At 45.4% G+C, this 124,362-nt stretch overlaps 4 protein-coding genes across 4 annotated transcripts in view; 2 read left to right on the top strand and 2 right to left on the bottom strand.

The window, feature by feature from the left end:
- Acot13 (acyl-CoA thioesterase 13) overlaps positions 1-10,790 on the bottom strand; it is a 12,986-nt gene extending 2,196 nt beyond the window's left edge. Inside the window, exons 1-2 of the mRNA XM_059263250.1 lie at positions 10,516-10,790; positions 330-514 (exon numbers count right to left, since the gene is read on the bottom strand). Of these exons, the coding sequence (XP_059119233.1) occupies positions 330-514; positions 10,516-10,596 (266 nt within the window). The 5' untranslated portion in view covers positions 10,597-10,790. The remainder of the gene's footprint in view (positions 1-329; positions 515-10,515) is intronic.
- Positions 10,791-10,871: 81 nt separating this feature from the next.
- Tdp2 (tyrosyl-DNA phosphodiesterase 2) lies at positions 10,872-21,826 on the top strand. The gene is made up of 7 exons (XM_059263251.1): positions 10,872-11,217; positions 11,298-11,383; positions 13,426-13,596; positions 14,308-14,399; positions 17,361-17,479; positions 19,112-19,282; positions 20,806-21,826. Exons 1-7 carry the CDS (start codon positions 10,930-10,932, stop codon positions 21,079-21,081), a joined length of 1,203 nt encoding a protein of 400 aa, XP_059119234.1. The 5' UTR covers positions 10,872-10,929; the 3' UTR covers positions 21,082-21,826.
- Positions 21,827-39,118: 17,292 nt separating this feature from the next.
- Kiaa0319 (KIAA0319 ortholog) lies at positions 39,119-79,572 on the top strand. Its single transcript, XM_059263249.1, is given in 21 exon segments — positions 39,119-39,878; positions 43,511-43,591; positions 43,593-43,654; positions 43,656-43,702; positions 45,937-46,035; positions 47,655-47,752; positions 48,827-48,914; positions 51,449-51,541; positions 53,572-53,704; positions 55,182-55,410; positions 57,357-57,480; positions 59,324-59,456; positions 60,840-60,988; positions 62,025-62,176; positions 63,787-63,925; positions 64,828-64,987; positions 69,324-69,466; positions 72,821-72,943; positions 74,176-74,266; positions 76,021-76,112; positions 78,341-79,572. Coding segments are annotated over 21 exon segments (3,108 nt in total). The 5' UTR covers positions 39,119-39,185; the 3' UTR covers positions 78,520-79,572.
- Positions 79,573-88,946: 9,374 nt separating this feature from the next.
- Aldh5a1 (aldehyde dehydrogenase 5 family member A1) lies at positions 88,947-118,328 on the bottom strand. The gene is made up of 10 exons (XM_059263248.1): positions 117,978-118,328; positions 108,164-108,247; positions 106,395-106,565; positions 104,746-104,862; positions 99,519-99,662; positions 97,984-98,127; positions 95,656-95,814; positions 93,853-94,022; positions 92,633-92,691; positions 88,947-90,159 (listed from the first exon to the last, which is right to left on the bottom strand). Exons 1-10 carry the CDS (start codon positions 118,296-118,298, stop codon positions 89,954-89,956), a joined length of 1,575 nt encoding a protein of 524 aa, XP_059119231.1. The 5' UTR covers positions 118,299-118,328; the 3' UTR covers positions 88,947-89,953.
- Between the last annotated feature and the right edge of the window lie 6,034 nt (positions 118,329-124,362).

The raw sequence follows: 124,362 nt of genomic DNA, 5'->3' as shown, positions 1-124,362 counted from the left end.
TGGGTCCCACGATGCCTGGCACAAGTGATACTTTTTTTGTTTTGTTTCTTGAGACAGGGTCTCTGTGTAGCCTTGGCTATTCTGGAATGCACTTTGTAGACAAAGCTGGCCTCGAACTCAAGAGTTTACAAATGATTCTTTTAAGGACTATATGGAAGTTATAAATCATGAGTTTAAACAACCGTGGATTGAAGATATTTGAAAAACAGGTACACACGTCCCCAAAATGTACAGATTTTTGTCATTATCCCCTAAACAATACAGTGTAAGTTATTTGAAATGATTATTAGTTTTTTAAAAATCACCCAGGATGGCATCTGGATACATACGTTATGTTCAAGTCAACACTGACTCCAGGTACCCCTCTTTCTGTGCACATCAGGGCCACGGTTGATATGCTATCTATCAGGGTTGCTGTCAAGCCTCCATGGAGAGTACCCAACTTATTAGTATGCTGTTCTTCCACTTTCATTTCACAAACTAGTTTTTCAGGAGCAGCAGAGACAAATGTCACCTAAATATTAAGCAGATGTGAAAAAATTGAACATTAATTCCATGGTATTTGAATAGCTCAAATACAGCACAGCAAGAGCAATCTTGAAGCTGGAAGCTTGACACAGAGCCACACACCTGTAATTCTAGCATGTGGGATGCAGAGGGAGGAGGACATGCATTTCTAGGTACCAGAGCTACAACAGTGACATCCCAAATATGCATTTCTAGGTACCAGAGCTACAACAGTGACATCCCAAATATGTATTTCATTTTAAACTATGCTTATATGTTATGTGTGTATCTGTAAGTATATGCACATGGCATGCAAGTTGTGAGCCCAGAATAGGATGGAAGGTGTTCAGGAGATGGAGTTACAGGTAGTTGTAAGCCAGCCACCCAACCTGAGTGCTAGGAATCAAACCCAGGTCCTCTGCAAGAGTAGTATGTGGTTTTAGCCACAGAGCCATCTCTCTATCCCCCATTGTGAGATTTTTGTCCTTAATTAAAAATGTGTGTGTGTGTGTGTGTGTGTGTGTGTGTGTGTGTGTGTGTATTTCTGGGATTTTTTTGCCTGCATGTATGTCCAGTTCCAAGATCTTGTCTTTAAAAAGTCATTTGAAGAAACAGAATCTGCCTAAAAAGGTGGACTCAGAAATCTAGTTAACTTTTGCCAGTTCATGGTAGAAATGAACTTTGTGAAATGAACTTTGTACTATTGACTTTCTAGCTTAACCTGCAACAGACTGATTTCCAGAGTAAAGTGGGACAGGAGTGCACCCCTGGATTCATTCCTGCTGCTAGCTGGAGCTTTGAATCTGGGTTCCTGGTCTTAACAAACTTGCTTAGCACTCAGCTGTGATCAGTGTGCCAGGGCTGCAAACTGTTTTGAGAGGGGAGTGGGAAGAGAGAGAGAGAGAAGAATGTTCAGGAAAAACAATGGTTTTTTTGCTATTCCTTATCTTGCAGAGTTCGGATCATTGGGCTGAGAGATGGCTCAGCAGTTAAGAGTACTTGATGCTCTTGGAGCGGACCCGAGTTTTATTCCTAGCACCCACAGAGCAGCTCATAACCATGTGCAACTCCAGTTCCAGGAGATTCTTTTGGCCTCCACAGGCACCTGCAGGGAAATCACACACATAAAATAAAAATAAATCTTAAAAAAAGAATTCAGAGTGTTGTGTATACCAGAATCTTATGGTCCCCCCACCTGCTATTTAAGTTTACTATTTTTGTGATTGAGTGTCTTGTGTGTGTCTGTGCATCATGAGTGTGCCTGGTGCCCACAGAAGTTAAGAACAGGTTGGATCCTCTGCAACTGGGTTATGTATGGATGGTTGTGAGCTACCATGTAAGGCTGCGAACCGAACAAGAACAGTAAATGATCTCAACTGCTAAGCCATCCCTCCAGCGCCTCCTAGCATCTTCTTGAATATTTGTTTTGAAACAGGGTCTTACTTATGTAGCTCTGGTTGGCTTTGAACTCACTGTCCTCTTGCCTCAGCCTGCCAAATGACAGACCACAGGCCTGCATCACCAGGCCTAGCTCTCTTTGGACCTTTTCCATCAACCAACCCCCACAATCTGTCATCTCTAATCACCAATAAAAAGGTTTAAATTGGGTGTTTTCTAGTTTTTAGACAAGCAGAGTAATTTTCTACATGAATTAATGAACAGTGCAAAACAGCCTAAGAAACAGGTTGGGAGACGTTCAGTCATTCATCCAATTGGTAGGATTGTTAGTAAGCTTTAGTCAGAACCCCATTTAAACAGAAAATAGAAGTGAACTAATATAATCCAGCAATGCCAAATTACCGCTTGATGGCCCCACCCCATTTCCAAGTACAATGAGAAGGACTACATAAAGGCACAAACACAGGAAGCCAGGTGCTTCTGAGGTGCTTTCAGAGGTCTGCCATGGCAGCGGGCAGGGTTTGTCTCCCTCCACCTCCTGCTGCGGGGCCGGAGGGCTGTGCCACCGCTGACAGGCTTTGTCCTCTCTTCCTTTCCTCATCATCGCAGGTTTGCTTGCAAGCAGGCCGTACTCTGTCAACACTCCTCATATTAAAATCCTTCACTATTGAGACCTCTGTTTTTCCCAAACAAAATTTGTAACGTCCTCTAACTTCTTTCTGATCTTTTTTTTTTTTTTTTTTTTTTGGTTTTTTGAGACAGAGTTTCTCTGTGTAGCTTTGCGCCTTTCCTGGATCTCGCTCTGTAGACCAGGCTGTCCTCGAACTCACAAAGATCCGCCTGCCTCTGCCTCCTGAGTGCTGGGATTAAAGGCGTGTGCCACCACCGCCCGGCATTCTTCCTGATCTTTCTGTCTGTCTTCTGAATGCTGGGATTTCAGCTGTGCCCACCACCTCATTCAGTACTGGGGATTAAACCTAGGGTTGTGTGCATGAAAGGCATTCTACCAATTGAGCTATCAATTCCCAGCACATCTCCTCCCCCCTCCCCGTTTTCTCTTTCTAAGGAGCGTGCTGAGAGCTGTAAAACCTCGGCTTCTTTACTGTGAATTGTCTTGGGAGTTCTTTTTCTGCAGTTTTATTCTATTTCTTCAACTATATATTCACTGGACTGCAGGAAATTTTCACCTCTGATAATACACTCATGGGACTTTTGTAGTACACGTGGCTTGACCAAAACGTCACTATGTAATAATGTATGATTGTTATGTGCCACACAGATAACTTGTATTTTGCTGATATATTCAGTGGTTCACTTCAGGGTCACCTCCTGTGTGACAGAACTGAGACTTTGCTCTAGGTCTGTCACCTCCATGAACTTCCCATCACTCCTATTTTAATTTTTAAGACAGGGTCTCCCGCAGTCCAGGCTGGCTCTATCTCTTAGAACCCTCTGCCCGCCCACCACAGCCTCCACCTCGTGAGTGCTGGGATTATAGGCATACACTACTATGCCTGGCGTTCTAAGCACTGCCATAAAATCGGGAAGTATGGAGAGGCCTTTAGGTTTCTTCCTGAGTCACAGCTACAGTTTTAGTGCTTCTACTAGTTTTTATTCTACAGGAGGCCACGAAGGGGGACAGACAATGCTGTTTTGCACAACCGGTAAATCAAAAGGAAAAAAAAAAGGTCAGCGTCGCCTGTTTATAGCAATAAACAGTCCAGCCACAAGATGTCCTCACAAACCAATAGGATATAGCAGGGAGGCCCAGAAGGTAACCCAGAGCCTTATTTTGTGTGTTAAGAGAGGACACTGAGTCACACTAAACATGACTTTAAATCAAAGGCTGGCAGGGCAAAAGGAATGCGTTTCATTTTTGTTTGGAGACTGGGTCTCAAGTAGTCAGGAGCTGAGGGTAACCTTGAATTCTTGACCTCCTTGTCTACCTCCAGTGTGCTACCACCCCAGCCACACGAGTGAGACTTAAAGCCTGCTTTTCGAGAGCACAGTCTGAAGTCAGGGTAGAGAACTAGCAGTAGAGGAGGTTACTGGAGACTGTGAATGTAGGTTTGCCTCTGTTTACTTTTAGAGCAGGTCTTACTATGTGGCTCAGGCTGCCTCCAAACTCAAGATCGTCTCTTTCAGCCTCCTAAGTGGGAGATCCCAGGTGACTGCCAATGACCAGTCTGGCACAGGTTTCTTGAAACAGAGACTTTTAAAGTAAAGTAAGCCATTACATCCTTCCTTAACAGATCTCACTTTCAAAGCCATGTTTTTATAATGAGGGATTAGGCAAGGCTTACAGGGAAATGATACCTCAAGTTCTTACCAAGGCCAGATAGGAATGATAGAGAGCCACGCGGACACCGAAAGTCGTCCTCAGAGGCTTGGTGTTTCCAAGTTACATTTACTCACTTGTGTATGCGCATGCACCGGAATGCCCGTGGACACAGAGGACAACTTGCAGGTCGGTGTGTCTTTCCACTCCCAGGGCCCTTAACCGCTGAGCCACCTTGCCAGCTCAAAAGCTTAGTCCTCAAAGTTCCCCTTGATTCTGGAACTTTGCTTTGGTTAAGATGACAGAAGCAAAGGGGATGCCAGACTTTCTACTAGAGAACTTAGCTCTGCTCATTCTAAGTCAGCCTCTGCTGTCTGTTTATTCATTCATTCATCTATTTATTTAGAGACAGGATTTCACGGCGGAGTTCAGGCTGAGCTCGTAACAAACCTCAGCTTGGAGCCCAAGTCTGTTCCATTCCCAATGTTCTAGGAGTTGAGTGACTTCAGCAGGTTGGCATGAACTCAGCCACCTCTGACACACTGGACTCCTCAGTTTATCAAACACATTGTTTTAGCTGGGCTTGGCTGTAAACAGCATTAACCCCAGGAGGCAGAGGCAGGTGGAACTGTGAGTTCACAGCCAGCCTAAGCTGCACGGAAGACCTCCATCTCAAAACAGAAAAAGAAATTGTCTTACACATTTGCACATGTGCTCACAATGTCCTGTTCCTTTCTGTGGCCATCAGTGTGTTGTCGCTTGCCAGCACCTTATACATTCACATGGGTTATGTGTATAGGACTCACACTGTCACACCATTTTTGACCCCTCCCCATATAACCTCAAATGCTATTACAAATAGCCATGTTCTGGGAGACAAGCACAGCCCTCTTTGCTTATTTACTTTCCCAGTGATCTGCCTAATAACATCAATGCTTGATTCACTGACTTAAAAAAAAAAAATCACTAAATATGCTGGGCATTTGGAGGTAGAGGCAGGAGGATCAAGAATTCAAGGTCGGGCTGGAGAGATGGCTCAGAGGTTAAGAGCACTGGCTGCTCTTCCAGAGGTCCTGAGTTCAATTCCCAGCAACCACATGGTGGCTCACAACCATCCGTAATGAGATCTGGTGCCCTCTTCTGGCTTGCAGGCATACATGCAGGCAGAACACTGTGTACATAATAAATAAATAAATCTTTAAAAAAAAAAAAAAAAAAAGAATTCAAGGTCATCCTCAGCTACACAGCAAGTTCAAGGCCAGGCTGCATGAGAGCCTGTCTCAAAAAACTCAAGTAAAGGGCTGGAAAGATGGCTCAGCTGTTAAGACTGTGTATTGTTCTTCCAGAAGACAAGAGTTCAGTTCCCAGCACCCATGTCAGGGCTCACAACTGCCTGTAACTCCAGCTCCAGGGGATCCAATACCCTTTATGGCCTCCATGGGCACCTGAACTCACAAGTACATAAACATACACTGACACACACTAATCCACATAATTACAAAATAAAAATTTTGAAAACCTAAATAAAGCATTATTTGCCTTAAAAAAAAATCTCTAGTGTTAGCCGGGCAGTGGTGGTGAATGCCTTTAATCCCAGCACTTGGGAGGCAGAGGCAGGTGAATCTGAGTTCAAGGCCAGTCTGGTCTATAGAGTTCTAGGACAGCCTATACAGAGAAACCCTGTCTGGGAAAACAAACAAACAAACAAACAAACAGTCTCCAGTGTCACATTTAAATAACCAGAGAGGCAACTTTTTTTCATAAAATACTAACATGGTTCAGGGAGTCACATACCAGTTAACAGAGAGAATTTAATATAAGGATTTATTTACTTTTTGGTACTGGAATTGAACCCATGACCTTATTAATGTACTTTACTCCAGTGTTACATCCCCAGTCCTTAGATAATAATTGTTAACCCGAGATTTGGGGAAAGCTACATTCTCTAATGTGCCAACATATGAGGTGTCTCATGTGGTGATATTTTATTTGTATGTTAATAAATAAGGCATGCCTGGAGATCAAGGGGAAAAAGGCCAGCCATTTTTAAGTAAACATAGAAGTCAGGCAGTGGCCCTTAATCCCGATCACTTGGCAGGCAGGGTCTGTGTGTGTGTGTGTGTGTGTGTGTGTGTGTGTGTGTGTGTGTGTTCAAGGTCACACTGGGAACAGAGCCAAGCGTGGTAACACACTTTAATTCCAATACCAACCATAGAGACCTGGAGGTCTGTACAGATAGGCAGTAACAAGGAAGTAAGGTAGCTGGGCTAAGAGTCAATGAGAGGGCAGAACAGCAAGGCAATAAAGGCATGGGTAGATAGGAAGTAGCTCACTTTTGGTAGCTGCAGAGCTGGAGAGGTATAGTTGGTTGGTGGCTCTCACTATTTCCTTGATCTCTAAGGCTTTCACCCCTATATTTGGCTCTGTGTTTTTTATTTAATAAGACCATTTAGAAATTCGTCTACAGTCTCAAGGTGAACAAACAATTCCAAGTTCAGGGCAAGGACACAGTATGTATTTTGAAAGGACAGGGTAGCAATTTAACTAGTTTGGATACAAGACAAAGTGTTTAATTAACAAAATAGTCCAGATTCCTTGGGCTCAATCTTGCTGCCATGGGGGCACCGTGGTGCAAAGTTCTGTACTGTGGGTTACTGATTAATGCCCCTAGTCTCTACCCATTAGATGCCAGAACATCTGTCTCCTTTTCTATTAAAACTGTGGTAAAAATGTCTCTAAAGTAAAGGTGTCTTCCTCACATGACAGAGGCCATATACTCATGAACTCAGTAGCTGTGGTTGCCAGAATAAGACCTTCATAGAATGAAGCTGGTTAGCATTCCAGCATGGAGGAAAGCAGCTCATGAGTCCCTACCCCAGCTGAAGAGTTACTGATAGTTGACCTCTTAGGGGGTGGGAAAGAGTCAGTTTTCTTTAAGGGTGTGGCACCTAGTAGTCGGCTACACTCCAGTAGATGGTCCCACACCTGTAGTATATGGACAGCACAAACTGACCCAATGGGTAATTAAAAAAAAAAAAACAAAACCAACAAACAGAGTGTGGTGGTGCACACCTTTGATCCCAGCACTTGGGAGACAGGGGTAGATCGATCTCTGAGTTGGAGGCCAGCCTGCCAGCCTGTTCTACTCAGGGAGCTCTAGGACAGACAAGACTAGAGAGACAAAAACAAAAAGGAGGGGTGGGCATTAAGTTAGGAGGCAGCAGGGAGTGGATCTGGGAGGACTTAGGGGAGGACTCGGGAGTAAGATCAAAATACATTGTATGTATATATGAACTTTTCAAAGAATAATCAATATACAAAAAAAGTTCTCAGAAAACATACTGCTTTATAGGATAAAATAGTGTTCAATTCTAGAATTGAAAAGGCCAACTAGAATCTATGAATTATTATAGTTGTGTCCTTGGATAGGTCTGGCAACCAAAGGAGGCAGCCAGAGAAGGCTAGCAAAAATACCCAGGCCTCTGGCAGGAACCTACGAGAGGCACTTCTGGCCCTTTCGAGGGCTCCTGCTTTCCTTGTTGGGCCTTGAGAGTTGTAAGCACTTAAAGGTTATTTATTGCAGTACTCTTCATATTTCAAATGTCCCTATAAAGAGGATATTTAAATAAAATATGCTAATATCTACACAATGGAATAATCTTAAAAGGAAAGAAAGGCGTAGAGTCCTGTCCTGCAGCTGGCTGGAAGCTCTTTTGCAGGCTCTGGTATGAATGCATTGAGATGTTCACTCACCAAGATGCAGTCGTGTGTGTTTGAGTCCTACTAATGTGGTATGCAACCTGTGTGCCCTCGTAACTGGATTTCCAAAGCTGCCTAACAATTTGAGAATGTATAATGAAGAAAAATTTGAAAGATTCCCTTTTGGAAGCAATCAAAACTCTCAAGGCTAGAGGGAGGACACTTTTTGCTAGCCGGGCTGCTTGCAAATATTCAGGGATGCAGCAGTACTGAGTTCCCACTCATGCTGGGGTGGGCTTTTCAGTGAGGCGGCTGCCTGTGCGTCTTTTGTGCTCTAATACACTCAGTGGTTCACTCTGTTAGCAGGGCTATTGTTGGTACCCTAACTGGGTGGGCAGACGATTGTCCATTTCTTCCCCGGGAAGGTCACATGAAAGGAAAACATGCATCATGTGGGCATACTTTCTTTTCATCTTTTTGAGACAAGGTCTCATGTAGTTCAGGTTGGCTTTGGAGTAGGTATGGAGTTGAGAATGAACTTAACTTTCTGTGTCCACCTCCTTCCTGAGTGCGGCTGGGATTACAGGTGTGTACTATCACACCTGGTTTAATGCGGTGCTAGAGATGTAAGCCAGGGCTTTGAGCATGCTAGGCAAGCTTTCTACCAGCTGAGCTACATCTCCATCCTCCAGGAGGACACAGACTTTGAAATAAAGTTTGAAGTGGTTTGTTTTTTTTGTTTGTTTTTTATGGGATCAATGTAGTTAGACTCAGTCAGGATGTCAAAGTCCTTGTGAAGTTAGTACGTATAACAATCTTTTAGGAATCACTAAGCAGAAATACATTGGGTATGATGGTATACACCATATGAGTAATACTAGCACTCAGGAGACAGAGGCAAGGAGGGTCAATTTAAGTTCCAGACCAGCCACGAAGCTGTCTCAAAAACAAAACAAAGGAAACCATAGAAACCACATATATACATACACAAACTACTATACATAAACATATATTCGTCTTAGCTTCTCTGCACACATAAAACATAACCACTTATCTGTTGTAAATCAAGTTACCAATCACACAATGACTATTATCAACCTGTGTGGCTTAACAGCCACTCGCTGCTACCTATAAATACTGAGCTCTTGCAGTATGGCCAGCTCTACTGTAAATGTGAAATCAATGCTGATTTCCAAAGATTAAGTATTTAAAAATCAACTTTTTTTTTAAAGAAAGGTTAACTTTTTTTTTTTTGGGGGGGGGGAGGAATTTGGTTATGTCACTAGCCTACAAACTCCCCTGCATCAGCCTCCCTTATGTTGAAATTACAGGTAGGCACCACCACACTAGACTAAGGCATGAGAATTTTAACTAATTACTCAACGGCAATCGAACCAATGCCAAAATTATCTCACACAAGATAGTCAGATGTGGTGGCACATACCTTTAATCCCAGCACTCAAGAGGCAAAGGCAGATGGATCTCTGTGAGTCCCAGGCCAGCCTGGTCTACATATCAAGTTTAAGAACAGCTAGTGCTACACAGAGAGATCCTGTTTAAATAGAAAAAGAAAGAAAGTGAAAAAATATATTACAAAATATTATAATACTCACAAGGGTGATGAAAGCTTAAGGAGGAAATGGCTATAAATCCCCACCCATGGAGGGCCTCCAATCTGCAAGCATGCTACTAACTACACCCCAATTCTCACAACATATTAAAAAAATAATAATTCAAATTTCTTCTTAGATCAATACATTCTTTTTGGGGGATAATATTATCTTTTCAAAAGTCACGGGCTGGAGAGATGGCTCAGAGGTTAAGAGCACTGACTGCTCTTCCAGAGGTCCTGAGTTCAATTCCCAGCAACCACATGGTGGCTCACAACCATCTGCAACGAGATCCGGTGCCCTCTTCTGGCCTGCAGTCATACATGCTGTAAACCTAATAAATAAATAAAATCTTAAAAAAAAAAAAAAAGAAGTTTAAAAAAAAAAAAGTCACTCAAATGATGTCTTTGGATTTTAAATATTTCTTATTTGAAAACATTAAATACATTTACCTAAGTGTTATTTCCTATTTTTGACAAAAGTCCTGACACTTTATGCACTTTATGCCGAAAGATTTCAACTGCCTGTAGTTGGTCAATATTTAAATCTCATGCTCAAATTCCTTCCAAATTCCCAAGCACTCTTTCTTAATCAGAAAAACAGACATTCATGCATCAAAACACTTATCAATCTATGTTACAGAGTAAGACCCAGTCTCAAAACCAAGAAACACAACATAGGACAAGTTGTCTATCATTCACTTCTATACCTCAAACGTACTTCGCTTTCATACCTTAAAACAATCCCTGTATACTAGTCCTGCAGACTCCCGCGTCCTTTAAATGGTTCACAGACTTTTTTCTTGGCTCACACCAGCAGTTTGCTGGTTAAAAGACCAAATCTGTCTCCACCGGTGACAGTCATACTTATTTGCGTTTAGATGAGAATCCACGCACTCCCCTAGGCGTTTGAGATGCCACTAAGGTGCACTTACAGAAGCACTCCACCAAACAGAATCTAACTCGGGTGTTTTATTAGGTTCGTCCCCTATGTTTCACCAGTTGCTTCGCCTACAATAAATACCTTTTCCAAAACTCTGTCAAAACCGGGAACTCTGAACAAGACCTTCATTACTTCCTGTATATTCTTGGTCATGCTGCTCATCGTGGACGCAACTCAAGATTCTGGGCTCTGCGGGAATGAACTCTAGAAGAGAGGATCCTGAATGTGCAAGAACGCAGAAGGTCAAATCTGCAAGCCCAACCCGTTCCGCGGCGCGCTCTGGTTGAAAGGTCGCGCGCTCCGGCTGCCCAACTCCGGCAAGCTCGAGCACTACGGTTTTTAACCCGCTGGGGCCCCAGCGCGCATGCGCAGCCGCCCTGCCCTGTCCCCCTCCCCACCTCCCCCGCCCGCGTCTGCGCCTTGCTGGCTGCGCAGGCTCCTTTGAGACCTAAGGGGGCGGTCTTCCGGCCGGAAGGTTGATGCGGAAGCCCTCGCATGCAGCGCGCCTGCGCAGAGCCCGGCGTTTGTCGCCAGGCGCGCGGAAAGCGTCGTCAGGAGCGGAGTGGCGGAGCGGACGCCTCGGTGATGGCGTCCGGGAGCGGTTCAGATGCAGCGGAGCCGGCAGAGCCGGCGGCGGCGCCCGCAGCAGCGGAGGCAGAGGAGGAGGAGGTTGACAACCCGGTGAAGAGGCGGCGTCTTCAGTGCATGGGGTTTGCGTTGGTGGCGAAGTGCGACCCCACGATGGCCCACACCTTCCTGTCCGACAACGACTGGCAGATGGATGTAGGGTTGCGCTTCTCGCTTCCTCCCCTCTTCCCAGGTGGGCGGGGCGTGCCCTCCACCCTTGTCCCTTTGCCTTTCAGAAAGCGCTGAGCGCCTTCTTCGAACCGCCGGAGAACGACCCGGCGTGGCCACGCCAGCCTCCGACGACCTTCAGATCCGAGGCCTAGTAAGCGCCGGGGCCGCGGGCAGCTTGCTGGGGGGATGCTTGCTGGGGGGCTGCGTTGGGCGTCAGAAGACCCGACCTGGAAATGGAGACCGGCGCCCCCGGGCTGGGAGTATGAGGGAATGCTTTTCTCCGAGGGACCTCGGTCACTTCCAACGTGACTTGCTTTTTTGGGTTGGTTTGTTTGTTGTTTTGAGACCGGGTCTCACGGTGTAGCCCTGGCTGCCCTGGAACTCCGCTCTGTGGACCAGGCTGGCCTCAAACTCAGATCAGCCTGTTTCTGCCTCCTTAGTGCTGGGATTAAAGGTACTTACTATACTCAGGATGCTGAAGGAGACTTTTGAGTTTGATGTCAGCAGGTATACAATGTGAGATCCTGTCTCAAACACTTTATATTTTCTTCAGAATTGGCGTTGAATTAGCCTGGCACCAAGACCTTGGCTTCTGATATTCTTCACTAAAAAGAACAAGATGACTGATTCTAGAGCAGGAGTAAGTGAGGTAGAGGATGAACACAGAATAATCTACAGTGCTAGAAAGTAAGAGAGTAGCCAGAGAATGTTGGAAATATTCCAGAATAACATAGGAACCAATGTAAAATCAGAGACAGTGAACAAATTAGAAACAGGTTGTAGTCTGCACAATAAAATATAAATCTGTATTTAATTAAGTACCAGCTGTTCATGGGACAATCGACTATTGCAGTAGAATTCAAACTTCTAAATGGCCAAGGTTTGAGGATTTAGAAAAATCCTTTGAGAACTACCAAATAACAAGTACAGTCAATGGATAGTAAAATTGGGATGAAAGTTGAGTCATAAACAAGATGCTTCCATCTTCAAAAACCCACACAAAACGTCACTCGTGAGAGACTAAAATGTTCCAGTTAAAGGCTGTTAAAAGAGATGGCATATTGGTGTAATTTAGTTCACAGTGCGGATTGTAGAGTGTGTAGGTGAGAAAGTCTTCAGGGAAGGATGGAAGTGGTTTGGAAAGAGACTAAGGTAAGTAATTGTTACTAAGAAAATGTTAGCATTTGGAAAATTTGGATGCATAGTTGGTTAGGGATTCTTTTTACTGTTGCAGACTCAAAAGTTTTGTGGGTTTTTTTGTTTGTTTGTTTTTTGAGACAGGGTTTCCTCTGTGAAACAGTCCTGGCTGTCTTGGAACTCACTTTGTAAACCAGGCTGGCCTTGAACTCACTGAGATCTGCCTGCCTCTGTCTTTCAAGTGCTGGGATTAAAGGCATGCACCACCACCGCCCAGCTTGTAGAATCAAAAGTTAACAAAGTGCCTAACGCTGACTTCTTTGAAGAAAGCCATTACTTGTGGCCCTGAGGTGGGTGGATGGTTAGTGTGCTTGTGGGACATCACATTATGAAACAAGCCAGAGTGACCAAGTATTTGAAACAACTCACTGTGAGAAGTGTTCCCTCTAAGGGCAGACACACACAAGCCAGCATGTGGAGGCAGAAGACATCTTGCAGCTCTCTCCACCATGTGGGTTCTGGAGGTAGAACTTGGGCCACCAGGCTTGGCAGCAAGCACCTTTACCCACTGAGCTCTATCTCCAGCCCAGCTTTTAGGATTTTTCAGAGAAAATTGTTCATAGGACAAGTATCCATTATCTGAAATGTTTGGGACAAAAAAAACCTGTTTGAACAGAGGCAATTCAGAATATGAATTTTCTGATTAGGAATCATCAGTCTGTATTCAAACTGAGGGCAATGGATACAGCAAAATTCATTTTGAGAGGGCACAGTCTGTATATCTGTTGGAAGCTAGGGGTCAGATTTGGGTTCTTTAGGAGTAGCGCTCCTTGCTTCTTGAGACAGTCTCCCACTGGGACCATGGACTCCTCATTTAGGATAAAACAGGCCTCAGTATCTACTGGTCTCAGCCTCCCATGGTGAGATTATAAGCATGCACAACTTCTGGTCTTTAATGAGAATGGGGGCCAACTGAATTACCTCCATAGCCCCCAAATACAATTCGTAATTTGTAGATTAAAAGAAAAAAGTAAACCTTTATTTTGATCTTTCCAGTGTTGATCTAACCAATGAGGATGCAAATGATACCACCACTTTAGAATCCAGTCCATCTGGACCTCCTCTGGAAGATAGCAGCATTATCTCTTTCATTACCTGGAATATTGATGGATTAGATGGAAGCAATCTGCCAGAGAGGGCTCGAGGGGTGTGTTCCTGCCTAGCTTTGTAAGCATTGTCACTTCTGTGGTAGTGACTGTGATAAGTGTTTTAATAGTTCTACAAAGCAACAATTCAAATTTGTGTACTTGAAAATTTGACTTTAAGGTCAGCTCAGAATAAATGTATGAGACTTGGAGTGTTTTGGTCTGGGAAGGGCCTTGGGATGGATTGGAATACCAGTTTATGTTAGATGCATTCTAGAATTGTAAGCTTTACATAGTAAGTTTTGTCCATAATTGCTGCCATGAAATGAAAATTTCCTAAAAGATCTGTTTCTGGCCTTGAGAGCTTTGTGACTAGGTAAAGTACTGAAGTTTTCTGGGACTGTTATCACTGGACAGCTACAGCTTTTTAAGAGAATCTGAAGAGGTAACATTGAATACATCTGTTGATGTATATGACCATGGAAAACTCAGTGTAGTATATATAATGTTTTCTGTTTTAATTCCACTGGGGTGATGTGTAGTGGAGGTGCTGGAATTGAACTCGGCCTTGTTAGGCAAGTATTCTGTCACTGAGCTACACATGCAGTCCATTTTTAATTGGTCATTATGATATTGTGTAGTAAATAGTACAGATAAAGGTCAGTATAAGCATTGAGTACTGGGGGTTGGTCCTGGAGGGTAACAGTTTTCTTATGTATTATGGAATTTTCTCTAGGTAGCTAAAAAATGAATGATACGCTGATGTTTTTGTTAAATCGATCTTTTTAATTAGGTATAGTCCAGATGTGGTATTTCTACAGGAAGTTATTCCTTCATATTGTGCCTACCTAAAGAAGAGAGCAAACAGTTACAAAATTATCACAGGTAATGCTTCTCTTGCCTTCTTTCTCAGTTGCCTTTTTTCTTTGAAAAATAGATCAATAAAGGAGAAAAATCAAAGTTGGGCTGTTACAGCAAGAAAGGGCGGGCACACATAGTTTGAGAAAAATGAGCAAGGCACACGATAGTTAAAAGGTTGATAGATTATTTTACAGCTTAATGTTAATAAATGGAAAAATGATTGAAATAAATATTTTTTTTAGGAAAAAAAATTCACACTTGATTCCTGGGTGCTAAGGAGGGCGCTCTTGAGATTTGTGCCTGCTCCTCTCTTTGTTGGGTTTCTTTCACGAATCTTTTTGGGATTCTTATTTTGGACTTTGTATTCTGTATCCTATGCTTCTCCCCTCCTCCCCTATTTTTTTCTCATTTCAGTACCTTTTTTTTTTTTTGAGACTGTGTAGATCAAGCTGGCCTTGAACTCACAGAACTCCATCTCATCGCCCTTTGCCTGTGCTCGGATTAAAGGTGTGTGCCACCACACCCAGCTAGAGCCATTTTCTGCTTGATTAGTACATGGGTAGTGGAGTGGGGTTTTTTGTTTGGTTTTGTATTTTTAATCCTACCATAACTACCTTGTAGTTAGTGGAGTGGACATGTTTCTGGGTCGGAAGCAGTGTTTTCTGAGTTTGGAAGCATTGATTCAGTGACTTTGGTTTCTGAGAATGGTCAGTCTGTTGCCGTTATGATTCTGCCCTTTCCCTTTTCCATTCTCTGGAAGTTTGAGGACCTCAGCTTAAGCCCTGATGTTCTTTCTACCTTTTCTTCATTTATTGTACTGAATGGTTGTTGGAGGGTTTGGTTAGAGGTTTGGAAGATCCCCATTTCCCCATCCCTCCTCATCTACTTTTCCTTTTTTCCTACATTCCCCCAATGCTTCTCTTCTTTCTCCTTCCTCGTCTGTCATTGTTCTTTTTCCTTTCTCTTTTGAAAGCCCCCGTAAGTTGTAAAACTCCATAAATCCTTTATTTTCATATCTTCCATAAGTTCCCGTATTTAATTTCTTAGGCTACTTGTTCATGGTTTATGGCGTGTACACTTTGATTTATGGATGCAGTATCTTCTCTGAATGCATGGCTTTGTTTTTCTGTTTTAGGTTTTAATGTCTTTGATTTGGTGAGCCACACTTATTTATTATGTGTATAGGTGGTCTGCCTGTATGTATGTATGTATGTATGTATGCATGTGTGTATGTATGTATGTATGCATGTGTGTACGCTTGTGCACCACATGTGTGCCTGGTGTCTACCGAAGGCAGAAGAAGACGTTGGATCCCCTGGAACTTGAATTACAGATGGTTGAGAGCTGCCATGCTCTTCTGGGTCCTCTAGAAGAGCAGCCCAAACTCCTAACTCTTTAGCCCTTGTTATATTTCTTTGATTAAAGGAGAGGAGTTGAGAGTGAGTTTCTGAAGAGGAGAAGATTCTGGTTTTACAGGGTGCAGTATTTATGAGGATACTTTGCTTTTGAACTCTACTTTGTCCCTTTTTCCTTCTGAGACGCTCCCTATGTTCTTGAACTTGGAGATCTTCTGTCCCCTTCCTCCTGGTGCTAGGATTGCATGCATGAGTACACCCCCACACCCAGCTTCGTTTTCCTCCTTTTGTTCTTTTTAGTTGTGTTAGATTGGTATTTTCATATCATCATAAACCTGGTCCTTTATGTATAGGGATTCTTGACTCTTGGTTCACATTAAAATTCCAGATCCCTGTTAAAACTTGTTAGTTTATTATCCCTGAGAAAGGCTAAGTACTGCACTTTACTAATAGAAAGTAAATTTTGGTATAGCCAAATGGCTTGTTCTGTGGTGGAGAGACTAATCTGAGACCATTCTTTTTCCTAAAAAAGATTTCCTGAGTTGGGCATGAGGTATTCATCCGAGTACTGCAACTCATTCCCTTTTCTCTGTTGACAACAACTGAGCATCGGGTGGTGGGGTGTATTCAGTGTTTTGGTATTGAAATAGGTCATCTACAAGCTGGGTGATGGTGGCACATGCCTTTAATCCCAGCGCTTGGGAGGCAGAGGCAGGTGGATCTCGGGGAGTTTGAGGCTAGCCTGGTCTACAGAGCAAGTTCCAGGACAGACTCCAAAGTTATACAAAGAAACCCTGTCTGGGGGCGTGGCGGGGGGGGGGGGGGAGAGGTCATCTACAAATGTGTTGGACTGCATTCGTGGCTGTCCTGGGTCTCACATGGCCTGGGGTTGCAGATTTGATAGAATTGGAGAGCCTCTAAAACTTAATTTAAGCATAAAGTAATGACTTGGCCGTGAGGAACTGGGGAAGACATGCGGGTCATGTTTATTCTGTATCCAGACCTGAACTGGCCCTCCTCTTAGCTTTTGCCTTTGAGGTGATTTTATGTCCCAGTATTAGCAGACTTTGGTTGAACACATCCACCGGCTTGCTTTCTGTGTTTCCTGCTATATGCACTCAAGTGGTCCCTCTGTTCTCATAAACTGTCTGCTACTTACCCATCTGCTTTCTTTTTCAGACAAACAAACAAAAGTTGGAAGCTTTGATTCACTGGCCCTTTGTTCCTACTCTCTTTTTGTGAGCTTCTAGCTTTTCAGTATTCTCAATTTTTTACACTAACAGCTAATTACTTTTAGCACCTGTGCCCCATTCTCCCCACCCCTCCTTCCTTTTTCTCCTCCTTTCCCTGTTCCTGCTGGGGATATAACCCAGGGCCTCACACATACTAAATAAACACTATACTATGGAGGCTTGTCCTATCCCTATCTGATCTTAAATATCAAAATTTGTGTCTCTTGTTAGACTTTGATAAGGGACAGAAACATACACTTGGTTGACCTACTTCAAAATGGACTCTCAAAGATTTGATCCCGTGTAAATAGTGTTGTTCCTTGTAACAGTGGGGGAGCTTGTGGTAAAGTGAAGATACTTCTGACCTCCCCTAAAGACTTTTCCATAAATGTTTGAAGGTAACGAAGAAGGATATTTCACAGCTATACTGTTGAAGAAAGGAAGAGTGAAATTTAAAAATCAAGAGATTGTTCCTTTTCCAAATACCAAAATGATGAGAAACCTTCTATGTGTGAATGTAAGTTTAAGTTTGAGGTTTTTTGTTTGTTTGGTTGGTTTTGAAGGAATTGTCTTTACAGATAAATTTGTCCCTTATATAGATACTCTTTTTTAGTATTTGTTTATGTGTGTCAGTTAGGACTTTTGGGACTCAGTTCTCCCCTTCTACCACAGGTTCCAGGGATCAAGGTCAGGTGGTCAGGCTTTTGTGGCAGGGGCTCTTACCTGCTGAGCCATATCACTGGGACAATCCCATCATCATCCTTCATCCCTGGGGTAGGGGGGGCGTTTTCTCTGTGTAGTTTTGAGACTTTACTCTGTAGTCCAGGCTGGCCTTGAACTCACAGAGATCCACCTGCCTCTGCCTCCTGAGTGCTGGGATTAAAGGCGTGCTCCACCACCGCCCGGCTGGGACAATTCTCTCAATCCTGATTGTTATATCTGTCTGTAAGTGTGGGTCTGGAGGTCAGAGGACAACTTTGGGGAGTCAGTTTTCTCTTCCCACTGTGGTTCTATGTATTGCTGTCAGGTCATCAGTTTTGTGAAGCAAGTGATTTACCCAAAGTTAAATTCCTAACTGATTAGATGTTTTCTTAAGAATATTGCAACATTTGGCTGAGGAGGACATTTGTCAAGTAATTTGTAATAGCAATGAGAACAGTCACCACTGCACAGCACAAAGGAACATCAGCACTTGGGCCAGGGTTGAGGGAAGGCCTGGTAGTGGGAGTGTGAAGCGGCTAGTCCTGTAGGTGCAGAGTTAGTCAGGAATTAGATGAAAGTGGTACTCAGCTTGCTTGCTTTTCCCCCCTTTTTAACTCAGTGCGTGAATGAACCCTGTGGAAATGGAAACACCCGTGACAGACCTTTGCAAGTCACTGCAAGGGTTAACCTGTGGGTGTGAATGAGCGTTATGTTCACGTTAGTGTGATGGACACTTATTTTTCTCATTAGTGTGACACAGTACTTGACAAAAGCAACCTTCAGAGGGATTATTTTAGCTCATAGTTTGAGGATCCTGACGTCATAGTGAATGAGTAAGGCAGGAGCAGCTCGTCACCTTGTGTCCACAGTCAGAAAGCAGAGCCATGACTGCTAGTGCTCAGCTCAGTTTCCCCTTTTTGTTCAGTTTAAGACTCCTCTCACACCGATGCCCTTACTTACATTTAGGGTGGGTCTGTCCACCTTAAGTAACCTAATGGAGAATACTACTCAGACAGTCCCAGAGATTTTCTTCTAGGTGATTGAAGATCCTGTAAAGCTGACAGTGTTAACCACCCTGAGTATGGAAAGGTAGTGGAGTATGACAGGAGGTTGAGAAGTAGGCAGGATCCAGTTTGTGACCTTTTATAGTAGTCTTTTTACCTTGCAATAGCATTCTAGAAAGGTGTGAGCCCCATTGATGGCCTGGGGCTACTGGGGAAGGGGCACAGTTGAGGTACTATGTGAATAGTTCTTGCTTGCTTAATAGTTGTCATAGGTGAGGATGGCACCTTGTGCTGCTTTTCATCTAGGATAGTGCTGACTGTGTAGTTGCAGTTGAGTAAGTAAATCCCAGTTGATTTGACTGTTGACTAGTCTGCTGTTAGAGTCTGTTACCAGCACTGGTGGGTAGTCAGTGGCCTGTTCAATTGTAATTATCCTGTTGTAGGTGAGTTTGGGTGGAAATGAATTTTGCCTTATGACGTCCCATTTGGAGAGCACCAGAGAACATTCTGCAGAACGAATAAGTCAATTAAAAACAGTTTTTCGGAAAATGCAAGAGGCTCCAGATTCAACTACTGTTATATTTGCAGGAGATACAAATTTAAGAGATCAAGAAGTAAGTAACAGAGTTGGTTCACTGTTTGTGGAGAGGTTATTGCTGTGGAAACTAATTTGGGTTCCCTTTATCAAAGGTGTGGACTCGGAAATACAAGGTAGAGAACACTTGTAGTTTTTGTATAAAAAAAGGCCTTTACACTATTAGGGGAAATCCTACCACATGTGGTGCAGACAATATAAAACTATATATTTTGGATAGGTAAGTATTAGGATAAAATAATTAGAAGAGCTTAGAAAAGATGAAGGTATTTGTAGCATCCCTGGGTACAAGGTACAATCCTCTTCTGAATTGAAACCAACTTTATTTTTGTTGGTAGAACCTAGGGCCTCTTACATGCTGGGCAACACTGCTGACCTACACCTCTAGGATTTTGTTTTTATTCTAAGTTTTATTCTATATGTTCAGACCTTTCACATAAAAAGTTACTAGAATTTAATTTTATATGTGTGTACATTTTAGTCAGAGCACAACTTGTGAGGTTTGGTTCTCTCCTTCCTTCATGTGGGGTCCTGGGGTGGAACTGAGGTGTTAAGGCTTGGCAACAGGAGCCTGTACTGGTTGAGCCATATCATTGGCCCCAGATTTTTGAGATTTTCATAATTACAAAAGATGCAGTCACACTAATTGTGAACAGAATATAGTGGTGTGTTATCAGAACAAAAATTTTGCTGATATGTCATGATTCACCACCCTTTTATCCCATACTGCTGACATTGCTGTGGTCAGTTCTGAAGCAAAATAGTAGTTTAGTTTAGACACATGAGGAGTTTTCAGGACCTCAGAAAATTAAATACAGGATTACCATGTGATCCAGCATTTCCTACTTTGAGGAGTGAAAGCAGGACTGGAAAAGATGTGTGTACACTTGAGTTGATAGCATTGTTGTGTACGAGATCCAAAATATTCGAGGAACCATTGCAGGTGAGTTAGAAATAGAGTGTATGTACATAGGTCGGTGGCTCACACTCAGGGGTCAGGCAGTGCTGTGACACAATCCTGTCAGTCTACTGAAGGCCCCAGAATTGTGCACACAGATGATTAAAGGGATTAAAGTGGTTGAGTGTGTGTGCTCTGCCACACATAAAAACTTTATTTTTTTCATGCTGGAGATAGAACATGGTGTGCTACTAATGCTAACTCTGTACTTGATTGGTATCCTATCATAATAGCTCACAAAAATTTATATTATATAATGTGAATGGGGAAAGAAAAACAATATTATTAGGGTTTGGTCTGGTTTTGGTTTGGTTTTTGTTTGTTTTTCTTTTTTAGTGTGACTCCCAGGCATAGTAGTGCATGCCTTTAATCCGAGCACTTGAGAAATAGAGACAGATAGACCTCTGTGAGTTTGATGCCAGCCTGGTCATAGTCATAGTCAGTTCTCAAAAAAACAAAAAAAAATTTCAAAAAATTAAATAAAAAGTTACATTATAGGTGATAATATCAAACACCTTTTAAATTGAGCGGGGTAAGGGGTTGTAAATATATAAACCTTACATGATATTCTTTCTCTTTTCCAGGTTACCAAATGTGGCGGTTTACCTGATAATGTTTTTGATGCCTGGGAATTTTTGGGCAAACCTAAACATTGCCAGTATACATGGGATACAAGAATAAATACTAATCTCAGGATTCCTGCTGCTTGTAAGCTTCGTTTTGATCGAATATTTTTCAGAGCAGAAGCGGGCCACCTTATTCCCCAAAGTTTAGACCTTGTCGGGTTGGAAAAACTGGACTGTGGTAGATTTCCTAGTGATCACTGGGGTCTCCTGTGCACCTTGAATGTAGTATTGTGAAAAGCTTTCCAGATTTGAGCTTTACATGTTTGTAGTAGTTCTGGATTCGTGCAGATCTCAGCCTTTTAGGAAAGCTAGGTTTAACACAGACGAATTAATAAACTGGATCATTAGTACAGCAAAAACAGTTACATTTTACTTTGTACCTTGTGTCCTCAGAATTAAGAACTGGTGTTTGCAGTCAAAACGTGCTTGTGTTCAGAATATGTGGGCTTTTGCTGAAAGGACACAGCCACTCAACTTGTAACAGTGCTCATTGTCATCAGGACTTCAGGTAGTGGCCATCTTGTCTCAGGGCTAACCTTCACAGCACTATTGTTAGGCACCAAAATAATAATAAACCATTTTATTAAGAGAAAAAGCAAGTTACTGAATTCTTGAGACTGCATTGTGTCTTATGTTTTGTAAGTTCAGAAACTTAAGTGAAAAAGCCATGACCATCTGCAGTAGATGACAGATGTTGTATATCAAATTTGCACTTTGAATTTCAGTAACTTCTGATTAATGTTAGTTTTCTGATAAGTGACAAAATTAAGCTTGGTAATGATTACTTACACCCAGCTTAAGCAACATGGGAATTTTCTTCTTAGAGAAAAATTCATGAAAATAAGTAACCTTTTGGTTTTGTTACTGGTAAGATGGAAATACTTTTCAGGAAGTGAATAAAGAATACATTTTTTAAAAATGTTCTGTAAAGAAAGAAATGTACTGTAAATAAAGTGTTTTACTAATTTGTAGACTATGATTTCTCTGTCCATGATGGGATTTTTTGTTCTACTGACATTGGGAAAACAACCTCACATGTTGCTTTTCAGAGGGAATCACCAAGAAATCTGTGTGTTTTATTCTATTAAATCCTCAGCACTTTGGAAGCTATGTCAGGAGGATTGCCATTAGTTTAAGGCTAGCCTGGGCTACAGAGTAAGACCCAGACAAAAACAAAAGATCTAATGAAGAGCAGTGTGATGCACCTATTTTAGCAGTATAGTAGTGGAGGAGGATGGTGCTGGCTCATTTGGTAGAATTAAGTTTTAAGAGATCACATTGTTGGTCGGGTTTTTTTGCTCTTTTGGGGGCCCTGCCACTCAGCTCCCAAATAAATCATACACAGAGGTTTATTCTTAATTATGAATGCCTGTCCTTAGCTTGGCTTATTTCTTGCCAGCTTTCCTTAGCTTACTATCCCGTTCTCTTACTTCTGGAACTCTTACTCTTTACTCCGTGGCTTGCTGTGTAGCTGCCTCCTGGAATCCCCCTTCTCCGGCTACTCCCTTTTTTCCTTCCAGATTTCTATTTATCCTCTCTCCTGCCTCACTATTGGCCATTCAGCTCTGTATTAGACCATCAGGTGTTTTAGACGAAGTAACACAGCTTCACAGAGTTAAACAAATGCAACATAAACAAAAGTAACACCCCTTAATATAATATCCCACAAGATCACAATATAAAATGGGTGATGTATTATACTATTAGACCATCAATTTGTTATGAAAACATGAAAGTTATAATTTCTGTTATGTAAGTGTCTACATAAAATGCTTTCCTTGTTTATCACTTTGGACAAAATGTCAGGAAAAGAACAATCCACTGTAGTCTTCAATGGGCAACAGTTTTCAAATGGGAAGATTTGAGAACGTAGTAATTTGTAAGATGTTGAGATTTTTTATATTTGGACAGAAAAGAAAAACTCTTAGTGAAATTCCACCTCACAGTTGGTAGCAGACAAGTGCTCTGCCATTAAGCTACATCATGAGGTCAGTGGTTTAGCTGTGCCCCCCCCCCCCCGCACCCCCCCACCTTTGGTAAGCACAGTTTTTGCCGTCCATGTGCAGTGCAGCAATTTATTTTAACCTTGTTGAACTTGAGTTCATCCCTTCAAAATAAGATAATTCCATGCTTTTATTGTGAAAAATTTTCTAGCAAACATACAAGTGAACAATCAAAAAAGTACAAATGCTTGAATCACTTTCTCTTTGAACCTGCCTGGCAGCTAATGGGAGGTCAGTGAATGTCCACCGAACACCAGACCAGAGAAGTGATCGTGGTTTCACATCCCTTGGAAGGAGACTGGCATTTCCTTCAGTGTGTTCATGATGTGTGTGTACATGAAAGAGAAGCTGATTTTTTTTTTTTTTTTTTTTTTTTTGGTGTGATACTCCCTCCCACTTGGTTGTTTTTGAGGGGGAAGGAAGTTGAACGTAGCTCCTCCTCATTTTGTAATTGTCATCTGTGGGGATCTATGGTTGACTTGTTTATCTCCATCAGTATCTGCTATTCATCTTACTCCATTTCACTCCTAAATTTATTTGTCATGGTGGGGGATGGGGGCGCGGGATGGGACGGGGGCAGTTGTACACTGATGTAACCATTTCCATCTTTGTCAGACCCTGCCTCCTGAAGTTCTTCACTGTCTGTATCATGACAGAAGGAGAAGATGTCTTCGGTAGCTTTGCTGTTGCCCTTTACGTACTGTTTTTTCCAGTCAGGGTTTCTCTGTGTAGCCCTGTCTGTCTAGGGCTCCCTCTAGACCACCTTGGCTTTGAGCAGCTTGAGAACTTAAATTTAAGGCGTGCACCCCTTCTCAGTTTGACATGCTCACTCTACCCCACCCCCTAACAGCTCATTATCTCCATTAGTGCCCACTTTCATCTGATATGGTGCTTTTAAATGTATGATTGCTCACTTTGGCAGCATGTATATTAAATGTATGATGTCTATAAGTACATGTGGAGGCCTGAGGGCAGTTTGTGGAGTCATTTCCATTTTTATGTAGGTCTCAGGGATCTAACTTGGTTAAAAAAAAAAAAAAATGCCTCGCTGAGCCATCTACCTCCCCTTCCCCCTTAAAAGTCTCACTAAGCAGCTTGGACTGGCCTAGAACTTGCTAGATGCACCAGGACAGCTTCAAAGTTGGTGGTCTTCCTGACTCCCTCACTATGTCTGGCTTTTTAATTTATCGTTTGAAAGAAAGTCTCAGTATGTAGCCATTCTCCTGCCTCAGCCTTTTGTGTTCTGGTATTACTAGAGTGTACTACTGCTCTTCGGTCATCTCCGTTCTGCACCTTTTAGTAGGTTTGTAACTTGTGTGAGGTGTCTCCACAAAGATGCCAGTGGAGGCTTACTCTTCCGGTGTGCAACTCTGTCTTTAAGCCACGATGATGGGATGTATAAGGAATATTCTGCCCACCCTTTCTGCCCTTTCATACCAATTCCTAGATACTTTGATGTCCTTATTATAATACTAAAAATAAAGTGTTCCTCCACCCATTTCCTCTGACTCAGATTCTCACTACAAGACGCATTTCGAAATGCACTCGGCATCCATTTAACCTTGCAAAGTACAGAGTTGATCTGTGTCGACATAGACTCAGGTTTCCATCCTTGATCTGAAAGCAGCATTCAAAACCAAGAAGATAAATTATGTTGGGGCCAGGTGGGGAGTGCAAAAGGCTTGGCTGAAAACAAGGCTTGAATAGCCAGGCTACTTGACTTGGAGGAGTCTAAGCCAGGCAGTTGTGTGCTGTTTCTGAAATACCTGTCCATCCCAGCATTTTGGAACCATGGCCTGGAAGAGGTGGGCAGGGGCACCAGGGAAACAAACTGGTCCCTCTGCTTAGTGGAGTAGTGCGGGCTGCGGGCTGCGGCACAGGCCATCCCTAGGGGCGTGTGTGCGCGTGCGTGTGCGTCGCCCTGGTAACCCGGGAGGCGGAAAGGCGCTGAATCACCAGCGTCTGTGCAGCCGCAGGGGCAGGCAAGTGTCCCCTGCAGGTGTGCCTCTCAGGTGTCCTGACTGGACACCAGCTTCTGGGCTGTGGGGAGCACCACGCAGCCTGGAGATTGCTAGGGATGGAGGTAAGAGCCGCACTCCGCTGCCGGTGTTCCTGTTTTGATTGATGGATTCTCAGCAGGGTGGAGTCAGGGAGACTTGGGTATCTAACAAACCTCAACCTAAGAATCCGTTTCTTTAAAGTTCATTCAGTGCTGTCATTTGCTAAATGCACTTCGTATCTGCTACATGTAGCAATCAGAGGCTTTCAATCTGGAGTCCAGGTCCCCTGATTTCTAACCAGGGTCTATTTGGGGTTCTGCATTACCTCTGCCTAGGGATGGAGGGTGTGAATGTGTTTGTGAGGCTGAGTGGTGGGGTGTTGAGTGAAGCTCCAGTGAACCAGCAGTGCCCAGCTTCGGTGTCCCCACAGCCACCTCAGGTGCAGAACCCCATCTCCCAGCCCAGTTGGCCAAGTGTCAGCAACCGAAGACAGCAAGCAAGTAGGTGATGCCAGTGAAAAGCAACCAAGAGGCGGACTTCTGAGGGTTCCTCTAGACACCTAGGAAAAGCAATCCCGGAGAGCTGCATGATTCGATGGTTTCCCTGTATGGTGGAGGTGGGAGATTTGGCGATCTTTCTAATCTTTCAAATTGCATTCCTTAGACATTAGACAATTCTTCAGAATTGTGACCTTTAAATTCCGTTTAGTGCTGTTGACGTGGTCCTTGCTACCATTTGCCAAATGCATTCATTTATCTCCTCTCCTTACTGTCGCCTAAAGCTTAATGGTGTTTAAAGGCTTTCTTTCCTGCTCTTTGAATCCCCTCCAAGGAATGGCACAGATTGACCAAGAGCACAAAGCTGGAGTCGTTAGTTATCATTCTCAACACCATTTGTTCTCATAATTGTATGGAGGGAGAAAGCAGTATGATCATATTCGTGCTCATGTTTATTTCTGGTTTATTTACATTTTTGTTTGTGAGTTAAATGTTGATATTTTTTCCACTGCTTGAACAGAAAAGATAAATATTTTTAATAATGGAAAAAATTATAGATCACTTTCCGTAAACAATACAAAAAATTTTGAAGTGGATGTGTGTATTACTTTATTCCTGAAATGCTTGGTGCCTGTGTAAATTCTTCAGTGAGACAACTAAAGTTATGCCACATGTAAATTTTTATTTTGTGCTCATGATTTTACTTATTTCTTTTTTTTTTTAAAGATTTTTATTTATTTGTTATGTATACAGAAGAGGGCATCAGATCTCATTACAGATGGTTGTGAGCCACCATGTGGGTGCTGGGAATTGAACTCAGGACCTCTGGAAGAGCAGTCGGTGCTCTTAACCTCTGAGCCATCTCTCCAGCCCGATTTTACTTATTTCTAATGCTGATAGGGCAAAGTGGATATCAGTTCAGTTCTAAACTTAGACCTCACAGAGAAGTCTAAATTCTCTGCAATTTGAAAAAGATATAAAAAACATGTAGCAGGAATTTTTAGAACCACAGGTAACAGGAACACCCATCACATCTTTGCTGTGTAAAATGCCAAAGCAGGGCATGCATTTTCTTTCAGAAAAATACAAATAATTCAACTAACACCCTCACAATTTAGAAAGCTGAAGGAGAGCGCCAGTAAATTCTAAAAGAATGCATGTTTACTTTTTTTTCCTTGACTTAACACTACCACCAGCAGCACCCCACCACCCTACCTGACCCCCACCAGAGAATCATTCCTTTTAAATAAATCTATAGAAGTAGGGCGGTCTGTTTAGGGGGCTAGAGTTGCCTGACATAGATACCATGATGAGAGAGATGGCCTGCTTAGGGTTGTGGTTCAGCTGTTAGTGGCAACCTGAAATTAGGGAAACTCTACCCTCTAAGCCTGAGGCTCCTCATCTGTAACATACAGAAAATAGTAAGACCCCCACCCCTATTATTATTATTATTATTATTATTATTATTATTATTATTATAGATAAAGTCTCATTATGTGGCTTAGGCTGGCCTTGAACTCCGGGTTACTTTTCTCCCTTGGGCTCCTAGATGCTATGCATTTACCACTATGTATGGCTTTGTTTTTTGTTTTTTGTTTTTGTTTTTGGTGTGTGTGTGTGTGTGTGTGTCTGTGTGTGTGTGTTTGTGTTTGTTTGTTTGTTTTGTTTCATTTTGTTGAGAAAGATTCTCATTCTATAGCCTAGAATCACTTAGAAGTAAGTGACCCAGATTCACCTTAAACTCACACCAATCCCCCTGCCTCAGCTTTCCAAATGCTGGAGTATAGGCATGTGTCAGTACTCCTGGGCACAGTCTGTTTTCCCCCTGCATGTTTTCAGCTCAAGGCTGATGTGAAACCGAAGGTGAGAGAGAATACTTGAGAGACACAGCTATCAAGGTTCCAGACTACCTTGTCAGTTACTTTGAGATGAGGAGATATGGTGGCACATGCTTGTAATCCCAGCACTTAGAAGGTATAGGCAGGATCATCCAAGTCCGAGGGCAGCCTCAGCTACATGACAAGTTCAAGACCAGTCTGAACATGAGCCCTTGTCTTGATAACCAAACAAAAAAGATATTTAGGAAGTAGCTGAAGCTTAAGCCCTTGGAAGAGGACAGCAATTGGTTTGGAAAGGCAGAACAGGGCAAAGAGCTAAGGAAGGAGGAACACGTTGAAGTGGGTAGATGAGACCGTTCAGGGCTGAAGAGCTTACTAAGCATCAATGGCTGCCACTACAGCTCCCAAACAAGTCAAGTTGAACAAATTTCTCTTACCTTGAAACATTCTCCTCATCAGACTTGCAGATCTCAAAGGCATCCTTGCACACCTGTGAGAGTCCACAGTGCCTGTTAGAGCAAACAGAGCCAGGAGCGGGCAGACGCTGGTGTGGAGTGGTACCCTATGGGAAGTTTCTTGCTCACAGCTGTGCTCATTACCATTTTAAACCCTGTCAATGATGGGTCTAGTGTGAAACCCGTTATTTTTTATTTTTTATTTTGGAGACAGGGTTTCTCTGTGTATCTTGGCTATACTGTAACTCACTCTGTAGGCCAGGCTGGCTCTGAACTCAGAGATCTGCCCACCTCTGCCTCCCATGTTCTGGGATTAAAGGCGTGTGCCACCATACTAGGCTGCAAGACCTATTACATTGTGAAATAATCAGCTTTCCCTGGATCTATTCTATCCTTGTTTTGTCTCCCTAGCTGGTTCCAGTGGCCTGACAATTTTATGGCTAATATCTCTAGAGTTGTTTTGGAAGGGGAAACTTGATCCATCAGTGGATGTGTTACCAGAATCTACAATGGGTTAAAGATCTATTTCTTGGACTTAACTTTCCAAATCCAAGTGCATAACCTAAACTTACATAAGAGTCTTCTATAACCAGTTGTAATATAATGAGTTACCATATTGCTCCCCAATGGACCTATTCAGTCTTTTAAGTTGATCTTCTCTTGTAATTGGACTTTTAAAAATGCCATTTGGCATTTCCATTATACAGAAAGGGACCCAGAAACAACATAATATTTTGTCAGTGTTTTAGGAGAATACTCAACGTAACTAGTTATAAAGGGGTGGGGTCTATCTCCTCAGCAGTTCTGATTCAGGTCACCACCCCACACCATGCACAGAGCCTTAGGAATGATATCAGTCCATGAGCCAGTTTTGTCTCACATGAAATAATTCTTTAAAACACTACCAATTAGGTCTGTTGCATTACAACATAGATGGAATGAGTCCTCATGGGACTGTAGCTTTCTTCTTTAAAGTCCCTGATTCCCTAGCTAAGTTAGCCCTTGACAACCGCTTAGCCCTCGATTATCTTTTGGTAGGACAAGGAGATGTTCGTGCAATAACCAGTGCCTTCTAGTTAGACATGCAGCACACGCCTATAACCCTGCACTTGGAAGTCTAAGGTAAGATGTTTGTGAGTTTTCGGTCAGTCTGGGCTACATAGAAAGTTCCAGGCCATTATTGACCATATAGAGAGATCCCGTTTCCAACATAAAAACAAAACCAACTAACACATTCTGTTGCATCTATATGAACACTATAGACCAGGTCAAATTCAGTGTCAAAGAGAAACATAAGCTGTTAGAAAGACAGCCCAAGTTCACTGCCTCCATTGACTGTACTGCAATTAGGGACAATCACTCATGTTTAACCTGGTTTCTGTCGTTCCCCAAGTAGAAAATTGTACTTCTGTTAAATTTTTAACCCTGTATCTTTAATCTCTTTGTGAAGTTTGTGTCTTTCAGGACACAGGAGTTCCATGTTAAGGTGATGATGATGATGATGATGATGATGATGATGATGATGATGACTACAGTGGTGTCTCCAGGAGAAAGAGTTTGGGCCCTAGTAAACTATTCAACCAATCAGTGAGATGTTCATGTCTGTATGGAAAGTAAATACTTTGGTCACAGGAGGAAATTACAGAAGACAGATTTCCTAAGACTAAGGAGCATAGAGATTGGCAAGATGACTCAGTGGATAGAACTGTTTGCCCTGAAAGTCTGATGTCGTGAGTTCGATCCTCAGACCCCACAGTGGAAGGAAAGAATTGGCTTCCTGAAAGTCACTTTCTGACTAAACTTGCTACTCCCTGTTTTGGCTTGTTTTCTATTGTTGTGATAAAACATTGAACACAAGCAGCCTTATTTTATCTTACATTTCCATGTCACAGTCTATCACTGAAGGAAGCCAGAGCAAGAACTTAAGCAGGAACCTAGAGGCAGGAACTGATGCAGAGAGCATGGAGGAATGCTGCTTATTGGCTTGCTCTGCTGAGCCCTACCACATCAATCATTAATCAAAAAAAAAAAATGCCCCTACTGACTTGCTTACAGGCCAAGCAGTTAGAGGCATTTTCATAATTGAGGTTCCCTCTTCCTAGATGACTCTAACTTGTGTCACATTGACAAAAAACTAGCCATCACTACTCCCTGATAACAACAATAAAAATTTAAAGTTAAAAAAGATTAAAGAAGATGGAATTTCTTGTGGGGAAATAAGAAAGATTATAGAACACTTGGCCTTCCTCAAAGTGAGATACATACTACACTTGTCAGCGTACAGGACCAGGGGTCTTCCTAGCCGAGAGAATAGCTTAGCACAGCTACAGCCCAGGGGACAGGTGACTTTTTATAGAAGCTGTGGATAGTTTTGCCTGTCTGAGTATCAAGCTCAAGATTCTTGGCTTCCTGTTCTCAATCAAATGGCAACATACGTTGGGAGTCAATTGGCAATCTTCTCCTCATTGTTATGTTATGATTGGCCCGGGAAGCACAGAGCAGGATTTTAAGCTCATGAAGCTGGCAGCTCTGGGAAGTGCCAGTTAAGAGCAGCAGGAATCCCCATGGCTGTAGTTTTTGTGTGTAGGGTCAGTCCGACTGGAGCTGTCTCTGGGTGGCTCTTGCTGAAGCAGCCAGGGAATCGCTGCCTGCGATGGACACCCCTGCTGCCAGCAAAGTGGGACACTCTCCTGATCAGAAGACACTTTGCATTTTCCTTTGCCCCCTTAAGCATGGATACTTTCTTCCAGGTCCTCTGACCATGCAAGTGCATTAGTCACTATGCCGGTTAGTTTTTATGTCTACTTGACACAAGCTAGGGTCATTTGGGAAGAAAGAATCTTAATTGGGAAAATGCTTCCACAGGATTGTCTTGTAAGCAAGTCTGTAGGGCATTTTCTTTTATTATTTTTTCAGGTGATATTTTTGTTTATTACATTTATAGATACCATTTACACTATTTTTTTTTTTCAGTTTGAGTCAGGCACTGAAGAGGCTGGTGTAAGGTGAAATACCAGCCATTCCAGTGGATCAAGCTGCAATTGTAAGGCCTGCTGTCTTTCCCCAATAGGATATTTTCTTGATTGGTGATCAGTGTGAGAGGGTCTAGCTCTCTGTGGGTGATGCCATCCCTGGGCAGGTGGTCCTGAAATGTATAAAGAGACAGCCTAATCAATCTATGAGTGAGCAAGCCAGTAAGCAGCATTTCTCCATGGCCTCTGCTTCAGTTCCTGCCTCCCGGTTCCTGAGTGCCTTGACTTCCTGCCCTGGCATCCCTGGATGGTAGACTGCAAGCTGTAAGATGAAATGAAACCTTTTTCACTTAGGGTTTCTATTGCTGCGATAAAGCACCATGAGCACAAGTATTGGGAACACAGCACAAAGGACCTTGTGCCCAGAGATCTCCAGAGAAACCAGGAACGTGAGGCATGAAGGATTGTCTTTCCAATGGGAAAGTGTCATGGGCCATGCCGTAAATGCAGCAGGTGACAAATAGTGTTCAGATGTTATCCAGGGCTATTGAGAGCCAGCCTCTCTACCCTCTCAGGGTTCAGAGGGAAGGCTACTGCCAGCGTAAGGCTCAAGGGATCTGAGGGTGAAAAAAATCCTCTCACTCCATGCTTCTTTGTGCCAGTTTCTTTATTATCTCTCTCCCCCTTGCTGCAAAACTTTCAGTTATATATACACACAAAACAAAGGTAATTGCAAAGTTACAGAGCCAGAATTTTTCTCAGGGTTAACGCAGATAGGAGCTGTCCAGAGTGACACTGTCAGCATCTTTCTGGCCCCAGGGAGGCATGGCCAGAAAGATGCCTGGGCAGCACTAAGAGGCAGAAAAATTGACTTAGGGAGCTTTACATTTTAAGAAGGGAGAAGGGGAGTTTGTGCATGATACTATATTCCTAGGTTAAAATCCTGTATCAATAAACCAAGGTGAGGGTAGGTGTAGGGAATTAATAGATTTTAGGATAGAGCTGGAAGTTAGCACCTTCCCAAGTCAGCTGTGAGAGAATTTAGGGCACTCACTCTCCATAATCAGGAAGGACCAGGAATCAAGCAAGCTTAGATGTCCCTTTATCTCTGAAGTCCCCAAATGTGATCTATTTGAAAGATTCCCTTCCTGACCACATGTCCTGCCAAATGGGAGATAATTGCAGGGAACTGTCTTCTAATGTATGTCTCAGGGAACGGAGCGGAGATCAGGCTGTGGGAGCCAAGGTTATTGACTGCATGACTAGATTCTTTCACAGAAGGTCCCATGGAATGGGGAAGTCACCCAAAATACCAGCACATGGGAAAAATTGTGCCCAGTAATTTACACATTGCTGGGTCATTTTTGGGATGGGTCCCACTTAAAGAGGGGAGAGCTTATGGTTTCACAAGAGATTTACTGTAAGAACAGCCATAATACAAAAGGCAATATTCCCAGTGTCTTGTGACTGGATCTCCTCTATCAGAATGCATTAATTCTGGTGGGTTCCTTTTGTTTTATCAGCTGAAACCCTACTGTATAGTCCTGAGGACCACAGCAAGATGTCAACCCACTAGATGAATAGTTCTCTGATGGAGGAACCCTGTCAGGCAAGGCTTGCAGGGCCATGAGCTCTGAAAAAACTGTTGTTCCTGTCTGTAATTTCACTTGTGCAAAACTGCTATGATATCTCCCCATTACCATGCATTTTCATGCAATATGTACATGTAATCTCATGATTACATTTCAGTCTTATAGGCACATATATTTGTGGATGGTCAGGAAGATGTCTTCTTCCTACTCTATGTTATTCTTGCAAATAAAGCAAGCTCTCATAGATCAACCTTTGTTCCACATCACGATGAGAAACTTAGACGCTTGTTCTCTATCATTAGCCTTACTGACATGGCAATTTGGCCAGATGAAGTGTCCTTGTGGACAGAGTCACAACAGAACTTTCAGATTTTACTCATGGAATTGCAGGTGTCTGGCCTTGTTGGATCAAAGTCCTTCAGAGTTTAATAGCAACTTACATTGTCCTAAGCTTCCTCCACCAGCCCTGCCTTATTGGGACTGTAATACCTTGTAGTGAGAATCCTAATTGGTCTTAATAATAAAAACCTGGAGCCAGATATTGGGGTAAATGCTGAAAGATCAGAGAGACAAAGGAGCAAGCCATAGCCACCTCTTACCTTGCCAACTCCTCAGCCTGAAAGGGGCTGAGCTCCTGTCTCCTCCTGCTTTATATTCATCTCTCCACCCAGCCATATCACTCCCTGTCTCCACATCCCTAGCGCTGGGATTAAAGGGGTGTGCCTCCCAAGTACTGGGATCAAGGGCATGAGATTCCAAGTGCTGGGATTAAAGGTATGAGCCTCCACCACCTGGCTCTGTTTCTCTTTTAGACTGGATCAATCTCATGTAGCCCAGGGTGGCCTTGGACTTCTTATCTTCCTACTTCCTCCTCCCAAGTACTGGGATTAAAGATGTATGCTACCACTGCCTGGCCTCTATGGTTAACTAGTGGCTAGCTCCACAGTTTGACCTCCAGGCAAGCTTTATTTTTTTTAATTATTTTTTATTTTTTGTTTTTTTTTTTGAGACAGGGTTTCTCTATGTAGTTTTGTTGCCTGTCCTGGATCTTGCTCTGTAGACCAGGCTGGCCTCGAACTCACAGAGATCCGCCTGGCTCTGCCTCCGAGTGCTGGGATTAAAGGCGTGTGCCACCACCACTCGGCCCAGGCAAGCTTTATTTATTAGAGCACAAACAAAATATTACCACAGCACCTCCCCCACACTGGCTAAAAGAAAGCAATTACCACTTTGTATACATGTCCATACCGTCTTTAATGCAAGATTTAAGCTCAGTTTACTAACCGTTCACCTTCAGTCCTGGATTTTATATGAATAACAGACAATTAACCAACTAATTAATCTAACCCCATCCAGAAGGAATTCTGGATCCCCAGAAGCTGCAACCTTGACACCTCCAAGGCACTGGCTCCAGCCTCAGATCACCCTTGCCAAGTCTGTTCCTGGACAGGGACACAGAACTAAATTTCCCTTTGTCCTTTTATCCAGGCCTGTGAGAAAGTCTTGGGTTGATCTGGCTCCCCACAGCATCCTGGACAGCAGCTCTGGTACGTTTCTCTTGCACTATTTCCTGCTTTGAGTAATGACAATTCTGTTCTTTCTGTTTGCTGAGTCACCCTGGACTTTGATCTTAGCTCCCACCTTCCATTCTACCCATCAGCAGATCCTGTAGATCACCTGAACCATCTCTGCAGCCCTTATGCTTTATCTCTTTTTTTTTTTTTTTTTTTTTTTTGGTTTTTCGAGACAGGGTTTCTCTGTGTAGCTTTGCGCCTTTCCTGGAACTCACTTGGTAGTCCAGGCTGGCCTCGAACTCACAGAGATCCGCCTGGCTCTGCCTCCCGAGTGCTGGGATTAAAGGCGTGCGCCACCACCGCCCGGCTGCTTTATCTCTTTTGAAGCAGGGTTTCTTGTAGCCTAGGCTGGTCTTGAGTTTGTGATCATCCTGCTTCTTGAGGGCTGGGATTAACATTTCGTTCTGTAAGGGAGCATATGGTAGTGATCAAATGGATGATTTCATCATCCAGACTGTGCCTGCTGTAAAAAGTTAATTATAGATGGCCAAAAGGTTTTGGTTCTAATGTATTTGAAATTTCAATGAAACAACTATTATTCACTCTATGTCTACTATGATTTTATACAAATCCAAACACTTTACAACCCTAAACAAGCAACAGTGATAACATAATAAAGAAAAAGGAACTGAGAGGGAGGAGGAGAGGAATAGAGAGAAGGAAAGAAGAAAGGAATGAAGAGAGAAAGGGAAGAGAGGAAGGGAGGGACCTGAAGTTACTGATGGTTGGGAGCCACCATGTGGGGGCTGGGATCCGAACACAGGTCTTCTGCAAGTGTTGAAATGTTCCTAACTACTGAGTTCCCATGCCCAACTTTTTAGGTGAGTGCTGGGGACTTGAACTCAGGTCCTGTGCATTTGCAGCAAGCATTCTGACTCATGTTGGAGCCACCTCCCCAGCCCCTTAGCTAACATTAACTCTTTTAAGTCTTAGTTTCATCATGTGTGGATCAGAGATAGTAATATTGGCATGGTGGTTGTTAGGATCACACTGAGAAAATTTCTAGGAAAAAAACCCTGTGCTCACATTATTACATCCAGACCTCAGACACTGGTGACAAAGTGCACTGTCATTTTAAATAACACTAAGGAAGAAACACTCAAAGCAAGGCACATTCCCGTCTTATCACTTAACACAAGGCTTCTTAATCTTCTTCCACTATGATCCTTTTTCACCCGAGACATTTGTATGTGACCCTGGGAATACAGGTATATTGAATGGGCATACAAACTACACACTGACAGCAAATCACAAAGAAACTTATTTTAAAGCAATTCTTTGTTATACATACATACATACATATATATATATATATATATATATATATATATATAATTCTACTATTTATTAAAGATGAAAGAAAAATTCCATGTGAATGGGATGGATATGGTTGTCCATCTTAACACAATTCAATAAAAAAAGCCCCACTAGTTTGAAAAAACAAACTAGTTGATGCCTGATGCTGGGGAATGGTGGCGGGAGAATACTAAAGTCTTTGTTTTTCCATAATTAAGCCATTTTATTTACATACAAGTAGAAAACTTCATACATTCAGCAAAACACTGCAGTTTACATGCAGTAGTTCCCAGTCTAAGCTGAGCTATTTAGGCAGCATGTGTTTGAATCCCCTGGCACGATGGCATTGGCAGTGCAAAGCACACACGTCGAGTGCTCAGAACCAAGGCTTCGGCAAGGCCCTGGGACACAACACAGGCAAGCGCTCAGAGGCACCTTGGGTTGGTTACCCAGCTGGTTGAACTTGGTTTTGGGTTTTGGGTGTTCAGAAACTTTCTACTTTCACCAAATTTTTCACAGTCTCCACATTCAGTTACACTACTTCATGTGGGTCATGAGCTACAGTTTAAGCTTTGGTTTAGAATATGGTTTATATGTTTGAAAGAAATTTTAAGAGGGTTTGTTTAGGGAAATTTTATTATTATTATTATTATTATTATTATTATTATTATTATTTATCAGTCATCCTTGTGAAAACGTGAAGGAAGATAAAAGTGACATAAGTGAATATTTCCTAGCCAGGCATGGTGGCTTTCCTGGGGTTCCAGCTGCTCAGGAGGCTGAGGCAGGAATGCTGTTACTTGATCCTAGGAGTTCAAGGCCAGCAATCCTCCATATAATAATAATAATAACAATAATAATAATAACAATAATAATAATATTTTGTTACTCTTCTAGTTCATTTCTGCTGAGGAACTTTTCTACTCAGTCACCGGTGTCTGTGGCCTTTCCACACAGTGTCTCTTGGTTCTACCACACACTTTGGCGGATGCAGTATTTCTGAAGAGCTCTTTATTTCTTTCTTAGTTTGTTTTCGGTGTTGGGGATTGAGCTCAGGGCCTTGTATGTGCTAAGCGCATGCTGTACCACTGAGCCACTCCGAGCACCTGCATGTTGTTTGGGAACATTCTTCCCAGCCTCTGGCACTTGTTCAGTGTGCCTGATGTTAGCACAGATGCTGTGGCAGGTTCTTCTTGTTCCACTTGGCCGACTGTAATTGTAAGCTATCCTGATGTCCGAGGTGGTGAAACAAGAACATATTCACATGTTAGAAATGAAAGAATATGGCGTGTCAGCTCTGAGACACTGAAGGTGCAAATGCCAGTGGCTGAACCATATACAGGTAGAACTCTGACCCAGAACTCATAGAAACCTGCCCAGGAACCCGCCCTTTGTCTATAACAAACAGTCCAGGAAGCCAGCCTGCCAAGAGACTTCTCGGAAGGTGGACTACCAAGTCTAGTACTTCATGAGGCCAAATAATGGCTTTTACAGCAGCTAGCAGCAAGTAGGCAGGACTTGAATAATTGACAGCTTCCCTAAATTTTAGCCCTTTTCCCCTTTGGACCACCCCCCACCCCCCAAAAAAAGTAAGTACATTCATGTCTTAGAGTTTCTATTGCTGCCATGAAGCACTATGACCAAAAAGCAAGTTGGGGAGGAAAGGGTTTATTTGACTTACACTTCCATATCAATGTTCATCATTGAAGGAAGTCAAGACAGGAACTCAAACAGGGCAGGAACCTGGAGACTAGAGCTGATGTAGAGGCCATGGAGGAGTATTGCTTACTGGCTTGTTCCCCACGGCTTGCTCAGCCTGCTTTCTTATAGAACTCAGGACCACCAACCCAGGACTGGCACCACCCATAATGGGCTGGTCCCTCTCCCATCAATCACTAATTAAGAAGATGCCTTGACTGGGCAGTGGTGGCGCATGTCTTTAATCCCAGCTTTTGGGAGGCAGGTGGATCTCTGTGAATTTGAAGCCAGTCTGGTCTACAGAGCAAGTTCCAAGACAGCCAAGGCTACACAGAGATACCCTGTCTCGAAAAACTAAAAGAGAGAGAAAAGAAAGAAAGAAAGAAAGAAAGAAAGAAAGAAAGGAAGGAAGAAAGAAAGGAAGGAAGAAAGAAAATGTCTTATAGGCTTGCCTACAACCCCATCTAATGGAGGCATTTTCTTTTTTTCTTTCATTTTGTGTTTTTTATTGTTATTTTGGTTTGGTTTGTTTTTTGGTTTGGGGACAGAGTTTCTCTGTATAACAGCCCTGGCTCTCCTGGAACTTGCTTTGTAGACTAGGCTGGCCTCCAGCTCACAGAGATCCACCTGATGGAGACATTTTCTTAACTGAGGTTCCCTCCTCTCAGACGAAGTTAGCTTGTGTCAAGTTGACATAAAAACTAGCCGTTAGCTTTCCCCACATCATGGGATGCTCCACGTCTAGTTAGCCAGGACAGCTTCCCACAACAGCAACCTCCTCTCCCAGCACACTGAAGCCTCCCCTTCATCCCACTACACAGCGTTTCCTCTCCTCTGTCTTCCAGTCTCTGCCAATGGTAGTGACTGAATTCTTTGCCACAATACACTGTGGATATAGAGCTTTGCTTTTCTCATTTGATTGGTCTTTATTTCCACAGTTTGTAGGATGAGCTGATATAAAACCTTTCATCTTTTCTTTCTCTTTCTCTTTCTTTCTTTCTTTCTTTCTTTCTTTCTTTCTTTCTTTCTTTCTTTCTTTCTTTCTTTCTTTTGAGGCAGGGTCTTACTATTTAGCTCTAGTTGTCCTGGAACTCTCATTGTGTAGACTAGGCTGGCCTCAAACTCACAGAATCTGCTTGCCTCTGCCTCCCGAGCATTAGAATTAAAGGTATGTACCAATATGTCCGGCTGTTTTTGTATCTTCTTAGGAACTAACTGTCCTGGCTATTTTAACAAATTTCTCTGGAGAACAGCCGCTTTGGCTATGACTTCACTTGGTGAACAGGACAGTTTTTCTGTTAACAGGAATAAATGATAGGAACAATGTTTCCACACTTATCTACCCTTTTCTTCTCCCTTGTCTCTGTTTTGTTTTCTTTGAAGTTCTAGAGGCTACATCTGGCTCATCCACCACCAAAGGGAGCCTGCTCCAAATCCACTGCCTTGGAGGCTTCATCCTGTGTGAGGCAGCATGGTGTCCCCAACAGGAGCATTGTCTTCATTGCTGCTGCTGGCTGCCATCTCAGGTAGGAAACCATTACCAGGAGACATCATTGTTTCCTGGGAGAGTTGTAAAGGCCACCTGCCGTGGGTGGCCAGGGCCAGGCATTAAACACGATTTTGCTCAGATTCACTTGCTGAATTCACGTGTCTTCAAGGGAAGGAAGACACGTCTGACCATGTGGGTCAGGGAGAAACTTCTGGCTCAGGTCTTCATACAAGTTATGGAGAGATGCAATGGTAGCCATAAAAATACCATGTGTTGGAGAGGTTGGGAGTTACCTATCTCTGCTTCACCCCATCCTCTCTTGAGCTTCATAAGAGATGCTGTTTCATTGTGTTCCTCTGTAGTAAATTAGTGTTTTCTCCATGTCTGAGATCCAGCTTTTCTCTAAAAAATAATAGACCAAAACTATTCATGTGATTTAAAAACTAGGTTTGTGTTTGAGAAAATACTATCTCTGCTTCATGTGTTGTCTTTTTTAATTGGAAAAGGAACATACACGGTATATCTAATTCTCATTACATTGGATGAAATAGTCTCTCCACAGAGCTGATGTTTGGCATTATGTTGCATTTACTCATTTATTGTGTGTGTGAGTGTTGTGGCATATATGTGGAAGTCAGCTTGTAGGGATCAGTTTTCTTCTCCTACCACATGGGTCCAGGATAGGAGGGTGGAGGGTGGGGGAGTGGGGGGTGGGGAGGTGGGGGTGTTACTGGTGTACTATACAGCTTGGATATTTTCTCCAATATTTATTGGCCATTTGTGTATCTTCTTTTGAAGTTTGTGTGCTTACCAATTTGGCTTTTGGCATCTCTCTGGTCTTCAGGTGGCAGGGGCCAGCAGTGCAGTGAGGGGAGGACTTATTCCAACGCCATCATCTCACCTAACCTGGAAACTATTAGAATCATGCGGGCATCTCAAACCTTCTCCGTGGGAGACTGCACGGCGGCTTGCTGTGACCTGCCCAGCTGCGACCTGGCCTGGTGGTTTGAGGGCAGCTGCTACCTGGTGAACTGCGTGCACCAGGAGAACTGTGAGCCCAGGACGACAGGCCCCATCCGGTCTTACCTCACTTTCGTGCGCAGACCTGTCCAGAAGCCCGAGCAGCTGCTGGACTACGGAGACATGATGCTGGGCAGGGGTTCCCCTTCTGGTGCTTGGGGAGACTCCCTTGAGGACCTCAGGAAGGACTTGCCCTTTCTAGGAAAAGATGGGGGACCGGAGGAGACTGCTGAGTACTCAGATGACTACAAGGAGCTGGAGCAGGGCCTCCTGCAGCCCTCCAACCAACAGGACCCCAGAGGCGGCGCTGAGTACCCCGACTGGAGCCTGCTGCCCGGCAGCGAGGGAGGTTTCAATGTCTCAGCTGCAGAGGACAGCTCAGCTACTTCCACAGAGAAGCTGCAGGACCCCACACCCCAGCCGCTGGGCCGGCAGCAGCTGGGGGTCCTGAATGAGTCCACTGGGTCCCCTACCCCCGGGCACTCAGCAGAGACCAGTGTGTGGCCCACCTCTGTGACCGTATTACCTACAGGAGAGGGGATGGAGAGAGAAACTTTACAGCTCCAAGAACAACCCAGCAATAGCTCTGGAAAAGAGGTGGGTGTGCTGGAGACATGCTTGTAGCTGAAAGATTTCCTGTGTCCCGCCTGACCCACAGTCGGGACAAATCTTTCTCAGCTGCAGTCCCACAACCACTTATAAAATAATCACTCAGAGGCTTAATATTAATTACAAACTATATGGCCCACGGAAGGCTTCTTGCTAGCTAGCTCTTATAACTTAACCCATTTCTATTAATCTATAAGTTGCCACGTGACCATGCCATAACCGGTCTGCTGGCATCTTGCTGCTCCTTAGGCAGTGGCTGGCATCTCTGTCTTTCTCTTTCCTGTCTCTCTCCTTGGATTTCCTGCCTGTCTCTAAGCTACCTTGCCATAGGCCAAAGCAGCTTATTTATTAACCAATGGGAACAACATATATTCATAGCATACAGAAAGACATCCCACAGCATGCCCATAGGTGGGCAGGGAAAGTAGCACATGGCTAAGCTCTGCCAGAGTCTTCAGGCTAGAGGAACAGGAAGATGGATGTCAGAGCCCAACGGGAAACAGAACAGCGTTCTTTTGCCGAGCTCCCCTTAGCAGGCAGTCTGAAAAGAACACAGAGCTGAGGAACCTGAGGAGGTTTCTCCTAAGGGCACTGCCTCAGGTTGATGCCTCAGGATGAATGTCTTTCACAACCTAACCAGTAACATAATAGCATTCTTTGCCATGCTTCCCTGAGTAAGAAGTTTGAAAAGAACACAGAGCTTCCCCTTCCCAGGTCATCTACCTAAGAGCCCTTCTCCCTAGAGATCCTCTATGGACAATTAATGTTAACAAAGACTTCATAGAAGGCCCTGGCACCAGCATGTATGGACACAGACACACACACACACAGAGGCTTTGGAAATTTCCCATAGTAGACAGATGTCAAGTTTTCCTGTACCACAGTCAGCCCTACCAGTTAGTTAGGTGGCTAGAAGGGGTGCCAGAGACATGGTGAAGCTGATGGGTATGAAGAACCACAGACCTGTCCATGAAAAACCCCGGTGGTAAAAGAACGAGGGTCTCATTTCCAAGTAGTTTAACTACCCAGGAGGTGGAGGTAGGAGGACCATGAGTGGAGGTCAAGGCCATCCTTAACATGTTCTGAGATCCAACTCAAAAAAGAAAGAGGCCGGGCAGTGGTGGCACATGCCTTTAATCCCAGCACTCAAGAGGCAGAGCCAGGCGAATCTCTGTGAGTTTGAGGCCAGCCTGGGCTACCAAGTGAGTTCCAGGAGAGGCGCAAAGATACACAGAGAAACCCTGTCTCGAAAAACCAAAAAAAAAAAACAAAAACAAAAAGAAAGAAAGAAAAACTAATAGGGTTATGACTCCATGGTAGAACATTCGTCCCCGGGACCCTGGAATGAATCTCCAACCCTTTAAACAGTGTGCAGGGAGGGGCCATGGGAGGGGAAAGAATCACGGGGAGTCTAGAGACGGCAAAAGTAGGGAGAAGGCCCAAGTGTTACTAGAAGGAAATCCTGTGAGGACAGAACACCAGAGAACCCAGAGATCGCTCGGACTTGAAGAGAATGTAAGAATCTGGGAGTTTAGCAGTGATCTGAAGGCAGTCAGAAAGAAGTGAATGGAGGGCACAGGGGAATTTCAGAATTCCTGTTTTTATTTTATTTATCTAATACTTTGCAGCAAGGTCTCTGGCTGTGAACTCACAGAGATTTGCCTGCCTCTGCCTCCTGAGCACTGGGATCCTGGGGTTCTCCTGGTTTATGCTGGTTTTAGCTACAACTCAGGGCCTTGACCATGCTAGGTGAGCTCTCTCTCAACTGAGCTACCTCCTTGCCTCATTTAAGAATTTTAAAAAGGAAAATAGTATATAAGATTCTTGACATCCTGGGAAAAAGGACTTCCAGCTTCTGTGGCATGCTTTGGGGGAGAATGAGATACAGGCAGGAATACAGGAGAAGGCCAGAGAGAAACTTGGCTTGAAGCATTTGGTTTGGGGTGTCCTTTTCAAAGCCCCAATAATACATGCAAAAGAATGAGTTGTAGCTTTCTTATTTTACACTTTATATAAAAAAAGAACTAAAAATGTTCTAAAGACCTAATCGATAAGAGTTAAAACAATATTAAACCTTAGTAACTAGGTTTAGATAATTATTTTGTACAGGGCATCAAAATTTGGCAAAAATGATGTTATGCATGCATCTTTAATCTCAGAATTCAGAATGCAGAGGCAGGAGGATCTCTGTGTGTTCTAGATCAGCCTAGTCTACATTGTGAGTTTCAGGACAGCCAGAGCTAATTAGAGAATCTTGTTTCAAAACAAACAACTTAGTAAAAATTTAAAAAAGGATAAATTGACTTCATCAGAATTAAATACTCTTGCATCCCAAATAACAACATCAAGAAAGAGAAGACAACCTATAGAACGGAGTAAGATATTTGCAAACTATTTATCATAACATTATGTGCAGAAATGTGAATAAATCTTACAGCTCAATAACAAGAAAACAACCTGATTTAAAAATTGGTAAGGATGAGTGGTGGTACGTGCCTGTAATCTCAGCACTCAGGATAAATAAAACAAGTAAAAGAAGTTGAATCCAAAACGTAATACTATTAGGATGGCTAGAATAAAGTACTAAAAAAATAAAACCAGGACTGGGTGGAGAGTATCCCAAGTACTAAAAAAATAAAACCAGGACTGGGTGTAGAGTATCCCAAGTACTAAAAAAATAAAACCAGGACTGGGTAGAGAGTATCCCAAGTACTAAAAAAATAAAACCAGGACTGGGTGGAGAGTATCCCAAGTACTAAAAAATAAAACCAGGACTGGGTGGAGAGTAGCCCAAGGTCTATAGGCCTGAGTAGTTCAGCAGCAGCAGCAGCAGCAGCAACAACAACAACAAAGCCAGAACTAGGGAAGTGTTAGTTAGAAGAGAAGCCGCAGTGCTCGTACATGGCCGGTGGAGTGCACAGCGATGCAGATGCCCGGGGAAACTGGCTTGCTGTTCTGAGCACTAAAACAGTAATACAAAGCAACGCCCTAGCATGTGACCCAGCAGTTACACTCCTAGTGTGCACTTAAGAGGAATAAACACATCTCTCCATGCAAAGACTGTAGCAGAGCAGCGTTACTCACGCCACAGCGCCACTGAATAGAGTATCTGTAGAAAACCAGTCAAGGATCAGACTTGTAGAGGATGAGGGGCATGGCAGCCCTTCCTTCCTCTCACCCTTTCCCTTCCTCCTTGCCTCTTCTTTCTCCCTTCTTCTCTTCCTTCTTTTCTGTTTATCCTCTCCCCCCTCCCCTCTCCTTCCCCATCCTCATTTTCTCTTTCTTTGAGACAAGGTCTTTCTACATAGCCGAAGTTCGCCTCAAAATCAGCAATCCTAATGCCTCAGCTTGTTGAGTGCTCTAATTAGGAGCCTGCACCATGGACTGAGCTCTGTCTTCTTGTAATGAAGGCACTGATTCTATTCATGAGGGTTCTCACCCCCATGACCTGACCACCTACTCTGCCTCCCCCTCACCTAAAAACCATCCCATGGGGGTTAGGATTTCAGTGCATGAATTTGGAGAGGATGGGCACAAATAACCCATTGCCCATATTTGTGTTGTCCCAACCCAAACGAACACTTTTCATAACAATATACCCTTGTTAATTTATCCCACAGGTTCTAATGCCTTCCCCTAGTCTTGCCCCCACCAGCCTGGAGTCCAGCCCAGCCATGGTGGGGAAAAGCTCCATTCTTACTGGTCACCCCATGGAACACAGAACACAGCACCCCAACATTTCCCACCACTACAGTTCTCCTGGGCTGACCCACCTGCGAGGCCTGTGTCACCGACTACTTCTACCAGGACAGGTAACTTTTGAAAACGACAGTTAGAAGACATTTACTGCAGAGGGCGACTCTAGCAGTGACAGTGTTTAAGGTTTACTGCTCCCTTCGGCCCCTGTCTTGAGACAGACACTTAGCAGACATCATGCTCTGCAACCAGAGTAAAAGATGAACGGCAGTCTGTCTTTTCCCTCTGTGGATCTCTAAGGCACGAGGGGAGACTGACAGATGGGACAGATGGCTTGACAAGCTATGGAAAATGCTGTGAGAGGGTGCTGGCAGCAGAGGAGGGTTACTTGATCTACCAGGAGTGCCAGGAAGCCATTCTGGAGGAGGGACTGGCAGGGTAGGGCGAGCCGGGTCACATGGGGTTGACCTGTTCTGTAGGGGGAGCAACACATGTTCTAATAGGAATGAGTGTTGTGTATTTCTGGTTAATGAACTTTTAACAAGAAGGCAAGGCAGCTGTGATATTTGGGGGTGACTTTGATGGGAGATAGGGAACTGCAGGAAGCCTGTCCTGGTGCTGGGAGCAGGAGAAACATGGTGGGCCTGGAGCACCAAAGGCTTCTCTCCCTGGGAAATCACTAGTCCTTGAGAGTGTTGCTCTCTGAAGCAACACCACGAGTGATCTCTTCCATTATGTGTGGAAGAGAAGACAAGACTCACACAACATTTTGGAAGAACCAGAAGGAGATCAGTTGGCTGGAACTAGTTTTGTGGTTGGAGAGGGCAAGATAGGAGTCTAGGATGGGAAGGATTACTTAGATTAGGTTCACCGAGGTGGGAAGAGCGTAACTGTGTGAGCAGCACCTTTCCGTGGGGTAGGGACTGGATGTCATAAAAAGGAGAAAGTGAGCTGAGTACCAGGATTCATCTCCCTCTGCTTCCTGATTGAGGACACAATGAGATTAGCTGCCTCCCACTCCTACTGTCTTGCCCTCCCTGCCTTGATGCATGTAACCCTCATGCTGGGAGCCAAAACAAACACTTTCTTTCTCAAGTCTTTTCTGTCAGAGATTTTGTTACACCAACAAGAAAATTAAATCAAAACTAAAATAAAATAAGGTCTGTTGTCCAGAAAGTGAGTGGGGGTTAATGCTTCCAATGTCAACTGGATTATAAGGGTGTCCTGTAGCTACAGCCCAGTTTAAAGATTGAACTGCTTGAGTGTGGAGGTGCAAGTCTGTCACCCCAGCACTTGGGAAATGGAGACAGGCAGATCAGGAGTTCAAGATCATCTCCTGGCTACATAGAGAGTAAGAGACCAGCCTGGGCTATATCCGATTCTGTCTCAAACAATAATAATAACAACAACAACACTCCTAACGTAAAGTTTCAGTTACCTTTGAGACCTGCCTGGTATCCCAGGTGCCCCCTGAACCAGTGCTGCTCAGTTCTGATTCCCTGATGCTTCTTAACCTTCACTCTTACTGACTTTGACCCTGAACTTGAGTGAGGAGGAGATTGAGGTGAAAGAGAAGCTGGGTGAGGAAGAGAAGCTGCCCTGGATATTGACTCCCTGGGTGCTAATGGGGATAGGGGAATATTGGGGTGTCTTTGAGAATGGCAGAACCTTTCTCAGCTCTTGGTAAGCTTGATTTTGTGGGCTAAGGTCCCAGAAAACTCAATTCCAATAGTTTATTCTGACCCAATTATGAATGGCAGTGAAACTAGTGCCCAGTTGAGACAAGTAGGACTATGTCGATGCCATGGAGGTTGGACAGTAAATGAGCTTTGTTGCATTAGCAGGTAAGTGCTTTTGATGAGAGTTAATGTCCCCGCTGCTGGAGTTCAATTACCTTTTCATACTGAGCTTGCCTGGATTTCCTATTGGAAAGGCTCCAAGAGCAAAGCCATTAGCGGCCATTTATGAGGGGCTCCCGGATCTGAGCAGCATGGCTAATGATACTGAGTCACTTAGGAGCACTCTTGACCTATTTGTGAGCAAGGACCACTCACCAGGGAGTCAAGAAAAGCTGGTTGCCCCAGAGAAAACAAACTCCATCAGTAGTCCTCCACCTGCTGGTAAACCACCACGCAACACATTGCTCATTCTGAATGATTATTTTCTTCCCAGTGTCAACTCATGCAGGAAGTTTTAAGTTTGCGGTCTAGATTGCAGCATAATAGAGGGCACCGGCCTGGGGTGGGGTGCCTTAGATAAAATTTTATGAGGAATGATCACGCTAAGAGCAGGTATATTATGCAGACATTGTATTACATAATGGCATGCACGGTTTCTAATTAACTTTTAGTAAAGGCGCTTGCAGTGTCTGCTGGAGATAACCTTGTGATAACCTTACCGGACTGTGAAGCAGAACTGAAGGCCTCTGTTGAGCCAGCGCCCCCTGCAGGTAAGAGTTTGACATTTTTGGCTGGTAGAGCTGGGGTGTTCTCTCCCAGGTCTCCACAGACCATAGGCCTGATGCATCCTTCCCACAACATTCCAAGTAGGAGATGGCCAACATTGACTGAGATAGCAGAAATGCAGTAGGTTTCTAGGAAGTTCAATATAGTGCATAATCTATGACTGGTCAGATTAGAAGATCACCATATGATATCAGAGAGGTGGGGTTGCCACATGCAAGGCCTTGATCTGTGACATCCCACGGAGGCCAGGGAGATTCTACTGAGGAGAGGGGATGGCATGCAGTGGGAAGCTTGCTTGCTGATGCTGTAGTATTAGAGACACAGTTGAGTAGTTCTCAGAATATTCCAGATCAGTTGCTCAAAAAATGGCCAGGGGCCAGGGAGGTGCCGTGGACAAGTACCTGCCATACAAGCATGGGAACCCATGTCAGATCCCTAGAACTAATGGAAAGCTGGATGTGGTAGCATGTCTATCATCCCAGCACTCCTGTGGCAAGATGGGAGGCAGAGCGAGGCTAACTAGCCTAGTCTGTACAGTGGTGAATGACAGGTGATCCCATCTCAAACAAGTTGGAAGTAGAGGATCAATACTTGGAGCTGCCTTCTGACCTCTACACACGTGCCATGGTACACGCGCGCGCGCGCACACACACACACACACACACACACACACACACACAGACACGGTACACACATATCACAACACATATACATGCACACATAAACACACATAAAATGCACACACACATAAATTTAAATATAATGCCAGGTTGACAGTGCTTACCTTCTCTTTACCCAGGGCCCCACTATTCCTGAGCATTTGAACCATTCCTACAGCCTATCAGTGCACTCTTCCTTAATTAGATCATTCTTAAAGTATTTGGTTCTCACTCAGGTCACACGGGTCAAAGTTTCCTAAACAGAGACAGTCTTGCCTGTCATTTGCCTCTCAGTCCGTTGAGCTGAGCTGAGCTACTCCATTGCTATCTAAAGGCTGCAGACAGCTTTAGTTCAAGATAGAGAGGTTTAAGTAACTTTGTGTCTTAAACCAACCCCTATCAAGATCAAATGAGTTGAAATCTATGTACTTTTCATCAAAAGGAGAAAAGACACAGTGGATTAAACAGCTGAAGTGTATGTAGGGTGGGTGTGGGTTTGCACGCCTTTAATCTGAGTACCAGGGAAGCAGAGACACTCAGATCTCTGTGAGTTGGAAAACACCTTGGTCTTGATCTACATAGTGAATTTCAGGCCAGCTAGAGCTACAGAGTGAGAGTCTGTCTTATTGATTAAAAAAAAAAGGAATTATATGGATAATCAGGTGTTGGAAACAGCCTAGAAGGAATGTTTTCAAATGTTAACAGTGAAATTGGGGAGGTTTAATTTTTAGACTCTATTTTCTATCATTTGTATACTTTCATGATAAATTTGTCTTTGTTTTTGTTTTTCTTTATTTGCAAAGACACAGAAGCTTTGTGATTCCTTCCTGGGATGAGGATTGGAAGCTTGTATCTAAGGCAATTGGTACTGTTGGTTTAAAGCTCTCTCCTCCTTAGGGTTATCTCAGAATTGATAAGCACTCATGTTTCTGATTTGTTCTCAGACACAACTTACAGCTATAAATGGAGTTTAATGAGCCACCCTGTAGACTTTCAAGGTAAAATCAAACAAGAGAACAAGCCAACTCTTCACCTCTCTCAAGTAAGTAACAGGTTTCACACCTCAAAATCCGGTTAGCAACATCTTTGCTGTTGAACCCAGAATTCTCTCTTAGGATTAAAAACAAATGAAGAAGCCAGGCATGATGGCATGTGCCTGTGATCTCAGCTACCGGGGAAACTGAGGCAAGTTTGATTGATCCCAGAAGTTCAGGCCAGCCTGGGCAACATAATTGAATCTCCTGTCTCAAAAAAAAAAAAAAAATCAGAAAGATCAGCGAGTTATAATTACATAAAGCTCAAGCAGGCAGATGGATGGTTAAATGAGGAAACGTTCAGTAGCTTTTCTGTTTGAATTGCTTGGCATGTCATCAGCTCAAGAGAAAGAGCCTTGGAAGCCCATACTGTGTGGTGGATTCAAAGCCTGGGTTCTAATTCCTGCAGTCTTTACTGTGTTAAAGATATCTCAGGTGTCCACCAGGCATGTTCTATGAGTTTCCAGCAATTCCATTCTAGTTCACAAGTTGCTTAGATTATCAAATCCTGCTCTACGCACAAGAAAACACGTACCACTTCCTTGGCTCCAAGGAGAACACATTGATTTAATAGCTAGGGGTCTGGTTTCTTATGAGGTGAATGTCTTCCTGCAACACTGTACCAATCCCAGAGCCTTACCAGCTCATATCACTGCCGTGTGACTAAGCTGTTTCTCAAAGCATGATACCCAGACCTCTGCCAGTAAATCTGTGAACTTGTATGTTACAAATGTGTGATTCCAGACTCGGGTGTAGATCAGGGTAGGGTCCTTGCTGAGCACCTGTGAGGCCCTGTGTTCACTTTTATCACTGAGCGACCCTCCCCGAACCCCAAATACAGCACAGTTCCATACACACTCATCCGAGAGCTGCTGTCCTTGGCTGATATAAGGCTTGTGATACCTGTAACTAAGAAAAAGGCCTATGCAGGTGACTTAGTATCCTAGAATGCAGTTCTTACATTTGTAGCAGTCCTAGACACACTGCAATGAGGCTTCCTCTCAAGCCTTTGGGATGCTGTTCTAGAAGGCAGATTCCAATGTCTTCAGATGCTCTCCCATGTGTATGTTTTTACATTGCAGTTATCCGTGGGATTCTATGCCTTCAGAGTAGCTGTTTCTAGTGAGGATGCATTTGGAGAAGCATATGTCAACATCAGTGTTATGCCAGGTGAGTCGGGTGGGAGAATGGCCTCTTGGCTGTGCTGGACTCATGTTCTGCACCTGGATGCCACGGTTGTATAAACTGACGACATGACTGTTCCATGGTATGGTTAAAGGGAAGGTTTTTATTTTAGATGTGAGAGAGAGAGAGAGAGAGAGAGAGAGAGAGAGAGAGAGACAGACAGACAGACAGACAGACAGACAGACAGACAGACAGACAGAGGCATCTGGAAGAGTCCAGAGCAGAGAGAGAGAGAAGTAGACTGGACATGGTCAGGACAATCTGTGAGAGAGGAGGGAATAGCAAGGGACAGAGACTAGAGAAAACAGGGAGAGAGGCAGGAACAGAGAGAGAAAAAACATAGCAAGAATACCAAGGCTGTAAGGAGACTGAGTAGCTGGGGTGAGGGAAGCCAGCGAGCTGAAGGGAGTTTAGTGTAGGGAGGAGGTGAGAAGGGCTAGATGCTAGCCCGGACTTTGTTACAGGTACTCGTGATACAGAGGGAGCCTGGAAGCCAGCATAGGCTTTGATATGCCGAAAGGTGCCACAGGGTAGCCACATGTCCCTTCTGCCAGAGGTAAGGGAAATGAATCCTTTTGATGGAGGAAAAACTAGCTTCACAAGTTCCTGAGGAATGCTGGCTTTTATCTAACTGCCAGAAATCCTCCTATAATCTAGGTTGAGCTCTTTTCTGGATATTTGGACTGCCTTTGGAGTTTGGACCTGACAATGTTTACCACATATTCTTTTATTTTTACCTTAGGGACTGTCTTAGTTAGAGTTCTATTGCCATGAAGAGACATCATGACCAAGGCAACTCTTATAAAGGAACGCATTTAATTGTGGTCTTGCTTACAATTTCAGAGGCTTAGGTCATTGTTATTATGACAGGGAGCATGGCAGCATGCAGGCAGGCATGTGCAAGAGGAGTTGCTGAGAACCTACATCCTGATCCACAGGCAGGCTGGCTGGGCGGGGGGGGGGGGGGGGGGGAGAGTAAGAGAGAGAGAGAGAGAGAGAGAGAGAGAGAGAGAGAGAGAGAGATGGGGGAGGGAGAGGGAGAGAGCCTGGGCCTGGTGTGGGCCTTTGAACCCTCAAAGCCACCTCCAGTGACACACCTCCTCCAACAAGGCCATGCCCCCTAATCCTTTTCAACAGTTCCACTCCCTGGTGACTGAGCATTCAGATACATGAGCCTTTGGGAGGCATTCTCATTCCAGCCCCCCAGGCACCACTGTAGAGAAACATGCAAGGATTATGTTTAGTCTTTTTGTTTTCTTTTGCTTTTTATATAATTCTGGCACTTGCTTGACATGCTACTCAAGTATACAAGGTAACTACTCACTGTTCTTGAATGATGACAAGCTGTACCTTGACCCTCCCTGTCCAACACTTACTCTATCCACCTTCTTTCCTCATGATCTAACTTTCTTGTAGGAGCACGGATATTTCAAATGCACTCACCTGTGCCCCTAAAGGACCAGGGGCACACATGTGCCATGGACTATCAAGTCCACCCCTGGGTCACAATGCAGTGTATTCATGTGGATTAGAGGAGGTGACCTTTGGTCCTGGTGGACACACCCTGCTCTGTGTCCTGGCCTCCAGCTTCCACTTATCCATCAGCTCAGCAGTGCCATTGGCCTGCATCAAGTTTGTGGCAACACCACCTCCTAGCCATTTCTCCTGGGGGCCAGCAGCTCCACCTTTCCCACAGTCTACTTACTACTGAAGTCTTGTGATGGTGGTGGGCACCTTCAGTCAAAGATTTAAGATCCAATTCATGGTTTGGTGATGTTGCTCAGTTGGTAGAGTGCTTGCCCAGTACTGGATACACTTGGATTCACCCTGTAATCCTAGCACTTGTGTGGGAGGCCAGCTTCCACTTTTCCCCAGGGTATTCTTGAGGAGGGAGGAGGGAGAATTATTTAGATAGAAAGATAGAGGGGAGAGAGACAGATAGAAACACAGAATAGCCTCAGGAGGGCCTGGATCAATATTTACTGGCCCCTTCTGCCTCTTCTAAAGGGCCTTTTATAGGAATGCCAAGGGGTGGAGCAAAAGACCTCCCTCTAGCACAGCCAAGTGCGGACCCTTCCAATCACCTAGAAACCACACATGAGGTCAAACAATCCTCTGATGCAGCCCTGCTGGGTAAAGCAAACTCAGATCTCACTAGGAAACCTTTGTGGGCCTCCACACTCTTGGGAGACACAGATGGGGAACAGGAGTTCAAGGCCATCATCCATAGAGAACTGGAGGCTACCCTGGGACAAATAAAGCCCTGCAATCTAGTCTTCCTTTTCTGTAATCACAGTACACATTTCACGACTCACCTCTTGAGTCTGGGATTGTCTATAGGTAAGTAAATTGACAGACAAACTCAGGAGGGTTTAAAAGTTTACAGTTTCCACAGTTGAGACCCAGGGGGATGAAGACCTCTACAGGACGTTCAGAATAAGCTCTTAGAGGATTCTTTGTTTGTGTGACTGGTGTGTGGGAAGCTGGCTTAGTTGCTGTCTGTTTTTCCTGTCCCACAGCAGCAAGAGTCAACCAGCCACCCACGGCAGTTGTTTCTCCTCAGATACAGGAACTCACTGTGCCCTTGACCTCGGCCCTCATCGACGGCAGCCGTGTGTATCCATGTTTGGGTGGTTTCTGTCTGTCTGTACTGTCCGATTGTACTCTGTGTCAGGGCCAAGAAGACTTGTTACACCGAGATAAACCAGTGTCTCTTTCAGCTTCTTGTCTTAGGCTCTTCCAGCTGGGAGTAGCAGCAGCCCTGTAATCCTAGCACTTGGGCAGCAAAGGCAGGAGAATGGGGAGTTCCAGGTCATCTTCTGCTACTCAAGGAGTTCCAGGCCAGCCTGGGATACACGAAACACTGTCTAAAGCAAACAAACTACAAACAAACAAACACAGTGTTCTTTAGGGTCAGATATTTGATTTGTAATTCAAATAATTACTAAGGATTCTTTTGTGAATCACGTAGCGATTGAACAGAACCTTTAAATATAAGTGAGGTTGGCTTCAGCGAGAGTGGGTAGCATTTTGCTTACTAATTTATTCAGAGTTTATTCTTTAACTAGAGGATGAGGGAAGTCCACCTTTGGGTGTCCATACAAGCGAGAATAGACCATAAACACGTCTACTGTTAATTTGGTTTAACAGTGTGATGTGCTCTGCATCTGCTTTCCTGTTCATTCAGTCACCAAGTTAACCCCATGGCCTGCTGAGAGTGAGAGGCAGTGGCTGAGGCTCCTACTCACAAATGACGCTCTATCAGCCTGCCGGCAGACTGTGGACACCACAGTGATGTGATGCTTGCATCTATCCGCATCATGTCCTCATCCTCCACCCACTACAACATGAACATACAGCACATTTGTTTGTTTGCTTTCTCAGGCAGCTCAGGCTGGCCCCACGCTTGCTGTGTACTTAAGGTTGACCTTGGCCCCCTAATGCTGGGATTGTAGGCTCGTGAGCCTCCATGCCTGGTGGACAAAGAACACTTTAAATGGAAATAATTATATGAGAAAAGGCCAGAATTTTTAAAAATCTTTGATCAGAATAGCTCAGCTACAAAATCATGCAGGATTATTAGTTGGCCATATAAACTTATTTCCTTAAATGAATTTGATGAAAAGTCAGCTTCCTTCTAGGTCTGAAAGTCTGTGGTTCTACATGACACACATTGTTGCTCTCTTTTATTATTTATTTGTTTATTTTTGTGATATGAAGATTGAGCCCAGGGCTTTGTGGATGCTAGGCAAACATTCTGTCACTGAGCTATATCCTCCAGCCCTGCTTGGGTTTTTTTTTGTTTGTTTGTTTGTTTGTTTGTGAGACAAGGTCTCACTGTGTAGCTCAGTCTAGCCTCAAACTCATGCAAATAATTTTGACTTAGTCTCCTGAACGCTAGTGACCTACCATGCCAAAACCACCCCCCCGCCCCACTTCTCACTACTGAGGATCAAACCACCCAGGGCTTCACATGCATAGTAGTTAAGCTCTGTACCACTAAACTACAGTCCCAGCCTTCTGTACATATGCTCATACTGTGTGTGTGTTGTGCGCAATATAGCGCACCTGAAGAGTTCGGAGGACAACTTTTGGTAGTCAGTTCTCTTGTTCCGCCTTGTGGGTCCCAGGGACTAAACTCAGGTCGTCAACCACAGTGGCAGGTGCCTTTAACTGCTGAGCCATCTTCTCAGTCCTACCCTGGTTTGCTCTTTTAAGTGGGGAAATTTTCGTGCACGAGTCTTTTTCTGGACTTATATCTTAGTCATTAATATGGTAAAGGGGTTTTTTACATTGTAGATAATCAGCTCTCAACATGTTCAAGAACCTGTTATTCAGATATCTGTATGAAGGTGTTGGTAGCATGTCATCAGTCACCCAGATGAGCAGCAGCTGAATGTCCAGGTGCTGCACTCTGAGCCACAGTATCTGTCACTCTGCTTGCCCTGCTCAAACCTATGCAAGTCTAGAAAAATGGTGCCAATTTAGGGACTGGGAATGGCCCTAATGCATACTGTGTACTGTTGAGATCTGTGCAGATGTGTATTTCTACTAAACACGGTTAAGTTTTCAATAAGTTGTAATGCTTTCATCTCACTATTCCCATAACTCACTGTGGATGTTGTTTTCTTCGTCTTTGTAGAAAGTACAGATGATACTAAGGTAGTGAGCTACCACTGGGAAGAAGTCGACGGGCCCTTCCTCGGAGAGGCGTTTCTGGCTGATGCTCCAGTCTTACGCTTGTCGAACTTAGATCCTGGTAACTACACTTTTAGGCAAGTGGGTTCTACCTATATTGTGTTTTCCCAGGACTTCTCTTTTGACTGTTTCTTGAAACTGATACTTTCTATAAAAATAAAAATAATATATCACCAAGCAGAGGAAGTGAAATATTTCCCCTATGTCCATGACCTAAAAATGAGCACTCTGAACAGTATGGTATTAAGTGCTTCTTCTAGTCACATGCTACTTTAAACCCTTTTCTTTTTTTTCTTACTTGGGTTAAAGTTTTGATGGGAGAGACCCCCGAGGTTTTGTTTGTGGTCAGAGCTGAGCTGGAGTTTGGCCCTTGTCTGTGTGGAGTTTGTGGGACAGTGTGAAAGGAAGCCCAGAAGCTGCAGATGACCCCGATATACAATTTACCCTGAACTGTTGTTCTCTATTCCTATTTATACAGCTTAGTTCACAGACACCCGCCCCACTCCCCACCTCCACCAAGGGTGAAATTAGCAAATGGAGACTGTGCTGTTCTTGGGACCATTTCAGTACAGGAGGGCCTGGGCAGCTTGCTCTCTCTCTCTCTCTCTCTCTCTCTCTCTCTCTCTCTCTCTCTCTCTCTCTCTTCTCTTCTCTTTTCTTCCTCCATTCTTTCTTTCCTTTTTTCTTTTTTCTTTTGGTGTGTGTATGTTGAACATTTTGTATGTATTTGAAAATGCTTAACCCTAAAATGCTTTGCAAAAAGTGTTCTGGAAGCATGATTGTAGACAATCCTCCAGAAATGACTTTAGAAACTGGGTGCTTTGTAGCTGAAATTCACAAGTGGTTCAGTCACTAAATTCTCAAGATCAAAGGCAGAAGTGGCTCCCCGTAACACTCTTAGCATGAGTCATTGGAGAGGGGTGTGTAGTGATGCTCTTAGGATGAATTGTTGGAGAACGGTGTGTAGTGATGTTCTTAGGATGAATTGTTGGAGAGGGGTGTGTAGTGATGCTCTTAGGATGAGTTGTTGTGAGAGGTGCCTAGTGATACTCTTAAGATGAGTTGAGTTGTCTAGAGAAGCTTCTCGGTTTCCTTGAGGGGGCACATTCTCCATTCAGCATCTCAAAGACTAGTAAATTCATAAAAGCTAAGGCTTAATGTGGAAACATATTATGATTCAAAAGTAAAATGAATCCATGACAACAGAAGCAAAGAAAAATATCTTCTGGCCTGTATGCTTTTCTTAGCCTCATCCTCAAGTTTCTATTTTCACTTTTTTGTTTTGTTTTGTTTTGTTTTTTTCAAGACAGGGTTTCCCTGTGTAGTTTTGGTGCCTGTCCTGGATCTCTCTCTGTAGACCAGGCTGGCCTCGAACTCACAGAGATCCGCCTGCCTCTGCCTCCCAAGTGCTGAGATTAAAGGTGTGTGCTACCACCGGCTGGCCTCTATTTTCACTTTTTTTCTGAGAATGTTTAGTCTGAGCAGGCTACGGTGACCACTTACTTTCAGCTGTGGCACAAGCTTGGATGTAAGAGCTTCCTTTTCTCTTTATAGGTTGACCATCACAGACTCAGATGGCGCTACTAACTCCACCACAGCAACCCTCATCATCCATGGTGCCGTGGACTACCCACCTGTTGCCAATGCAGGACCAAATCAGACCATAACTTTGCCCCAAAACACCATAACTCTGAATGGAAACCAGAGCAGTGATGATCACCAGATTGTCCTCTATGAGTGGTCCCCAGGCCCTGGCGGTGAGAGCAAAGAGGTGGTCATGCAGGCAAGTCCTCTATCCTGCCTGCAGCCTTTTATCCTATCCCTGTCTGTCTGTCTGTCTGTCTGTCTGTCTGTCTCTGTCCATCCATCCATCCATCCATCCATCCATCCATCCATCCATCCATCCACCTATCTATTCATCCATCCATCCATCCATCATCTATGTATCATTCATTTATCTATTCTTGGTTTAGGGGGGTTGTTAAATCAGAAAATCGGTTTTATAAATTTCTCAAACTGTGAAGTGGTGGGAAGAGCATGTAGCCTCCCAAGTCTCCCCCAAGTTTACATCCCTTGCTGTCACACACTTAGGTAAGCACAGAACAGCAACCAAGCAGTCAGTCCTGTTGTTTCAAGTCGATCATGAGGTCCTTTGGGAAAAAAGCAGACGTAGTATTTGTTAGAGCAATGTTTTATTTAGACTTGGGAGAAACATTAGAGGTAACTAACTACGTTATCAGAAAAGCAGATATTATTCTGTATGCCCCACTTGCTGAAACACCGTAGCAGATACTGCTGTGTTTGCCACTCTAGAAGTGGGGGGACCTGGGAGGATGGAGCCTATAAATGAGGTGGACTAAAGTCTCATGCAATAGCCAACTTTATTCAGAACATCAGACAATTTATATTCCAAGAGTTAACAGGAGTGACGTGAGTAAAGTGTCCAGTCACATGGCAAGCTGCAGCTGGCAGATGAGCTGCTCATGGCAAAAGCATGTTTATCCACATAGGCATATAAACAAATAACAACAGTCAGTTGTAATGAACATTCTGAAGTAAACTCACTCCTATCCACTATGCCTGGGGGCGGGGCACGAAAGCATAATCCAAGAACGATTTCATGTTTTTGAAGAAACTGAGGTCACTCTTGCCTTGCCTTCTTGGAGGTTTTTCACAAGCACCCAGAAATCTCCTTACACCTCCATTCTCGGACCCTGTTCCAACACTGCTGTACTAAGTTCCAGAGGCTTTATTAATTGACATTCCTTCAATGCTGTGAGGACACACAACAGACTCAGAATTACATTTTCTCAGGTTCACACCTGTTTTTATTTTCTCCTTCCCTCCTCCTCTCCTCTTTTTCCTTCCCTCCCCCTTTTTTTGAGACAGGGTCTTACTATGTAGTCCTGGCTGGTCTGGAGCTTGCTATGTAGACCAGGCTGGCTCCAAATTCACAGAGATCTGCCTACCTCTGCCTCCCCAGGGCTGGAATTAAAGGCATGCACCCCACACCCTGCTTCTTCCTTCCTTCTTTTAATTTCTGCATGCACTGCCTAGCACCTCACATGCACTAGGCGAGCACTCCAGCACTGAGTGCTAGCCCTTTTCCCTTTTATAGTTTTCAATATATATTGAGCTAGGGTCTTCCTAAGTCCAGATCGGCCTTGAACTTCCTCTGTCCCTGGCAGGTCTTGAACTTGCCACCTTCTTGCTTCAGCTTCCCAAGAGTCTTTGTTTGCTTTCTGTTGCTGTGATAAAGACCATGAGTAAAGGTAACATGGGGGAGGTGAAGTTTATTTCACCTTACAGATGGTAATCCACTATCAACGGAAATCAGGGCAGAAACTCAAGACAGGCCCTCGGAGGCAGACATGGAAGCAGAGGCCGTGGAGGTACACTGCTTACTAGCTTGCTCCTTATGGCTTGCTCAGCCTGCTTCCTCATACAACCCAGAACCACCTGCCTAGGGGTGGCACTGCTCACAGCAGGTTGGGTTCTCCAAAATCTGTCATTAATCCAGAAAATGCTCCCCCAGGCTTGCCTACAGGCCAGTGTGATAGAGACATTTTCTCCACTGAAGTTTCCTCTTCCCAGATGACCCTGGCTTTGTTTTCGAGCAGGATCCCTGCATTCAGGGAACCCAGCAGCCTCTGTCATGGCGCACTGTTTCCTGGGACTTCTCTAAGGACAGTCTTCCTCTTGTTTCCTTTCCACATCGCTATTGTGTAGGGAGCACAGACCCCATACCTCCACTTGTCTGAGCTGCGGGAAGGAGAGTACACATTTCAGTTGATGGTGACGGATTCCGCAGGACAGCAATCCGCTGCTCTGGTCGCCGTGATTGTCCAGGCTGGTAGGTGAGATGCGAATGAGATTTGACCCCAGAGATGAAAGTAGAAGCGATAGCCAGACTCTTGAGCTTCAGATGTGTCTAACTTGGTGGTCGCACCCTGAGGTTCCTGAGCTGGCAGGAAGTCAGAGATGTGAGAGCTGATGGGGCACGGAAAACCAAGTTTCCTTTGATGTTCTGAATCTTGTCACACGCCTCCAAACTGTAGTACCAAAGACAAAATGAGAGTCGCTGTCAGCACCAAGTGTGTCTCTGATTGGTCATCTGGTCACTCCTGGGCCTGTCATACTCAGCTGGAGAAAGTTCCAGGGTGTCTTGGGGGAGACTGGTTGACTGTGTGGCCTGACACCCAGACGCAGCAGAAACTTGGGTGTTGACCCAGGCTCCACTCACTTACTGGTCTTATAAAAACCCAGGGCTCTGCTACCTGTAGCTTTCGGGAGACTCATAGGTAGCCAGCCAGACCTTGCTTATGATGGTCTTGGTTTGAAAACTTCTCTAGAAAAGGCTTGCTGTCTCCACATCCATCACATGGTAGCCTGATGATGGGAAGTCTCAGCAGAAAGGCAACTGGTTGAATTTTCACTTATTGATTCAGCTAAGATGTAAAAGGTGCTCCCAGCCAGACCCTAGGGATATGGACTTAAAGAAGATGGGCCCGGCCTGTGCTCTTCCAGGGCTGTGGCAAGTGCACGTGAAGTGACATGAAGTTATTCAGGTGCTTTCCTCAGTGAGGAAGGGCGCCCACATAAAGAGCACCCACAGAGCACTTGGCTCCAGAAACAGCTTTCACTGGAGTCCCATTGACAAACTCATGAGAGGTGATCAGGAGGAGAAGGATGGGGAGTGGAGGGCAAGAAGGAAGGTGTTTAGGAAGAGGGGCCCAGACTCCCAGAAGCCACAGGATGAAAGGAGCCTGGGTACATTGAAGAACTAAAAATAATGGTGTGACTGGAGAAAGAAGAGATGGGACTAGGCCTGTTGGGGACCAGGACTGGGATGAGAGGTCCCACAGAGGGGCAGGGCTTTGTGGATGTTTGTCCTTAGGAAATTAAGAAGCCACTATGCATATTGAGGAGGACAGAGGAGAAAGACACTATATTCTGATGGTAATGGCTGTGTCTGTGTGACTCTTGGCTTGCATTATGTGGCTTTTTTTTTTTTTGGAAGCAGAAATAGTAACTATTCATAAAAATAACACCATGAGCGATATTTTACTTCTTTTTCTTTCTTCCAACATTCAGCTGAAACATTTTCCTTTTTTAAAATATTTATTTTTATGTGCATGGGTGTTTGGCTTGCATGGATGTCTGTGAAGGCCAGAAGGAGGCATCAGAACTGGAGTCACAGACTGTTGAGAGCCACCATGTGGGTCCAGGGAATTGAACCCAGGTCTCTCCAGCCCACAAGTGAAATGTTGTCAACATTTGCTATGTAGCGGGTACTGTGCTAGACAGTGGCGCTGCAGACAGAAGAGAGCAAGCCTATGCACCCTGATTTCTGTTCCTCTTCCTTCTCCTCCCTGCACTCTTCCTTCCCTCTTACCCTTTTTCACTTCCTCCTTAATTCCTTTCCTCCCTCTCACCTCCTCTCCTTCCTTTCTTCCTTCCCTCCCCTTCTCCCTTCTTCTTTCCTCCCCTTCCCCCTTTCCTTCCTTCTTCATTCCTCCCCTTCCTCCTTTCCTTCCTTCCTTCTTTCCTCCCCTTCCCCCCTCCTTCCTTCTTCTTTCCTTCCCTTCCTCCCTTCCTCCCTTCCCTTCCTCCTCTCCTTCCTTCTTCTCTTCCTCCTTCCTTTTTACTTTCTTCTTCCTTCTCTCCTTTCCTCTCTTTAACGTCTGTAATTCTAGAGAACAACCAGGCTCCGGTGGCTGTGGCAGGCCCCGATAAGGAGCTGTTCTTCCCGGTGCAGAGCGCTACACTGGATGGGAGCGGGAGCAGTGATGACCACGGCATCGTCTGCTACCACTGGGAGCACCTCAGGTAGTGTATCCACCCAGCTCTGAGGCTGGGTCACTGCTGAGTGACAGCATCCCTTCCCTGGAGGACCACGTTAAACTGCAGCCCGAGCTTGTTGAGGAGTCAAGATTCAAGCAAAGAGTAACTAGGCCTTATTGATAAAAGTATGTATTATAGGCATGGTGCTACATGCTTGTAATCCTTGCACTTGGGAGGCTGAGGCAGGAAACTCTTGAGTTCAAGGCTAGCCTAAGCTACATAGCACGACCCTCATTTCAAACAAACAAGCAATCAAAAAGAGGATAGTGTTTTGGGGAGATGGCCCCTGGTTGGCAGTGGAGGGAAGTGGAGCTCAGAAGAGGTGGACAGGGCTGGAGTGGTGTGGGGTGAGCTTCCTGCCAAAAGAGATGCAGGGAAAGCCATGTGTGGTCTACACTTAACCAGCCCATTGATTTCATAGGACAGATGTGCAAGTTCAAGGTGAAATTCACATTATAACATTTCCTGTTTTACCTACTGGGTCTCAATATGCCACATGGCTTCTGAAGAAGGAACTGCATCGTTCCCATTTTTTTGTTTGTTTGTTTATTTTGAGACAGGGTTTTACTATATAGTCCTGACTGGTCTAGAACTCTCTATATAGACCAGGCTGGCCTTCAACTCACAGAGATCCACTTGCCTCTGACTATCCTTCACCTCCCAAGTGCTGGGATTGAAGGCATGTGCCACCACGCTGGCTGGATCATCCCCATTTTCAAGTTGAAAAACTTAGGCTTGAAGAAACCAGCAAAGCCGAATAGTTTAGGCTACCTAGACTGGAAGAGGCTACATGGAGACACAAACTGCCCCATCTGATAACCAAGTCTAGGTCTTAACGACTAGACATAAATCCTCTCTCCCATGGCAGATCATCTGGCTCATGCCTTCTTTTTCCACGCATGCCCTGAAGCTAGATGAGGACTTAACTGAGTTTCATTCAAAGAAGAAATGGGTGGTTGGGCATGATAGTGCACACCTGTAATCTCAGCACTTAGCAGGCTGAAGCAGAAAGCTTATCATGAGTTCAAGACTAACCTGGGCTACATAGTGAGACCCTATCTTAAAAAAAGTGAGCAGTTTCTAAGGTTCTGCTTTCTAAAGAGAGATCAGTTCAGTGGCATCTCAATTAAAAAAGAAAAAAGAATGAAACCCTTTCCCCAGAACCCAGCACATTAAAAAAAAATAATAATAAAAAAATAAAAAACCAGACTTTAGCTTTGACCCTCATGCCAAGCTAGAGAACGAGTGTGCATGAAGAGTTATCTTAGAATTCTGTAGAAGAGCAGATAGAAGGTCACTACAGCCAGGAGTAGAAACGGGGCACAGGTCTCATGTCCACCTTTTGTCTACAACATCCCCGTTTTACAGAGGTCCCAGTGCAGTGGAGATGGAGAATGTGGACAAAGCCATAGCCACTGTCAGCGGGCTGCAGGTGGGTACCTATCACTTCCGTTTAACCGTGAGAGACCAGCAGGGGCTGAGCAGCACATCCACCCTCACCGTGGCTGTGAAGAAGGGTGAGTGGACCTGGCGGCAGGACCTGAACCTGCCCTGCCTTCCAGCCTCCCAGGTCCCCAGGCCAGTCCATGATTACCCAGCAATATTGGTGTTTGCTCGTGAGTTCACAGCTGACTGAGCTCTGCTCAGCCGGCCAACCTTCTCCCTGACAGCTGACTTCCTTTAAGTCCTGTCAGGCTTCAGGGAGTGTGTAGAGCAGGAGGACATGAGCCTACAGTCTCTGCAGGGAAATAGTGTTTCCTCTTGTTTGCAAATCAGTTCACTCTCCTGTGACCCTGGCCATGAAAGATCCAGTTCTGGCCAGTGCTTTGCTTTCTTCTTTCTTGGAAACCCAAGAGCAGAAATATGTTCAAGTTATATGCTTTGTTTTTTAAAGGAACAGTTTAAAAACTTTTTATTATGTTTTTATTTATTGTGTATGTGTGGGAGGGGAGTGTGCTTGCCACAGTGTGAGTGTGTGTGCGTGTGTGCGTGTGTGTGCGTGTGTGTGCGCGCGCGCGCGTGTGTGTTGTGTGTATGTCAAAGGACAACTTTCAGGGAATCAGTTCTGTCTGATTACCATTTGGGTCCATTAGCCTTGGTGACAAGCTCTGTTACCCACTAAGCCCTCTAGTTGGCCCATATACCCCTCCCCCCTCCATTTTTTATAGACAAGTTTTTGAACTCCCAATCCTCTTGCCTGCTGGGATTACAAGCATGCAGCACCACACCTGGTTTTATTTGCTGACAGGATTGGACTAAGGGCTTCAGGCACGCTAGGCAAGCACTTTACCATGGTATATCCCTAGCCTTCTGTATTAGTTTGGATTATAAAATTCTCAGTAAAATTACTTGCTTTTGTTTATCTTTTCATTGGACCAGAGGCTGTTCAGTGTCTATATCTATCTTACAGGTATTTGGGACAGAATATAATGCCTTGGGTTATCTAAAACAACCTTGGCTACAAGATGGAGCAGTTGTGGGTGGTTTATACCATGCCGTCGATAGTGTTTTAAGTCAATTTCTTTCCTTTTGTTTTTGCTGTGTCTGACTTAGAAAATAATAGTCCTCCCAGAGCCCAGGCTGGTGGCAGACATGTTCTTATACTTCCCAATAATTCCATTACTTTGGATGGTTCAAGGTCTACTGATGACCAAGGGATTGTGTCCTATCTGTGGATCCGGGATGGCCAGAGTCCAGCTGCTGGCGTGAGTACTGGAAGGGGGCTACCCCTCAGGCATGTACACCTCATACAGATGAGTCAGTGTGGTCTGCTATGACAAAAGACCACAGGCAGGGTGGCCTAAACTACGGAACAGTTTTTCCTCATAACTCTAGAGGCTGGAAAACCAGGACCAAGGTGCCAATCTGTTTACCTTTGGTGAGGGATCTCTTTCTGTATCCTGGGTAGCCAACTGCTTGCTATATCTTCATGTGGCAGTGTGAGAAAGGAGGAAAGGGGTGGGGGAACTGCTCTCATGTTTCTTTTATAAGGACACCAATCCTGGGGGTGAGGCCCCACCCTATAACCTCATTCAACTCTAATTACCTCCTTCTAAATTCTAACTTAGAACTTAGTTGCAGACTAGGACTTGAACATGTGACTTCTCTCTTACCACGCCATCTCCCTGATTAGATTCATGGTCCTCTGGGTTTGAATATTCTGAGAGCTGGAGATATTAGGCTGTCATTAGGTTTAAGTAAAGTCCTTTTCCTGATCTGATATTGGGTAGGATAGCAATCCATGCAGGTGTGTCCCACCCATGGTGCTCAGGCCTCTTGTGTCCTAGAACAGCTGTGGATTCAGCCCAATACATTTATAGACGACAACATTATGTTACAGTATCAGAAGGTTGGGCACCATGAGGGACATGGAAGCCAAGCTTTCCAGTGGGGCCCTTCTCTTCCTCAGCTTCCTATTTGGGTTTTCTTCCTCCATGTATCAGATATATCAGATGCATGGGGATTTCCATTTGCACTTCACAGGGGCAGAGAGTAAAATATAGAGATGGAACATGACTTGGCCAAGGCCAAAGAGCTCAGTCTCACACCAAACAAACACAGATTTTTAGCTTTTGGAAGCCGTTGGATCACTTTGCCGCTTAGACTGTAAATGTCCATACATCTTCCTTTTCTCCATTGCTAAGGACTTGAGATCTACAGAAATACTCTTGTGAATATACCAAAGGTGCAGTCACAGGGAAGGGACTGAAAATGCCTTGTACATTCTAATGTACTTCTAGAATGAATTCTATCTAGCTAGATAGTAGATTAGCTTCTAAATGCATTTCAGTGTTTTTCAGTTCAGATTCCTAATTTTTCACTGCCATCCATTCTGGTCAAAAAGACAAAAAGTACAGACAAAAGATTCCAGAAGATTTCTCTCCCACTCTTTGGAGCTATGGGCCTGTAGAATGAGTGATCTGTCCACCAAGGCTCTGGGTTCACTTGAGAAGGTGGATATAATGTGCTATGAGGGGACATGCGGTGAGAACATTATAAAACTATATTAAACAATAAGACCATAAAACTCCATGCTTTGTCCTGGAGCTTTCAACCTAAGCTCTTGCCCTCTGTTAATTAATCATTTGGCCTGGAAAGTTGTTTACCTAATCTCGTTTGGTCCGTGTACCCACTGGAGTTCCACATAAGGAGGAGCTGAAGATTCAAAATCTCCCTCCTTCCCCTTCCCCCTACTTCCCGCTCCCCCCAGCCATATAAGTCCTACACACCTGAAAATGAGAACTCAGAGCTCTGAAGAGGTTCAGAGACTGGGTACAAGCCTGACAGCTGCCCTGTGGATCCCTTCCCTCCTCAGGATGTCATCGGAGGCTCTGACAGCGGGGTGGCTCTGCAGCTCACCAATCTGGTGGAAGGAGTCTACACTTTTCACCTGCTAGTCACTGACAGTCAGGGGGCCTCGGACTCGGACACAGCCACGGTGGAGGTGCTACCAGGTGTGTACCGAGCCCAGGTCACCGGGGTGGGAGGTCCTCTGTATCTAGCTTCTGCCCTTGGCTGGTCCCTCTGGCAGGAAGATTTTGCTTTCCTGATTTAAAATGAAGTAAACATGGTCAGGCTGAGGGAGGGCAGCCTCGGTGAGGGGAGCATAGTGATGCTGCTGAGTGTAAACTGGACTGGGTAGTGCCCATGAGCAGGAAGTGTGAGAGGTGCCACAGTTTTAATGTAGCCCACGGGTATAGTTGATTATCTTTTGAGAGAAAAATACTAGATAATGAAGTGGAATAAATTTGGAAAATTTATTGGTTTCTGCAGTGTTCACCCTTCTTACCCCCAATACCCCTCCCCCTCTCTCTTTGGTTTTTTTGAGACAGACTTTCTCTGTGTAGTTTTGGTGCCTGTCCTGGATATTGCTCTGTAGACCAGGCTGACCTCGAACTCACAGAGATCTGCCTCGCGAGTGCTGGGATTAAAGGCGTGCACCACCACCGCCTAGCTCAGCTCTCTTTTTAAGGCAGGGTTTCATGTGTCCCTGGTTGGCCTCAAACTCACTGTGCAGGAAGGATGACTTTGAACTCCTGGTCCTCTTGCCCCCACAGCCCCAAGTGCTGGTATTGTAGGCGCGTGCTACACTCCCACCTCTCTGCTGTTTTAGAATGATCTGAGTCCTAAAACTAGGTGTAGAAGATAGACAAGGGTTCTTTCACACTTGTATTTGTTTATTTTGACCTACTTTTGCTGTGCTGGACATGGAACCCACAATCTGTGGGTACTGGGCCAGCACCCCTTTCCTGAGCCACATGTCCAGTCTGGCTTTGAACCCTTCTACAGACCCTGCTCCTTGCCTTACCAAGCCTGTGATCTCGTGGTGAAAATCCTGTGTCTTCTCTTTCCTCAGACCCCAAGAAGGATGGCCTGGTGGAGCTGATCCTGCAGGTTGGTGTTGAGCAGCTGACCGAGCAGCAGAAGGAAACCCTAGTGAGGCAGCTGGCTATGCTTCTGAATGTGCTAGACTCAGACGTGAAGGTGCTCAAGATCCAGGCCCACACAGATGTCAGGTATGGAGCTGCATGCTCAGCACATGGTACCCAGAGGTCAGCTATGATAACTACTGTCTTTTTTTTTTTTTTTTGGTTTTTCGAGACAGGGTTTCTCCATGTAGTTTTGGTGCCTGTCCTGGATCTCACTCTGTAGACCAGGCTAGCCTCGAACTCACAGAGATCTGCCTGGCTCTGCCTCCCAAGTGCTGGGATTAAAGGCGTGTGCCACCACCATCCAGCAAGAACTACTGTCTTAAGCAAGAAGGTAGATACGCATAGTTGGTATAACAAAAGTTACATTTTATTATGTTGAGGGTCATCACATAAGGTTCACACTCTAGGTTCCTAACTACATTCCTAAGCCTGTCTCCCCCAGGCTGCTCATCTATGTGATGTATCTTAGCTGGAGGTCAGGTCCAGTCTCTAACAGAAGATTTGAGTGTCAGGATCCTGCTGGAGATTCTCCAGATCCAGGGCAGATGAAGGCGGCATCTCTCCAGGCGTGCAGCATCGCTCTTGGTCTCTGCTTATAGACCATCCAGTGGGTGTCATGGGATTATCTTGAGTGAGTGATGTCACTGGGTTCTGGTGCTGCTATGTCAAAAACACCACCAGAGAGACCACCAAAGACCAAGGATGTCCAGAATGCAAAAGCAAGGTTTATTTCTGTTACAAGTTTCGGCTCAAGCACTCACTCGTCACAGTGCAGTGAGGCAGGGAGGAATTGCTCTTTCTTTGTGAGGCTGGCTTTTTAAAGGCAAAAACCACGAGTCCCTCCAGTTTGTGGGGGAGTTAGTACGGGTACAATTCTAATTGGCTAAATCTTCCTGGGCCTCCTTGTTGTCTTATTTTAGTTTGCCTGTTTGTTCTGTTAGAACTTTTACAGCCCGTCTCCGGAGTTGAGAAGTGCCATCTCCAGTGCTGGGGCATCCTGTGGTTAATCAGTCACCACCAAATGGCCTGGCTTTTGTGGGGCATTTGGGGCACTCTTTTGTTAATTAGTTGCTACCAGATGGCTGTACTTTTAAGTTCCTGGGGCTGGTGCCATCATTTCTGGGAGCTTGAAACTGGCCTGGTCTATCTATATCTTAGAAAATAGAGTGAGGGTCTTACAGTGAAGCCTTGGGTATAGTGGGGTTCCTGACTAAGCTATTTTCAGATGTCTAAAAGGCACTTTTTTTTTTTTTTACCATGCTCATTATACCTACCCAGCACTGGGTCTTGCTCAGGTGTCAGAGATGAGTACTTACCCAGCACTGGGCCTCACTCAGGAGTCAGAGATGAGTACTTACCCAGCACTGGGCCTCATTTGGGAGTCAGAGATGAGTACTTACCCAGCACTGGGCCTCACTCGGGAGTCAGAGATTAGTACTTATCCAGCACTGGGCCTCACTTAGGAGTCAGAGATGAGTACTTACCCAGCACTGGGCCTCACTCGGGAGTCAGATTTGCTGCAGGCCTCCTCTGCTCTCTTCCAGGTCATCTTTTGCCTTGTTTGCTTTCTTGTTCATTTTTTTTTATCACACTCATATTCTTCTGTTATCCTTAAAGAGAAGAGTAAGAACAAGTCATTCTAGGCCCCTCCCTCAGGTCCTGGTAAAGGGAATGCCAAGTAAAACCACTCATGGGTTGAGGATTTAGCTCAGTGGTAGAGTGCTTGCCTAGCAAACACAAGGCCCTGGGTTCGGTCCTCAGCTCCAGGAAAAAAAAACAAACAAAACAAAACAACAACAACAACAACAACAACTCATGAGGCTGGAAGATGGCTTAGCAAGGTGGGGCTTCCTGCTGCCAAGCTAGACCTGAGTGCAATCATCAGGGCTCACATGGTGGACGGAGAATCAACTCTCATAAGTTGTCCTCTGATCCCCATATGTGTACACCACAGCACATGTACGTGTGTGCCTAGGTGTATATAGACACAGAGAGACAGACAGACAGACAGACACACACACACACACACACACACACACACACACACACACACACACACGCACACACACACACACTGCTCTTTTAAAACCTGTTCACAGGCTGGAGAGATGGCTCAGAGGTTAAGAGCACTGACTGCTCTTCCAGAGGACCTGAGTTGAATTCCCAGCACCCACATGGTAGCTCACAACCATCTGTAATGTGATCTGATGCCCTCTTGTGGCATGTAGGCAGAACACTGTATACATAATAAATCAACCTTAAAGAAAAAACCCTGTTCATTGCCCACCTATGGGATGGCTATAATTGTGGCCACTGTTTGGAGCTCTGTGTGTTGCTGGTACAGATGTCAAGTGGAACAAACAGCCACTGTGAAAAAACGCAGTTATAGAATTCGTTACCTAGACCATTATTGAGGGGGATAAAAAATGTACATCCACATAAGACAGTATCTGTGCACAGTCACAGCATAGATTCATGACTGCCGGAGTGTAAACGACCTAAATGTCGTCCACCAGTGGACAGAAGTGACCTATGGGGACTGGGGACAGAGCTACATTGCTAATGCTTTTGCCACGCAAGCATAAAGACCTGAGCTTGATCCCCAGAACTCAGGTAAAAGTCTGGACAAGGGGCCAGCAAAATGGCTCAGCAAGTAAAAACACCTGCTATGGGCCTGGTGACCTGAGTTTAATCCCTGGACCCTCAGGGTGGAAGGAGAGAACCGTCCTCTGACCTCCATGCATGGACTGTGGCATGTATGCACCACTTTCCAACACAAATAAATATAAGGGGGGAAAACTGGACACGGTAGTGGCTGTAGTAGTAGCTTTCCTGTTGTGGTGGTGAAATACCATGACCAAAAAAGCAACTTCTGGAAGAAAAGGTCTATTTTGGGCTTAGAGTTCTCGAGAGATAAGAGTCCATCATGTCAGAGGTATGGCAGCAAGCAGCAGGCATGATGGAGGGAGCAGGAAGCTGAGGAGTCACATCTTCGGCCACAAACATAAAGCGGGAGTGACCCGAGCGGAGCGGAGTAGGCTATGGACTTCACAGCCTCTTCTCAGTGATGCACTTCCTTCAGCAAGACTGAACCACCCACAATCCCCAAACAGCACTACCACCCGGGATCACTGTGTTCAAATATGCGAGCCTATGCAGGGCACTCTCATTCAATCTACTATGGGGGTGCATGCTTGTAATCCCAGCCCAGGGAATCGGAGGATGGGGAGGGGTGTGTGTGTGTGTGTGTGTGTGTGTGTGTGTGTGTGTGTGTGTGTCTTTGGGGCTCACTAGGTTGATCAACGAGGCCCAGGGCTCCAGTGAAAGACTCTGTTCACGGGGTCTGTCGAGATGGCTCAGGAGTTAAGAGCACTGACTGACTTTCAGAAGACCCGGTGTTAGAATTCTGCCCTCACTCCAGCTACATGATTGCACATGCGCACTTCAGGGTCCCGGGTCATCAGTGCGCGCTGGTGACTAAGTACGGCCGGCTGGTCACACAATCTGCACCTTAAGAGCCGGTTGCAGACCCCACCCTCTCTCTCTGCTCTCTCTCTGCTCTGTCTCTTCCCCACCATCTTTCTCTCTGCCCTCTGCACATGCTCCTTCCCAGGCTTGGTTCTCTTGTACCCTACCCCCTCTTCCTCCCAATAAAGCTCTCTGTGACTAGGCAGTCATAGCCGAGGCTCCTGTGACCTTTCTGCAGTTAACCAGTGCCACCACCAGCAGCTGTTTATCATCCTTTCACTGGATTTGCTTCCCAGCACCCATAAGGCATCTCACAGCTCTCTGTAGCTCCAGTCCTAGGGATTCTGATGCCCTCTTCTGGCTTCTGTAGGCACCAGGTACTCAAGTAGTACACAGATGCACATGTTGCCACACACGTGAAATAAATGCATAAATGAACAAGTAAATCCTTTTTTTTTTCTTTAAAGAAAGACCCTGTTAGCCAGGCAGGGGTGGTGCACGCCTTTAATCCTAGCACTCAGGAGGCAGACACAGGCAGATGTCTGAGTTCGAGGGCAGCCTAGTCTTTCGAGTGTGTTTCAGGACAGCCAGAGCTACACAGAGAAAAAGAAAAAAAAAAAAAAAAAGATCCCGTTTCATAAAACAAGTCGGATGGCTTCTGAGAAATGACATCCAAAGTTGACCTTTGACCTCCACATGTACACCCAACTACAAACAAATTATACAAATTATTTATGCACACACAAAGAGATATTCATACATATAATGGAGTATTATTTGGCCATAAAATGAATCATGATGCACGCAACAGTTAAAAAATGCTAAGTGAATGAACCAGCCGCAGAGCTGCAGTGGTCTCCCTTCCCAACTGCGCAGATCAGATGGCTGAGTTGGTACATTGTGCCGGCCACTGTCTGATCATGTGACCGTCCTCTCATTGTCTCTTCTACAGCACTGTGATTGTATTTTATGTACAGAGTGGGCCACCTTTCAAGGTTTTCAGAGCTGCTGATGTGGTCCGGAATCTGCACAGGCGGCTTTCAAAGGAGAAGGCAACCTTCTTACTTTTCAAGGTCTTGAGGATAGACACAGCAGGTACGTCTCCCATGGAAATATTCTAATTAAAAACAAAACAAACAAACAAACAAAAAGCAGACTTGCCAGTTACCGGAGTTTTATAGGCACAGCGTGGACACTGCTGTGGTTGAATGCAAAATGTCCCCCACAGTATCTCTGAACACTGTTTGGAAGATTATGGAACTCTTAGGAGTTGGAGCTTTGCTGAAGGAGGTGGACCCCTGTGGGAAGCTCTTGGGGTTTCCTAGCCATTCACCCCACCGCCATCTGCTTCCCCTGCTTCCTGACTGTAGATCAGTGTGACCAGCTGCCTCGCATCTCCTGGCCATGCCTTCTCTGAGCCGTGGAACTGTTGTCCTTCCCCCTTTAAATTCAGGAATTTGGCCCCAGAAACAAGAATGGTATCTTATACAGGTGTTTTCCTTCCCCTCCCCCTGACCCTGCCCCCCAGGGACTCTACATTCATATCTCCAGTAGGTTTTCTGTGACACATTTGCCAACTACTCCTGTCTTGGAAAGAAACTGGAGAACAGTGGTGTCATACATCATGGTTTCAATAATTTCTCCCGCCACTGTAAGATAGCTTATACGTGTCTTCCGGTGGTCACTGCGTTTCTTAGCTCTGCTTGTCCCTTTAAGATACCAAACTGATTGGTAGTTCCATGGTCCTCGTCCTCAGCTCACGAGCAAATGTTAATGGAGTAGTCACCTCAAGTTCCCAGGATATGACGATGTTTGCACAAATTTACTTTGTTTCAAATATGTGTTAGTTGTAACTGACTTTCTCATTCATAACACTGAGTAACTTGGTAACTTGATTTTTTTTCAAAGTAGAATCTTCTGTTTTTCTAAGATCCCAAGGCAGTGATTTATTTATTTTAGAAAAATTGAACTATTCTGCAAGGGACGAAGAAGAAAACAATCCTCTAGTTTGTAGAGTTTAGAATTCCCATGGACCAAATATAACTTTTGTTGCTATTCCCATATATTTCTTCCTAGTTGCACCATCTTTAGGAAATATAATGCAATCAAGATGATTTGATTTTTTAGTATGCTGTGTATGTGAGTGTGTATCTGTGTGTTGCTGGGGACTCAATCTGGTGTCTTACACCCGTTAGGCAGAGTGCTCTACCACTGAGTTACATCATAGCTCTTGTAATATGTCTTTAAACTTTAAATCATACCATTATTACTTCCCCAAATCCTTTAGAATTTCTTTTCCATAAGACATTTATGGCTGCCTGGTTTTCCTCCCTGGACGTGTTCTGTAATCATACAACTCCTCATCTACCTGTGGACTGTAGGAATGATTTTTTTTTTGAGTCAGGGTTTCTCTGTGTAGTTTTGGTGCCTGTCCTGGACCTTGCTCTGTAGACCAGGCTGGCCTCGAATTCACAGAGAGATCTGCCTGGCTGTGCCACCTGAGTGTTGGGATTGAAGGTGTATGCCACCACCGCCCCACTGTAGGAATGATTTTTTTTTTTTTTTTCGAGAGAGGGTTTCCCTGTGTAGCTTTGCGCCTTTCCTGGATCTCACTTGGTAGCCCAGGCTGGCCTCGAACTCACAGAGATCCGCCTGGCTCTGCCTCCCGAGTGCTGGGATTAAAAGGTGTGCGCCACCACCGCCCGGCTGTAGGAACGGTTTTAAATGATGTTACAGTAAAGACAAACCACCTGCACTCCCAGTTGTTCCCTTTGCACGTGCTCTTAGAGGTTATTACTGCAGTAAATGGTAAGGCTCTTCCTATGAGATGGATTGGCTTTCCCCTAAATTTGCTTCCTGATGAGCTCTTAGATGGTGAGAATGTTTGCTACTGCTGTGGTGGTGATGAGAGTTGAGACAGGTCTTCCGTGTTGTCCTGGCTGGCCTGGTCATTGCTGTGTAGCGGAGGCTGGCCTGGACAGTGCTGTGTAGCAGAGGCTGGCCTGGACATTGCTGTGTAGCGGAGGCTGGCCTGGACAGTGCTGTGTAGCAGAGGCTGGCCTGGACATTGCTGTGTAGCGGAGGCTGGCCTGGTCATTGCTGTGTAGCGGAGGCTGGCCTGGACAGTGCTGTGTAGCAGAGGCTGGCCTGGACATTGCTGTGTAGCGGAGGCTGGCCTGGACAGTGCTGTGTAGCAGAGGCTGGCCTGGACATTGCTGTGTAGCGGAGGCTGGCCTGGTCATTGCTGTGTAGCGGAGGCTGGCCTGGTCATTGCTGTGTAGCGGAGGCTCGCCTGGACAGTGCTGTGTAGCGGAGGCTGGCCTGGACATTGCTGTGTAGCGGAGGCTGGCCTGGTCATTGCTGTGTAGCGGAGGCTGGCCTGGACAGTGCTGTGTAGCAGAGGCTGGCCTGGACATTGCTGTGTAGCGGAGGCTGGCCTGGACAGTGCTGTGTAGCAGAGGCTGGCCTGGACATTGCTGTGTAGCGGAGGCTGGCCTGGTCATTGCTGTGTAGCGGAGGCTGGCCTGGTCATTGCTGTGTAGCGGAGGCTCGCCTGGACAGTGCTGTGTAGCGGAGGCTGGCCTGGACATTGCTGTGTAGCGGAGGCTGGCCTGGTCATTGCTGTGTAGCGGAGGCTCGCCTGGACAGTGCTGTGTAGCGGAGGCTGGCCTGGACATTGCTGTGTAGCGGAGGCTGGCCTGGTCATTGCTGTGTAGTGGAGGCTGGCTTCAAGCCTGCTGCAATCTTCCTGCTTCAGCCTCCTGAGTGCTGATTTTAGGTGTATGCTATCATGCTTGGCTCATAAGAGATTTGTTTTGTTTTGTTTTCTCAAAACAGGGCTTCTCTGTGGACCCCTGGCTGTCCTGGAACTCGCTTTGTAGACCAGGTGTCTTAGTTAGGGTTTCTCTTGCTGTGAAGAGACACCACGACCACAGCAACTCTTACAAAGGAAAACATTCAATTGAAGTGGCTCACTTACAGTTCAGAGGTTTAGTCCATTATTGTCATGGCAGGGAGCATGGCGGCTGGGACTGTGACAGTGTGCAGGCAGGCATGGTACTGGAGAAGGAGCTGAGAGTTCTTCCATCTTGACTCAGGCAACAAGAAGTGATCTGAGACACTGGCTATGGCTTGAGCATATATACGATCTTAAAGCCCACCTCCACAGTGACACACTTCCTCCAATAAGACCACACCTACTCCAACAGGGCCACACCTCCTAATAGTGCCACTGCCTTTGGGGGGCATTTTCTTTCAAACTACTACACCAGGCTGGCTTTGAACTCAGAGATCCACCTGCCTCTGCCTCCTGAATGCAGGGATCAAAGGCACGCAGCCCATGCTCAACTTCTTAAGAGATTTTTAATTCACCCATTCACTACTATGAAAGTGGAAAATTGGGGACCTCCTTTTGTCCGTGGTAACCGTATCTCTGCACCTCTTTTCCAGGATGCCTTCTCAAGTGTTCAGGTCATGGCCACTGTGACCCCATCACAAAACGCTGCATTTGCTCCCAACTGTGGATGGAGAACCTCATACAGCGTTATATGTGGGATGGCGAGAGCAACTGTGGTGAGTGTGTGTGTGTGTGTGTGTGTGTGTGTGTGTGTGTGTGTGTGTGTAATGGTGGCTTCTGGTATGGTTCTTGAAGACACTCATCTCTTCCTGGCTTAGCATCCAGAACCATCCAACCCCATTCTTACCTGAAGCCAAGTGAACCAGCTCACTTGGTTGTACATTAAAACCTTGGCCCAGTTCTTACCTGAAGCCAAGTGAACCAGCTCACTTGGTTGTACATTAAAACCTTGGCCCAGTCTGTCTCCTGAGACTTATCTGCAAAACCTCCTGAGAGATAGAGATTTGGCAGGGCACTTCTGCTCTCTGTGACGGGCCGTGCTAAGAAGCAACTGCTCTGAGACTTTCCCCCAGACTGTACCTCATGTGGCTTAGGATGTTGGGACCTTATGAGAGCACACCCCCTACTGGGATAATACAAAATGGGAAATGTGGCCCACACTGCTAGGAGTCAGCCCAAGCAGGAACCAGCCACAGGAATCACAATCTTGCCCCACAGCCCAGGCTGGTGCCCGTCAGTCTCTTTGGAGAGAAAAATCACAATGCCCCCCCCCCTCTCTCTTTTTCTCACACACTTATAATATATATATTAGCATGAATCTTAAAAGTTCTTATTAATAAAATCAAACCCGAGGCCAGTTATTGGGGTCAATGCTGGTAGATCAGAGAGACAGAACAAGCCACAGCTATCTCACCTTGCCAGTTCCTCAGCTGGTCCTGTTTCCTCAGACTGGAAGCTCCTGTGTCCTCATCCCAATGGCTCTCAGCTGAACTTCTGCTAGAAAGCCTGAATGCTTAACCAGCCAAATGCTTAACCAGCCAAATGCTGCTAGTTTCTGGTCCTCACGCCTTATAAACCTTTCTGCTTTCTACCACCACTCCCTGGGATTAAAGGCTGCTTTCTGGGATTAAAGGCATGTGTCACATGCCTGGCTGTTTCCAATACAGCCTTGAACTCACAGAGATCCAGAGGGATTTCTGTCTTTGGAATGCTAGGATTAAAGGCGTGTGCTAACATTTTCTAGCCTAAGTATCTTGTGGCTTTTCTGTTCTCTGACCCCAGATAAGTTTATTAAGGTACACAATATTTTGGGGAACACAATACCACCACAATATATATATACATAAACACAATATAAACTATATATAATTAATGCATATAATAAATGAATAAAAAAATCCAAGCGCAAATGTGCTTATCACTTACCTCTGGCCTTCTCGTTTTACAGAGTGGAGTGTGTTCTACGTGGCAGCGCTGGCATTGATCCTGACAGTGCTAACTGGAGCTGTGACTTGGTTGTGCATCTGCTGCTGCAGGAGGTACCTAATGTGCTTGTTCTTTGTGAGAAAAGAAGACCCTTCGCTGGGGTGATGGACAGCCTCAGGCTTGTTTGCTTGGACTTGTCTCACTCTTTAACTGACTAACTGACAGCCAGTTTTTAAGACAAACTGGACTTCATGGGCACTTTCCACTTCTAGGCATGTGCATCTAAGTAAATGGGTCAATATTGGAGGCAGCTTTTTCTCATTGATGCTCCCTCACCTTCTAGCATAGCAAGGCCTATAATTCTATATCAAATTATATATATACATATACATACAGTGTGTGTGTGTGTGTGTGTGTGTGTGTGTGTGTGTCTTGCATGTGCTAGGTAGGTACTCAACCCCTGAGCCAAATCCCCACTCCCAAATCTAATAGTAATCTCTGTTTGTCTCACATGTTCACCAGAGCAGTGTCCAGGTGGCCTTACATGTTTCAGCCGAGAAAAACATTCTAGAAATGTGTGGTCTGATTTTTAGACTTGGTTATATGAAGCAACAATTAGATCAGTCTAACTCCTTTAGTCCACCTAAAATTGAAGAGAGGCAATGGCACACCCAAGGGAACTTTTGTTTTAGATTTTTCTTCTTATTTTTCCCCCAAAGGAGATGACTTCTGAGAAGCCCCTGGGCTGCCCCATTATCAGAATCTCCCAGAATCCCGTGTTCAGCCCTCATGAGGAGATTTGTGAGGAAAGATATCAGACCTCAGAAGAGAGTAGTGGACTCATGTTCCTATACGAAACACTTTGTGTCTAAAGATGGGCTTTTAAAATGGCATACTAAAACTATAGCTGTTTCCATAAGTTACCCTTAATGTATTTGAGTTTTTCTTATGACTGCATTCCCAGCAGCAGGCATGGTGGAAGAGCCAAGACCTTAGAAAGAGGCCCAAACTCATTAAGTCCCCAGAACCATGTGGGATAGGGTCCCTACTGAATGTGGCTTTACACATCTACATCTCGGGGTTGTGTACAGGAAGTGAACGGTGCTGACCTTGAACATCTACTGAACAATTGCCATTTTGATTCATAGTGACAGCTCTAACTGTCCTGTTGTATTTGGCCCTCCCAGCAACCCCAGGAGAAAGGGAATCTTCTGGAGGGGAGGGCACGGGACACAGAAGTCTTAAGCAATATTCTCAAAGCCTCCATCTAGCAAGCACTAAAGTGAGAGTAAGAAACCCTTGCTCTTAGTGACATGATCTGATCAGAACAAGTTGACTGATGCTTAGGGTCGTGGTTTGTCTGTTTTGAGACAGCATCTCACTATGTTGCCCTGGTTCTAGGACTTTCTATGTAGACCAGGCTGGCTTCAAACTCACAGAGATCTGTCTGTCTCTGCTTCCTGAGTTTAGGGTAGTTTTAATGAGTGTTTTTGAGTCATACTTTGCAGCTTAGCATGAGACACAAAGGATCAGCCCAGTTTTTACATCTTGTGGGAAAAATGAAAGATGGAGTTATTTCTACGATAACTGTGGGGCTTCACTGTCTTATCACTTCTTCTGCGTGCCCCTCCCTTGGGGTGCTGGTTTCATTCTTTGAACATTCTTGGTCAGCCCTGATCTGGGGAATCTTTCTCACCCACATCTTTCTGAGTGAGACATTGCTCATGGGGAAAAGCTGCCTGGGCTGTATAAAGGTGTTGAGCATTGCTTGAAGGGACTGAGTTTCAAGTGAACCCTTTAGTTAGGTGGGAAAGATCCCAGGTATGATTCTGAGCATTTGAGTTGATCATTTTATTGTTCCTTTCAGACGGAAAAGGACTAAGATAAGGAAGAAAACCAAGTACACCATCCTAGACAATATGGACGAACAGGAGAGAATGGAACTGAGGCCCAAATACGGTAAGACAACTGCCTGACACTTTGGAACACCCTATCTAGGCATTGGGCAGAACGTTCAGCTGGGTGACACGGAGACTGAGGTGGAATCAACAGTCCAATCAGGCTGGAAGAGCAAGCCTGGGAGTCTGCAAGGAAAGACAAAGGCCTCAGCCCTGTGTGTGTGTGTGGGGGGGGGGGGGGCAGGCTGCCTGAGAACAGGCTCATGGCAACTCTATTAGAAAGTTAATGAAAATTGACAAGTACTCTGAGACAGTAATGGGTGAGGGACTGCAAGTACTTACTGAAGGCTGAGCCTCTGCCAAGTGACCCCAGGACCAAGACTTCTCCTCCATGGAGGTGACCCCCGTGCCTGGTTCTTTTCTAGGCTGGGTTAGAGGGCGGTGGGTCATATGACCCACCATGCACTTTCACCCTGGCTTATCTCTGATTGCTGTTCCCTTTACATATGGCCAGAGATGCAGCAGCAGGACATCTAGCCTTTAAAAAAGAACCATTTCCCATCAGCTCCGTCAGCTGAGGTGTTTACAGAAATTTGTCTTCTCAAAGTGTATTGGCCCTTATGCTCAGGACACCTCCCACCCACTTCAGTTAACCTTTGGATGCTCACATATTAACTATTACTTAATGTGCTTTTTCTGCCCCTCTGAGGCTGCTCAGTGCTGATTCTATGAGTTTTCTTAATTCTGGGTTTGTAGGTAACTTAGTTCTTTCTTTTTCTGTGGGTTTTTGTTGTTGTTGTTGTTGTTTATTTTTTGTTTGTTTTTGGAGACAGGGTTTCTCTGTGTAACAGTTATAGCTATCCTGGAACTCACTTTGTAGACCAGGTTAGCCTTAAACTCACAGAGATCCACCTGCCTCTGCCTCCCTAGTGCTGGGATTAAAGGTGTGTGCTACCACTGCCTGGCTTACATCTTATTTATTTATTCCAGGGCAGAGATGTACACATGCCACAGCAGGTGTGTGGAGGTCAGAGGACAACTTTTGGGAGTTCTCCCATCCTACCCATGACCCGCTTATAAAATAATCACTCAGAAGCTTATATTAATTTTAACTGCTCAACCATTAGCTCAATCTTATTACTGACTAGCTCTTGCACTTAAATTAGCCCATAATTCTTATCTGTGTTTAGCCACATGACTTGGTACCTTTTCTCAGTTCTGCCTTGTCATCTTGCTTCCTCTGTGTCTGGCTAGCGACTCCTGACTCAGCTCTTCCTCTTCCCAGAATTCTCCTCATCTGCTTGCCCACCTATACTTCCGGTCTGGCTACTGGCCAATCAGCATTTTACTTATCAACCAATCAGAGAAACACATATTCACAGCATACAGAACGACATCCCACAGCATTCCCTGTTTCCTACTTGTCATTTGCTCCACACTTTTTCCCCCTGTAAGTTCTTCTGGACGCTTCTAAATGTCCTATGCCCTCCTTCTGTTCTCCTACCTCAACATCCCTCTTAGTTTAAATCCATCCTATTTGGACCATCACAGGATGAATCCCAGCTCTCAGGAGACGTTTGTATCCTCTTGATTCATGTAAGAGTTTTATTTCTTAGATATTTTGAGCCATCATGTCAAGGATCCATGTTTTAACTCCTTAGCTAGACACTGTAAGTTCCTTTGAAAAATTCTGAAGCATTAGTACTGGCGAGGTGGCTCAGTGGGTAGAGGTGTTTATCTCCAAGCCTGACAGCATAGGTTCTATGCCTGGTGGAATTTGGAGAGAACCATCTCTCACTGTATCCCCTGGCCTCCACATGCGTGCCATGGCCCTGTACGCCCCCCAAACCTTCATATTTTCATGTTAGACACTATCAGTTGGTTGATATTAGGGGTCATATCTTATATATCCCAGAAATCAAATCATTTATCAAAAATACTTGGTGGGGTTAAACTTCGAAGACCACTGTGGCAGTTATGTGTCCTGTGCCCACTTTGTGCTAAAAGCTGGGTGAAGGGCTTCACAGGGGCAATTTCATTCCATCCTCACCATAAACCTGTGGGTGAGAGCTTTGTCACCTTCCAATAGATGGGAAGAGTTTAGGTACCTTGTCAGGGGTCATGAAGCTGGTGTCAAGTTCAAGTTCAAGGGTAACACCCAAAGCCGCTGTCATGCCAACCCACCTGCCATGTAGGTGACTGCTTTGAAGGCCCAGAGAGCAGGAACACAGCCAAAAGAACAGCTGAGGGGAGTGGTCCTGTCTTCATGTTCTTCCTGCTTCTCCCCAGGTATCAAGCACCGGAGCACGGAGCACAACTCTAGCCTGATGGTGTCAGAGTCTGAGTTTGAAAGCGACCAGGACACACTGTTCAGCCGAGAGAGGATGGAGAGCGGGATCCTGAAGGGTTCCCTGAATGGCTCTGCCAGAAATGGCGCTTCCTTCGGTTACTGCTCAAAGGACAGATAATGGGCTGTGTGTGGAGGGACCTCTTGGGCCTGTGACTCAGTACCAGACAGTGGGAGTTAAAATACAAAACTGACTCCTGCTGGGCACAGCACAATTATCAACCCTTCCCAGGGGCCTTGCTCTGTGCTCCACATATTTACTAAAAGACCCGGGTTCTTGGAATTTTCAAGACAAAAGAAAACACTGCTTATTCAACTGATGCTCATTAATAGAGAAAAGGGTGCATAAAACGTCTGCAGAGTGTGCTGAAAACAGTTTTGTGTCTCTGTAGTAGACACTTCGTTATATTTATTGTCCATGGTGAAATATGGCGAACACTTGTTTATTTATAGCCCTGTAGGAAGGACAAGTTAAGAAGGGTTGATTTCTCTGTAGAAGCTGTGACGGCCTTTAAGAAAAACCTTCCAGAAGTGGCTTCTCAGAGGGCCTGCAGGGTCAGCTTGCAGTTCAGCTAAGAGGCAGGAGCCATCTGTATGCAGCGGGCTTCCTGTGTTGACATGATGTTCGTGATGCAGCCAACTGCTGGCTAGGCTAGAAATTCAGGAGTTAAGGAAGAGTCAGAATCTAAGAACAGGAGGCAGTAGAGACGGAGAGAAGATAAGGACTTGCAGGTTGAATGTTGAAGGTAGCCTTTAATAGTCTTTTCTTTCTGTCTGTCTCATTTCTTCTCATTCTCTCTCTCTAAGAAAGAGAAACCACAGTGGGGCTTCTCTCACTTGGTGGACATTAAAACTGACTGCTTATTCACTTGACTTTTACTGAGTATGTACCTTAGCACTGCCATAGAAAAAGAAGGACTCAGTGACTGCAGACATATTCCAAAACTCTGAAATACGTTCTTCATGAAGGGAGTGTGGTCATCATGCTCTGAACTCCTACAAAGACTTTCCATAGAAGTAACTGGGCAGAAAGTTCACTGTTTATGCTTTAAAACATATTTAAGGCATTGGAGAAATGACTCTATCTACGACCACTCACTGCTCTTGCAGAGGACCGTGGTTCAGTTCCTAGCACTCAGATGGCGGCTTACAACTGTCCATAACTCCAGTTTCAGGGGGGTCAGGGGGGTCCAGTGCCCTCTTCTGGCCTCCAGCAGCAGCAGGAATGTACAGAGTTCATACATGTAAGCAAAATATTCATGCACATAAAATAAAATCTTAAAACCATATCTAAAATGTAAAGGACTAAGTCTTACTTCAGTTCTTCACACAAAAAGGAATTAAACCATTGTCCTCCCCTAAAGTGGCACTCAGAGCAATGAAATAGAGTTCATTGCAGCCTGAGATGTTGATGGGCTTGTGGTAGTTGCCCAGCTGCCCGCAGCCCCGAGGTTGGTAGCCTTGGCAATGTCCTTGGCATTCAAAGAGTAGAAGAGCCCAATGCTGTAGCCCAGCACCTGGGAAAGGAGAGTGAGAAGGAGCAGTTCAGTGCTAGCCTTGGCTATGTACTAAGTTTGGTGACAGCCTCGACTACATGAGACTCGATGTTAAAGAATGAAGGAAAAAAAAAATCAGGAGAATTAGAACCACAACATAAATTTTAGTAATTATTTGTTTCTGGAATCTTCTATTTCTGAACTATAGGTAATAGAAAGCTCAAAAAAAAAAAAGCCATGAGTAAGAGTCCACTGTATTATACTTTACTGGGGAAATGGTCAAATTAAAATGTGTAGGAATGTACTTTTATTTTATTTATTTATTTATTTTTCTTGGTTTTTCGAGACAGGGTTTCTCTGTGTAGTTTTGCGCCTTTCCTAGAACTCACTTGGTAGCCTAGGCTGGCCTCGAACTCACAGAGATCCACCTGGCTCTGCCTCCCGAGTGCTGGGATTAAAGGCGTGAGCCACCACCGCCCGGCTGTACTTTTATTTTAAAAGTAATTTATTTGTCTATGCCTATAAATCCTAGTTCAGTGTTATCTATATTGTTAGAGGAAAAGTGATTTTTTTTCAACAGCAGTATTTAGTTTCAAGAACAGAATCTTCCCTATCCTTAGACCAGGGTGACGCTACTTTTTGTGGGGAACTGGACATTTCTGGCATAGAGAATGTGGCCCAAGTTAGAACAATAGAGCATAATAGTGAAGCCTGTGAAGACCTCCTGCTTTATGTGTGCACAAGTATGCATAATGTACGCATCGCTCATAATTAGTTGACCTTTGCAATTAGTCTCGAAAGGAGACATTCCTACACCATAGACGCTCACTGGAGGTCCTTGGGGCATGAGTGCTTTTCCCGGAGTCACAGTCAGGGGTGGATCTGGAAGGGATCTGGAAGTCGAGTGCCAAGACCTGCTTTCCAAGGCATGAATAAGTCCAGCCTTCATGTTGGAGGGCAGATCCTGGTGAGCCTTTCAGAGCCTGGAAAGTTCTGTTGCTGGGGCGAAGAAGAAACCTTTGAGTGTGTCAGAGAGCAAGAGACAAGGTGGGAGAACGTGGACCTAGACCCTTCCACTGGAACCCACTCTGAACCACCCCGCCCTCGAGGTTTGCAGCATGTATGCTGGTTCTGTCCTTGGCTGTCTCAGCCTGGCCTCTCTGATCCATAAACCACCAAAGAACCTTGAATCTATGGCAAACCAGAAATAAACATCACAACGGTTACTGGAAAATGAATTCTGTCTTGTGACCCACTCATTCCTTGGGGACCAAAAGAGGGGGGTAGCCTAGCACTCAGCATTCATCTTGTGCTGTTTATAACTAGGGACTCAGAGCTGTTAGTAAATAGAAGAACGAGTCTCTAGCCCAGTGGTTCTCAACCTTCCTGATGCTTCGACCCTTTAAAACAGTTTCTCATGTGGTGACCCCAACCATAAAGTAATTTTGTTGCTACTTCATAACTGTAATTTTGCTACTGATATGAATTGTAATGTAAATATATGATATGCAGGATGTTTAATACGTGACCCTTGTGAAAAGGTTGACCCACAGGTTGAGAACCGCTGCTCTGGAGTATGGGAGAGAGCATTTATAGGGCTCAGAGGCTGAGAGCACAGCTAATTACTGCTTTAGACAAAGACCCAACCCCAGAATCCCCCATATTTAAACACCTTAAAGACATGGAGCAGGGGGCAGCAGTCACGTGTGACTCTAGCACTTGGAAGGTGGGGGCAGTAAGACCAAGAGTTCAAGATCACCATCCATGGCTACATACTGTATTCAAGGCCAGCTGGGGCTACAGACCTGTCTCAAGCAAACAAACACTGAGTGAAGTAAGAAAATGGTGACCTGGTTACCATGGATTCTGAGTCTTGATCTTATTCTTTTCAATGTACTATTTTCCACACGTTTTGATAAAGTGTAGATTCTCATGTAATACTATTAAATACATGTGCTGATCTAAAGAAAAGTGTTCCATTTTCTCTAGTGTTTATTTTGAAGGAGAAATATATTTTCCTTATGCTTCCATGTAGAGAGATTTCCCAGAGCTGGGTCAGAAAACTGACACCTCTTTTCTCACGCTGCACGTACTGAAAAAAGGATGGTTTATACGTTATCTTTTTTCTTTTTCTTCCTTAGTATTGGGGTGGAAGCCAAGAGTCTCTCTGGAACATGCTAGGCACACACTCTACCACTGAGTTACATCCCCAGCCCTGTGTTTTATGTTTCAGATGGCTGAAAAAAAATAAACTGTTTTGATCACATGCCTTATATATAAAGTTCACATTTGTGTCTATAAACGGTTTTTTGGAGCATGGTCATATTTATTCATTTATGTATGAATTCTATGGCTGCTCTTACAAAGTTTTAAGGAAATTGTAATAGGAATTGTCTGCAAAGACTAAAACACTTAGCCAGGTATAGTGATGCTCTCCTTTGAGGCAGAGGCAGAGGAGGCAGAGGCAGAGGCAGAGGCAGAGGCAGAGGCAGAGGCAGAGGCAGAGGCAGAGGCAGAGGCAGATCTCCGTGAGTTCAGGGCCAACCTGGTCTACATAGTAAGTTCCAGGACAGCCAAGACTACATAGAAAGCCTGTCTCAAAAACAAAAACAAAGATTAAAACACTTATTATCTGGACCTGTACAGGAAGACACAGTTTCTGAAGCCCAGAGGACCCAATAGTCATTCCTGAGGCCAGGCAGGCAGCTTGAATTAACCACTTTCAGCTCAGCAAATTCATCTCTCAGGATTAAAGGACAGTCTGTCCCCTGCTGGCAAGGGCAGACTGTAAGTGGCCGCTGTGGTAGTGTCATGAGTAGATTTAGGCCAGCAGTCCTCAACTGCATTCGGCTTTTTTTTTTTTTTTTTTTTTAACAGTGTATCCCTGGCTAGCCTGCAGTTTATAGCAACCTGCTTCTCGAGTGCTGGGATTAAAGGCTTGTGCCACCATGCACGGCCCTGACTTACTGTTTGTCAAAAACAAAGCCAATTTAGGGCTGGGAATACAGCTCAGTAAGAGCTCTTACCTAGCGTGTGGGACCTTAAATTCAATTCACAGCACTGGGGAAAAAGGTCAAACAATTTAAAAGTATTTTGAGGTATAATTCACTTAGAATAAATTGCATACACGAAACATAATTTGATAGATTTTGATGTACGGCCATCTCTGTAATCAAGCTAATAGGTATGTCATCCCAAAAGACTCTGTGACCCTTCATAAGCACACCTTCCCTTAAACCTTCTAGTTTTGAAGAATTATGCTGTATGGATTAATTTTTGAACTTGCTCTGCCAGGAAGTTGTCTCCAAGGTGTTTACATCAATCAGTCTGTTAGTAATTTTGTTGGGGTAAACTGTGGTCCTGTTCGGAGACTTCGACTGCTACTCTTTACGTATATGAATTAAAAGTCCCTTTGATCATCACTGTCCTGCAAGAATTCCGTATTTTACTGAGTTTTCTAAAAGTAAATGAACCAGACATGCATCATCTCAACAACAGTGATCTTTGGCCACTGTTCGGATCTACAAGGGTAGTGTGTGGGAAGGCTTGATCTCCAGACCCTGCTACTGCTGGAAGACACTGGAAGCTTTAAGGGGTGGGGGTCCGGTGGGAGGAAGTGACCTCACTGGGTGCGCGCCTTCCTCGCTCTGCCTTTCCACCTGCCCTGGGAACCGTTTTCCTCTGCCCAGGGTGGGGTTGGTGCTCAGCCTGGCCCCCGCTCCCAGCGCAAGCGGCTCGCAGAAGTGGGCTAGACCGGTGAGTCAGAATAGACCCTTTCTTTTGTAAATACATCATCTCAGGTATTGCGGCCAGTGACAGAAAAAGCTGGTTAACACATTTTTTTCCTTGTGAAAACGAAAATAACTTTTAAAATGTTTCTCAAAGGTCTAACTATGTGCGTCCCCTGCCCCCTTTTCCTTTCTAGGTCAGCTTCCTCCCTTGCCCCAGAGAACACTTAGTTTTTTCTTAGAGGAAGAGGCTTCCAGCTCTCCTGCGTTCTGCTTTCCCATGGCTGAAGTGACTCCTCGGGAGGCAGAAATGGACGGACCTCCCGGCATGTGAAGGAAATTGCCCCTGGTATGGCCATGCCAGTGTCTGGCTGCGTCTCCGGTTCCTTGGGATTTGGCTTGGCCTCCGTCATTAGGGCTAATGTCACCCTCATCAGCTGTTTCTTCCTGAACTCATCGGAAGCCAGGGGTTGGAGGAGACCCTCTGAGCTGTCTTGGGGTTCATCCAGGTCGTGGCGCCCTGGGGGAGAAAGCCCCACTAGGCGAGTACCCGCACCGTGGGGGTTGGGGGCTGCCTGAGCGCCTGCCAGGTGCCCCACTGAGGCCCTTCCCTGTGCACTCTGCAGGGAAGGGGAAGACGTCGGGTCTGTGAGCTGCGGTATGTACTAAGGCTGCAGGCCCCCGATACTGAGGTAGTGCACGAAGTCCACAGCCAACCCTTTCTATCTCGATGACTTGTGAAGCAGTACTACCCTCCTGCCTTCATTATGTCCTGCTGGAACCGGAGGGGAACTCTGCGCCTGGAGACCTGGGAGCTTGCCCTTGTCCTGGTTTCTGTTCAACCCTGATCAAGGCTCTGCCTGGAGTTCCCGCAGCTGTTGCTCCTTAAATGGACGCATTGGGCGTTGGGGATGGGGAGGGCGAGGGGAGCTCATGTTAACATTCCAAGTCCCAACTTGAGGGATGACGGTTGCCAAACCCGTACGTTGAACTCCTAACCCCCAAATTCTAGAATGTATGAAGAGATGAGTCCTTTAGAGTGACTTAAAATGAGGCTGTAAGGATGGGTCCCTACCCAATTTTAGTGGTGTCATGAGGTGACTAGACCCCACAGATGGTTCCCAGGGGCACACGGGCCCAGCGGAGAAACACGGAAAGGGCCAACGGTAGGCTGTAGGCCCAGGAAGCGGGGTCATATGGGACCTTTCCAGAGCTGACTAGGGCTTTGCCTTCATGGATGCAACCACCCATGAATTCAGTGGATTAATGCAGCGTCTTAACAGTGGGCCTGCTGTTAAGGCCAGTTTGATCCGGTCTTTTGCGTGTGATGCCCTGCACTGCCTAGGGACTCTGTTAGCAAGGGCACTGCCAAATGCCTTGACCTTGTACCAGAGCCATGAGCCAAAACAATACTGCTTACGCAAGCTGGGGTATTGTGTTATCAGCAACAGAAAATGCACTCAGACAAGTGTTCATATTTGAGGATCCTATCCGGATACCAGGGACTCAGAAAATGCCTTTCTCATACTTTTCTGTAAAATAAAAGACTGGAGAAGTGGCTAACAGTGGTGTGTGTAGAAGACCGATTAAAGAAGGCTGGAGCACGCCCTTAGGCAGCTGCACACCCCAAACAAGCACATCCATAGTTCTTGAATTCTTGGTGTTGCTAAGCCCTTGTCCCAGCACAAGATACCCACTGATCCGGGGCTCGTTGGTGGGGAATTACAATTTCATTTCCACACTGGTCTAACACTATGCAGTTAAAACTCAACAATGATCTGGTGTAGAAAATGGCAAAAAACAACACAGCCACTCACTGTGACACAGAGCTAGGAAGTCCTGTTAGTTCAACATTTATTAATGAGATTCAACTCTGTTGGCCAGACAGTGTCAAACACTAGAAAAATGAGTCAACGTATCCATGTTTACAAAGCAAAATATTTCTCATCAATCCCCAAGATTTATCTCACAAAGTATGGCATGAAACAATCACAGTATTAAGTATTATTCAAGTAATATTCTGTTTTTAAGTAGCTGCACATGGGTAATTAAAACACTAGGACCCAGCCTCCAGAGAGGCAAGCCCAAGGGAACCAATTTGAAGGCTGTGACATCACAGAATAGGCTTGTTTACATTGTGCGTCTGATCTTTATTTTTACCGAGTCCCAAAGAACAAAGATACAGAAACAAGCACTTCCTATGGGGTCATATTGAAAGGCCCCTCAGATGGAAAAAGACACGATGAACTTCGGCTCTTTCAGTGGGCCCCACTAGCTGGAGCAAATAGTGCCTTTCAAGGGGACAGGATTATCAGGCTAATCCTTTGGGTTATTTGATGATTACTGCCAAGAACTCCTGGTAACAGATGCCCAGAAAATGTGCCTTCTTCACAGGAGGTGTTCAATCAATGAACTTATGTCTCATAAACATGGAGGCCACTGTCCCCCTCTTGGTACAGATGAGGGCTTGTAGATCAGCTTTGCAGTAAATCTTGTTGGTTCTGCAGGCCATACTGTCTCAGCAAAGCTACTCAGGCACAGGGCACGGTGGCTGTGTTCATCCACAGACTCTGGGATTTCAGGAAATAACTGTTCTAGCCTACCGCAATCCATCTGAATATATAAAACACTTGAAACTCAGGAGTTATACAAAAACAGGTGGCAGGTAGGATTTGGCTCACAGGTTGTGGTTCAACACTTCTGTATATACATCTTCAAAAATTCCACTTATCACATACCTTATTGAATCATAAGACGTTCACTTAAAAAACATCTTTTAGCTGGGCACGGTAGTTATATACGTGTAGTTCAGCACAGGCAGTCAGGGCAAGAGAGTCTCAATGTGAGCTTGGACTACATGAAACCCAAACTCAATGAAAACCCCTACAAACTAAAAATCTTAATTGATTTGGTGATAACATGCCTATAGTAGCAGCTATCCGGGAGACTAAGGCAGGATCATTTGAGCCCAGGAGTTTAAGGCCAACAAGAGCTCCTGTTTAAAAAAATATATAAAACCCCCAAATATTGTCTTCCCATAACCCAAAACCATTTTTCTAAGTAAGATGTTCTTTCATGTTAACTTATTTTCAGTGGTGGTAATTAATCCCATGGCTTCCAGCATGCTAAGCATATACTTTACCACTGCTACCCACCCCCATTATTTTCATTACAAAAATTGATTTACATTTATTATAACAAATGTCTGGGCCAGTGATATACCCAGTGAGTCAAATATGCACAAGAAAGTAATTGCCACACAGTCCAAGAACCCCCTGGCTGACACTGTTTAAAGAAATGACTTCTATTCATATCTCAGCATGTGTATTCATCTTCTACAAAATAACAGCAGAGCATTTGTATTAACCGTAAAAAGATGGGCACAAATCTTAAGAAATGAGAGATGTTGGAGCTAGCAAGATGGCTCTGCAGTTAAGAGCAGTGGTTGCTCTTTCAGAGGACCAGGGTTCACTTTCCCAGGGTCCACATGGTGGCTTACAACTGTCTGTAACTCCAGTTCTAGGTGATCTGATGATGCCCTCTTCTGGCCTCTGAGGGCACCAGCATGCATGTGCACAGACATACATGAAGGCAAAATACATCCATAAAACTTTTTAAAAAAAATTAATTAGAAAATGCGATAGAAACTAGTGACACACTATACAAGACAAGGACAGAAACAGACTATGAACATGCTCAGCTGTGACTCTTGCCACTTGGGCGGGGTCCCTAGGAGGCAGATTTCTACTTCTTGTGCACAGGGACTTTTAAAACCATGAATTCCTTATTTGAAGCTCCCAGTGGCTTGGGACAGCTAGCTCTGCTGTCATCCACGTTGGCTTCTCAGAGCCAGAGCCTCCGCAGAGTATGTGAGTGGGCTCTGCACAGGGAGCGGGCGTGGGGCGGGGAGCGGCCTGGGGCAGGGAGCTCCATTGCTGCCTGTTGGGAATAAACAGCTTCTAGGTGGATGGGAACCTAGACATTTCCTCATTTAAATCATTTCAAAGTGAGATCAATACCAGTTACAAGGGGTTTGGGGGGGGGGGGTGCGTGCACGCGCATGCGCAAGCGCACATGCCTGTGTTGCACTTGTGGAGCTCAGAGGACAATGTGGGGTTGGTTCTCCCTTCCCATCTTTAAGTAGGTTCTGGAGACTGAACTCAGGTAGGTCCCCAGGCTTGTCCAGCAAAGCTTTTATCCACTGAGCTATCTTACAGGTCCAGGTATGGTTTTGTTTTGTTTTTAATCATGAACCATAACTACTTTTACTAGGACAAAAGTGCTGGGGATTCATGGCTTCAGCTCTCTTCTACAGGGGACTGGCAATTATGGAAATCATTTTTCACCGTGGTGAAAGTGCTTTTGCTCTTCTGGGAGTTTAGCAGCAGGTGTCCCCAGGGACAGAAAGCCTGGCTCAGAGGTAGGCAGGTAAACACGTGGGCACCTGGCTTCCTTCCTCCACAAAGCCACTACCTGAGCTCAAGGTGTGGCAGGGTGGTATTGCTCAGAATCAAAACTGTTCCTGTCCTCAAGCTGCATTTTCAGTATCTATGAGGCACTGTCACTTCCTTCAGGCTCACAGTGCCGTGTATGCCAAGCATGAATCTCTGTAAGTGGGGCATGGCATCCTAAACAGCACACCCACGCAGTGGAGCTGCACAGCACCGGGAACAGCTGAGAGTCCATGCTTTCCACTGGCCTGGCCTGGTGGTGCAGGCCTGTCAGGAAACTGAGGCAGGACGATAAAAAGCTCAAGGCCTGTCAGTGTAACTTACAAGGACTCTGTCTCAAAATTAAAATGAAAACAAAACACGTTGGGGGTAGTTCAGTGGTAGGACACATGCTAGTGTGTACAAGGGCATTGATTCAACACCTAGCCCTAGAAAAGAAACAACAGCCGTGCTTCATCCTGCCAGTCACCTCTGCTGATGTTTGTAGCTTAAGTTTTCCTGCCTGGCCCATGGTCAGGGCAAATCTCTCTCACCTGCCAGTCCCACAGCCACTCAGACCTGACCAAGTAAACACAGAGACTTATATTGGTTACAAACTGTATGGCCGTGGCAGGCTTCTTGCTAACTGTTTTTACAGCTTAAATTAATCCATTTCCATTAATCTATACCTTGCCACATGGCTCGTGGCTTACCGGCATCTTCACATGCTGTTTCTCATCGTGGCGGCTGGCAGTGTCTCTCTGACTCAGCCTTCCACTTCCCAGCTTTATTCTCCTCCTTGTTCCGCCTACACTTCCTGCCTAGCCAATGGCCAATCAGTGTTTTATTTATTGACTAATTAGCAACACATTTACCATACAGAACATCCCACAGCAGATGTTTGCCCTCAAGCTTGGGTTGATTTTCTAAGAGAAATAAAACCAAGCATAAACTAAGTTTAGGGCAGTGGAGACTTCCATTTACCCAGGTGTGGAAGATCATGCCTGTAACCCCAGCACTCGAGAGGCTGAAACAGTAGAATTGTGAGTTTGAAGCCAGCCTAGGCTGCTTAGCAAGACCCTGTCTCATAAAAGCAAACCAAATGACGATGAACCAAAACAGAACAAAAACAAACCAACCCTGCTTCCAGCAGTTAAAAAACAGCCCAGAGCCTGCTGGTGGTGGCGCAGGCCTTGAATCCCAGAGGCAGGCGGATCAATGAGTCCAAGGCCAGCCTGGTCTACAGAGCAAATTCCAGGATAGCCAAGGCTACAGAGAAACCTTGTCTCAAAAAACCAAAAGAAAAAAAACCCAAGCAAACAAACAAACAAAAAACAGAAAAGCTGACCAGAAACAAGGAGAAACACCCCCACACTCCATACAGTACAGGCAATCCTGTGCTGTTTACAGAGAAGTCTTAGGAAATCAAAGCCTTTACCACAACCCTTCTGAACAGGCAGCTGCTCATCACCAAACCAACAGACGCCCAGGCCTGGATGTGACCCGCCCCCATCCAACTGTCTATCACTCCAGCATTTCCGCCTCCGTATTCTGGGCCCAAGTTGGGCAGTCCCAAGGGGACTGGGGAACTACTGCCCACAGTGACTACCCTTTGTGAGGGTCAGGGACATGTGAACACTCATACTGTACCTTCCTGAGGCAGTGGGGTTGTGCTGGGGTCCCAGGACTGGCTGGGGCCCACAGCCACAGGGATATGGCATCCATTGGTCCCTAGTTAAATAAGGGGGGGGGGGGGTTGGGATTTATGTCTAAGATGATGAGGACTGGCTGAATTTTTAAAAATTCATAACTCTGATAACCTACTTGTTTATTTTAAAAGATGGATGGCATGTCCCTATAGATCTAGGTAGTTTTATTCTTTTTTGAAGAAGTAAAGAACCCTATAAGCCTCCATAACACACATACTTGACCTCAAGATACTCGTCAATGCCATACTTGGACCCTTCTCGCCCAAGGCCAGACTGTTTCACCCCACCAAATGGACACTCCACTGAAGAGATCAGTCCTTCATTCACGCCGACCATGCCCACCTCCAGCTGCTCCGCCACTCTCCAGATCTGGGCTGGGTCTTGAGAGTAGAAGTACCCTAGCAGAGGAACAAAAGGACATATATGGCATGAGGAATGCTCGTGAAGGTCACATGTGCCCGACTGAGGATGCCTAGTCACATGGACCTGGGGTTCTCTTGCTTGCAGGTAAAGCCCCAGATTGGTTTTTGTCCACATTTTCATCCTAAGAACCTGGGGCATCCTGTTGGGCTTCTGTTTCTCTCTTGCTGGGGTTCTCCCTACTCCCTCCAGGACTTGGTAACCATGAACTTCTGTGTTCTTGTTTCTTGCTCTTCAATCCACCCTCCTTTAGATATCTGGAGAACATGTTCAGACCGCGAGGTCAGCCCTAGCTGTCTATAGAACAAGGCCACATTTCTCAGTGGGCACTCAGTCCTGCCCCCAGCGTGGCTGCAGGCAGGCCTCTCCGCTTACTCCTGACTCCAGTTGACAGCCACTGTCTCCAGACACATCCAGTTCAGGGTCATCTCGTTATCATGCTGCAGTGAACTAGCTTGGACCTCTCTGCCTGGATTCTGTAATCTCTGCACAGTCAGCGTCTTACTTATCAGGTATCAGAGACTATGGGGTCCAGCCCTTCGATAGTCCCCTCCCAGGGTCTGGGAAGAATCTATAACCAGCTGATAATTTAATCTTGATGAAAAGAAATGAATCTATGTACACGAAACTCCTTAGTCCATATATTTTATTATTCTGAGTCAGTTCTCTCTCTACACAGCTTCTATTCTGCTCTCGTGCCTAGCTCCTTTCTTGCCTGATTTCTCTCTACATTTATCTGCTGTATCCTCTAGGTTCTATCTTAATTCCTTCATCTAGTTCTGCCCCATCTAGGTTCTCATCCATCTTGTTCTTTCCCATATCAGCTCCTCTCCCATCTCCTTCTCTCTCATCTTGTTCTTCCCCATCTGGCTCTTCCTCATCTTCCATCTTGTTCCTCTGGTACTCTCTTTTAGCCCTTCAATCTAGTTCTTTCTCATCTCAGTTCATTCCTCTCCAGTTCTTACCCATCTAGTTCTTCCGTTCTCTTCTCTCTTCTCTGTCTCGTCTTCAAGTTCTCTCTTCAAAAATCCTCCTCTCTCCTTCTACCTCTCAGTTCTCCATATTCTCTCAGTTCTCCCTAAGTCTCTCAGGAATCCAGTTATAAACCCAAGCAATACTAATCTTCTCTAGAGCAAAGTCACCAGGCTTGAATTCTTACGGGGTCATAAAGGCAGGTAAGAATTTTCCTCAGGCAGTGACCACCAGGCTTTCTTTTACAACCCAAAAGGGGGAAGGGTAAAGGAGGAGGTCAATTGAGAGCTAATGATCAGTTAGTATATCAAGATGGGAATTTATGTGCTCAATCTACATTCCTAGAAGTGGTTAGATAAGAAATTAGGAGTCTATTAGTAAGGCTGTAAGGAAGAAAGGTCTCACCCTAAATTGCACAAGAAATAAAGCTATCCACTTGACGACAAGTGTTGTTTCGTTTGGCCTTGGATGCTTGATAGGCATTTTAGATAAATACACTGTTAGGAGTTCTTGGAAGCACACAAGAAAATCATTTTAGGAACCAGCTAATATATATGTACAAAGGCTAAAATATCACCAAGACTTCTTAAGCCACGGCTTGACCCTTGGAGAAGTCCTTGACTTTTCCAAGTAGTAGCTTTGTGATAGTAGCTGAATTCCATTAGGTTTTCCTGCAGCTTGCAGCAATCACGTAGGACCTAAGGCAAGGCATGGCTTCCTCCACATCACACCATTGAAAAAGGAGGAGGTGCTGCTCTTGATCTTGCAGAAGCCTTGGGCCACACATTGTTCCAGCATTACCACAACTGAGTGACAGCATGCTTGTCTTCCTCTCTATAAACAGTTTGCGTTATGTCCACAAAGGAGTCTCTAGAGAGCTACAGCTGTATCTTATATGTGTCTCTACATGTGATTTTAGCAAAAAGGCCGAGAAATGATAAATTATACCTCTGTACCCCACAGTTCTGCATTTATACCCAGGGCCAATGAGCACATTTTCTCAGTATCATCTCCAAACTGAAAGAACAGCAGCCATTTAGTGATGATCAACACACACACACACATGCTTCCCATCTCTAGACACTGTCCATGACTCTGCTGATGAGGCTTCTTTGGGATACCAGGACAAGTCAAATGTGAAAAAAAGCACTGAGCATTATGTCTCTGGGAAACTGCATGTGACTCTCCACCTAGAACAATCTGCACACCCCCATTGTCTCCCACCCTCAGCTCTAGCCAGAATGCTCTACATGTGTGTCATGGGTCACAGGAGAAAGGAACATGTTTGTACAAGGCCACTTTTGCCACTTGTAAAGAAACAAAGCATACGACTGTTTAAGTTTGCTAGGCAAGGTGGTGAATGCTTTTAATTCCAGCTCTCTGAGACAGAGGCAGGTAGATTTCCAGAGTTCAAAGCCAGTGCAGAACCTGGCACTGACTTGAGGAGATGACTATGGTGGCTTCCAGACAGACACCTACCTGCTAATCCAACATCGACTGCATTTGCGATGGCAATGGCCTCTTCTTCTTTGTCAAACCTGCCAGAGTTAAAGTAGGTCATAAGCAAAATCCTTAAGGTGAAGAGGAAACACAGCCAGCTTTATCTTCTCCTGATTCGTTTCCTAAATACCGACAAGAAGGAGGTCAGGGTTGCAAAGTGGTCGGTCCAAGGGGGAGAATACAAGAAGGAAGCACAAACACAGGCATGGCAACTGAGCCCTCTCCAAGACGTGGTAGATCTGTGCGGCCCGCCTTTGCCAAGAGAAAGGAGAAGCAGACCAACTTGGCAGAGACACTGCCAAACAATGTTTAAAAAAAGGGCTACTCATTGGTAAAGAGTACTTGCTGCTCTCGCAGGGGACCTGGGTTCAATTCTTAGTACCCACATGGTGGTTCACAGCTGGTAACTCCAGTCCCAGAGACCTGACACTCTCTTCTGAGCCCTTCCAGGCCCTGGATCCAAGTAGCTAAAGGAATGTTTTCAGAGCACTGATCTGAGAACTATTATTTACTTGTTAAGATGGGATAAAGGACCACATGAGGTCCAAGTTCATTACCTCTAGACTGCTGAGATAGAGCCCTTGAAGGTATTTCTTGTCAGGAAAAAAAAAAAAAAAGTAAGTTTAGAGGCAGCAGGAAACTAAATGGAGTTTGATGAATTTTGTGCTTAAAACTGGGTATGGCATATGCCTATTATCTCAACACTCGGGAGGCTGAAGCAAGAAGGCTGAGAGTCCAAGGCAAGCCTGGGTTACAAAGACAAAAGACAAACACCAAAGCTGGGACCAGGGAGCAGGGAGATATCTGGCTCTGTTGGGGAAGTGCTAAGTTCGACCCCCAGAACCCATGTGAAAACCCAGTTTGGTGGCCTGTGCTTGTAATCCCAGGTTCGGGGAGACAGACCAAGAAGTATCCTTGGAATTGTTAGCTAACCAGTCTACTCTAACTAGAGAGGCCCAGTGAGAGACCCTGTCTAAAAATCTGAGGTGGCCAGCTCCCAAGAAACGACACCCAGGGCTGACCCACAGCCCCCAAATCAAAACCAAAATATCATAAACTCCGCTGTGCTGTTCAAGCGATACAGGGCAACTCTGCCTGCAGCTGCTCAGGCCTCCCACCCCACCCTGAGACAGCACGGGAACCTCTCTCAGACTAGCTTTCCTTCCAATCTTCCTTCCTCCCACCACACAGGAACGTACTTGACAACCGGCGCCAGGGGCCCAAAGGTCTCTTCGGTGATGCAGAGCATGTCCGGGGTGGCATTGCTGAGCAGCGTGGGCTCAAAGAAGTTTCCCCCACTTGGGTGTCGCTTCCCGCCTGTCACAACGGTGGCCCCCTTGGCCACTGCGTCATTCACATGCTTCTCCACCTGTGAGATGAGAAGAAGGGCACGAGCGAAGGCTGGATGAGGACATTTTCCAAACTGTACAATCTCTTAAAATGTTAAACAGCAAAAGCCATAGTTGTTGTTGTTGTTGTTCTCTGTTTCCCTATAAATAGGCAAGCATGGTGGCTCGGCACGCAAGCCTGACAACCAAGGTTCAATTCCTGGGACCCACGTGGTGGAAGAGAGAACCAGCTCTGGAAAGCCCAGGGTTTCTCTGAGCTTTGCCTTCACGGCAAGCTGGGCTGGTTGAACTTTCGTAGATTCACTCGTCCACTGTTATCAGGGTTGAAGGGACGTTTAGCTACATCTCCAACACAAAGGCGTTACTTACCTATGGTAGATGTTCTCAGAAATGTGTCCTTAGCTGATTTCAGTATTGAATAAACAGCATACAGTATTTTGATACAAACCCATCGGTCTGGCATGCTGCACACCTAGCCTATATGGTGTGTGCGTAGGCTATATGTGGTGTAGCCTATTGCTCCAAAGGCACTGATGAACAGAACAACCCAAGATCAAATCAAGCCTAAGAGAAAGCCACACAATCAAAGGGCATTCCAGGGAATCCAGATAGATGGCTCAGTGGTTAAGAACACTTACTGCTCTTGCAGAAGACTCAAGTTTGGTCCCTAGCACCCACGCTGAGAAGCTTACAATTGCCTGTAACTCTAGCAAAAGAAGTAAGGGCTTAACTTCCAGGTCACCCCTCTGGCTCCCTCACTTTTTGATCCTTAAAAAGATTTTTTTTTTTTAAAAAAAAACAGTAGAACAAAGCATGGAACATATGTGATAAGAAGCAGAGTGGGGACTGCTTGGGGGAAGAAGGAATGAGCAAGAAGGGAACTGGGAGGGGGAGGGTAGGCAGGGAAGGGGTGAGAAGAAAGTCTAATGAAATACATGTATGAGAATGCCAAGATTAATTTTAATGATAACTTAAACAGATTAAAATAGCTAAAACCAGGGCTGGTGAGCGGTCAGCAGGTAACTGTGCTTGCTGCCAATCTTGAGAACCTGAGTTCTTTCCCTGGGATCCAGTGGTGGAAGAGAGAAGGACTCTAGCACATTGTCCTACGATCTCTATACCGGTGCTGTGGCACACATGTGCCCTGCCCACCCCACCCCCCGACCCCCGACTCACGCTCAGACACACCGAGTAAAGAAACGTAGTAAAAATGAAGTGAAACCCAAACACACATAGTGTAGCCAAGAGAAAGCTCACCCTGCCGGTCACCCAGACTGTGACGTTCAGCAAACAATCCCTTCCTACAAGGAGCTTCCCTCTGTCATTCCTTACCTGCGGGATGCCTGCGATTCTATGTGCCTTTTTTTTTTTGGGTGTCTACGTTAAAATTCTTCTGGAAGGACATCAAGGAAAAAGCTTCTTATGACAGAAAACTTAGGGAGGGCAGAAGACCTCAGGTCTTCTCAGGCAGAGCAGGAAGAGCATGTCCAGACATCACTGTCCAGACACATTGGTAGTGGTAGGAATTCTTTTTTTTTAACCTTTTTGCATTTCCCCATTATTTCCCAAACAGCCTTGCTGGGGACCTTATGGAAATGCTTTTAATACTGACATCACAAAATTTCCTTCATGCAGATATTAGGACCAACTCACCTTTTCTACTGCTTTCTCATTAATTAACGGGCCTTGAGTTGTTCCTTCCTCGAATCCGTTACCCACACGCAGGCTTTTCTTCATTGCTTCTGCAAACTTCTTTACAAAGGAATCGTAGATACCCCGCTGTACCAGGAATCTGTTTGCGCAAACACAGGTCTAGACAGAAGACAAAACAAATCCAGTGAGTTTTTCAGAAGCGGCTGGTCCAAGAAATGTAAGACAACCCTTCCCGAAATGGTTCTCACGAGTCCAGCCTTCTATGTTCTTCCTAGGTGGGGAATAAATCCCCTGAGTGAATACACCTGTCCAATTCTTCCCATAGCTACCACACATCTAGAGCTAAACATATAAGCAAGAATAAACAGCTGTGTGAACAAAACCCAAATAACCAGAAAAGTAGCCATTCAATATACCATTAGAAAGCAGAGGCTATAATGTTCCTGAGGAGTAGGGCTGCAGCAGCAGAGAGCACAGGAATGAGGTCAAACAATAATGCATATCCTCCAGCCAATCCTTCCAAGTGTTTTGCTGAATCTGTGATTTCAAAAATGGATACAAGGCCCTTCTTTTGGGGACAGAGAGATGGCTCAGCAGTTATTTGCTCTTGTAAGAGGACCTCCTAGCACCCATGTTGGCCAGTTCAACAACTGCCTGTAACTCCAGGTCTATAAGATCTGATGTCCTCTTCTGGCCACACATGGACACACACACTTATATACATAATTAATAATAATAATAAAAATTAAAAAGGACTGGGGATAAAGTTTTGTGGTAAATTGCTTGCCTGGTATGCATAGGCCATGGGTTCTATTCCCAGTACTGTCAAAAAACAATAAAAGAAACAAATAAAAAATTATGAGGGGACCTGGAAAGATGGCTCAGAGGTTAGGGGTATTTGAATGGGAGCCAGGTTCAGTTCCTGATACCCACATGGAAGCTCACAACAGTTCTGGGGCTCAGATGTCCTCTTCTGGCCTCTCAGGGCAATGGACACATATATAGTGTACATACATGCAGGCAGAGAAACACACTTATAAAAGAAAAATTAATCTTTTTTTGAAAGCTCATAAACTTGCAACTTTAGAGTTTATTGGCTGAATGTTTGCGAATAAAAAATAAAATCTTTTTTTCAAAGGCCATCTTCCATGTTGGATTGAAATATTAAGACTCTGGCTTATTATCTGTCCAGTGCAGGCTTCATACTTTAAAATGATAAATTATAAGCATACTATAGGAAATGTAGTTATCATTGATAAATTTGTTTTTCCTCATTGTGTTTTCCTAGTAGAAATAAGTATATGTATAATTGTGTCCTATCCATTTTTTATTGGTTTAACACAGTTCAAAGCCATAGCTTTGTATAGAACTCTGCTGACATTTTGTGTTTGCTTAAAAAAAAATTCTAATTCTGTAACAACAACAACAACAACAACAACAACAAACTATTTAGGTTATGTGAAAAGGAAAAATTAATTACCAAAAGTCAAAACAAGGAAGGAAAGTTCTACAGAATAGTTTACACCACCAGCTTCCCTTTTCGCATATAAACTTTGGAGGCTATTTATCTCAGGACAGCATTTAAGAAGCCCATTGGGCCGGACACAGCAGCACACGCCTTCTAACTCCAGGAGGGCTTCATTTCCCAGATGGCCTGTGCTACAGAGCAAGTTCAGTGCCAGGCTGGGCTACAAGGGGAGCTCCTGTCTGTAAAAATGAAGCCCAGATCTTCGGCTTGTTGACTGCACTTTTAAGGCCCAGTTGTCTAAGAGTATGACTTAAGCAACCAGCTTCTGGCAGGGGCTTGGGCAACAGCATGGGAATAGGACCCTTGGCTCCTAGCACCGGGACTTTGAGGATGACTCAAGTCACTCAGTCTTTTTGGTTTCAGTTCCTAGATTTATATCAGAAGTCCTGAAGGTGCCTGTCAGATCTGACATCCAGGATTTCCTAGGCAAGTGTATAAACTCCCCTAGTCCCTCAGGACAACTAAGTAGGATACCAGACATCCTCCTCTGGCTTCTGCACACACTCAAAAGGGTCATAGGTCTACACACATGTGTATACACACACCATACACACATATATAAATAAAGACATGAAATTCTCGAAACTCTCTGAAGCAACAGACTATCTCTTACTTCCCTTTGGACAATCCAAGCCTGACTAGTGCCTGAGAGAAACTGCTCATTAAATGCTTGCTCACAGAATGAGCACCTGAATTCACAAAGGAACCAGGGAGAGAGCAAGGCCACAGTGGTGCTGGGATCTTTGTAAAACACATACACCCACCCTTATCCCAGCCCTAAAATGTTCTGGATGACTCACCTGCCCAGCATTCCTAAACTTAGATGCCATTGCGCCCGCGACAGCCTGGTCCACATTGGCACTGTCAAAGACGATGAATGGGGCAAGGCCGCCCAGCTCCATGGAGACACGCTTCACAGAATTTGCTGCATGGTGCAGCAGGATCTGCAGGGGTGCAGCAGGGGAACACTGTGAACATCTAAATCAACGTAGAGGGTGTTCCTGTTTGCAGTACCTTCTTCCCTGATGGCTTAGATGTCCAGCTGGTGACCCCAGTGAGAGGGGATTAGATCAGGAGCTCACAGCTGAGTGGGCTATTCATAGGGGGTCTAGCCGGGAAGGAGGTCACGGGGAAATGTGTTTGGAGGATGTGTCTGGTCCTGGACTTCTCCTCTCCATCAATGCTTCCTGCCATGATGCTTCTGCCTCATTACAGGGCTAAAAGCAACGAAGCCAACTGACCATGGGCTGAAACCTCCTAAACCATGTGCCAAAACATCCCTCAAATCTTCCTCTCCTCCTTTAAGTTATTTTTCTCATGTATTTTGTAACAACAGCAAACTAACATGTAAGGCTGCTAAACCTGTTTTTAAAAAACAAGAAATTGTTTTAAAAAAATTGTAATTTGTTTTACAAAATTACCCAATAATGAGCCAGGCGGTGGTGGTGCACACCTTTAATTCCAGCACTCAGGAGGCAGAGCCAGGTGGATCTCTGTGAATTTGAGCCCAGCCTGGTCTACAGAGTGAGATTCAGGACAGGACCCAAAACTACACAGAGAAACCCTGTCTCGGAAAAAAAAAATTACCCAATAATGAAAATTTTAAGGTGTACACAAGATCACCTTGCTTTAGATATCATTTTATATAAGAAAAGGGAGACATGATAATGTATTATTACTTTTGGGGGGGGGGCGTGTTTCCAGATAGCATTTCTCTGTAGCTTTGGAGCCTATCCTGGAACTTGCTCTATAGACCAGGCTGGCCTCGAACTCACAGAGATCTGCCTGCCTCTGCCTCCCGAGTGCTGGGATTAAAGGCGTGCACCACCAGCGCCCAGCGATAATACATTATTTTTAATATTTATTTATAAATTCTTTGAGAATTCCATACATGTATACAATGTATTCTGGAGACTACAGATTCTTATTTCATTAGATTGGATTTAAAAAATCTACTAGGAAGGTGGTAGGAAACGAAAAGCAATTATTTACAGAAGACGAGGAAGGAGTCAGCGACACTGTGAGCTGGGGCAATGCCAGTGGTAAACAATGCCAACACTGTCTTGAGTTTTGAACCATAACATCAATTCAAAATTTATATGACTGGCCAGGTGTGGTGGTACATTCCTTTAGTCCCAGCACTTGGGAGGCAGAGACAAGCGGGCCTCTGTGAGTTCAAGGCCAGCCTGGTCTACATAGCAAGTTCCTGGACAGCAGGGCTATATAGACCCTGTTTCCAATAAAACGAAACAAAAACATAAAAGTAGCGATTCCGTGCTCTATAAAGAGAAAGCGTTAGAACTACCCGCACTTGTTCGACTCCGATGTCACATACCTTCCCGGTCGCTGTTGAGCCAGTGAAGGAAATTTTGGACACCAAGGGATCAGTGCACAGTACCTCCCCCACTTCCTTGGCTTTGGTTCTAGAGCAGGGAAGGACGTTGTAGACCCCCGGAGGGATTCCAGCCTGGTTCGCAAGCTTTAAAGAGAAAGAGTAAACACTTTGAGAAGGATTGAACTGGAAAACAAAACACGAAATAAGAAATAAACATGTTTAGTCCAGAACACAATGTAAAATATAAGCTTGCCTTGGAGCAGAATAAAAACATACCGAGGAGAACCAGACGTGGTGGTGCATGTCTATAACCCCAACTCTTGGGAGGTAGAGGCAGGGGGACCACAAGTTCAAGGTCATTCTCGGTTACATAGTGAGTTAAAGGCCGGCCTGAGCCATAGGAGACCCGATGCCCCAAAGACATATATTTTGGGCTGGAGAGACAGCTCAGTGGTTATAAGCATGTGCAGCTCTTTCAGAGAACCTGAGTTTAGTTCCCATCACCCATAGCTTACCACTCTCTAGCTCCAGGGTATCCAATGCCCTTTTTTTGGGTATAGACCTCCACACACACACACACACACACACACACACACACACACACACACACACACAAAGACAAATAAATGTAATAAAATTAATATACATATATTAATAAAAACCTTATTTCAGTTCTCTATATACATGCATGTATGACTGTGTGTATATGTATACACAGACATATAGATATATGTGCTAAGAAATAAACCCACAGTCTCATTCTAAGCACAACTCTACACTAAGCTATACTCCTGACACCCTAAAGAAACACACACGTATAAACTAAGCATCTCCGTTAGGGATTGCTAAATACAGTATCTTAGTAAGAGTTTTAGCGCCACCTCCTGTTCAGTCCACCAGCAGACCTGGGGTTTCACGAAGACTCTGACACTAATCTCAAGGACTTTTTAACTGACTGTAGACTCCGGGGTAGAGTGTGGAAACGGTGTTTAGAAAGAACTCACCATTGCTGATGGGGCAAAGCTGCTTGCTAGTTCCTTGTGGGGCAGAGTTGAAAAATGGGAAGCATAGACAGGGGGATCTCAGCAGAGGTGAGGAGAGGGGGTGGGGGGTGGGCCTGACCCCAGCCACCTGACCTGGGGACCTGGGTCTTTCCATGGCAGGACTCTGGATCAGGTCTGTCCTGAATTTGTTATATTTCTGACCCAGAGCCTCCATTTGTAACTCTTATTGGACTCAAACTGGTGGCGATCCTCCTGCCTCAGCCTCTCCAGTGCTGAGATTACTGGAGTAGTTTGCAAGGTTTTTAATCCCACTGTTCTCATAAAAACAATAACCATGAAGCCAATATCTTTGCACATTAATCACAAAAATTTAAGCAAACAAACAAAAATAAAACCAAACTGGCAATGAGGTAGCAACCCCAAATATCAGGACATTGTTTACAAGAAGACTAGGGGACCGAGTTTTTCCACAGTGACAAATTACAAGCAAGTGAAGGTGCCATCTCCAGGGATAAGGACCTGTGTGAGGAGGGAGACTGAAGGATGGTCCTGGATAGACCCCAAGGAAGCCCAGAGGTGCTCAAGGGATCATGGGGCACAGCCACCCTGAGAAACGGAGATGCAGCCTGAATCCGTCAGAATAATCAGAGATGTGGTAAGAGAATGCAATAAAAGAATGGAGAGTAAACAAAATTCAGAAATGACAGCCAAGCTATAAGAACGTGAGAAAGAATGAATGCAACACATAAAACCTTGTTTTATCTGCTTTCTGTCAGGGTGCTGCCACTGGGAAGTCGAGGGGGGTCTGATGGGAGTTGGGGTCTAGTGGGAGGCCCCCTGCTGGTCTGTTTTGTTTGAGATAGAGTCTTCCTAGCTACTCCAGGCTGACATGGATCCTGCTGCCTCAGCCTCCCAAGTGGAGGGACTTCAGGTGAGGTGGCTTTCTGTGGTGACTGATCTTCACTGTTGATGTGACTATGTAGAGGATAACCTAGCAGAGGTTCCACTGAGCACAGAAGACAGCACCCCGCGGTGGGCTGGGGTCCCCAGACTGAATAAAAAGAGGAAAAGGAGGAAGCCAGCTGAGCTCTGGCGTTCATCTCACTTTGCCTCGTGACTGCAGACACAGTTCAGGCAGCCATCTCATGCTCTTGCCGACAGGACTTCTGGGCCGGGATGGACGGCATCCCCTGGAGCCTCGAGCTTCTTCCCATGCTGTCGTCAGGCATTTGGTCACAGCAATGAGAAAAGGAGCTCAGACACCTCCACGGGGCACTGAAGAACGCCAAGCCTTTCCGCTTTCCCTTGCTTCCTGGCTGTGAAGGGGACAGTTTGCGATGCCACGCTCCTCCTACCGTGGTGTGCTGCCTTACCACAGGCACGAAGGAACAGGGGCCAAGGACTGGAACCTCTAAAACCTAGGAATGAAACAGACCTTTTCTCTTCCTAAGCTATCACCTCAGGCATTTCATTATAGTGGCAGAAAGCTGGCTAACACAAATATGTTCAAGAACAAAGCGACCAGAGAGGCATCAACTAAGTACTGGCGGTGTGCAAACCACAGCTCCTTACAGAACTAAGTCTGCCCGGGGAGTGGGGGAGCAAAAGGTAGAGCAAGTGTGGAGTAGTTACAGCCCTGGACATACAGACCTAGAACTGTTTTGTTACCGTTACTGGTAATTGTTTCTGTGGTACTGGCAATTGGACCCAGGGCCTCGTGCATGCTAAACAAGCACCCAACCACCGAGATCTATCTCCAGCTCTGGCTTTTACACTTTATTTTGAGATATGCCCATTGCTAGTTGTTTTTCTCATTGTGACCGAATCCCGACAAGAAGCAGTTTGGGGAGGCAGGTTTCTTTTTGGCTGTGGTTTAAGCTGAGATGCAGCCCATCCTAGCAGGGAGGACATGGATGTAAGAGTATGTGTGATGCCATGTCCACAGCAACAGAGAGCAGCAGACACGAGATGGGGCCAGGCCAGAAAACCTTGGGAACCGCACTCAATGGCATGTTTCCTCCACCGAGGCCCTGCTTCTTCCTAACGGCCCACAACCTTCTAAAGTAGCTTCACCAGCTTGGGACCATGCATTCAAACACATGAGCCTGTTGGGGGATACTTCACATTCAAATAACCACAGTGTCTCTCTAAGTTGCCCAGGCTAGCCCTGAATTTTGGAATCTCCTGCCTCAGCCTCCTGAACAGCTGGGATAGAAGGCTTGCACCACCAGGCCGGCGACATTTAGTTCTTATGAGCTCTTATGTGAATTCTTTGGCTGGATGTAGAATTCTAACGAATATAAAAGTTGATTAGCAAAAGAAAAGCATAAAAGTTGTAGCAATTTATATGTGTACAGTGACTGTCACAAGACAGGAAAGTCTGAAAAAGTTACTGCAGGCTGGTATGTGCGCACTCTTTAGACAATACATGTGTGAAGGATAACAGGATGTGTGGATCTCCAGAGAGGACAGTGTGCTCCATGAATGTTACAGAGAGACAACTGGAGCCTGGGGACTACAAAAACTAACACAGCTGTTTCACAGTCTGATTATTCTGGCTCGCTACAGTCTCATGTTCTAGTCTCTCCTGACCTATGGTGTTTTCTAGTATGTGAGGCGTTCCCTCCAAAAAGTACCTTTCTGGCTTGTTACATGTAGGAAAAGTTAGGCCGAATGGCTCTTTGTGAAATTACATTTTTCTGCATCTCAAAAATAACTAATATGCCAAAGGAGTCCCTTTGAGGCGACACGTCCCATCACTTCTTAACAGTAGGGGAGGCTGAGTACATGCTCGACCCCTTCATTATTTCTGTAAGGGTAAAGCACAAAGATGTGAAGAGGGCTGGCAGGAGCTCAGTGGGTAAAGCACTTGCTCTGCAAGCCTGGAGACCGAAGTTGGAGACCACATAAAGGGGAGGATGGACCCCACAAAGTTGTCCTCTGACCTCCACATGAGTGTTGTAGCATATGTGCCTGTCCCTCTCATCATGTACCTATACACAGTAATAATGCTGCATACTAACTGAGTATTTTAAAAATACACAAAGAAGCAAGTGTCATGGGACCATCTGGGGAAGAATGTTCCAGAAGAAGAAGGTTGCTCAATATCTGAATTGAGGGTGAGGTTGGCAGATATAAGAGGTGGCAGGAACCAGAGAGGCTCAAACAGAAGAATGGGGGGGCTCTGAAGTGAAGACAAGTCAGAGGGTGCTGGAGTTTGGGAGGTGGCGCAGACCCCCGAGTAAAGCTGCATTTTGCTCCGAGTGACATGGGAAGCCTTCTGAGAGGTTCAGGCAGAAAAGTAAAACGATTTGACTGAGTAAAGACTGCACTAGGATCAGGAGTGGTGAATCAGAAGCCTGGGGCTGGAGAGATGGCTCAGTGGTTCAAAGCACTGACTGCTTTTCCTGAGGACCTGGATTGGGTTCTTAGCACCCACACCAGGGGGCTTGCAAGTGTGAAACTCCAGCTCCAGGGTTGCCAACACCGTCTCCTGGCCTCTGCAGGCACTGCATGAACACGACACACACAGAACACAAACATACACCTAAATACAAATAAATCTTAAAAAAAAGTAAAAACCAAAAAAATTTAAAAAGTTCATGAGAGAGAAAGGGAGAGTGAGAGAGATAGATAGGTAGATGTGTGTGTGTGTGTGTGTGTGTGTGTGTGTGTGAGAGAGAGAGAGAGAGAGAGAGAGAGAGAGAGAGAGAGAGAAGCTGGGTGGTGGCAGCACATGCCTTTCATCCCAGCAGAGGCAGGTGAGTCTCTGAGTTCGAGGCTAGCCTGCTCTACAGAGCAAGTTCCAGGACAGCCAGGGCTACACAGGAAACCCTGTGTCAAAAAACAAAAACAAACAAACAACAAAAAAAACCCTAATAAATAAATAAATGAACTGAAATTTAAAAAAAAAATTTTTTAAGGAAAAGAAAGCTCCTAAATGTGGGAAACATCTACATTTTTAGTGCAATGAAAAATGATGATGGATCAATATTACTTTTAAAGTACAAATCAAAATGTGACCAATAGGAATCTGAAAATCTCCCCTCCTTTTTTCTTTTCTACTAAATCAGCATGTGAGGTAGGACAGCTGCTGTGGACCAAGACAGACACTCTGTGTACAGGAGGAGACATCACTGGCAGAGAAGGAAATTCCGAAAATGCTTCCTCCTGACCCTGAGAAGCTTCCACCTGGGCACTGGTTGGTCTGCACAGAGACTCACCTGCGCCAAGGCCAGGGCGGAGTAGGGCGTGTCTTCGGCAGGTTTCACCACCACAGTGCAGCCAGCTGCCAGGGCGGCCCCCACTTTCCGGGTGATCATGGCACTAGGAAAATTCCACTGGAAGAAAGAGGAAGGAAGGGAGTGTGGGGACTGCCTCAGGATCCAACCAAGGCCCGGCAGAGCCGGTCATAATTCCATTGCACAACCCACTGGCAAACCTGTTTGCTGTTGCACAGGTGAGCTCTCAGAACACCTGACCCTGGTCAGTTTGAGGGACTCAGGAGGTCAATGTCCACAGAAGCAGGACACAGTCTGGGAGTTTGATACGGTACAAAACTATCTAGACCAATGTGTTCCGTGAGGGCCATATTTTGTAGGATATATAGTTTCTGTCATAACTTTGCATCTCTGCAGTTACCTCATAAAAATTGGCTCACAAATGGACCCCATGTGTACTAATAAAAATTTATTAATAAACACAGGGGCTGAGCTAGATTTGGACTGAGGCTCTTTAAGTAAAATATCAGTGATGTTACTTTGAACATGGCTGATGACTTACTTCCTTTCACTCACATATTTATAGGGACTAGATATCCATGGGTCTATAATAATTTCACTTCTTTATGTGTATGTGTATATATGTATGATATATGTGTGTACATGCCTAGATCCCCTGGAGCTGGAGTTACAGGCAGTTGTGAACCATCTGATATGGGTGCTGGGAACCAACTCAGATCTTCTAGAAGAGCAGCCAGTGCTCCTAACCACAGAGCCATCTCTCCAGCCCCACAGTAACTTATTTTAACAAACTCTCGAGTAGTGTGTATTGTTCTACGTATTTTGAACTTAGCTACTGTTCTAAGTATTTTGAAATTCGCACGAACTAAATCCTTATGATATCTCAATGAACTCATTGTTATTATTGTCTCTATTTACAGACTTGGGGGAACTGAGGCATCACAGTTAAATAACGTGTCCAAGATCACATGACCAGCAATAGTGAACTCCAGGGCAGGCTTCATCAGTCTAGGTAGCAAGGAAGATTATCTAAAACAGTTCTGGACAGGGGAGGCCAGCAGCCTTGAAACCAGCTGGCAAACCCTGGAGAGAAGCTGGCACCAAGGCGCTCCAGGAAGGCCCGGTGGGAGGAATGGGTGTACTGCAAACCCATCTGGGCAGAGGTAGCCCTTGGACCTCCAGAACCTGGCCCTGTGCCTACCCACAGAAGCACAAATGTTTTCCTATTGATGATAATCACAAAGTAAACATTTCTTTAATAATGGTCTAAATAATAAAGAGAAAATGTCCCCTTTGAAGTCCACTAAAAAAATGACAAAATTTCAAAGGTCTTTGCAGAGGAGCTCGGTAATGCCAGGATGGAGTCTCTATGCCAAGTCAGAAAAGCCTCTGCGGGTCACCTGGTTTTTGAAGGCACCGGAAAGCATGTACTTACACTTCTGCCACTACATCTGACGCTGTCAAGGAGAATGTGGAAACACACCTCTACCTCTGGGGAAGGAATCAGGAAACCAAGGGCAGGTGGCAAAGCCAGCAGGACGACGGCCACACCTGTTCACTGGGAAGAAGACGCCGTTTCCCACCATCCCACCCGGGCTCCCACCCCGGATTGTGCTGGTCTTGCCACATACCGGTGTGATGATTGCGGCCACGCCAATGGGCTGCTTGAGGACCAGCCCCCGTTTATCCTTGGCAGAGGTATAGATGACATCTCCATAAATACGACGAGCTTCCTCGGAGAACCATTCTAGGAAAAGGGCTGAATACAGAACTTCTCCCTGGGCCTCTTTCAGAGGCTTTCCCTAAATCAAACCAGAAAAGGTCATGTGCATTGTCTTCCAAAAAAGAAAAGCACAGCTCTGTGTTTCTAAGTTATTCCAAGCTGTGAGAAGAGAAAGTCGTTCCTATTGCAAAGCTCAGAGGCTGCTGAGAAATGACTACCTTTGATGCAAGTCTTAGGGATTGGAATGATGGAGGTAAGAAGGGTCACCAGCATATGTTAGGGGTGGACACAGAGCACTGTATATTCTAAGGCTTCCCAAATGTTAAATCATGGTGTGAAATCTGATTCTGTGAATGAACTAATGGTACATTTTACAAACTTAAAAATAATGAGGAATGCTTGGCAGCGGTGGCACACGCCTTTAATCCCAGCACTCGGGAGGCAGAGCCAGGCAGATCTCTGTGAGTTCGAGGCCAGCCTGGTCTACAGAGCGAGATCCAGGACAGGCACCAAAACTACATAGAGAAACTCTGTTTCAAAAAACAAAAACAAAAAAATGAGGAAACTAAAAATGGGCTAAAAGAGGAAAATAACTGGGTCACAGCAGCTGAAGTTAAAACTACACAAGATCAAGCCAGTCAAAATTCCAACACTGGGGCCCAGAAGCTCCCATGGCTAGCTAGGAGATATAAGCAGTTGATAGCTGGTGGGGGAGGAGGTGAATTTTTATCTAAAGGGGTGGCCACTTGTAGGCTGCCCAAACCCCAGTGTGTGGCCTCACGCCCACGACCAGCACTATCTGGACTAAGGTCACCAAAAGTGAAATGAAGAGGACATGGAACTGGGAGGGGACATGTCGAAGGGGTGCAAGAGGAGTCGGAGTGGGGGAAGGGAGAGACTGATAGACTACAAATATATTGTATACATGTATGAAATTCTCAGGAAATAAACGAGCAATATTATATTTCAAAAAAGAAAAAAATTGGCTCAGTGGTTAAGAGCACTGGCTACTCTCCCAGAGGACCAGGGTTCGAACCCCAGCACCCATATGGTGGCTCACAACCATCTGTAACTCCAGTTCCAGGAGATTCAATGCCCTTTTCTGGCCTCATTTGCACTCACATATGTACATACATACATATACATGAATAAATAATAGCATAAGTCTTAAAATAAATAAAAACTGGAATGATTAAAAAATCATTATTCATAGCTCCAAACAGACCTAGTTCCTAAATATTTACTTTTGTTGTTTTTAATTGTATGTGTCTGTGGGGCTGTGTGTGCACATGAGTGCAGGTGCCCACAGAGGCCAGAGGCATTGGATCCCTTGGAGCTGGAGATATAGGCAGTTGTGAGTTGCCCGATGTGAATTTGGGGAACTGAACTTGGGTCCTCTGCAAGAGTAGTGCACGGTCTCAATTGCTGAGTCATTTCTCCAGCCCTCCAAATCTATTCTTCGCAAATTAGTAACACATATACTAGAACACATATATTTTGTTTTAGCAAATGTGTTTTCTGGGCACCATGACCACTCAGGCCCTTTGTCATCGAAGGATCGAATGTCTCTAAGCTGCAGGACAAGAGCCAGGGGAAGTCTTGGCTGTCTCACCACCAAGCTCTGGTCTAACCACCCCAGGACTCTTCCTCGCGGCAGCAGCAAGCTTGTGAACTCACACTCTCGGCCGTGATGATCTTGGCAAGGTCATCCTTATTCTGCATCATTAAGTCATACCATTTACGAAGCAATGAACTCCTCTCCTAGAAAAGAAATGAGACAGAAGCAAATGAACTGAAGGGAAAGAAAGCCACTCCACAGCCTTCCCCCTCCCAAATCACCGGCTGTGTGCACAGCTCACATCGGGCAGAACAGTTCACTTTCACTGTCCGCTTCACCAGGCTATGGGATGTCTCAATAGCTGGTGAAACACTCTTGGGCTTGTCTCTGGGTGCTCTTCCCAGAAGAGATGAGCATCTGGCAGGGCAAGGGAGTGACAGAAGGGGACAAATTGGAGTAGGTTATAATGACACACATGTATGAAGAAGCTACCAGAAAACCAAGGAGGAGGCTGAGGCAGGAGGATTACTTAGACCCAGAATTTTGAAGCAAGCTTGTATCAATTCAATGATGAATATATATCTGAGGTTTGTGTCATTCTAGATTCCAGAACTTAGAAGGTAGAGGATCTCTGTGAGTTCAAGGCCAACTTGGTCTACATTGTGGGATCTAGGGCAGCCAAGAATACATAGTGGGGAAAAAAGTGTGAGTGTGTGTGTGTGTGTGTGTGTGTGTATGTATGTGGTGTGTGTGTTTGGGCACAGACACCAAAACACATCCAGAAAACACTATCTGAATAAATACAAGGAAACAGCCCTCTATAAGCCATATAGAAAGGTCTGGAATAAATCCTGCCCTCACAGTCTTCAGAAGGAGCTGCTGTTGGAATACTTTGGCTTTAGACTTCAGCTCTAAGACAGGATGTTTTTGTTTGTTAAGCTCCCCGGTTGGCAGCATCTTGTTACAGCAGCTGTAGAACGCTGACAGAGACACCCCTCCATTTATGATGAAGTTATGTCCTAATAACCCACCGGTAGTCAACACCATCCCAAGGAGAAAGCGCTCCTAACACAAGTGAGCAACTGAGCAGTCTAGCTCAGCAACAGCGGAAAGTCAAGAGCTTCCTCTCATAGCAAGTTATCTGGAAGCCATGGCTTGCTGCTGTAGCCTGGCATCAAAAGGGAGACCCCACTGCACATGCATGGCTTGCTCAAGAAAAGATCAAAAGCCTCAATTCCACTGAAAATGCACGGCTCTTAAACTATCATGAAGTGGAAAAATCCTCACTTGACTAATAATTCAAAGATTGCCTGTTCACCCTAACTATGGGGCCGTGTGGACACACAAACAGGGCTTCAGAAAGGCGGAAGAGTGGATGGTCACATGGGGCTCCCATCCCAGGCCCTTCCCTAGACTCACCTAGTCTCTTCAGCTACAACATGACTCACATGTCCGCCTCACAGGGCCTTCAAAAGACTAAACACATCCCTTAGGAAGCACCAGCCATAGCGCTCAGCCTTCAGTTACCCACAGCCTTACTCCCTGAACTGGTGACAGCTACCTGAGACAGCAGAGGGACTTGGCTAATGCGATCGTGGATCAATGGCCAGGTAGGCCCGGCGCGACCACGAGAGTGACAGTAACAGGACAGTGTGCAGAGTCAGGAGACCTGATGCAACCGGAAAACCAAACCTCAGAGGGGCAACAGGCCGAGGCGTGTGGGAGACGTCTAGAACCTGGAAAAGACAGGGGAGCAAATTGTGCCCTAGAGCTTCTAGGAGGAACAAAAACATGCCAACCCACTTTAGACCTCTGACTTTCAAAACTATGAGAGAAAACTCACATTGCCACAAGTTGCTACGTTTGTGGAGATTTCTCTCTCTCTCTCTCTCTTTTTTTTTGCAGCAATCTAGGAAACTAGTACATTAGCATTGAGGTTGTTGATAGATATCAGTTCCCTTCCTCTCGAGCTGTGATGGTTTGAATCTGAAGTGTCCCCACAGGCTCACGTGTGTTCACCTGGTGCCTAGATGGTGGCGCTGTCTTGAAAGGCTGTGGCCCTTTTAGAGGTACAGCTGGGCTGGAGGAGGTGGGTCACAGTGGAGAGGAGGGGGCTTCAGGGTTACTGCCCGGTATGGTGATATTTTATTTGTACTGAAATGTGATTTTATTTGTATGTTAATAAATAAAGTTGCCTGGGGGTCAGAGCTAATAGCAAGCCATAGCAGAGCTGGGTGTTCATGGTGCACGCCTTCAATCCCAGCACTTGGTAGGCAGAGTTAGTTAGAGCTCTGTGTGGTCAAGATAAACAGCCAGCATTGGAGACACACGCCTTTAATCTCAATACCAACCATAGACGATCTGGAGGTCTGTACAAACAGGCAGTGATGAGGCGGTCATGTGGTTGGGTTTACAACCAATGAGAAGGCAGAACAGAAAGTCTATATAAAGACAAACACTCAGGAAGTAGGTCTCTTGGCTGAAGAGGCTAGCTGCAGCAGACGGGTAAGGCTCTTAGCTCTGATCTCTTGGCTTTCTTCTTTGCAATGTTTCTATGTTTCTTATTTAATAAGATGGTTGGTTACATCTACGGCCCGGTCCCACTTCTGGTGCTCTTTTCTGCTTCCTGGTGTCTAATGGCCACATGTGGAGATCCACCATGAGGTCCAGCCACCATGGAGTGTGTCACCATGCCTTTCCCACCGTCATGACCCAAATCCCCCTGAATGGTGAGCCAAATTTAATTCTTCATCCTTAATTGTTTCTGCTAGGTATTTGGTCACCTGGAAAATTAACAGGATGATGTTTGGCAATTCAGAGGGGTCCTAACACCAGGTAGTTGGTTGCCAAACTACCAACAGGACTAGAAAAGTTCCCTGTACCCCTGCACTGTGACACCATGAGCTGCTGTGAGTCTGTAAAAAGATGCTAGGGAGTCCAGGGATCAGGTCTGCCCCTCCTCCTCTCCCATCATCCCCACAGCTGAGTGCACATGCAACACCTACATGTGTGACTTTAATATTTGCTGCTCTAGCCCAGGCTCACTTTCAAAGTCCACCTCATCTATCCAGACCCCTACCTGGGTATCTAGAGGACAGTTCATCATCTCAGAGGCAAGGGTCCCGACTGAGCTCTGATATCTCACCCAACACTGCTCCACTTACCTCCTTCCCCAGCAGTGGGTGCTGACTTTGCCCTTAACAGTTGCTCAGACCAAAATTGCTGGGGTCATAATTGATTCCTTTCCCATACATCCCTTAATAATACATCAGTGAATACAGTCAGCTCTCCGTTAAACTACATCCTTTATGGGACCATTTGGCACTACCTCTACCTAGTTTGAGCCGTCATGACCTAAGTCAAGCAATGTCTTTGGCTGTGGTTTGAGTGTGTCCCTAACTCCCTAATCCCAGGTGCCGGTGCTGGAGGCTTAGTCTTCAGTGTGGTGCTGATAAAAGGCAGCACCTACTCTGTAGTCTGAGTGTCCTTAGAAGGGATTCAAGCAGTACTCATGGGACACGAGTTAGATATATTTTTAATATTTTGTTATCACCGTTATTAAAGGGCACCTAGGTGCCACACAGCACACGTGGAAGCCAGAGGACAACCCCGTGCAGCTGGTCTTCTCCTTCTATCTTTATATGAACTCTGGGGGATTGAACTCTTGTCCCCAGGTGTGTTCAGCAACTGCCTTTACCCACTGAGCTATCTTGATGGCCCTGGAGTTAGTTTTTCCAAAAGGTGGTTGTTAGAAAAGCGAGCTCTACCACCGAATCTGTCTTTAGATTTTTCGATATGACCAGGCATGCCCCGACCATGGTGTCATCCGTCATTAGGGTCTTTACCAGAGGCCAAATCCATGAGGACAAGCTGATATTAGACTTTGTGTGTGTGTGTGAATCAACAACTGTTATTCTAACTTAATTCATTAATTATAATTATAGATTCAAATGGCAAACTTATTTTTTAATATTTCATCTATTTTTTATTAATTCTTTGAGAATTTCATGCAGATTTTGATCACATTCTCCCAGACACACCCAACTTTATGTTCTCTTATTTTGTTTCTTTACCTAGCAAATCCAGTTTGTGCTCCCCATATATTCTTGTATGTGTGGCCTTCCACTGGAGTGTGGCTGACTTACTGGGGGTAAAACTCTCAAAGAAAACTGACTCCCCCTCTCCCAGCAGCTATCAATTGCAATAGCTCCGTGGTTAGGCATGGGTATGAAAGTCCCATCTCCCCTCTCTGCTGGGATTTGGTCTAGCTTGGGCTTGCATAGGGCTTGTGCCTGTACTCACAATCACTCTGTTTGTATATGTAGCTGTCCTGTTGAGGTTGAGAGACACTGTTTCCTTGTGTTCATACTCCAGCTACGGCTTTTACAGTCTTTCTGCTCCCTCTTCTGAAACGATCCCTGAGCTTTGGGAGGAGGGGGATGCAACATAGGGATGCCATATAGATGTCCCAGTTAGGGCTGAACATTCTGCAGTCTTTTATTCTCTGCACCCTGGCCACTTGCTGGTCTCTGTGTTAATCACCATCTATACAGAAATAGAAGCTTCTCTGATTAGTGTTGAAAGACACATTAATCTATGGGTATAACACAAAGTCATTAGGAATCGGTTTAATATTATGCCCATTTAGCAGAATAACAGAAGTAGGTTCTCCCAGAGGTTCTTGGTCTGACAATGGTGTGAGGTATGGGTTTCATCTTATAGAGTGGGGCTTAAATTCAACCAGAAACTGGTTGGCTCTGCCTATAATGTTCATGCTACTACTCGTACATGGGCATGTCTTGCCAGGCCAGTTGTTATTGTAGCTTGTGGGGTTCACAGCTGGGTAAGACTTATGACTTTTCCTCCTCTGGTAATGTGCTGTCTTAGGGTTTCTACTGTTATATGCTAAAACTCCATGACCAAAAACAACTTGGGGAGGAAAGGGCTTTTTTCATCTTACAGTCCATCATCAAAAGAAGTTAGGGCATGAACTGGAGGTAGAAACCTGGACACAGGAGCTGATGCAGAGGCCATGGAGGAGTGCTGCTAACTGGCTTGCTCCTTGTAGTTTGCTTGGCCTACTCTCTTATACATCCTACGACCACGTGCCCAAGGGAGGCACCACCTACACTAGGCTAGGCCCTTCCACATCAATCATCAATCATAGGCCAATTGGATTTCCTGATTAAGATTCCTTCTTCCCAGATGACCCACCCACCTTGTTCACGTTGACAAAGTTAGCCAGCACAATCGACCCCTGGTCAACTTCACACACAAATACAACACTTAGGCCATGCCTTCTCTTTCTTGCTGTTCTTGGATATCATGTTACTACAAATATCACAAAGTAAAACATTCCTACTTTTACATTCAACACTTTCAGTTCCTTTAAAACATCCAGTCTCTCTAAAACATCAAAACTCTCTCTAAAATACCCCAAATCTCTCTGAAATACCCAGAGTCTCTCTAAATATCCCAAATCTTTATAAAATTCCCAAGTCTCTTAACTGGAAGCTCCTGCAAAACTAAAATAAGTTCAATACTTCTTATTATAAGAGGCAAGACCCAGGCAGAGTTTCAATCAGGTCAGAGAAAACCAAAGTCCAACTGTGCAAAGCTCAATGCCAGACATTTGGCGCTCATGGTCTTGGACTTGGCAGTGGCACTTCTCCAGCTCTGCCATCTACAGCACACACAGCTTATCTCACAGACTCAGGCTGGCACCACTGCACAGCTGCTGCTGTCCTTGGTGGCCATCCTATCATCGTATTGGCATCTCCAAAACGCTGAGTTGTCCTGATGCAAGTGAGCTGCCCCGTCACCAATCGCCTCTCCTGGGCTCTCTTGGGAGACTCTGATCCTGCCACACGGTGCCAAGCCACAACTTTTTTCCATGACCCCCTCAATCCTGGGACTTCTAAGGCTGCACCTTCATGCATGGTTTTCCTGGCCTTTCTTCAGGGACTCCAGCTCTGCCACACAGCATCAAGCCTCAACTTCTCTCAGTGACCCCTCAAAACCTTCAAAGGCCCTCAAAACCAGTACCACCTGGGTAACTCTTACACCTTACTAAAGTTGGCTTTCAGCAACTTTAGTAAGTCTCTGTGTGCTGACCCCAAGGAAATACTCATAGAAGATTTCATCTCCCAGTTGCTGCTGTCTGTCTTTCTGTCTGTCTCCTGGTTTTTTTGAGACAGGGTTTCTTTGCTTAGCCTTGGCTGTCCTGGTACTTGCTCTGTAGAGATCCTCCTGCCTCTGCCTCCCAAGTGCTGGGATTAAAGGTGTGTGCCACTACACCTGGCTTGTTGGCCTCTTTTTAGTGACCACTAATTTCTCAGCTCCTGCTAACCAGCATTGATTGTCCCAGCAAAGCAAACGTTTTGCTTTAGGAGCTCTTCATTCAAAATAACATAAATGGCTTTGATAGAGTCCTTAAGGGACTTTAAAATTTCCCTCTGGAATTTCACAAGCCAGTCCTCCATCATCTGCATGGATCTCAACATTATTTTCCAAACTCCTACAGAACAGCCCAGTGAGCTCTGAGCATTCAACAGCTTTTCTGAAGTTCCAGTGGTACCACAGTCCTTCCCAAAACACATGGCCAGGTCTGTCACAGCAATAATAATTTCTGGCTTACGATTTCTATTGCTGTGCTAAAACACCACGACTAAAAGCAGCTTGGGGAGGAAAGAGTTCATTTCATGTTACACTTCTGCATTACAGTCAACCAGCCAAGGAAGTTAGGGCAAGAATTGTAGGCAGGAGCCTGGAGGCAGGAACTGACACAGAGACTGTGAAGGAGTGCTGCTGACTAGCTTGCTCTTCATGGTTTGCTCATCCTACCTTCTTATATACCCCAGGACCACCTACTCAGGGGCAGCCCCACCCACAATCTCACATCAATCAAGAAAATGCCTGACAGCTTGCTTACAGGCCAATCATATTCTTATTAAGATTCCCCTTTCCCAGATGACCCTACTTGTGTCAAGTTGACAGAAAGTCCATCAGCACATGTACATACACTGTCCAGCACTAGGACAGACATAGCCAGTAGAGATGAAGCTTCTAGATCAGGACCAGCTCGATACCTCCATGCCCTATGACTCAAATATGCGATATCTTCGGCAATGGGTCTTACCATCAAGTTCTAGGAGGTAACCAATAGCACCAGCAATGGCCTTTAATGACACTAAAATCCTCTTTTTTAAAAAGTCATTGGAGGGCTGGAGAGATGGCTCAGAGGTTAAGAGCACTGACTGATCTTCCAGAGGTCCTGAGTTCAGTTCCCAGCACCCACATGGTGGCTCACAACCCTCTGTAATGAGATCTGGCACCCTCTTCTATATACATAATAAATAAATAAATCTTAAAAAAAAAGTCATTGGAAACCTATGACTTCTACTGTAGAAGCTTCCATAGACAGACAGACAGACAGATTTAAAATGAAGTCACTGTCTAACAAGATGGCAATGCCTTTACTAGGTACCACAGGCTAACAAATAAAGAGCCCAGTGCCAGGAATGGGTTACATCTTTGGGATTGTTGACCATGGACGCCCCACAGATCTCCAAACAGTACAGGCTATTATTGATCTTGGATTTCTGCCAGCTAAATCCATAGGAAAAACAAAATTATTTGCCTTTTAAAGTTAGCCTGCCTCAGGAGTTTCCTTATTAACAAAAACAAACAACAAAAGCAGGCCAATAACTCCTCTCAACAGGTCTGTCTCTACCACTGCCCTCCTAGATCTCCCATCAGCACCAGGACTGGAGTCCCCCGCCACCACACCCAGTCAAAGTAAACCTGAAGTCCTTGGGTGGTCCACAGGTCCCAACTGAAGCAGCCCCATCCTCCTCCACCTCTATGACCGCTTCCTGCATGTCTTCCCAGTTCTTGGTCCACTACGGGCCACCTCCTTGCTGTTCTGGAAGCCAAGTAGCCGCGTTCCTGAGTTGTTCAGGATTTCCCCTCACCTCTCTTAGTATCCTCAGGAAGACTGACCTTGATGTAATAGGGGGAAATGTGTCCCCTCCAAGAGTGAGGTGTTCAAGTCTGGACCCACCTCATCAGTGCCTCAGAATGAGACTGTGCTTGGAGATAAAGTTTAAAGAGGTGATTAAGCTCAGCTAATCACAGGTCAACAAGTGGCCCCAGAAGAACGTGAGGGTGACAGAACCGAGAACAATGCCTACACGCGTGGAAGGGAGGCCTTAGGAGAAAGCAGGCCTGCTACCATCTTGACCTCGGTCTTACGGCTTCTATTGCTGCAACCAAACACCATGAGCAAAAAGCAAGCTGGGGAGGAAAGGGTTTATCTGGCTTACCCTTCCACAGTGAAGTTCATCATTGAAGGAAGTCAGGACAGGAACTCAAACAGGGCAGGAACCTGGGGGCAGGAGCTGATGCAGAGGCCACAAAGGGGCGCTGCTTACTGGCTTCCTCCCCATGGCGTGCTCAGCCTGCTTTCTTACAGAACCCAGGACCACCAGCCCAGGGATGGCACCACTCACCATGGTCTGGGCTTTACCCCATTGATCACTAATTAAGAAAATGCCTGACAGACTTGCCTATGACCTGATCTTATGGCGGCATTTTCTTAATTGAAGCTCCCTCCTCTCAGATGACTTTAGCTTGTGTCAAGTTGACATAACACTAGTCAGCACAAACCCTGACTTCTAGCCTCCAGAATTGCAGGGAGACATGATTCTGTCACGTAAGCCACCCAAACAGTACTTTGCTGTGACATTGTCCTCACAGACCTGTACACATGATCACACTCTGTTCTGTACCTTGCCCTTCCCTCTGACCTCTGACCTCTGGGCCTGCCTCTGCCTTTTCCCCTCACATTACTCATCACCTCCAGCATACTTCCTTGCTGAGGTAGGTGTTTATTGCTTGCAGTTTGGATCCCCCAAACACACATATCACATGAGCTTTGTAAGGGGCTGGATTTTTTAAAAAGATTTATTTACTTTTATTTTACGTATATGAGCATTTGCCTGCACATACACATGTGTACCTTCTGAGTACCTGCGACTCCCTGGAACTGGAGTTACAGACTGTTAATCGTCACCATGGGAGGGCTGAGAACTGAACCCAGAAATTCTGCAAGTGCCTCTTAATGGCTGAGCCATATCTCCAGCACGTTCCCCCCACCCTCTTTTTTCTTTGACTCAGCATTCCAAGCATCCCCAGAAGTATGTGACAGGTAGCCAGTGCTCAGTAACTACCCACTGGTGGGTGGATGTTCAGACTCTGGTGCTTGTACCCCTATCACTAGGCACCTATCTTCAGAGAGGCACTGAATGATAGGGAAGCCATGATTTCACGGAGCTGGCTGCAGGTGTAATATCATAAATGAGGAGGAAGACTGTTTCTGAAGTAGTTTTCTGTCTTACCATCTGTCCCCATTGTCCACACATCTGTTAGCAAGTGACAGCCCATGCCCATTAAGACTGAAAATCAGAGAATGCACCTGGATTTTCCCCTCCCCTGAACAAAGCCCACACATCCTTTCTCAGTGTCCTTGACACAACTCCTACACATGCAGCCTACACATACAGATAGATGTACAGCCCCTACATACAGCTCCCATATACAGCGCTCTCTCTCCCTCCCCCTTCTGTACACAGACACACACACACACACACACACACACACACACACACACACATACACGTGGGCTAACATTTTTCAGCTCACTTTTATTATGCACCCCTGTCGGTCTCTCTTACTTGAGATATGAAAACAGGGGATCTGACATCGTGGTGGGCACCGACCCCAAGCTCCAAACTTATTTGTCTCTTTTTGTTGTTGCTCTGGCTTTCTGCACTGTGTACCCTGGCGAACTGGGGTGGGGGTGTCACGGGCTGGTTTCACCTGGGGTATCTGCCTCCCACTAGGCCGGGAGCCAACATCCGACGGCGCTCTCACCTTGACCGAGACCCCTTTCCAGCTGCAGAAGGCATCGTAGGCGGCGCGCACGGCGGCGCGGGCCTCGGGCACCCCGCAGTCGGCCACGGTGCCCAGCGTGGCGCCGCTGGCCGGGTCCTGCACGGGGAAGGTGGCGGGGGCCGGGAGCCAGCGGCCTCCCACGAAGCTGTCCCCGCGGAGCAGGTCGGCGGGGAGGCCAGCGGGGCCGCGGGCGTAGCTGCGACACTGGGCTCCTGCGGACGCCGGGCGGAGGCGGCGGCCGGGAGGCGGCAGCGCCAGGCGCGCGGCCCAGAAACTCCGCAGCAGAAAGCAGGTCGCCATGGCCCCGCAGTGGCGGCGACAGAGGTAAGGGACAGGCAAGCGGGCTCGCAGGAGCTCAGGGGTCGCGGGGAAGTGGGAGCGCGGCGGCGGGGACGCGCAGGGCGGCGGGGACGGCGGCGGGGGATGGCGGGGACGCCGAGAGCGCCCCCTCTCTGTGCTCCTGGAGCTGCATGGTCCTGAACCGGCCTGTCCTCCCCGGGGCGCCCTTCTCCAGGGCCTGCGAAGCGGAAAGACTCCTAGTAAGATGAACTTGCACACATAAGTCACCTTTCCCGCTGTCAGGCGCTCACCTGCCATTTCTAAGGCCTTCATTGTGACAGGAGAACCTTCTGTTCCCCTGTTCCCCAGCCCCAGCCATCTGCTCTCGGTGTAGAGATGGCACCAAGGCTAAAATCGCGGCTCCACATGCTGCAGCTCCTGAACACTGGGATTGGGAACCACTGTTTAATGAGGGGCGAAGTGCAACTCAGCAGTCTGCCCCTTGAATGCTTTTCTTCATATCCCGTTCATGAATTTGGAGCAGAGCGCTCCTGAGCACTTGGGATGTGGGGCAACCATTCATCCAGTGTCGAAGTGAGGCTCAGGGATTCCTCTTGATGCTTTTATGCATATTTCCTCTGTTGGGCCTTTGCAAGTAGATTGGGATGCTGTATGTCCTAGCTGCTGTAGGTCAAGCAACTAGCAAGGCTGAAGTCTGGCCAGTTAGTAACTGGAAGCAATCAAGGCCCATGTCTTTAATCCCAGCATTTTGGGAGGCAGAGGTAGGAGCTGCTCTGTGAGTTCAAGGTCAACCAGGGCTACTTAGTGAGCCCCTGTTTAGAAAAGTGTCAACAAGAGTGTGAGGACTGAACATGGCGCGGTCACCTTAAACAGCATCTTCATCCTCCTGTTACACCTGTGCGCCAGACTCTACAGCAGCAAGGAACCCCAAGTTAATTCGGATAAAAAAAAATAGCAGGTCTGTGCTCGGAATTTGTGGGGTCAAATGCAACTCAACATTGTGCATTTTTTTAAAGATTTATTTCTTTATTCATTCATTCATTTATATGGGTACTTTGTCAGCATATACATCTGCACACCAGAAGAGGGCGTCAGGCAGTTGTGGGTTGCCATGTGGGTGCTGGGAATTGAACTCAGGACCTTTGCAACAGCAGAGAGCGCTCGTAACCACTGAGCCACCTCGCCAGCCCCCTTGTGCATTATTTTAAGATCCCAAGATTAAACATTTTCTCATGCTCAATTACTATAAATTGTGTGAGAGTGTCTTGCTGGCCTTTCTAGAGCATATAGGTTCTTCATTTTAAAAAGATAATAATAATAATAATAATAATAATAATAATAATAATAAATAATTATTGAGGAAACATATTACTGTGTACCCTAGTAGAAGGACCTACATCTCACAGCCTTCCTTCCTAGAGTTCTGGAATTACAGGCAAGTGCTACATTCCCCAGTTAGGATACTCTATTTGCAAAATGCCTAGGATGTCCTTTTAACTGTTGACTTTGTCTTCTGCTGAGTCAGAGCCTCCCAGCCTTGTGCCACTCACATCTGGCAGAAGATCTAACAGCAGCATTTAATTGTGCGTGTAGGTGGGTGTGCACATGTATGTGCCTGTGTTCGTTTGTTTACTATTTTGTCCTGTATTTTATTGAGGGAATTCCGGGTCAAGGTAAGCAGGGCCTCACGTGCTATCACAAGCTGGCTGGCCTGGCTGGGGGAGCTCTGCTGACAGCCCATTCTACCTTCTCTGGGCATTCCTTCAGAGCAGGTCATACCACTGTAGGCCACAAACTTGAAATCAGCTGTGTATCTCAGGTTCCAGTCCTGAATTATTTGCTCCAGTGTAGGATTTATTCTCTCCCTCTCCCTCTCCCTCTCCCTCTCTCTTCCTCTCTCTCTCCCTTTCCCTCTCTCCCTCTCTCCCTCTCTCCCTCTCTCCCTCCCTCTTCCCTTCCTCTCTCCCCCACCCACCCTCTCTCTCTAACTTCAAACAAACAAACAAACAAACAAACCAGAAATAAAAACCAGGATTTCATTCTGTAACCAAAGCTGACCTCAAAGGCACTATATAGCACAGGCTGGCCTTGAACTCAGAAAATCCACTTCGCCAGTCTCCCGAGTGCTGGGGTTCTAGGCCTGTGTCACCACCCTGGCTTGAGAAGCTGTTTGAAATTCTTCCTGTCCCCCTTCTCAGCTGACTTGCCTACCTAGGATCTTAGCACTCTCTGTTTATTTCTTTTAAAGTGAGAAGGGAAAAGAAACCCCGATTTGGGTATAATCCTGCTATATTATCTTCACACCAACGCAGTAGTCAAATCATCATGTATTTACTTGTTTGCTGAAGGAGGGAGCTCACCAAGGCAACAGTCCCTGTAGTCTGAGAAGTGATGCTCCCCGTTTCCCATACTGTTTTGTGCCCCGCCAGAGACCCCCCCCCCCCACTCCCGTTTGGAGTGGGAACAATGTTCTCCAGCCTCCTAGCTTACTTCTCTGGCGGCTCCTAGATCTTGATAGGTATGCTCACTAGGACCCATGGGAGAAATGCACTGGGAGTGGGGGTGTGGGGGTGGGGAGTGGCGGTGGGGTGGGGGTGGGAGTGTGGGGGTAGGAGTGGGTGGGCGGGGTTTTCCCTTTCCTCCTTATGTTCTTGGGCACTATTAGTTTCCAGTTCCTGGCTTTTAAAATTTATTTATTTGTGTGAAGGTCGGGGAGGGTTGCCAGAATTTGGGAGAACCTTCTCCTTCTACCATGTGGGTCCCAGGGATTGGACTGGGCAGCAAGCACCTTTATCTGCTGAGCTATCTCTAAGGCTCTCTAAGTTTCTGGCTTTGTCCACCCTCTGCCCCAGCTGCTGTCATGGTCCTGTAGTGGCAGTGACATATGTCCTGGAGAAATAAGCTGCTGTAGTCTGGACACTAAAGCGGGGCCTGGTGGCTCATGCCTGCATTCCCAGTGTGGGGAGGTAGAGGCAAAGAGTTTGAGAACTCAAGGTAAGGGGCTGGGAAGATGGCCTAGTGGGTAAAAATGCTTGCCTCACAAGCTTAATGGCCCAAGTTCAATCTCCAGAACCGTAAAAAGGGGGATGCAGCAGCACATGTCTGCCGATTCCCCCGCTCTAATAGCAAGATGGGAGGTGAAGGCAGGTAAGCCAACTGGGAGCACCAGTGAGCTTGGAATAGAGAAGCAGACCCTGCCTCGAGAGGAACCCTGCCTCAACAAAGTGTGTGTGTGTGTGTGTGTGTGTGTGTGTGTGTGTGTGTGTGTGTGTGTTTGTGTGTGTGTCCATCCGTGTGTCCTGAAACTTGTCTGACCTCCACAGGTACGCCTGCATTCAAACTCATAGATAAACACACACACACACACACACACACACACACACACACACACACATTAAAAAGAAATCAAGGCATAACTCAGCTACATAGGGAGTTTGAGAACAGCCTAAAGTCATGTGTGCCTTATAAAAAACATTGCACCTCATTTATCTGCACATGAAGACCCGCTTTCATTTCACAGCCTTCATCCCATTTTGCTTTATATCCATATTTAAATTTTTAGAAATGATCTTATACTGACTACCTGAGTGCAAAGTCTTTTTCTTGATTAAAAATAAATCAATAAGTGGGTTTGGGCTGTAGCTCAGTGGTAGGACATTTGCCTAGAATGAAGAAAACTCTGGATTTGATCCTCTGCACTACAAAACCCAAACAAAACAGGAATCAATGAGGAAAAATAATAGAAATCCATAGTGAATTTGAGTGGGAAAGTTCTTTCTGAAGAATAGTTGTGAACATATTATATACTTACTGTATACTAATCTCCATTAAAAATGCATTGTAGCCGGGCAGTGGTGGCACATGCCTTTAATCCCAGCACTTGGGAGGCAGAGCCAGGTGGATCTCTGTGAGTTCAAGGCCAGCCTGGTCTACAGAATGAGTCCAGGACAGGCACCAAAACCACACAGAGAAACGCTGTCTCAAAACGTGCCCCGCCCCCCAATGCATTGTATATTTCCTCATCTGATGTTCACAATGGCCCATAGGGTGGAAACTATCATTATCTCCGAGTCACAGAGAAGCAGAAGCGTATTTTAATAACTTGCATGTGGTTTCTCACTGAGCCTAGAGCTCACCGATTTAATTAGGCTAGCTGACCAATGAACTTCCGGGATCTGCCTGCCCCTGACTCCCCAGCACTGGGGTTATGGATGCACAAGACTGTGCCTGGCTTTTACATGATGCTAAGGATTGGGACTTGGGACCTCATGCTTGTGTTTTAAAGACTAAGCCATCTCCCCAGCATTTCAGGCAGTTTTCTTGATACTGAGAACTATAGATTAGCCTTCTCTTAAAGTCATACCTTTAAGAGAAACATGTAATCCTGTTTTCATGGTTACAAAATAACACAAACTTTATAAAAACTCAAAACAATAGTATCACATAACCATCACATTGTACTAAGTGAGGAATTCCTTCCTTTTTATTGCAATGTGTGTGTGTGTGTGTGTGTGTGTGTGTATGTATGTATGTGTGTGTGTGTGTGTGTGTAGTCATTCTAACCTTGAAATGTATAAAATACACAAGAAATCTGAGATTAGTATTGGTTAGTAAATGGAACCCATTCTAACCTTTCTCCGGTGCTCTGGCTTGGTTTTCTGATATCTGCTTAGCCCTTTTAGGCAGGATTTTTTTCTGGTGATCCGTGGCAGTCCTCTTTCTGCTCTCTTTTTTGTTGTTTTAAGGTTGTTATTACATTTATTTACTTGTGTACATGAGTGGGGAAATCAATTCTCTACTTCCGCCACGTGCACCCTGGGTATTGAACTCAGGTCATCAGGCTGGGCAGCAAGTGCCTTTAGACACAGAGCCATCTTGCCAGCTGTGTTGTTTTTAAGAAAAGGTCTCAGTGTAGTCCAGGTTAGCCTCCAACTCCTATACGCCATCCTGTCTCAGCCTCTAGAGTGCTGGGATTACAGTGTCAGCAGCCACACCCGATTTTCTGTTATTGATTGGCCCTTCTTGGGTGCTCCTAAGTTTACTAAAGTACCAGTTTATCGTCACTACCACCTCACCTGCAGACTTTAGGAGGATCAGAATGAGAGGGGACCACCTCAGACTTCTGCAGGCAGAGTGGTCTGGCAGACCCCCACCCCACCCCACCCCCCAGATTGTGTGGATGGTTAGGTCAAGAAGACACAGAGGAGGGCATATTCGTTGAAGGGACAACTGGTTCCCACCTCAGTTGATTGTCATGTCAGGAGGGATGTTGAGTCAGGAAGTCAGTTCTTTGGGGTTTTATTTTCTTTTGTATAGAGAGCTAAAATTCTAGATTTGTATGTGAATTTACTGACTTAAAAAAAGTTAAGTCTGGCTAGGTATCCTGGCTCATAACTTCAGTGGGAACACTGGGAGGTAGAAGCAGGAGAATCTGGAATTTAAAGTCATCCTTGGCTACCTAATAAGGTCAGAGCTATTCTGGCATCCATGAGATCCCATTGACAAAACCAAAAGCAAGCAAGGCGGTGTAAGTTTATAAACACCCTGATAGCCAAATTAAACATAACAAAACAAAACACTGACTTCTTGCTTGTGGCTTAAAAGTAGTAAGTAGTCAGGGCCAGTGTCCCTAGACGAGGAGAACTACAGAATTCATCTCTTGGGGGTTAAATGGGGCTGAGTTAAGATTACAAAACAAAGGCTGCCTGGCAGACAGCCGACTCAAATTATGCGGTCTTTTGTTCATTCATCTCTTCCCCTTGCTTAGCCTGAGAGTGAACGCTGTTTCCTCCAGTCCTTTGGGATCGCGCTGCGGCTTTCAGCACTTACAATGCATCGTTCGGGAGTTAAGATCACCATCATTTCTGTCCATGAGTGACCTGAATTGCTTCTCTTGTTCTGCCTGTTGCTGATCGGCTACTTCATGATGAGTGTGTCCTGAGCCCAGCATTGTCCAGACCCTTGTCTCTTTGCCCTAATCTGCTTCCTGCCTCCACCTCCCAGGTGCAGTCAGTATCTTTGGGCTGCAGGAATCCTTCCTTGCAACACATCTCAGGTAAGTCCT

This window comes from Peromyscus eremicus, chromosome 5, assembly GCF_949786415.1.
Source record: "Peromyscus eremicus chromosome 5, PerEre_H2_v1, whole genome shotgun sequence".
Classification (NCBI taxonomy): domain Eukaryota; kingdom Metazoa; phylum Chordata; class Mammalia; order Rodentia; family Cricetidae; genus Peromyscus; species Peromyscus eremicus.
Note: the sequence above shows the minus strand (reverse complement) of the source record. Positions and strands in the feature narration are given on the sequence as shown.

Bases quoted from the DNA above. Each gene is read 5' to 3' on its own strand.
- Tdp2 (XM_059263251.1), top strand. From the start codon at position 10,930: ATGCAGCGCGCCTGCGCAGAGCCCGGCGTTTGTCGCCAGGCGCGCGGA. The intron at 11,218-11,297 runs GTAGGGTTGCGC...TTTGCCTTTCAG, and splicing joins ACAACGACTGGCAGATGGAT to AAAGCGCTGAGCGCCTTCTT. The intron at 14,400-17,360 runs GTAATGCTTCTC...AAATGTTTGAAG, and splicing joins CAGTTACAAAATTATCACAG to GTAACGAAGAAGGATATTTC.
- Aldh5a1 (XM_059263248.1), bottom strand. From the start codon at position 118,298: ATGGCGACCTGCTTTCTGCTGCGGAGTTTCTGGGCCGCGCGCCTGGCG. The intron at 106,566-108,163 runs GTGAGTTCACAA...GGTTTGATTTAG, and splicing joins AGATCATCACGGCCGAGAGT to GGAAAGCCTCTGAAAGAGGC. The intron at 94,023-95,655 runs GTGAGTTGGTCC...CTCATCTCACAG, and splicing joins ATGAGAAAGCAGTAGAAAAG to GTGGAGAAGCATGTGAATGA.